Consider the following 130,343-nt stretch of genomic DNA (forward strand, 5'->3'; position numbering starts at 1 on the left):
ATTCCTAAAAATTGACCAGTATCTAGTATAGGATGTTAGCTTAATGTCTATAAAATTTCGTTGATATCTGAGCAGTTTAGGTTAGGTTTTTATTTTAGTTTTGGTTTCTGGTCAAAGTATTTAATCTGTTTTGTGTTCATTAGTCTAGTTATTCAATCTTCTGTGGGTAATGACCCCTGCTTCCCTGTCTACAAGCAACTAATTCATTGTTTGTAGGGTAAGTTTGTGTGAGCTTTAAGTTACACAAAAGAATTACCTTATGGTTTGAAACTTTATATTTATATGAGCAGGTGGACGGGCTGATTGGTTTGGTTTCTGAACATGTTGAAGCTGTGTAAGAGAAAACCATGCTTGACGAATGTGAAGCATTGCTGGCTTCAGCAGCAGCTATGCAGGTATAATAATGTGGCCATTTGATGTGAAAAGATCATATGCAGTTGCTATCTTCCAGTTGAACTGTGACACAAAGGTTTCCTATCTATTTTGGAGCAAGGGCTGAGTTGTGTAGTTTCTTCTACCTATTTTTTTTAAGTTTCTTTTTCATGTTGAGTTGTGTAGTTTCCTCAGGGGACTAGCAATCTTGTTTGCGCACATATTGCAACTGTCCAACTCATCCAGTCCTGATCTTATGAGCCTTTTTTTCTTTCTTCTGTGTCTTATTAGTAAAGTCCTTACATATATATGTATACCATTTGTTTTATAGGCGACGAACCTTAGTCCCTATATGGCTGTCCATTCCTCCATATATAGCACACAATGTATCTATAATATATGCTGCATATCCTATCAATAACTAAGACAATAACATTGATATACTGAGAGCATGTCCGTTTATTGTAATAACTTGGTGCGGTGAAGGTTTCTTATGCTTTCGTGTTGATTATGTTTTAGGTCAATGAAGCATCCAACTATACCCAAAGTTCCATATCCCCCAACATAAGAAGATCAAGTGCTGCTTGTCATGGAATTGTGATGAGCTCCTACTCTTGTCAAAGTGAAGCTTGACGAAGACAAGAAAGAAGCTTTGCCTTATTTGTTTCTCACAGCCATGTTTATTGGATCATTATGAATAATTGATCCATTCCATTTTGTAGCCAAATTGTTTTGTAGTAGGTGAATTGGGGTTTTATTTTGTCTATTTTGTAAACTGTTAAGGATGATGATTTCAGATAAAATACCTTAATATTCAAATCACTCTTGTCAACTGTTGAAATTGCAATTTATAGCAGCAACTACATATTTTGTGGACATCATCCTCTTTATAGAATCTGATGTCTAGATATAAAGTTGAAATCAGTTTTAACCATAAAAACTGATGTCCAGTAATAGAGATACATCAGTTCCAAAATGAAATCGATGTTACTAAAATATACAGACATCGATTTGTTATTAAAAACGATATATTACTGAGTACCAGACATCAGTTCTAAAATGAAAATCGATGTTACTAAAATATACATACATCGATTTTTTGTCAAAAACGATATATAACTGAGTACCAGACATCAGTTTCAAAATCAAAATCGATGTTACTAAACTATACATACATCGATTGTTTGTCAAAAACGATATATTACTGAATACTAGACATCAGTTCCAAAATCAAAAGCGATGTTACTAAACTATACAGACATCGATTGTTTGTCAATAACGATATATTACTAAGTACCATACATCGTTTTTTCCTTACACACTGATGTTAATGTAAGTAAATATATCGGTTCCTACAATACTAGACTTTGTATATTGAATCTAAAATCGTGGTATATGTGGCAAATTACGCTTCAAAATCATGAAGAACAAAAAATGTTTATGGGAACCGATGTCTGTAACAGTATCAGTCATCGGTTCTTAAATCAATAACGATGTTAAAACGCAAACTTGTGTTGTATAATCTATATTTCTTTAAGCATTAAATACAATAAAATGTGGGTTTAACAATAGTAAAACATGTAAAACCTGTTTACATCGATTTATAAACCGATGTCTGGATTTTCCGGATTTTTCTATCACCCACAAAGACATCGGTTGGGTTTTTGTTTCTCATCGGTTTTTGGCCGATGTCTGGGGCTATAATTCTAGTAGTGTATTTGCCAACTTTGGCGATTACCTTCATGAGCATGTTGATCATATCATCCATGGCGACTTCTTCTAGCCATTGAACGGTGCTCATGGTAGCCATCTTGAGGCCTACCATATTTTCCATTCACAAAGTTCGTGGTTATGCCTTTCAACACATGCCATAGCTCCAATTAGCTGATGAAAATTTGTGATCCGTCTTGCGTTTACATGTGTCCGGAATAAATCAGAGGACCTTATAGCATAGACAGGGAAGGTATTGAGGGTTTTCTCAATCAATTGTTCCTCTGTGATAGTTTTTCACAGGCATGCATCAATGTCTGATGCAGAGAGCTTCCGAACAATATTCCATAACTTTGTCAAAGTTAGAGAAGCAGAGATAATTCTGTCATGCTTCTAAGTTAGGAAAATTGTGAATGTCTTTAAAACATTCACGAAGGGCTACCCAAAGATTTCTAGCGCTATCCTCGTTCATGTACTCAAACTGGAGTGCCATCTCCATGTGGTGCTTCATCAGGGTAAGTGCCCTGGAATTATCTATCTCAGTTTGTGAGTCTTGAGCGGTTCCTTTAGAACAGGGCTCTTGGATTGTAGGCAATAAATATCTCGTGCCCGTAGAATCCAATGGAGTGAAATCGAGCTCATTCAAGTTTGAAGTCCAAAAAGGAGAAACAAGAACGGATTAGTTTCGGAGTCAATGCTTCCACGAAAACTAATATTAAGATTTCCGAGCCTTAATGCTACCAAGAAATCGATTTTCAAGAAATTTGGATTAGACCGAAACAATGATGTTTAATATGGTCAAAAATAGATGCTTGCGGACGCTCTTAGTCTGAAGATTATGAATACTCTTAGTTCATTGATTACGAACACTCTTAGTTCGTTTAGTGTGAATCCCCACGATTCAGCTTTTCAAAGAATCGAACCCATGTTATAAGAAATGTAGGATGTAGAAGAAGGGAGGTTGCAAGTCTCCAAGGAAAATGAAGAATGAAATTAAATTTCAAAAGCAAGAACTTTAATTTAAAAACTTACTTGTTGAAATTCGGAGCAGATTCTCTTCTGAATAGCTCTCACTTCGATTGATGTACTTATCTCAAAATGACTCCAGGGCTGAAATTTGGAGGTCAGATATAAGAGACAGAGACGAACAACTTTGATGAAGGAAGGATTTTGATCTGAGGTTCCGATCAAGATGTTTCGGGGCGTGCAAGCAGGCTGATCTGCACAGGAACGAGCATCCTGCTGTGCTGTTGGGGCAGCAGGCGTGCAGCGATGCTGCAGGGGCAGTAGGCGGCACATGGGTGAGTAAGGGCTGCAGGGGCAGCGTGCAGCGTAGGGGCGCTCAAGCGGGCAGCAGCGGCTAGGCTAGCTCGGGCTAGGTGCAACGGTGGAAAAGGTGATGTTGAAGAGAATTTCAGTTTTTGGATTTTTGGTTTTGTGGTTAGAACTCGTACGGATAACGTGTTTTAGAATGAGAGAATTTGAGAGAGATTGATGAGAGAATTATGTGTTTCATTATTGATAATAGGAGCCCTATATATATGGATTACAAAGTACATGTTCTAATGATACAAGGAAAACTAATCCGAGTAGGATTATGAATTCTAGAACCTTATCTCCTATTACAATCATAGAACTACTCCTAGTTTGATTAGGCACACAAAACTGATTTCCTTTAACAGCTAGAACATTGTTGGAACCAATCTCAAGACTTTATTGACACTAAAATAATTTCTAATTTCTAATTACTTATCATAACCTCGTTAGTATTCACGTATTTGAGACTTGAGAACGGAAAAGTGCCAGGCCTAAAAGTTAAAACTCTGGAATAATGCAGATGAGCTTTTCTATTGGTTACCTGAAAAAAAAAATTATTTTGGACCTAAAGCAAAGGAACATAAGAAGAAGAAAAGATATTTATTTAGCTCAATATCCGTTTCAATTAGTTGTTTAATCAATATCCGTTTCAATTAGTTGTTTAATCAATGTATATCTATCTTATGGTATGGGTTATCCGATTGAGGTCATTTTATCCAAAAGAACCAAGGTGGAATCCATCAAATTACACGTAATTAGTGGAATGAGGGCATCAACCTAGTTACTTTACCGGCCAATAACTTTTCTTGTTTACCCAAAAGCAATGTTAGTTATCAATCTAACCAAATATGCACATCTCGATCTGTAAAGTAGTTAATCTGCTGTGTCATAACTGTCAAACCATTGGTAATTGTCAATTCATTGCAGAGGTACAATGGCATGCATTTCGTGTAAAATGGGTTTGACGCAATCAAACTCGTGTCATATTCAGATTAACCCATATAGACCGACCTATAAGCAAAACGATACAAAATAATCATACTAAAATATAATAAATCGTTCATATTTTAGGTTTAAGCGTGATATAAAATAACTATTTTACCAACATAATATCAGTTGGAAACTGTTTATCGTAATTAATCGGATTTATAGTCGTGTCTGAAATTGTTACCTGTACATTCATGCATGGAAGGCCAATCATGTTATCCAACATTTCCTACATATACATATTCCTTAATCCTTTGTAGATAACTGTAGATTGATCCATTAATTAGAAGACGCCTTAAAGAGAGATATATATGTTACTTTTTAGAGCTTCAAATTAATGAACTAGTATATCAAGGATCAGCGTCATCTGCATGCATAATTGGATATATATCAGGCATAAAAACTACGATGCATATGCATGGCTGGCTTGGACTAATGTATCTAGCCAGAAATCTAGGCGCACAACCGACAAAGACGAACGATTTTACACGTACGATAAGACACTGATTATATACATAACTATAAAGATTTGATTTGCTGCCATGCCCACTAAGCTGCGAAGATCTATAAATAGCACGCAGAGACTTCTAAACATGCCTGATCAAATTTTACGAGGATCCATATATGCGAGAATATGAGAAAACTTATATACTTGTTGCTCATCGTTCTGCTTCTATCATCAGCTACTAGTAGCATAGAAAGTCGGCCTCTGAGGAATGACGAGTTAAGAAACCATATGTCATTCAGATTAGCTTCGAATCATCAGGTTTCGAAGGCAGCAAAACTGCAGAAAGAGCTGGAAGAGTATGCGAAACAAAGCAAGTATGAGCGGAAGCCGACGAGAATCAGCCCCGGAGGACCAGACCCTCATCATCATTTTCTAAATAATTAGCTCTGCTCAGCTTATTAGCAAGCTAGCTAGTTCCGTGCTTTTCCCTTTAGATTTTGGATTGATTAAGTATAGAACACCCTTACGTTATGAGTATGGCAGGGAGGTCTGGGTGGCCGGCATCCTTAACTAGGGTTTTTAAGGCGGCCGGCTGTAGGATATCTTTGTTTAACTTATCTAAATGTAATGTCAATTGTAAGATTCTGTATTATCACATGGTTGAAATATAAGTGCAGTTTCTTATTGTTATACATTTATCTACTTCAACAAGTCAAAGATTTCGGACAAAATTAAGACAAAAATTAACAGCCCAAACCAGAGCAAATCGAGAATAAGTTGATAATTGTATTACTTAATTTATTAGTTGATCACATGTACATATATATATTGAAGAAATGGCCAAATGAGGGGAAAAACAAACATTATTTTGAAGCAATGGCCAATTGATCGATCTAAAATGGAGTAATTAGCATTGGACCTTTCTCGCCCATAAATATAACTAGATCGATGACATGTTTTCTGCTATTTTTCTTTAATCCATCATTAAGAATTCCTTGCACAATGCACGATGTAAGACAACGGTCGAATATGATCGAATCAACCTTAGGGCTTTACTTTTACTTTGTATATGATTAATGATTTTACAGAGCATTTCCACCGCCCTTACAGTTTTGAAACTAAATCCGTACGGACATAACTAAGCAAAAGTAGCTAATCACTTGAAGTTTTGAGTGGTCATCAACTATATGTTTGGGTTATTTTAACCATAGTGCATGGAGAAAAAGGGATTAAGCTTTCACATATAGGACACGGAGACGAACCACGACAGATTTGCATGCCCATCATCAACTGAGTTGGGACTGGCCTCTTACTTTTCTCCACAAAGTAAATTAATATGGAGTCTAATTTGTTTGGCATCGTAGTTATTACTAGTTAATTAGGAGGAGGAGGTAGAAGAAAGATAGAATCTGAGTTTTTGGAGGTATTCAATTTCCACAAAAAATATTGTTATGGAGGTTAATTTGTTTGGCATCTTAGTTATTACTAGTTAATTAGGAAGAGGAGAACGAGGACGAGGTATAGAAGATAGATAGAATCTGAGCTTTTGGAGGTATTCAAGTTCAAAGCACGAATGGATGTAAGATTGATACTGGGTGCGGATTAATGAAACCTAAGCCTTCACAAATTTTTCGAAGGAGCCAAAGGCTTGAGTGATAATGCTTGCTGAAGCATACACTATTTTAATTATACAAGATTTAGTGTAAAGCAAAATGCCAAATTTCATGTACGTCTAAGCTAGCACGCGTGCATTGTAGGGCTACAGACATATATGAAGAGCTAAGGCTGCTAACTTTGCAAAGCTTCTCTACTATATTATGATCGATCCACCATCAATGATATAAATGTGCGGGTAAGACAACATAAACGGATATTAAAGGAGAACATGCACAACTAAGAAGACTGATTTTTCAACCGTTGAGTTGATTTTTGTAGCCATTATAATGATAGAACATATTTCGTTTTATGTAATTTGTCAATGTAGATGCTCTACATGTGAACAAAAGTCTTGTCTAAAATTAAAATTTATGCGATCATCACATAGATAAGTAACATATTTGTTCTTGCTATAAGTTTAGAATTTTGGAGTTATATATTAAGGGATTCCGTCAATAGGGTATTGCTTAGTGCTAGCTCCACTTAACTAAAGGGAAAAATTCACCAACGGTGTCTGGACACTTAGGGGACTTTCAGAATGATACCTGAACTTACAAAGTTATCAATGTGATACCTGGACTCATTTTTTCGTATCAACATCGTACCTACGACCAATTTCCGTAACGGCTCCGTGACGGAAATTGGCCGTAGGTATCACATTGATACGAAAAAATAAGTCCAGGTATCACATTGATAACTTTGTAAGTTCAGGTATCATTCTGAAAGTCCCTAAGTGTCCAGACACCGTTGGTGAATTTTTCCCAATTTTGCACGTGAGTCACTTAATGAAGACAAAATGACCGATTTACCCTCAAATTCTTTCTTTCTTTTCTTTTCTTTTCTTTTTTCTTTATTCTTCTTTCTTTCTTTCTTTCTTTCTTCTTCTTCTTCTTTTCTGGTTTCTTCTTCCCCTGATTTGAATCATCAAGATTCAAATCATCTTGCTCGTCCGATTCCCACCGCCGATCGCCGATCAAACACCGCCGCTGCGTCTTAATCCACCTTCATGCACCACAGATGTTTATGGTTCCCCTAACTTCAAATCCTATAGCAAATTGAAATTGTGGATTGAGGCTTCACCGTTCACTCCGAGTTCATCCCCGCCGCCGCCGCCAATGACTTGACCACCACCACTCTCGTTCTCTCCTCCGACCCCCTTTTATACACCATTGATCAGAAACTCAGACCCCGCCAGCCCTGCACTCTCAAATCACAGCTCCAATCACACCCCTCCATCCTCTCCTTCTTCCCGACATGCAACACCACGTCCACACCATCCTCACCTGCAACTTCATCGGTTTAGCCGACAACTTCGGCCTCTAGCCCAACTTCGATCAGAGGCAATTTTCGGCAGACAAAGATTAACAACTTCAGCCTCAACACCATCCTCACCTGTAGAAAATTTGAGCTGTTCTTATTCACCAGCTTCGCCACTCCGCTGCTACCCACCATTGTGCCTCGTCGATTAGTAAACAAAGGACTCGGAGCCTCCACCATCGAGAAATTGAGGCTCACGTTCTGCGTGTCCTGCGCGGCCAATCGACGACCTTGCTAGGCTGGTCGTATCCAAGCCGATCCTGCATGTCGTAGAATTGAATGGCGGTGTGGGCGACGAGCCTGATACTGCGATCCCTGGGGCCTTTGGTGGTGCAAACCTTGTTGTGGCTGTCCTTCCGGCCGGTGGCCCTTAGAATGTGGCCTTGAGCCTCCACGATTTCGCTAGCGGTGGAGGAAGAAGCAGTCCTTATCCCCAAACCCAATCGAGAAGCAGTGGAGGATGATGTTGTTGTGCGGTGGTGGAGGTTGTTGTGGTCAAGTCATTGGCGACGGCGGCGGGGATGAACTCGGAGTGTGCGGTGAAGCCTCAATGCACAATTTCAATTTGCTATAGGATTTGAAGTTGGGGGAACCAGAAACATCTGTGGTGCATGAAGGTGGATTGAGACGCAGCGGCGGTGGGAATCGGACGAGCAAGATGATTTGAATCTTGATGATTCAAATCAGGGGAAGAAGAAACCAGAAAAGAAGAAGAAGAAAGAAAGAAGAATAAAGAAAAAAAGAAAAGAAAAGAAAGAAAGAATTTGAGGGTAAATCGGTCATTTTGTCTTCATTAAGTGACTCACGTGCAAAATTGGGAAAAATTCACCAACGGTGTCTGGACACTTAGGGACTTTCAGAATGATACCTGAACTTACAAAGTTATCAATGTGATACCTGGACTCATTTTTTCGTATCAATGTGATACCTACGATCAATTTCCGTCACGGAGCCGTTACGGAAATTGGTCATAGGTACGACATTGATACGAAAAAATGAGTCCAGGTATCACATTGATAACTTTGTAAGTTCAGGTATCATTCTGAAAGTCCCTTAAGTGTCCAGACACCGTTGGTGAATTTTTCCCCTTAACTAAATAACCAAGAACTTGTGCTAGTGTGCTACTTCAATCTTTGGATCCCTTCGAGTTGCCCTAAAATAACAAGTTCTAGCTAGATCTTACATCTTCGACCTCTCTACATTATAATCAAGATTCCTTTCAAGTTTCTTAATATCTTGTTCATCATTATATATTAAGTTCATAGTTAAGCTCTCAAAATTGCATGAGGAAGGTCGGAGTCTGCGGAGGGAGTTTTGTGGAAGTTTTAGTAGTATATTGGATGTATGATATATTTAAGAAAAATGGAAGGATGGTACGTAATATCCCCCACCCGTTAATTAACAAACCAAATCAAACAAAACGAAAAGCCAACTCAAGGGAAAGGGGAGAACAGAAAAACGACCTTGTTATGTTAATGAAATGTGGAATGACAAATGCAGTGACACAAGGCATGCTCCATTATCGAAAGCCCACAGAAAAAATGGCACGTAAAGAAGAAAAGATGACAAGACAAACAAATGAGAAACGAGTTTAATTGGCTTTCTTTCAGTAGGAGAGGAAAAGATTAGAACCAAATTAAGAAATCTGAAAGAAGTTTGTTGCTTCTTTCTTTTCTTGTAATGGCAATCTAAACACCATGCATGACATGAGGCCAAAGTCCAGAAGCATCGACTCCACGTAAGAGAAACAACTTGAAGCATTCTGATAAGTGTTTCATAAGGGACAAATTGGCTCGTGCTGATTCAACACGTACTCCACTCCCCTAGTTAATTAAAGTTTGATACCATAACCACCCAGTGATTTTACCTATAAATACCACAACCTTCAAAATTCTAAACCAAACTAGGTGAAGATTATTCCGAACGTATCACTTTCATATGCGCGCATAGTCCTACTTTTTCCTTTTTTGCATATCAGAAGATTTGTATTGGCCAACTAGATCCAAGTTCAGAGAGAAGGAAATTGAGTGCTGCAATCAGCAACTGATCGACCGGCAAGCAAAAGACATACTAGATGTTGAGGACGATGGTGATTCCTCGGTCACGAAATATTGCGTATCTTTTATATATTTTTGTGTTGAACTCACTATCCTCGAGTACCTGAACATCAAGTTTGCATCTTTCATTTTCATTCTTAGATTTCTCTTCTTAATTGTGGAAGGCCAACATCATTTCTTATATATGAAAGTAGGAACTAGCATATGAAAATCAATGTCCTCACTGGACTGTCCAAATTACATTTCCATTCGCATAATTTCGTTTCCATTGTAATTTCTTACTTTTTTTTTTCTTTCCCCATTATCTGGAAATTCCACGTGACCCCAGTACACTACTTTCTGAGCTAATCTCCGAACATATTACTATATAAGCTGAGGTTGTAAACATTGATCCTCAACCAAACTCAAAAACTGAGCAAGTTCTTTTGTTATTGTTATTAATACTAAAGCAATATTCATTGTTCTTGGTTTTTATTTCCGGTATTCTTTCTTGTGTACCAAGCCATATTAGTATTAGCTAGGGTTTTCGGTTTTTCTTTTTGGGCATAGATACAAACAACTGAAACAAGGATAGACCTTTATTGCTGGGTGGTAGACCTTTATTGCTGGGTGGCGATCCGGTCAGATTCCTATATCAGGGACGTCAACGACACCGCATCAAAGAAGCAAATCGGAGCTCAGATATGCAATCTCAGACCCTAACGGATTCAAATCGGAGCTCAAATGCAATCTCAGATCTCGGTGGTAGGAACGAGGTCGAAGCCGCCAGAAGATGTTGGAGTTGCCTTCGAAGGCGGAGACGATGTCATCGCTGTCGTTTTTGGACCAGACGCCGGAGTCGTAGGGCCAGGTGGTTTTGCCGACACTGGAGCTCATATACCAGATCTTCTGGATGACAACGATGACTATCCATTCACGGAGGAAGAGGAGAGAGTCGAAGATCCCGTTCAAGTCCGCGTCGTGCGTCGGAGATCCAGTTTGTGCATTGGAGATTCAGTTCCAGTTCCGATCACCGACGTGATGGTGGAGAGAGAAAGTACTTCGCCGGCGAGACAGAAGGGGAGTATTTCGCTGGTGAGAAAGGGGGAGAGAGAGAGAGAGTGGTTAATCTCAGAGGATTTTATCGGGGGAAGAGAGAGGAGAGAGTGATTAATTTCATATGAAGCAGTTAGTTTTAAGGGTAAAATCATCAAGGTAAGAGAAATTTGAGGAAGCAAGTGGCCTTATGTGTACAAAAAACATTAGATGGTCTTATAGCTAATTAAAGTTTCAAAATTACACTTATGTGTAATTTTCTAAAAGAATCAGCTCAATGCCTTAGAGGTCACCTATTCCACTCAATCTGAACAGGCAAAAAACCCTACCATGCAGTAGTAACCATACAAAGAAAAGCCACATTCCTATTTGTCTAGGTTTATAATTCATCAGCTCTTCGACCCAAGCATTACATAACGTGCCATACCAGCAAGTCAGCCAATTGGCTTTGTCAAATCTGGTTTACGTTCAGCTAGTATCAAGAAGTCCTTGAGAAAGGCAACTCCAGCAGGTGAAATCAAAGGCAACTGTGGAGTTGAGCCGAGGAGAAGCAATGGCACTGTGAAATGGCATCATTGACTCCGCGCTTCCAAGAACTGAAATGAACCTGGTAGAGCTAGAATTTGCTTTAGTCGATGAAGCAAAAGGAGACGACAAGACTTTAGGGCTTATAGCATTTAGTGAGCTGTGGTTGAGGGATCTGGAGCGAGCTGAGATGCACCTTGAGCCAGCTGTAAGTGCTGATCTGCAGAATGAAGCCATTTCTTGTGCCGGGGAGATAAGTGTCCTGAATTGAAGTGCCCACTTCCAACTTCTAACTTCCTGATTCCTGGTGTCAGAAGATAAGACCGGATTAGTAATAGTATATCCTCATGACCAACGTACATGTAAAGTTTCTCCCTTAATAGTTAGTAAACTGTTTTTTAAAAAAGAAAAAATATATATATATATTTACTGCAGTATGATTTGTCATTACTGTTCTCACAATCAACTTCTTTTCTCTCCCTATAAAAGATGGAAAATAAAAAACAAAGACAAATTGCATACAGGCATGTTCTCAATATTCTGTCTTGATAGTTCACAGTTCATCAAATCCAAAAACTAATTTGTGTGAGGTGCTGCCTTGACGAATCAGTAGGAATTTCATGAAACAACTATGTCCTCACCTCAAGTAGAAAATTACAAAGATAATACAAGTAAACCTAAAATGAGGGATGGGGGAAAGCATAGTGGGGTCAGATGACGCCCTAGGCATAGGAAAAAAGCTAGATTTGATGCGCTAGTTTACTGCATTTCATATAACTTCCTCATACTAGTGAAATCACCCCTCATCCAAAGGCATTAGCATGGAGTTGTAACTGTTCTCCTGAACAAGTTTCATGATCTCTACTCCTTCACAATACGATAATTTCTTTTGCTAAAAATACAAGAAGAACACAGCAAGACATTACAGTTTTTCGCTAAAAATACAATAAGCCCGTGGTTTTTCTTAGTTTTGCTAACATTTCAATTTACTACTTTACAAGAAATGGATATGTAAAGTCTTAATCTGATAAATCTGATTTGTCTAGATATTATGTTCAATCCCAATAAGACTTCACTGATAAATATCAGTTCAATCATAATATCAAATACTCTTATATGTTTAACTCTAGTATGCTCGATTAGCACTCATATCAGAATTTTTGAAAACCATACAACAAGACTTAACAAGATTGTTATGCTTAGTAGGATGGCCTCTCCTATGTGCACTAACCAAAGTATCATATAAAATACATGTGAGATGAGGAATGTGCTTGTTTTCATAAAATTGAATTGACTACTCTTAAGAGGCTTGAATTGCTCAAGCTCAAGAGAAAAGAAAAAAGTAGCACATATAAAGTTGGTCAAAAAGGTCTTTTTTAGTAATCTTTCCTGTCATTGTCTTCTATCACTAGCTGAATATGTTATGCAAATTCCGTAGGATTCTGCAGTAGCCCACATAAAGCAAAAGTCCTGCAAAGTTATAAGCAAATCGACCACGAATGACACCAAATTGCCAACTGAGGAATTTAAAAAAATCAATTCTCACTTACAAACCTGTGAACATGACAAAATAGTGGGGCAGAAGACATGGTGTATCCTCCAAACCCCTAAAGTGGGCGAGATACGTTTATATGTGGCGATTCACTTCTATAGAAAGAACCACTACTGAGTGGAAAAATGACCTTGTGTCAAAGACTAAAAGGCTTCCATGTCATAGAGTATTTCATCTGTTGAGCTCTGGTCCTAATTTATGTTCACGAAATTAATGCAAAAAAGTACTGCATGACATCTAGAACAGTGAAATAATAGAAAAAGATGAATGAAAAGACTATATATTAGCAACTCTTGAATACAGAGCTTTAAGCATATCACAAAGATTGTAAGAGCCAGGAGACATTTGTAATAGAACAAGATAGGACACTTTTTACTATTAAGACATTAATCCTTAGTCATTAGGAACAAAAAATATTCACAACAAATTTCAGGTTTAATCAAGGAATTCAATTTGGATCAATTTCCTATCATATAAATGGTTTATGGATAACTTTTACTAGAAAAATAATTTGTTTGCTTAAATAGGAGCCACTTGACTTAATGACACTCTTTATACAAAGGAAAGAGAGAAAAGATCTTGCCCTTTGACCCCTGTTAAGTGTCAAATGTATTAAATTAAATTTAGAAAGAAAGCTGTTCGGATTGTGCATGAGTTGAAAAATAAAAATTAAGCACCATATCAGTAATCATGAAAAGACACAACGATTTGCTTGCCAATGTTTAAGAGGCAGATGACACTTCTTTATTAGCAACCATGTGGAAAAAAAATCTCCAACATCCAAAGTGGGGGATACAAATCTACCAACTGATCTCAGAACGCTTAATTCAATTTCTAAAAGAAATTAAGCACAATATCAATTCAAATAAGGACCTGCATGGCATATCCTCTCTGTGCGAAGTTCGAGGATTTGGAGTATGCCTGACTTTTTACTCTAGGATCAAAGGCTTCTGTGCCATTTTTATAGGCCATTCATAAACTTTTACTCTAGACGCTGAGTAGGCCAAATTAATAATCAAAATCAATAGGTAATGCATGATATAGAGGGGTTTAAATAAGAATACCAGTAGATAATAGAGCAATATCAAAAAAAATTTATTGCACACGTGGGGTCAAAGATTCAAGATTATTAGCAGATAAAAACAAAGGTCCACATTGGATTTGTCAGCTTGTAGATGCCCCTAGCATTAGTCTAAAGACTAATCAATCTCTGAGATCTTGTAATGTGCATACAACTTGGCATATTTGCAGTACGATAAATTTGAGCTTGTGATACAAGCAATTACACTACTGCAAAAGTACTGCTAAGCTTAAGCACCAGCAACCTTTATAAGAACTGTTGCTTCTGCATATCAAAATGGCTGCAAATTACTATACACTACTCATTCGAGTCTCAATGCTGATCATGTTACTTATCTGGTCATTGCATGTTGCCACTGGTTTGGAAGCAAAAGGTTATGGTGGGTGCAAGACCATGCAGAGGAGGATCAATAGCAAGACTATCTTACGTGAATTAATAGCTGATTTGTCTAAGATGGAGAAGCAGCATTACAAAACGAGGAGCACATCGTCTGGAGACAGAGTTTCACCAGGAGGGCCAGATCCACAGCACAACTCATGCCCACCAGCATAACTCTGCAAAGCTCTTAGAAAGGATAAGTGCCGGAATAGCTCCACCACCACTACTACTAATGCTCGTAGATGCTAACTATTCCAGGATAGAAGTTCAGTATTGCATCATATTGTTAGGTGCTATTTAAGTACTAGAAGATGGTAAAACATCTGAACGTTTTCATGCATTTTTCTTTTTCTTGCAATTAATGTTAGATTCTATGATTTTCTTTATCTTAATCCCAAGTGCCTGCATGTGTGAGAGATAAAATAAAATATGCTACATCATATTACCAGTAGGTACCGTTGTAGCTAAAGTTTGAGAAGTGATGAGAAATGCAGCACATTGATCAGAGGTTTCGGCCCATGCCTGAGTTCTTTTTGGTATTTTATGCTACGGACAACCCAGAGAGAAAGTACTCGGGCGTTAAGTAATCAGAAATTTTCTTCTTTTTTTCTGTGGTTTTGTTATTGGAGAAGTTGATTCCATATAATCAATAACTCCTAATCCCGGTCATCCTTATCTATTGTTCTATAAAATGACTCTTTTTCTTCTCCTAAGAAAACGCTGCTGAAGGCTAACCTAATTGTGTTCTTTAAAAGTGCTAACCGGCAAGCTATTCGCATCATCCCATTGTTCTCAAGATTACAGAGAAAACTCTGAAAATGTAATTAAGGTTCCACCAATGTGTCAAAGACTACCATATTGTATCCACAGCAGTAAAATTCACCGATAAATATCCAAACAAGGTACAAGAAACATAATACTTACTACAATCACATTGCTTCTGAAAATAACAGATAAATTAATTATTCCTTTTAGGCATTTTAATATGATGACTTGGATCATTTTCTCAAAATGCTTCTGGATTCAAATTAAAGACTAAAACAATATAATTTCAGTGACCCAAAGTCGAATACTGCCCCAATTGTAAACCCCAAACTCGAAATGAGTCACAAACCCTAAACCCTAAAACAGCAACCAATCTCATAATCAAAGAAATTAAAGAAGACCCAGAATCAGAAACGAAGACCCAAAAGCCTGAAAGCACAGAAATCAAAGGTGAAAATTGCTCATGCCTGTTTCCCGCCGACTGAGAGTTCTGGGCTTCACTGCAAAGATTGGGACTTTTGCAATTGCGCGCGTTAAAGGTAAGTTCTTGGAGTCGGGTTTTATATTTGACCCGGTTTGCAAATCGGGTTTGTTTCAGCAGATGGATTATCTTGGTGATTTTATAATGAGTGGTGAGGACAGCAAGATCCCAAATAGAAAAGTTTGGGTAAAAATATTGGAGGAAATTTGGATGACAAATATGGACGTCACACTAAAATTTCCATTTCAAACCCTATTAATACAAAAAGTAAACAAAACTTTATTCAAATAGTTAAATATTTGTGAATTTGATCAGCTGGTTCTAGAGTGGATGTATCCATTTCTATTTTGTAGATTTGAACCATGTATCGGGTAATTTGGGACAGTTGATTCTTTAAGGTTTTTCTGAAGTGAATATCTTTGCAAAGTAGCTTACTCTTATTACAAAATTCTTTAGCCAATTTATTACAACCAAGATTATTTCTATTTTATCCTTAGGATGCTCATTGCAAGCTAGTGAGGCATGCCCATGCCAGCCATTGAGGCTAGTGAGACTAACAGTGTCCATGCAAGCAAGCAATGCTAACAATGCACGTGCCGGTCAAGCATGAGAGATAAGCACATGGAAAGTTGTGATATGTCAACAATGCACTAACCGTCTACAAAAAATTTTTTAATCCAAAATCAGGATTTTCACTCAAAACTATGGACTAGCAAAAGGTTTTTGATCAAAATGTCATGTTCTTGTTTTCACAGAAAAATATTATCATTAGTAACATTATAGTTTTAAGCAATTCTAGAACTGAGATAGACCTCAAATAACTTGACACCTGTTCCCCCCCCTCCTTCTTCAGTTCTTCCTCCTCTGTTCTCCTTCCTCTTCTCCACTCCCATGGCTGCCCATCGACTCTGCTTCGATCTCATCTCCGCCGTCGCTCTCTCAGTTCGGCGTCTTGGTAGCGCAATGAAGTCCATGGTCGCCTCCGCAGCCCAGAAGCCACCGGAGCCGCTCCTCTGCTTCGATCTCATCTCCGCCATCGCCGAAGAGCCCAAGGTCTCGCTCCTCTGTTATTGTGGAGATGGTGAACTACAGGAGTCGAAGAAGGAGAACGGGGGGAAGAACTGAAGAAGGAGAAGAGAAGGGGAAAGAGCCCAAAAAATAAAAGACAGATGTCAAGTTATTAGTGGCTGTGGTCAGCATGGGCTGACCAGGGCTGGTCAGCCAAGTTCTTTCCCCTCAAAGTCCCTATCCCTTTTTTTTTTTTGCACAATTTTCTAAAATCGAAAATGGGGGAACATCATAGATAAAAAATTAAATCGGGATTTTTTGGGTCTATCACTTAGAGAAGCTCCTAAAAATCATGTTTTGACATGGCACAACACATCCAAATCAAACTATGCCAAGAATCACTTTCCAAGCAAATTTTCATGTGCCATAATTTCACCATTGGTAAATCATTATTATAAGAGCGTGTTCCAAGTGGACGGCATTAAAAATAAATATTTCTTTTTAATTTTATACTCTGGAAAATTAAATAAAAAGTTACTTCTAGAGTTCTAGAACTCAAACAATTCTGAATCTTTTTACTTAATATTGCCTCATTGTGAGTTTGTGACTTCGCGGAGTTTATGTTTTCTGTGCCAAGTGAAAATTTGACATATACATGTTCTATAAGATACTTACGCCTAAAGAAGGAACAATTATAATCACCGGATTACATTTCATGACTGCCGGAAAAGGAGAAGATATGTCCACTCTAAATCCGTCCTTATTTGGTGCACTGTGCAGAGCTTCTGCTCTTCAAGTTAATATCGTAATAAACTTTGGCCAAAACATTAGCAGCTCATATCCTTTGCTGAAGTTACAATCCAAAGCTGGAGACCTACTTGAATGTAACTACAGGATGACAATTCATGCAATGAGTAATGCTACTAAACATTTTATACAGTACTTCACAACTTCAGCAAAATCTTCAGCTATTCTTCACCAGTCCATAAGGGAGCTGCTAGCCTGGAATGGGTTTCCATATAAGGCCGTATTACTCATCATCATGGGCACATGTCAACTACAACTACTGTGTTTATTTGCAACTTAAATGTCACAAATTAAAGCAATACTGGAAGTTAACCTTAATTAATCATACAAACACAGTTCTGTTCATGATAATCGAGCAGACTTGTACAAAAGTAAGACTGAAAGTGAAATTTATATATGTTAGCGGAATGAAAGAGAACTTCCAGCCAAAATAAAACCACAGATCAGCATGACCTGGTCTCTAATCAGTTTGTTTTTCAGCAAAGCTAGTATAGTACCAAAATAAGCTGAAGTTCCTGTCCATGGTACACATGTTTTCCAGTCTCCTCTCACTTCTGAAAAGCCTTAAGAGGGTCATTAGGGTCAATATCAGCTATAAGTGGGAGATCAACTGGCAAACTTTCTAGACTCAATCCTTCATCCCTCAGCTTCGCAACCACTTCCTCAAAAACGAGTCTGTTTCCCCGCAGAGTAAGGTGCAAACCATCCCTGCATTCCAACCAAGAAAAGTCTTATCATATGTTCATATGGTTTTCTTAGTAATTCACTAGTGCCTACACAATTAACAGAATACAAGGTGATAAAAAGATCACGTGATCAAATCAGTCAATGTTCATTGTAGAGAAATTATCGATAATGATGCTTGATGTGTACGCATAACATCACTAACATAATTGAGAGGTAGACCTTAGATGAGCTTTCTGCCAGTCAGGAAACTGCTGCATTTTGGTCCAGAGATCTATTACTGGAAGACCACTTTCTCGAGCTACGGCAACACAAGCCTCTGCAAAAGCACCAGCAGCTTCATTTGTCCTCTCGGGCTGATTCAATGGATTCTCAATATAGGGAAATCTGTATTTTAAAGCATATACATTGAAAACCAAATTCTTTTAAGTGTCAGTTCAATTTGATACTTTTACATTATGATTTGAAGAATCAAAGAAGAATGAAACAAAAATAAATGAACATAATTGACAACGGAACTAAAAACAAGATAAGCAGTCGATCCATACTGAAGGCGTCCATCTTCATCAATCGGAGGAGGTGTGATGAGAATAATGTGAGTAGTAGGCCATTGCTTCTAAAAGCCAAGAGAAAAAAGTATTAAAAATATGTAGATAGCCTAAAATGGAAAGGCAAACACATAGTAGGTTGAACATAGGTGATTTCTATGCGCTGACTAACGCAAACAACTATATTTGTCCATGCAAAGCTACAAAATACATGTACTTCATGAACCACCCAATAATGGTCGCAATGTTGCAGACATTAACTGTATAGAAGCCTTAAGCAACTTGCTAGAATCTCGAATGGATCATTCATGCCACTTAAAGGTATGACAAGCCAATGCTGACTATATAAAGTTAATGAACCCACATTGCTTTATACTTGCTGGACTCTGTACCTAAGAGTAGTCAAGTTTAGAACATAACTACTTGATTGCACAAGTCTCATGTCAAAAATCTCAACTTAATTACGGACTATTGCCATGGTGGAAAACATAAGAAAGTTAGTACATGGCTTCGTTTCAATTTTATTTAAAAACTCATGCCTCCTCCAAGAAACACTCTCATTCGTAAAAGAGCTTCTCTAATACATTAAATCTCAAAAGCTTACACTTCAAAATACCATTGCTATCAACCATTTTCTGAATTTGCCTATGCATTAGAAGATTCAAGTGTTTGAACTTATCTATGGCAACGTCAAAGCCAATACCAAGATGCCCACATTGATGTGGAATCAAGGACCACTGAACCCCAGGGTTTGTGTGTCAAAAAGACACCTGAACAGAAGGACCAGATTCACCCTTATCTATATTCCCAAATTAAGAACAAGTACGTTTACTTCATCTAAGACTACTGCGAGTACTTCATAGACAAGAACATCAAAGTACACTGCTTTAACGATGTTTACAACTACTTCCATGGTTTCCCATATGTATCACATACTATTTGAGCTCTATTGCTTGTTAAAGATGGAAAGAGAGCTTTGATACTCTTCTTCCCTAGTTTTTCTTTTCCCTGAATTTCAGATGATAAAACTCTAATGCCAAAGCAAAATCAACTAACATGACTTCTGCAAAAGTAACACCTAGCCACCTAGGCATCAGATTCACTTGGACAACCGATTAGATAAGCTTTTTGAAAAGATCAAAATTCCCTGAACTATTTTGCTAGTAGAGCTTTGAGCATTCGAAAAAGAAGCGTCTCAACTCTTCACTGTCACATGTCTTTATCCGAATGTTATCCAAAGCAAAGGCTGAAAAACCCCATGATTCTAAGAATTTTCATTACAGGGAATTGAACAGAACTACAGAAGTACCAAAATCCTTTAAGCAAGCTGAAGTGAGTCAAGTGACGCATTGCAAGAATAAATTAAGAGCTATGCCATATCATAATCCGCAAAAACATTAGAAGTTAATAAGAAACCAACAAATGATTTGACAAAAACACAAAACAACGAGAACGTAAAGGCAAACAAAACCTACCAACCACATGCTTGGCTTTAGCTAAATGAACAGTAAATCCCAACAAATCCACATTTGAAATAATGCACCAAACTTCTAGGGTCCCAGCTTCCAATTCATGAAAAGCAGATACACTCCCAGGCACTACACAATCCCCATACGTCTATCTACGTGGCAGATATTACAATAGGCCAAAAGTGCAAATTCTGGTGCAATGGCCTCACAATTCCTCAACATTTTGAGAAAGAAGAAACCTTTTTCAAATAAGAACCCAGTTGGTTTTGTAATTCGATAAACATGCAAGTCAAAGGACAAAATCACAAGGCTTCATCATCATCTTCCTCGTCAATTTCTCCGTATATCTCTAATACACATCAACATTTTGAGAAAGAAGAAACCTTTTTCAAATAAGAACCCAGTTGGTTTTGTAATTCTATAAACATGCAAGTCAAAGGACAAAATCACAAGGCTTCATCATCATCTTCCTCGTCAATTTCTCCGTATATCTCTAATACACATCAACATTTTGAGAAAGAAGAAACCTTTTTCAAATAAGAACCCAGTTGGTTTTGTAATTCTATAAACATGCAAGTCAAAGGACAAAATCACAAGGCTTCATCATCATCTTCCTCGTCGATTTCTCCGTATATCTCTAATACACATCATCAATGTCCAAAAACATACAAACACTCTAAACAAAACTAATCAATTGTTTGAAAGAGCTGAAATTTTGCCAAGAAAAAGAAGAAGAAGAGAATCTGTACAATAAACAAAGATAGATGGTACCTTGAGGAAGGAGACAATGGAGCGGAGGTTCTGCTTGTACTCGTCAACCGGCACGTGCTGAAAACCAGAGCATCTATCGGGAAGGCAAGCGTCATTAGCGCCGAAGAAGACGGTTACAGCTAACGGCGCTTCACCGCCGCCGTCTTGACTCCCCGGAAAAACCCTCTCCAGCACCTTCTGAGCCCACCGAGTGTTGTACCCGCTATAACCTCTCAGCACCACATCAACCTAGTCAATCACAAATCCCATATGAACGATCAAAGACTATAACTTTTGGTAAATCATGAGATCAACAAGGTTAAAATGAACGTTTTTTTTTTACCGTGCGAGAGAATTGGTGGGCAAGAGAAGCACCCCAGCCACCGTCGCCGAACGACTCCTCCGTGATCGAATCACCAAAAAGGTAAATCTGCGGCCTCATGTTTTGCTCTGCTACTTGTTCAAAGCAGCGGAAGCTAGCTAGTTCTGTCTCTCTTTCAAGTTTCACGTGGCATGCAAATATACACAGGTCTGCTATTTAAATAGAATCTGATCTGGTCGCATTTGAATTGATTAATGAAATTACACCAACCAAAGCCAAAGGGTCTGGTTCTGGTAAAAGTCGAAAGATGGGTGTATTTACTGGAGTGTGCCACCGGTTGCTTGCTGACATGACTGGCTTGACTTTACATTAAATTTGAGTGAGACTACTGGATGAATGGGTAGTCTCTTTCATTCGTGGGGCTCTACTCTAGTCTATTGTAAGTAATAAGTGCCTATCTGCTCAGATCTCAGGGTCAGCCGCAGAAATAAAGCAAATGAAATCATGAACCATATTGATTCAGTCGCCGAAGATTGCTTTAATCACACACTACGAGTTTTCGAATGCAATCACTAGGGATAGCTTTTATGACCAGAACATGTATGTCGAGTACATAAATTAAGCTCTTCAAGTTAGCTCAAGTCGCTTGAGCTTCTTAATGAATTATCATTTGACCAAAAACAAAAAAAAAAAACAAAAAGTTGGCTCTAGTAGAGTCACATGGATGAATGATCCAAAAAATATACTCCAGTTAAGAAACTGCACTGGTAAAAGATGAATAATACTCCATCTTTCCACTTTGCTAAGAATACTACTACTTTACGCACCGTGTAATTACTACTTTAGACATCATATAATGATAACGGTCTATCATTTTAATGTTCTTAGTCTATATATGAACTCATGTTAATAAGCTCGAGCAAGGAAGCTAGAACTTTATAGATAAGACTCAGAAGACGGGAGTGAGATCATTGCTTTTGGAAGGCAAAATAAGATCACCTAACAGAAGCTGTGATAATTTACTTATTTTCTTCTGACAGAACCAAGTAATTATTTCTTATCTCTGACAGAAGCAAGGAGCTGGTATTGATGAATCAGGCTCCAACATTTGCATGCATGTAATAGTAAAAGACCTAATGCAGCATCACATGCAATCAATTATCAGTAGTCATGTTCAAGGGGTTGGGGGCCTATTAGGGCACTTCATATAATTATGCCACAAGAAAATAATTCTTGCTTTTCTAATCCCTCTTTTTGACTGAATCAATTACACAGTTCCTACTTGTTCCCTGTAATCCTTGCAGATCCAAATTCATTTAGTATTTAATTGGAGTCTTTCCAGCAATAGCAGTTGTATGAAATGATAATCGAGTAATAATGCAGAGCATGCACATGTACCTTTTTCTGATTATTAGAAAGAATCAATTGTAAATTTTTAATGCTAGACTAATCCAAATTTGCCCATCTCAGTTGTTTTCATTTCATTGAGAGATCCACCTGTTAAACGTGTAAAGATCTAAGTGTTTTTTTTTTTTTTTTGAAGATTCTAAAGTCTGGTTTGATAGAGCATTTACATTGATTGAGGAAGGCTTTTTTGTCAAGTTATAGGATTACTATTTGCACGCCCACAAAGGTTACTTCAGTTGCATCATATATGTCACCCAAGTATCATTATGGAATTAAATAAATATTACAGAAATATAATGTTCTTTATCAAAAACATTGAATTTGAAACTTTGAAATATTCTACTAGTCTACAAATCTATTATTTACATACAACTTATTTATAAAATTATAAACAGACATAACGTATAAAGAGTGCTCTTTGTTCTTTTCTGTGTGATTATTGTTAATATATTGTAAGAGACGTGTGGATATGGCTTCGCTAGGGCTTGCTTGCGGCGGCGCCAAGTTTTTGGCCTGGGTAGATGACTTCTTAGCTCTCTCCGGTCAGCTTGGGAAGGATGGAGGCGGAGTTCCTCTTCGTCAACGTGCTTCTGAACCTGTCGAACTCTGGTTTTGACTTCTGTTCCTGGTTATGTTGATCTGCGGATTTGCTATGGCTATGGGCTCCGATCCAGTGGTGGTGGTTACTGGTGAGTTTGGTTTTTAGGATGCCGACTGGACCCTCTCTCGGGTTTTTGAGGCAGATTCGGTACGGGGATCGGAAGTGGGTGCAAGAGCGGGTGGTGCTAGATCTCTGTCGGAGGAGCTCGTAAAGCCTCGACTTTGGGCGGACATGTTGGACGGTGGTCTAAGCAAATTTTCTTCTTTAAGTGTTGGTGATTATGATGGATGTCAGATGACACTTGGTTGCGATGCTGGCGGAGGTGTGACTAGCTACAATGGGCTGGCTGAGGGCGTCTTCTGTGGGACGAAGCCGGAGGTTGTGCTCGTAAAGATGGCATGGTGGTCGGCATCGCAGAGGACTGTAGGGATGCTAGGGATTCTCAGGTTTCCTTCTCGGTCGATGGTTTGGAGTATTTGGGCCAATTGGGCCTCAAACTGGATGGTGAGCCTCATCCTTGGGCTTGGTCTGGGGTTATGCAAGGCTTGGACTACCTCTTTGCTAGGGGGTTGGATGGGTTGGGTCTCTATGGCCCAAAGTGCTGTTTGAATTTTTTTTAGGTCGCAAAAACCAGTTGCTCTGAGGATCATTTTAATTTACTCGCTTCGGAGTTTCTAGGTTTTTGTTTGAAATAATGGTGCCTGGATTTCCTAAAAGGTGGGTGTACTAGGGGTTTCCTGGGTCTTATTCTTGTTCCAAATTAGGTTTAGGGTTCCCTAAGGAACGATTATTTCTGTCGACCCCATAAGGGTGTTTTGTTTTTGTACTGCTTGTTGAATATATATAATGGGCTGACCTATTTTCGTCAAAAAAAAAAAAACGTATAAAGAGTGAATGAATAAAATATATTAATCATTATTAGTAACATGATATTTCTCTCCAATAACGATTTTGTAGATATTATTTTTATGGTAGGCAAATAAACAAATTTGTTAGGTTTCATGCAAGTATGTCCGTTAATCCCACTTGGTTTGTCGATCATATTCAGGCCGGCTTGATCACTATAGTTATAATTAAGGGTTTTTGTCCATTTACCCATTTTTAGGGATTTTTTTCCCCTTACCCCATTAAGTTTTTTTTAATTATCTCTTACCGAAAACACTCTAAGGAAGTCTTCCCTAATACCCCATTAAGTTTTTTTTTTTTAACACCATTTTACTCTCACCCCTTTGTTACTTAGAGAGAGAGAAAATGGAAGTGAGAGAAATCATAGGAGACTTTGCTGGAGCCGGTTGTCGGAGGTCCCTAAAAAGGTCGTTGGAGATTTCATAGGTTGTCGGAAATGCTTATTGCCCCTAATAGACGTTTATTGCCTCCCAATAAAGCAGCAATAAACCTCTATTGCCTCTCAATAGACGTTTATTACCCTCCAATAGAACTTTCAGTAGCCAGAATGAGAACTAATTTTCCTAAAATTAGACAAATAAAACTTTGATTAAAGAAAAAAATGAAGAGATTATATCAATTTAAAAACGTCTATTGCCTTCCAATAGACATTCAAAACTTTTTTTTTCCTTTCCTTCTGCCCCGGAGTTGAGCGACAAGGTTCATCATTTCGACGAAGTTCTATTGCCCCAATAGAATTTTTTTTTTTTCATTTTTCTTTCATTATGGGCCTTTTGCCCCAATTTTACCAAAAAAATAAAAATAAAGAAAGAAATTAATTTGGACACCCAGAGAAAAGCTCTGGGCACCAAATCGTCGTTGTTCTCCGCCATCGGCGCACCAGATCAACGTTGTCCTCTGCCATCGGCCTGTGTCGAGCGCCGAATCTCGCCGGAGATGATTGATCTGCAAAGGGCTGCAGTCGAATCGAGGCGAACTCTTTCGCCGGAGATAACCTTATGACCCTTCACTCTATTCCCAATCGGATCAGAGATTGTGAACATCGTCGTGGTGGTGGCGGTGTCGGTGGAGGTCAGCAGCCCATGGAGAATGGCTCCGCCACTGAGGACGAAGATGGAGAAGGCGGTACTGTTCCCCAACGGATCTGTGAGAGAGAGAGAGAAGTAAAGGAGGGTTGGTTTTGGTGACCGGCGACGACGACAACAACAGTGAAGACTGCGAGGAGGAGGAGGAGGTCGATCTGGGCCTTGAGCGTGAGGGAGGGGGAGGGAGAGAGAGAGAGAGAGAGAGAGAGAGAGAGAGAGAGAGAGAGAGAGAGAGAGAGAGAGAGAGAGAGAGAGTTGGTCGTGACCGGCCGGTGGTAGAAAGGAGAGAGAGGAATTAAATGGCATGGATGTAGATTTTTAATTAGGGTGAGGGTAAAAATATTAATTTAGTTTAAATTGTTTTAATGAGAATAAAAATCTGTTGCTGGAGTAAGTAAGTTAATTTTTATCAATTTTGGTGTTTTATTGATTAGGGCCACAAAAGTTGTATTCGCTAAGGAAATGCCGCAAATCTGTTTGCAATTATCTAACGTCGGATAATAATGTATAACATACAATCATGGTGATCACTTGATGAAGAAGAAAGTAAAAGGCACTACTCGAATGATCCATAATCCACTCAATTAGGGTTTATTGTAGGATGTGGAAGAAAATGGAAGTTGTTTTCATATCCCCACAACGAAAAAAAGGTTTCCTCATGCGTCCTCACTTTTACTCCACAAGTTGCATTTCAAAGGCTACAATAATCAAGCTACAAAGCTAGAGAGTTTGCATGTAATGGTATATGAAGTCAAGTTTTTTTTTTTTTTTACTGTCGTCATTGTCTTATAAACACTATGATACACATATTACGTCATCAACTCATCACACAATCCATTCGAAAGTCGTGTTGGAATCTACTGCACTTCAAGCTAAAGTCAACTTACTTGCTACCTGCCCATCTTCATAACATGTCATTGAGCAAACGCCTTGTATAATTAGAAAATTATAATAACAAAATTTAAAGAAAAGCTCTCTACAAAACCCGATAGTAATATGATTATATTCAACAAGCATAATTTTCTGCCCGCTCGATCATTTTGAAATTTATATGCTTTCAGCAAAAAAAAAAAAAAAAAAAAAAAAAAACTTATTATTCTGCCCACTCGAAACTCCTGACCCTTATTTGAATGTCGAATTCGCAAAATAGGAAAAAATAAAATAAAATTTGCTAAAAGACAGTAAATCTCGATGGGTCTAATGGGCTTTTAGGTGCGAACGTAGCTATTAGACATGACAAGGTTTGGCCTGAAACTCCTTCAACCAAAACCAGAAACATGACTGAAATCCTTACTTGAGAGTTGAGGCTTAAGCTAAAGCATCCCAACTCGGACGGCCGAAAATGAAAGTTAGAAGGCTAGCCACAATCGGACCGTCCACGTTGTTAGCTTCCCAAAACCACAAACCTCCTCTCCCCCCAAATCAAGTTTTCCCGCCAACACAATCCCCTGCCCCTCACCCAGACACCACTCTATCCTCTGCTCTGCAGAGTTACATCAACTCAGACGACCCTTCCCCTGGCCAAAAGATCCATGCCCATATTCTCAAATCCGGGTTCCGACCCAATAACAATGTCTCCATCAAGCTCCTCATACTACACCTGAAATGTGGTTCGTTGAAATATGCACGCCAGATGTTCGATGAATTGCCTGCGAGGACCCTTTCCTCTTATAATTACTTGATCAGTGGAAATCTCAAACATGGGCAAGTAAAGGAGTCGATCAATTTGGTTAGAAGGCTTGTTTTATGTGGGGAAAGGCCTGATGGGTACACGTTTTCGATGATTTTGAAAGCGTCTACTTGTAATGGTAATGTGCCGTTGCCGTCTAGCTTGGGGAGAACGGTGCATGCCCGGATAATTAAGTCGGATGTTGAGGCTGATGATGTGCTTTATACGGCGCTTGTTGCGTCTTATGTTAGGAATGGGAGACTCGGCTATGCGAGGAGTGTGTTTGATATGATGTTGGAGAAGAATATCGTGTGTTCAACATCGATGATATCCGGGTACATGAGTCAAGGATCTGTGGAAGATGCTGAAGATATATTCCGGAGAACGGTTGAGAAAGATGTTGTGGTGTTTAATGCAATGATTGAAGGTTACAGCAAATCTGTTGGATCTGCTAAGAAATCGCTTGAGGTTTACATTGACATGCAGCGGTTGAATTTCCAACCTAACGTCTCTACATTTGCTAGTCTCATCGGGGCGTGCTCAGCTCTGGCTGCATTTGAAATTGGTCAACAAGTCCAGTGTCAGCTAATGAAAACTAACTTATTCATGGACATAAAGATGGGAAGTGCTCTTCTAGACATGTACTCGAAATGTGGAAGAGTTGAGGAGGCACGGAGAATTTTTGACCACATGCCTCAAAGAAATGTATTTTCATGGACTTCAATGATCGATGGTTATGGGAAGAATGGATATCCTGATGAAGCACTTGAGCTCTTCAGTATAATGCAGAAAGAACACCATATCAAACCCAATTTTGTAACATTCCTCAGCGCACTCTCAGCTTGCGGACATGCTGGGCTGGTTGATAAGGGCCTTGACATCTTCGAAAGCATGAAGAGGGACTACTCAATAAAACCAACAATGGAGCATTATGCTTGTATGGTTGATCTCTTGGGACGTGCTGGACGTTTGCATCAAGCATGGGAGTTTGCAAAGGGGATTCCTGAGAAGCCCAATTCCGGTGTTTGGGCAGCGCTTCTTAGTTCAAGTACAGTACATGGTGATATTGAGATGGCAAGGTTAGCATCCGATGAACTTTTTAAGCTGAATCCAGACAGTCGGCCAGGGGCATATGTTTCATTCTCTAATAATTTGGCAGCTGCTGGGAAATGGGACAGTGTAAGTGAGCTTAGAGAGAAAATGAAAGCACGAGGGATATCTAAAGATATTGGCTGGAGTTTGGTTGGTACCGATAGTAATTGATGAACTAAAGCAAACTTGCAAAGAGGATTTATGGTTAGATAGCTGAAGATTCCAATGCCAATCTATGCGGACTATTCCAGCACATGAGAATGTGCAGGTAGTGAACAAATTAAAGGGATCTGGAGCGTACTGCAAACTCAGCCAGTGTTTCATTGATTTTCGGACACATCAAGGCAGTCAGACAGACTCAATTTTTGGAGCAGAATTGGAGATGGCTTACTGCTTAATTTGAGAAACAGTAATTACGTAGAGAGGTAAACCTTTTCTTTGTGACAGTTACTGTGGATTACCCAGTCAGTAGTTCAAGTTTTTCACGTACTCTTAAGACTGAAGCATAAGTTTGACTAGCTCGATACGGCATCATCAGCTCCTCTGTCACAGCATCATTATCTCCAAAATTGATTGAATTACATACCAAGTTGAATTTTGATTTCTTATATAAAATCGTGATTTGCACCCTATAGAAGATACTGAATGAGAAGACTGACGTGGGTATTATTGTTGGTTGTTCATATGTTCTTTTCAAAGTTTGTTTTGACTTGTTTTAAGCCAAGGCGGCAGGCAGAGTAGACGTCTTTCTTTGGCCAACTAGTATTTTGTGTTCTCCGTCAACAAATAATCAAATATTATATATCCATGTCCCCTAGTTATTATCTTCAACATTATTCAATCACATTATACTGAACAAGAATCCAGAGAAGCTCCCTGTTGTCTTCTTCTATCCATAGTTATACAGAACCAGAAACCAAAGAAGAATCAAACTTTGCAACAAGAAGAAGCTATGAGTTGCTGTTGCGGTGAGGATTGCCGGCCTTTGGGGTTTCTACTTGGCCTGCCCTTTGCTTTCGTCTCACTCCTCCTCTCCGTTATTGGCGTGTTCATCTGGATTGTCGGGTTAGTTTCACTTTCTGTGTTCCTTTTTTAGAACTCGAATGGCTTTACATCATTGTAAGAATTTCGACATGATTTGATTATTACAATGCTAAGCAATTTTTTGTGTGATGCAGGTTGGCGTTGACTTGCATATGCCCGTGCTGCTTGTGTGCGACGATCATAGTTGAGCTTGCTTTGTCGTTGATCAAGGCTCCATTTTCGATCATGAAGTGGTTCACATCCAAGATTCCTTGTTAGACTAGCGTTTTCTGATAATCTCATATTCATTGCTTGCGGTCCTTTTGTTGCAAAATTTATTCAGTGAATTCGTTGGTGTGTGTAATTTATGAAATTTATGTTCCACTTGGTTCTTCAAGGAGCTTAACCAAGAGGACTGACGATTCTATTCTCTAATAGAAACTTTTCTTGTGCATTACAACGTGTATTATGTTCTCTTTCCAGTATGATCAGATTTTGCCATTTTATTTTTATGATCTGGTTAGTCAATGAGGCCCAAGGATAAAATAAACAAAAACAAAATACCGTCAGGGGGTGTTGCGAGAATCGAACTCGCGACCTCTCGCACCCGAAGCGAGAATCATACCACTAGACCAAACACCCGCATTGTTTGAACACTTGGATTAAAACTAAAAATAGATTTAAAAAATGATTATTACATGTGAGACAATGACCCATGAATAGAGAATGGATGGATTGAATCCAGCTAGCCCTCAATTGGGTGATTAGGTGTCGAAACTCACATTTTGAAAAGCAAATATGGCTGAGATTCTAAGAACATGAGATACCCTTTGGTTTAGGGTGGGGACCTTGCCCTCAAGGCTCAAGCCTACCAAGATAGACAAAGGTAACATATGGGCTGAAATCAACCATAGCATTTAAGGCTACTGTCTGGTACGAGGCCCACTATTGAATGACAAAATGTCTAAACGCGTCTTAGCAACATGTAGACGTAACAAACATGATTAAGAGGAACGTTCTCAACTTTCTCCTTTGCTCTTCTCCACTCGTATCTAAATAACCACCATACATATACATCCAACAAAGTTTAGAAAAAAAAAAAATTGCTAGCATTCAAAGTAAAAACTGAAAAGTGAAAACCAACAATTAACTTGGGCTTAATAGTTTGCGGTTTGACTCTATAACCTTAAAAAACCGCATAGCATCCCTCGTGCCCAATGGACTCACCCGGAAAAAAAGCGGGCCTGGAAATTGGACCCGGCCCGTTCGAATCCACAATCAAGGCCCAACCAAGCTTTGGCCAGAAAGGAAAAGAAAGACTTTTGGTCAAGTTTGTCCAGCAAGTCATCAAACCAAAACAGAGTCGTTACAATTCAAAGGCGCAAACCAGCAATCACCTCTGGTTTTAGTCTACGCTGTTATACATATAGGAATATATTCAACTTTCCCTTGTTTTGGCTTGAACCTTCCATTTTCCCCTTTTCTGTATTCCCCAACTCTCCAATAAAATCCAACCTAATTACCAGCTCAATACTATTATATAATCAATCCCACAGCCTAAAACCACTTTCCTCCTCCCAATGTCCAACCAGATTTTTCATACATTTCTTACCTTCTTCCTCTAGAAAAGTCACTACCTTTATCACTCCTTGAACACCTAAACAATACTAAAACCCACCCATAGTTTCCTAAAGCCACACTAACCCAGAGCTTTGATCACTCTCTATATATACCTAACCACCTTCAAAACCTCCCTAAAAACCCAGAAACCATAAATCAGCAACACTCATTTCTTTGGTTAACACTTTTATACATGGAACCTTCTACACTCATCGGTGCAACGCCTCGGCCCACCTCGGCTCTACTTCCGGTGGTCCCCGCCGCCGCCTGCAGCGGCACGCTGGGCCGCCACCTGGCTCGGCGGCTGGTCGAGATTGGCGTTCATGACGTGTTCTCAGTCCCCGGCGACTTCAACTTGACCCTCTTGGACCACCTGATCGCCGAGCCGGAGCTCAACCTCATCGGCTGCTGCAACGAGCTCAACGCCGGCTACGCCGCCGACGGCTACGCGCGCGCCAGGGGCGTCGGCGCGTGTGTCGTAACTTTCACGGTGGGTGGGCTCAGCGTCTTGAACGCCATCGCCGGTGCTTACAGTGAGAACTTGCCGGTGATTTGTATCGTCGGTGGGCCCAACTCCAATGATTACGGGACCAATCGGATCCTCCACCACACGATCGGGTTACCCGATTTCACTCAGGAGCTCCGGTGCTTCCAAACTGTTACTTGTCACCAGGTAAAAGCTTCACAGCTAAGACAGTAGAGTGTTCTAGTCTCAAGGTCTTAAACCTCTATAATATTCTCGAATTTTTTTTTTTTTTTTTTTTAGTATCATTGTTAAATATAACATGTTTTGAATATTTTATTTTAGTATATTTCCTCGATATTTTGGTCACCTGTTACTATGTTATGCTCAAAGATGTTGGATTTAATGTTGCTGAAGACATTTTCGTGCATTGTGTGACAGGCAGTGGTGAGTCATTTGGAAGATGCGCATGAGCTTATAGACACGGCAATTTCGACAGCATTGAAGGAGAGCAAGCCGGTTTACATTAGCATAAGTTGTAATTTGCCTGCAATTCCTCACCCCACATTTGGTAGAGACCCTGTTCCCTTCTTTATTGCACCGAAAGTAAGCAATCAAATAGGGTTGGAGGCAGCTGTTGAAGCAACTGCTGCATTCCTGAACAAGGCAGTGAAGCCTGTGCTTGTGGGTGGGCCCAAGCTAAGAGTGGCAAAGGCCCAGAAGGCCTTTGTGGAGCTTGCAGATGCTAGTGGGTACCCGATGGCGGTTATGCCCTCCGGTAAGGGTTTGGTGCCGGAGCACCACCCACATTTCATTGGGACTTATTGGGGTGCTGTGAGTACTAGTTTCTGTGGAGAGATTGTGGAGTCTGCAGATGCTTATGTTTTTGTTGGCCCAATTTTTAATGATTATAGCTCTGTTGGGTACTCCTTGCTGATCAAGAAGGAGAAGGCAATCATTGTGGAGCCTAATCGCGTGACAATTGGGAATGGTCCATCATTTGGCTGGGTTTTCATGGGTGATTTCTTGACTGCATTGGCCAAGAAGCTGAAGAAAAACAGTACCGGTATGGAGAATTACTGCAGAATTTTTGTTCCCCCTGGAATCCCTCTGAAAGCTCAGAAAGATGAACCTCTTAGAGTAAATGTTCTGTTTAAGCACATTCAGGTTAGTAAAAGAGCAGCAGTATTATTTCTTCTGTTATCCATGTTCTGTTTGTGGTTATTGTATTGAGACTATGGATGTTTTTTTTTTTTTGTTAATTAAACTTGTTTACAGGAGATTGTCACCCCAAACACTGCCATAATTTCCGAAACTGGTGACTCATGGTTCAATTGTCAGAAGCTCCGCCTCCCTGAGAATTGTGGGTAAGTTGTGGTTTTCCCGGAGACAATTCCTTTATATAGTATTGAGTACAGCTGTTTGTAATTGTGTACATCAAGAAGTAGGAGCCAACCATTGTATCAATTTTATTCAGGTATGAATTCCAGATGCAATATGGATCTATTGGATGGTCAGTCGGTGCTACTCTCGGTTATGCTCAGGGTGCCAAAGATAAACGTGTAATTGCTTGCATTGGTGATGGGAGTTTCCAGGTTAGTTATATCAGATCAGTATAGCAACATAAAACTGCAATGCTACTTTAGAAGAAATGAGGATAGTAACTCCATGGTTCAGATCTGCTGCTGGGACTACTTATAATTATGTTCACAATTATAGCTCCTTTATGATTCAGTATACCATTTTGAATTGGGAATGGTATGTGGTAAAGTTAAACACACTTTAATGAGAGTGGAACTTGTCTTAAAATAGGTCATGTTCTTGAGATTCTAGATGCATTGCATATGGTTGGTAAATAGGATTTCCCTTTCCTTTCAGGTGACTGCCCAGGACATTTCAACAATGATCCGATGTGGACAAAATACCATCATATTTCTTATCAACAATGGAGGCTATACAATTGAAGTAGAGATTCATGATGGCCCATACAATGTCATTAAGAACTGGGATTATACTGGTCTTGTTGATGCAATCCACAATGGTGAAGGCAAATGCTGGACTACCAAGGTTAGCATATTAGAAACAACTTTCTTATCCTTATATTTAGTTGAAAATGGGGAGTAGTGATTGCTCAATTTATTTTATTAGCTGCCGAGGCTTGTCAAAGTTCTCTTTTCTAGAATTGACAGATGATGTTTGTATAAATTCAGGTACGTACAGAGGAGGACTTAACTGAAGCAATTGCAAAAGCAACAGGGGAGCACAAGGATAGTTTATGCTTCATCGAAGTTTTTGTGCACAAAGATGACACTAGCAAAGAGCTTCTGGAATGGGGATCCCGAGTTTCAGCTGCTAACAGCCGACCTCCAAATCCTCAGTAGTGGATCGGAGCTGAAAGAATCACAGTTGGAAGATCCGAATTTTGAAGCTGAGAAGATGTAATGTACAACAAACTAGTAAATAGAAATAAGAGAAATGCAGACAGGGTAGCAGGGTTGGCATCTTGTTAATAAATTCCAATCTCCTCTGTTGTGACAGTGATTTTTTCTTGCTGTATATTTATAACCCTTCAAACGCTACCTGTCTTACTTTTCATGTAAAGCAAGTAATATCTGGGAGAAGATATAGCTCTTTTACAGGTTTGTTCAAATGTATTCTGCAAGAGCTAAATTTTCCATATAATGGTTGCCTCTGTTGGACTGTTTCTTCCTCTAATGCTCTTTAAATAGGAGAAGTCTGGAATGAACCAAAAACTTTGTAGACCAACGAACGCCGTCTGCTTTTCTGTTAGACTGCCTCACATACGACAAGTTAGATGAAACTGTAAATTAGGAAGTGACCACATGGGCTTTTAGGGGAGAACGACATAGGCAGCTGCCTCGAGGAGAGAAGTTTGCAAGACTAAATAGTAGTCTCCATCAATATTCCTGTCTACGAAACATCAGAATTTGCTTTGAAGAAAACTGAAAAGTGCAAACTCTATTTCATATTTTGAGGGTCGATCTGATCTAACTCCCTAAGTTGATGCAGAAGTAATTTGCAGCCGGAAAGAAAGGCATAGTTAATTGGAAACCGAGTTTCAGATCTAGCAAAATAGGACGAATTCTGGCAAATCCTTTGTAGTAGTTGGTGGCGGAAAGAAAAGACTCTGGTATCATCCCCAATTTGAGGTAAAGTCTCATGTCCGATTTGTATAGGAAGCTGGGACCGGAGATATTTTCCCTCCCCAAGTTACCAGAAAAACCTCCTCCTTTAACATCACGGAAGAGAATTTACACTTGACATCTAAATAACGGTCAATATAAAGTAATCTGATCCTGAGGCTCTCGACTAGCCACGTCAGTGGGGCACATTTGGTCTACAAAGTTTTTGGTTCATTCCAGCCTACTCCCTTTAAATATAGCACTGTATCCTTGCTGCAACAAATAAGGGACGTTCTAGTTGGACCTCCAAATTTGATATTTGGACCTCGCCTACTTATTAAACCTTCAATTCACTTTTTTGAATACTTAAATAACTAAGTAGACCTCCTTCATTTTACTAAAACACCCTTAAACAATTAAATATGTATCTTCAACAATTTGTTGTTTTTTTTTTCCTTATCTCTATCAATTCAATCATGAAGAATTGTGTGAGTAAGCTGCCTATATTTTTGGTGTACTTTCAGTAACGAAACAAGAAAGTGATTCTTGGAGGATCCGAACAAGTAGACGATTACAAATATTTTTCTATTAATCCATATCATAGTTTTTTGTTTGTTTGTTTTGCAATATGGACGGTTCTAGAAAAGACTTTGGTTCTCAGAAAAATAATATATATACATCGATTAAATCTCATTAAAAGCTTGGATCTTAATTAGTAATAACTACACCAAGATATTCAATAAATTTAGTTTAAGGAAATTTCAAATTCATATTGTTTTTAATTTACTTTTGTATTAAATGATAGGGTCATGTATAGAAATTAATTATCTTTACTTAATTGTTTTAGGTAAATTATAAAGTTATATAGGTAATATAAGGAATTTCAGGAAAAAATTGAATGTTATATTAATAGGGGAGGTAAGAATAGTATTTTTTTTTTCTCTTTGTCTTTATTTGTCTTTTCATATAAGTTGATAAAATCTATTGATAATTAAAAAAAAATGGAGGTCTAAATATCAAGTTCGGAAGTTCAACTAGAACCACCCAACAAATAATATGTAATTTTTTTTTTAAATTCATACTGATGGATGCTTTTGTCTCTGTTTTTATCATACATTTTTAATTAACGTGAGGCACGCACTATTTCATTAATCATTTCTGCAAAAATATCTTAATGTAGGCCCTTTCACTTTATAACTCTGCATTCTTTCCATTTGAGATCTGAGAGTCAATGGGTTCATCTTCTTCACCGTATTTGATCAACTTCCTCCTCATATTACCATTAATCATCATCCCAAAAGCTCTTGGGTGCTACAGTGCAATCTTCAGCTTTGGTGATTCGATTACTGATACTGGCAACTTATATATCAGCTCCAAGAACAGTTCTTTCCACTTCTTCTTCCCTCCATATGGGGAGACCTACTTTCATCGCCCCACCGGACGATGCTCCGATGGTCGCTTGATCATAGACTTCATTGGTAAGCTTCCAACCCCTACTTGACTTTTATGCTCCATTAACAAAACATTCAATAATTTCAGTACATTTTCTGCAGCTGAGTATCTGGGACTTCCACATGTTAGACCTTATCTTGAACTCAAAAGCAATGCAAGTGCTCAAAACTTCAAAGGGGCAGTGAATTTTGCGATGGTAGGAGCCACGGCGCTTGATGCGGCATTTCTAGCAGCAATGGGAGATCATAATGATTATACAAACAGCTCTCTAGGAACTCAACTGGATTGGTTTAAAGAAATGCTGCCTTCTTTATGCAATACATCTTCAAGTAAGTTCCATTCTATTGTTCTGTTTGGAGTACTAATTTCCTGTTTGCTTGCATATTCCAAATAGGAAAGTGGTTGGCTCAAAGTACTTTCAAGTCTTTCATAAATAAAGATCACATATAGTAATCATTAAAGTTGACTAAGGGCTGAAGTGGGTGCTTACCAGTTCCCACCACAGTCCATCACAATTATTTGTAACGCTAGACATAGATGATAATGTAATAAACATTTGACATATATGGTAAACTATAATGTAATTTATAAAGTTGACTCAGTTACTTAGTACTCGTCTCTCTTATTTACAGATTGCAAGAAACTTCTCTCCAGTTCCCTAGTTCTTGTGGGAGAGATTGGAGGCAACGATTACAACGATGCATTGTTGGCAGGGAAAAGTATAGAACAGGTTCAGACATATGTACCATTAGTAATAGAAGAAATCTCTACAACAATCAAAGTAAGAATATAAAAAGTTAGGATCATAGTTGCTACAAGTCTACGAAATTCTCTAATTTCGGGTCTGCATTGCGTTGCAGGAGTTAATTGAGCTTGGGGCAATGACACTCATGGTACCTGGCAACTTTCCAATCGGTTGCCTTCCCATTTATCTTACAAAATTTCGGACTTCAGATGAAAAGCAGTACGACTCCTCGACAGGTTGTCTGAATTGGTTAAACAAGTTTGCTGAATATCACAATGACCAGCTTCAAATAGAACTAAGTCAGGTTCAAAGGCTTCACCCCAATGTCAACATCATTTATGTAGATTATTACAATGCTGTGATGCATTTCTATCATTCTCCAGACCAATTCGGTACTTCAAATCTCTGATCTCTAAAGTTGATTTTCTAATATGGGACTACGTACTCTCAACATTAATCGCGTAATGTTGTTGAACTTATCATGTCATTGCAGGATTTATTGGGGGAACAGTCGAAGCATGCTGTGGAGGGGGAGGACCATACAATTACAACTCATCGGCACAATGTGGCTCTCTGGAGGCAAGTGCTTGTGAAAACCCTTCACAGTTTATCAACTGGGATGGTATACACTTTACTGAAGCAGCATATAGGTGGATAGCCAAAGGTTTATTGAGAGGCAAATTAATACAGCATTCCCAGTATTAGTAGTTTAGTACCTTATGTATTTCAGAAGAGTGATGACCTGTGATATTCCAACTACTACCCAAAAGTCTCCCCACATCTGTCTTTTGGTTCCTTCCAATGAGCATATGTGCCAGAATATATATAATTTTTTGTTTTTTTGGGTAAACATGACAGAAAAAGTTATGGTCAAGCATCACTATCATTAAACTTCGCTGAAATTAAACTTGGATTCGTTGAAGGGTAGCTGTCCTACCTGGATTAAGGAAACTTGTAGGCTAGCTCACTAGGACCACCACTCCACCGGGCTAAACCCCTCCTAATTGTGTCTAAATTTCTTAATATAATAATTTTTTTGTAAACCTGGTGATTAGAAATTCAATTGGTATCTTAATTGTAATGCATCCAGATTATTCAAAAGGGAGAGATTTCCGTGCTCTCATTTTTAACAGTTTCTATACTCTCTTAGGGATTGTGATTTTCACAATCCATTTTTTCTTTTTACCCCACCTCTCTCTCAAACACATGACCTCCCAAATGGGAAGTCATTTTCTTACCACCTTACCAAACGACGGTGAAAATCACAACCCATCTGAATTGCCGCCTTCTTAATTTCTTGTAAACCCATTCTCCTAATGATATGAAGTGTGAACTTTCTAAGGTAAGAAATCTTCCAAATGGAAACTTATTGACTCATTGTCTTACCACAACGTACCTTGAAAATCACAACCCATCTGAATTGCAGCCTTCTTAATTTCTTGTATACCCATTCTCCTAATGATTTCAAGTGTGAACTTCCCAAGGTAAGTAATCTCTTGAAAATTCATCATTGATTTGGTGCTTAAATGCAACTTACGCGCAATAAGGGCACTGTCATCAAAGAATTGAGAAATATTTGAACCCGAAATTATAGTATCACGGGGATTGAAAAGCTAACTTCAATCCTTGGTTATGCCGATTACTAAGTCACCAACAATTGACAAATAAACCTAGAAAAAATAGCACCAAACTATTTACATGCCCGGCTCGGAGCAACCAAGCCTAAAATTGGTCAAGAGAACCACAAATAAATGCGGAAACTCACAACCAAATAGTATGGACAATGAAAGTGGTTTGCGAAATTTGATTTTTTTAATAATTGACAATTGAAAATTAAAATTAAAAATAAAGATAATAGAAACTAATCAAGAAATGGAATTTAGGTTACTAGAGTATCCTCCTAACCAAATTTAATACACAAATATATTCCAACAATGGTCATTCAATTCATAGCGGCATCAAGAACCGTACCCAAGGCTTTTCAAGGCTCATGGGTCAATTGATTCCTTAAAAGATATTCCTACTCCGGATCAAGGGTCGTAGAAACTCAATTGAGACAATCTAGAGCCTTGTTAGGGCCTCTAGTTGCACCAAAAGGCGAAGAGTCCTAGAATCAAGGTTCCTAAGCTAGCCAATACGGCAATCAAATTTGGTATTGTAACTAACCATGTTATAAACAAGTGTCCTAGTCATAAATTAGAGAAGTGATTAGGTCCTCTAATTTGTTATAGACATGCTCATCTACACAATCAAGAGTTAATCAAGCTCCTAAGCATGCATCTAAGCCAAATATTATAAGAATAGAACATATTCCAAGCATGAAATTGAAAACCATTAAATTAAAACATATTTATTACATTAAATCCATGCTAGGACTCAAACCCTAGCTTCCTAAATAGACTACTCACAACCCATCCACAAATCAACAACAATATACATCAATTAAGGAGGTAAAGGTGAAGAGGAGTGAAAAGTAACAAGAACAAGTCACCAATTGCTAAAGAGCAATTATGACAAGCCTTGATTTATGACTTCTCATTTTACCCAATCTCAAATCTTGATGCCCCTTGAAATCCCTTGAGAAATTGATGAGGATTTGATGGAATTTTGGTGAGGTGGTGTGGTTCTTGGTGGGGAGGTTCTTAATGAGGAGGTTCTTGGTGAGGAGGAAAATGGTGTGGAGGGGTGGTTTTGGGTGTGTTGCCGAGAAGAAGAGATAGAATGTGGATAATGGGTTGAATGATGTGTGCGGCGCTGCTTAGGTTGAGTAAATATAGAAATGGGTGCTTGGCTGCCTTTTTGGTTGAGAGAGAATAGAGTCAGTTAGAGCAAGTCCACCGGTGTAGTTTTGACCAGGCACCAGTAAGGATTGATGAGGTGGTCACCAAAACTTGCTTCCACGGGCCTTCTTTGACTAGCAAAAGTTTAGATTTTCTTGACCCAGTCCAAGAAAAAGGGCAATGGGTTGACAAAATTCTTGCCCAGTCGAAGAAGCTGCCAGCTCAGCCCAAGAAGCAACGTGGGTGACGTCAGCTGAAGGGATGCAGCGGCTGGATGGTGCAGACGCGCGTGAGAAGCCGGAGTCTGCAGTGTCGAGGAATTGAGAAGGAGCCGAAGTCACCCAAAAGTGAAAATCATCAGAACCCAATCGAATTCGAAAAGAAATCACATAGGCATGTAGAACATGACGAGAAGATGAAGTTTCATACCATATATATGCAAATCGGTGGCCAGAGTCTGCAGAAACTCGCCGGAAAAGTTCCAAGTTTCTTACCATCGATTCTCCTCACTCGTCCCATGCATGGACGATCAAAGATCACGGGCGTAACGGTGACGACGAGACGAAGAAGATAGTGCTCGTGGGCCGGCAGGAGGAGGCCTGACAGTGGAACGTCGGTCTGGTTAGGGAATCGGGTCGTTGGCTCTCGGCTTTGAGTTGGGAGACCTCGAAGCCTCTGTACGTGATCTTGATCCTTGATCTGATCAAGGGCATTTATCACCCTGAGTTCACTCTATTTCAATGGCTAGGATGAAGCGGTGGTAAAATGGAAGGCCATGATCGCACAACAGAGATTTTCTTTTTATTTAAATGCATTTTCATAATTTCCAAACTTCGAAAATTCATTATAAACACTTCGGGTGTCCGAAAAATTTCATAAAAATTCTCACGAACTCTTCGTGTCATGTACTTTATTATCAGACTCTTAGATTGAGGATTTCACTTTATGAAAATTTCTGAAAATTTCCTCGAGCATCCTGACATTTATCGAGATTGTTGAATAATTTCGTGTGCGACCTCCATTAAGCTCGATACATTTTTCCGGGGCTCACAATAAATACTTACCAATTATTTTACATCTCACACCCAAAAAATTATACTTCATACTTTCATAGTTACACCTTCCTCCTCATATTATAAAAATAGTAATCACAATTCTGACATTAATTATCCATAAATCTCCATTATTACCATCTATTTACATCAAATCTATTTCAATTTTCCAAGTAAAAAACAAAAATCAATGAACAGTAAATCTGACTAGTCAAAAAATATAACGGGTGGAAACCTATGTCCAGTGGTAGTGAACTGTTTCTTGACTGGTAGACCCCTTGACTTTTCGACCTTGACATTTTTTGACTACGGGTGGACTTGCTCCAGTTAAGTAAGTCGTCATGGTGAGAGAAGAATGCAAAGGAATAGATGAGGTGATTGTGAGGTGGCACAATCTGATTAGGTTAAGAAAGAAAGAAGGAAAATGGTGGCTGATGGGTGAATCACCGTGAATGCACGTGCAGCTCCATTCTTTCTTCTTTCATTTTCCTTTATTTTTTATTTTTTTTTATGTCTTTTCTATTTCTTCTTTCTTCTTGTTTTCTTTTTCCATCTTTTCTCCCTCATCTTTTCCTACGACTACAATATATTTTACCGCACACCATCAAGTGAGTAGTCGGGTTCCACTCTCGCTGACATTGACCAAGGTTGACCAGAGCCACTACTACTTTGTCCTTTTGTCGAAAATTTTGAATTGCTCCATTTTGGGGTCATTTTCTCTCTATTTCTGCAACTCCGCTTATTTCCTACACAATAAATAAAAATGGATTAATTATATAATAATTGACTTGAGAACTAATTTATTTATATTGTTTTAGATACAATTATACGCATAAAAATGCATGTAATCAATCATCCTAATGATCTGAAACTCTTGAAGTAAATCAATACAGCCACTATAAATAGTAATAATGAAGGTGTCCCACATCTATAATATTTTAGGGAGAGGATCCTCTCCTGAGCAAATTAAACAGCTGAGCTACCTGAGCTTTTCATAATAAGCTGCCACGTGTCCAAAAACACATCTAACGGTTCTAATCTTTTGTTGCACTTATTTCATTTTTTGCAGCTTAATCCAACGATCAAAACATTCTCATTCTCTCTCAGCCTATTCAATCTCTCTCTCTCTCCCCTTCTTCTTCTTCAACTTCGTATTCCATTATGCGGTTCAATCAACTGCAGTCCTCCACCTCTACTATCTCCACTGAACCTCTCTCTTTCTTCATGATCATTTTGATTTTTTTTTCCTTCCTTGCTCTCTTCACTTTCATACAAAGCCAAAAAAATAACAATCCAAAATTGAAATCCTTGGCATTCAACATCAGCAAAATCAAATCTAAATGAAAACCGAATCTCAGGTTTTACCCTTGGCATTCTCTCTTCGCTTACTACCCAAGTACCCAGACCAAAAATTGAATCTTTTGAAGTTCATCCTTCGATACCTGGGTTATCTGGGTTCTCTACTTTGTTTTTGGTTTGATTCTCCAAGCGACTGTGAATGAGAATTCACTACAACAAAAAACCTCATTTGTGAGGAACTTATTTCTCGCTAAAAACCGATGTTTCATCGCTGTAGTATTTCAACGAGGAAATTTTTTTCGTCTTCAATTCGTCGGAGAAAGCTCTTCAAGAAAGGCTTTAACGACAAAAAAACTATATTCTCGCCAAACCTTTTTCTCGAGAAAATTAATTTTTCTTGCTGTTAGTCTTTGGTGACAATATTTTTCCTCGCCCAAACTCATACTTTAACCTCTTTAAAAAATTTCGGGGATCAGAAAATAGTCGTTAAATATATTTTATGACAAACTTGTTTTCGTCGCTAAATTATGTATTTCGTCACTAATGATAATTAATAAATAAATAATTATATATAATAAAAAAATCTGAACTACTTTTTTTTCGACGAAAATATTTTCGTCATTATAAATAGCTTTGGCGAGAAAGTTCTTCCTCGCTTTAAACCATTTTCATCGACGAAATTTTGTTTCATTTTAATATATATCCTTTTACCGAGAAAAAGTTATCTCACCAAAAATAATCAACGAGAAATGTTTTTTCCGTCAATATAGATACTAAAGTCTATAGTGAGAAAATTCACTTTTGTCATTATTAAATTTTAGTCTATAGCGAGGAAATATTTTTTTTTTGTTACAATTGTCTGCTTATTACAATATGACCTGTGAGCAGTACATATTATTTCATTCTACAAAGAGGATTCTTATTCAAAACTATTCAAACAATCAACAAAATAATAAAGGAAATAAAAGAACATAGCAAGGATTTTGGAACAGAAGAAACTTATATTGCAGCAAACATGGTTTACATATGGTTTATAGTACAAAACTCGCTTGGTAGTTCATTATTCTCAGACTTAAAGAAAAAGATCCAAACCTATATTTCAAAGGCAAAAGCATATACTAGCAGCTTTAGCTCTCATTCAAGAAAGGTTAACAAGACAAGCCTCTCACTTCCTCATGATCACAGTCCACAAGTTGCTGCTCACTGAGACTCAGAAGCTCTCATGTTGTCAAATAATGAGCTCCTTCCAATGCAAGCTCCTCTTATCTACAAGACTACAAACAATAAATCATCCTCGTATGTGATTCTTGTTCCTAATCAAAGCTCAAGTATGGTGCAGTTACTAAAACAACATTAGTAGTTTCATATAATACTTGCATGAGACACATAGTGGTGCAGAAATACTTCTAAAAGGCTATCAGGCAGAGAATCTGAGAATTACCTTAATCATTGTCTAAGGCCACAACTTAACCAATCCCTTCTACTTCACCATCATACCCAATAGCTTTTAAGCTAGAAGCTGACAAGACCTGTGAACCCAAATGACAAATAATATAAATGAGGATTTTCGTCTTCTGTCAACATTACATACGATTACATCAAAAACAAGGAGTAATCAACCAACCTTTCCAAAGGCTACTCCACACACTACTATGTCCCCCTTTCTAACAGCTCCATTTTGCACGATAAGTGTAACTAAAGGTTCTCTAGATTTATCAAGACCAGCCTCAATGACTGCCTTTTGCACTTCTATCAGGATTGGCCTTTAATTGTTGCAACTAACAGAACTATACAAAAGGTTAGATCCATGGAGGAGGTAACCAAAATGCAAGGAAGCAGTATGAATTGGTGGAGCCTCTTCCTGAAGATAAGAATTAGTAAGGAACCTGCATGATTAAAAAAGGGGGCTGATTAGTATATATAATCTTTAATACAGGAAGGCGCTCTATAAAATAATAGGGCCAACCCATATAGTAATCTGAGACCCCAACATTGTCCTTACATCTGGAATATATCTTATTCCCGAGACATACAATTTGATAACACAATATCTATCTATATATAGGGAGTTGTTATTAACACAACCATAATGTCAATCTCCACTCTTTTTGAAATTTTATGTCACTGCAAGTAAATAATCACATATTATGTTTTCTGGATTTACACTTGCATCAAACCACATGAGATCATCAGCATATGTTGCTTCACCTATAACTAGCATATTGTTGTCTGTAGTTAAGTCTAGCTGTATACTCACTATCTCCCTATATAACCTTATAAGGAAGCGATTCACCACACTACCTTGATCTCATGTCTCATCAATAGACAAAACCAACACACATGCTTTCCTACTTCAGGGACCTTTATATATTGAAAGAAAAGAAAAGAAAAGAAACAAAAAGGCACACAGAACTGAGTTTCCCTAAAAATTATTTTTCATGCCGCTTTTTCGTGAAGCAAACACAGCCCTGATAATAAGTTGCTGCAGTATTTCAAGAATCAAAAACCACAGTATCATAATAGTTTCAGCCAGAACTGGTACTTACCTACAAAACGTAGCTAGAAGCATCCCAATGAACAAAAAATGGAAAAGCAAAACTGAAATAACTACACAAATGGCATGTGCAGCACTATGATCATATCTAAAATAAGCAAATAAGATAATTCAACAAAAGATTCCTCGAAAAAAATCTTGAACAGTCTAACTAGGCTAGAACTTTTGAGCCAAGACATTATAAAATTTGGATGCCACTATTATATCCAAATGCAACTTTTTTACTTGTAAAGCGTTGGTATCAATTAGTATTGACAACTTTAAATATCTGAACTCCGGTGACAAGTTAAATGCTCTAAAGGATCTTTATCACCTAGAAGATGACAAACCATAGGCTTCGTATTGGATATTTTGAATCAATTTTGAAAATAATTATAAACCAACATAACTGTTACCATTTTCATTTCCTTATCCTATCTAGCCAGTAGGTACAGAAACAGTGAACTTACTCAGCACAATAATCCAGGGTTGCAACTGCAAGTACAAGACTGCAGATTACAACAAAAGCAGGATCATCACGTGCCCATTGATTCTTAGTTTCTCAGAAGAAAAGAAAGTAAACATTTTTCTTGCATCCGATTAGTAGCAACCTGGACTATTGGGACATCACCACCGTAATCCTCCAACATTAGACCAATTGAAGAAAGATCTTGCATGACTCGTTCTGGATTATCTCCATCCTTGTCTATCAGTTCCTTGAATTGACTGCTCTCAACAGCTCCTGGTCTTGGACTCGCACCCACTGGAACAACATCAAAATAGAACCATCATCAATTAACAATTCAATTCCAATTGGGGGAAAATAAAACATATGAAACAAAACTCGTCAGATCTTGAATAATCTAATATTCAAAGTAATCCATTTGTGGGTTAATTTCTACGGAGTCTTCGTCAAAGCAAAACCCTAATTTACCCAGAAGAAATTGACGAGAAGAAGGTGAATTATAGAATTTACCTTGTCCCAAGACCCTAAAGTATGAAATTCACAGCAAGCAGAGTATAGAATTCAAGCCCTAATTTGATTGCACAACCTAATTTCTAAAGGGTCCAAAGCACTTTTGAAGAAGTGGGAATCGAAGGATACCCATCAGAGCCCGGGGCCTCCACCTAGTTGGAACCTCTCGTTCAATTACCGCTTGGATCTCACCAAAATTACAGGCAGGTTGACCTTCCGGCAGTGCAGAGCCTCTATTCACAATAGGAAGTAGGCAGATCATCTTTTCGATTAGGGGGTCCAATTCCCAGAGCTTCCAAAGACGAAGGCGAGAGAGAGAGAGAGAGAGAGAGAGAGAGAGAGAGAGAGAGAGAGAGAGAGAGAGAGAGAGAGAGAGAGAGAGAGAGAGAGAGAGAGAGAGAGAGAGAGAGAGAGAGAGAGAGAGAGAGAGAGAGAGAGAGAGAGAATTGGGGTTTTTTGGTAGTGTCTCTCTTTTTATTTGATTTTTCATTTTGGCAAACAAGCGCGTTTCTGTTTTTATTGCCGCTTAGAATTTTTAAATGTTTTGCTTTTAATTTTGTTTGTGTTTTGAAAGCCCGCTTTACTTCAGGGTTAGTGGTTTAGGGTATAGGGTTTAGGGGTTCATGGCTTAAGTCATGATAATGGCTAACTAAATGATTTTCAATTTGAAAAAGGTCTTGTATTATACAATGGAGACCCAAATCTTGACCATGTCAAAATAAATTAATTTGCAACTTTACATGGTGTCAATAATCTAGTGTTTGGTGCGAGATCTTCTATAAAATTTTATTTCGATGATCTAAATAGTTCCTTAGGACATCACTCTTAGATTATTTTTGTAAAACTTTAAGCTAAATTGAGTATCATTTAGTTATTAATTATCATGATGATCATATTGAACATAGTGTGATCGTCTACTTTTCTTCTAAGTTCTACATCTTAAAAGAGTGTTATAAAACTAGAGCATTTCAATTGGAATTACAAAGTAAGTCACATGTACTATATGCATAAAGAAGAGTCCCTTAGTGGAAACGTCAAGTATGCAAAGTGAGCAGAAGATCAGGGGGAAGGAATTGAGGAGTGAGAATAAGTTATTTAAATATATATATATATATATATATATGTATGTATATGTATATGGTCAAATTTTTTTGGCTAAGGATGTCCTTACCTTAGCCTTAGGAATGGATTTCCATTTTTTGCCCATTTTTCGATCACATATTCACATCTTAACCGTTCAGTTCTTAATTCCTAATGTATAGATCATCTCTACAAAATTTCAGCCAAATTGATAATCGTTAAGACATCTGAAACTGCAATTTACATGAATGAACCGAATCTGTCGAACCGGAACCGTTCGTGTATATTGTTGTAATTTGCAGTTTTGAATGCCTTAACGATCATCAATTTTGTTGAAATTTGGCAAAGATGATCTATACATTAGGATCTAAAAACTGAACGGTTAAGATGTGAATATATGATCAAAAAATTGCCAAAAACTGGAAATCCGTACCTAAACTTAGGTAAGGATGTCCTTAGCCAAGAAGGACTGTGTATATGGTGTGTGTGTGTATATATATATCACATATAGAATCTTGCTCTGCTAAAGAGGTTCTTAACTTAGCTTAAGAAACGGATTTCCATATTTTGACTACTTTTTTATCGCATATTCACATCTTAACAGTTTAGTTTTTAGGTATATATGAGTAGATCATCTCTACAAGTTTTCAGTCAAAATATGAAAATCCGTTCCTTAAGCTAAGTTAATACAATTTTCTACCAAACTAATAACGATGAAAACATTATTTCCTCATTAATTGCTTCTTTTGGTGAGGAAATGATTCCTCGTAGAAGGTAGACTTTTAGCGAGGAAACCATAGTTTTGTCACTAATGAATTTGGTGTGTTTTACTCAATTATCCGCCAAACTAATAACGAGGAAAGTGTTATTTCCTCGCTAATTGTTTCTTTTAACGAGGAAATGGTTTCTCATAGAACATAGACTTTTAGCGAGAAAACCATAGTTTTGTCGCCAATGAATTTGGCGGGCCTTACTCAATTATCCGCCAAACTAATAACGATGAAAGTGTTATTTCCTCGCTAATTGTTTCTTTTAATGAGGAAATGGTTTCTCGTAGAAAATAGATTTTCAGCGAGAAAACCATAGTTTTGTCACCATCAAATTTGGCGGGTCCTAAACAATTTGCTGCCAAACAAATAACGATGAAATCATTATTTCCTCGTTGAATATTGTTTTTGCGATGAAAAAATTTGTCACTGAAGTCTCATATTTCCTCGCTAATAACATGACGATTTGAGAGACCAAATTGTGGTCACCTATAGTGATGAACAAAAATATTCGTCGTAGAAAGTGATATATAGGGAGGAAAATATGTTTCTCGTAAAAAACCTAATAGCATTTAGTGAGGAACTTAATTATTCCTCGTGAAATGTGACATTTAGTGAGGAAAATAAATTCCTCGCGAAAAACTTCGTCACTAAAGAGACTTTTTGTTGTAGTGGAAGTTGAAGCCGGATGAAGACGAGAGAGAGGGGTGGATTGCAAAACAATAAATCTCAAGTTGTTTTAAATGCCAAAAAAGCCTACTAATCAATTACAAAGTATAAACGCAAAAAAATTGGTTTAGGCAATGGAATATTAGAGAGAAGAAACATAAATTGAAATCAACAATTGAACCCCAGCCCCAAATTGTCCCCATCAATTGAATCCCAACCCAACTCATCAATTGAATCTTAGTCCCAGAGTGAACATAAAAGATTGCTGGACCTTAAATTGACAGGAAATAAGAGGGTGAAGAGGAAGAAGCAAGAACTGTTTAGAGCGGGAGATGATAGCTTAGATGTGGCAAAATAGAGATTTAAAAGAGAGAGAGGTTTTGTCATGAGAAGATTTCATCTGATAAGGAGTGAAGAAGAACAGAAGAGAGAGAAAGGGAAGGAAAAGAAGAACGTGCAGTGAAGGAAGTGACCAAAGGAAAAGAGAAGAATCCTAGATCGTTAGATTTGATAAATCCACGTGTCGTCATCTGCTTCAAAGCTCAGGTAGCTCAGGTATTTAATTTGCTCAGGAGAGGATCCTCTCCCAATATTTTAACCACAAAGTCATGGTACCCACTACTAGCTAGTAATAGACGCTTTGTTTGGCACCCCATCTTTAGAGGCTAAAAGATGAAACTTTTTCCTTACAAATTATACATAGCTTATGCAAAAATTTATTAGCTATATTAAGATATAGAACTATTTTAAGTTCAAATTTTTTTGATAATAATATGTCTATCTACTCAATTTATATCAAATTTATGTAAGTCCAACCAAGAATCAAAATAGCCGCGATGCTCTCTCTTTCTCTAGAGAGAAAAAACCTAAGGCTGCAACCTGCCTTGATTGGAGGCGGCGGTACTGCAAATCTATTGACTCTCGGAAGAGAGGTTTTCCGACTACGCAGTGGCTTGGTTACTTGGGGCTGGACGGGTGGCGGCTCGCCTCTTTCTTCTCTTATACTTGGCGGCGACGGCAAATGGTTTCGTCAGTGCCCCATGATGGCGGTGTCAAGCGGCGTTGGGCTGTTCACCCTGGGCGAGGTCGTATGGGAACTGGTTGATGGCTGGGGTTGAGGAAATCTGGGTTCAGCTCCGACCGGGGACATTTTGGAGAAGGACGACGTCGGTGATTGTGGGGGCTTTTTCTGGTTTGATTTTGTTTTGATTGTCGGCGGTCATGGTGATGAGGTTGAGAGGCCAAGGGTCAAATGCGGCATCGGCGTCTTCCATATTGGGTTGTCTCTGACCGTGGGCGTCGGCGGTGGCAGTGGTAGCTTTTGCGCCGGTGCTGATGCTGATGCTGATGCTTGGGCATGCGGCGTCTCAGGTGCTAGGGCGTCAAGGCTGAGTGACTGGGCTCCACACAGCAAGTTGGGCCTGATGGTGGAAGTTGGGGAGGCTAGGGTTTCTCCTAAAGTGGCTTGCTGGGCTCTAGGGTTTACCCAAATTGGGCCTTGGAGGTGGTTGATTTCGCCAGGGTTATGGGTCCATTTTGGGTCGTCTCCTGGTGCAGAGGATAATGTGGAAGGTGGTCTGGCACCTTCTACTGCTATTTTAATTTAATTTCTTTTTGGGTCGCAAAAACCAGTGCCTTAGTTGTTACCATTTATGTCTGGAGGATGGTATGTCATCCTCTGCTTCAAGGTTTCTGATTTTTGTTAGAATAATAGTGCGTGGACTTCCTAAAAGGTGGGTGTACTAGGGATTATATGGGGCGCTATTTGTTTAGAATAGGGTTTCTTATTCTTCTAAGGGACGATTGCTTTTTGTCGACCCCATAGGGGTGTTTCGTTCTTGTACTGCTTGCTGAATTTAATGAAATGGCTGACCTATTTTCGTCAAAAAAATCTACTCAATTTATTTTTTATATAGTTTTGTTCACATGCCGTTAAATTTATATTGAATTATGTAGACAAATGAGGTAAATAAACTTATTATTTAAATTACTTTATCATTCTTCACCATTGAATTCAGATCCAAATAGTTAGCAAAACTGAATAAAAAATCAACCGCGAGTAAGAAAAGCTGCGTGGAAAACCAAAAACTCAATACAACTGTTTCCTAGAGCAATTCGATTTGTCAAAGCTTCACCAAATCCACTTAGTAACCGACTATTATATATATGTATCACACAAGTCATAAACCACAAACAAAAGCCCTATTGGAAAACATTATTTGGTATCACTACTTCTCAAATTCTCCATCTTCAACTTAAACATTACAGACATGAAGTTGTTCTTCATCTCGCTAGCCTCTTCATGCTTGAGTTTGTACATAGTTTTACCAAGTGTTCAATCCTACAAAATGATAATTAACTTTGGTGACTCCATTAGCGACACTGGAAATTACCTTCTTACCGGTGCCTTTAAAAATCCGGTCATCGGAAATCTCCCTTATGGAATGACCTTTTTCCATCTTCCAACTGGGCGGAGCTCGGATGGACGTGTTCCTGTTGATTTCCTTAGTAAGTACCTCCTTTCTCTCGGTCAATTTCATAGTGAATTAGTGACACAATTAAGCACGTATGAGCACAAAAAACATCAGAAAAATTATGCTCGCTATTTTACTATCCATTTATACATGTTAAGTTGACAATATTATTAATATGTTGTAGCTGAGGCATTTGAGTTGCCATTTTTACCACCCTACCTAACGCTGAAGAAAGGCCAAGATTTTTACCATGGAGTGAACTTTGCTGTTGCTTCACTAGACCCAAAATACTTCTACCAAAGAAAGATTGGATCAACTCTGTTGACAAACTACTCCTTGAGCACTCAGCTTGGTTGGTTCAAGAAGCTCAAGTCCTCACTCTGCAACAATAAGCAAGGTAACAACATTCTACATATCAGAAAACAAAACCCTACCTAATTCCATATGTAATCCATACCACATATTTATTTCACGTTTAGTTGATCACAGAATGCGACAACTACTTCAAGAAGGCTCTGCTTCTGGTGGGGGAGATAGGTGGAAACGATTACAATTACCCCTTCTTCGCAGGTGTGACTGTGTGAGCATCAAACAGATCGTAGCTTCATTCCCTCTTGTAGTTGATGCAATGAATAAGGCCACCAGCGTATGTTGCATTCTTGGTGTATATAGTTCGTAGAAAGGTGGAACTTGTCTTGAAATAGTTCATGTTGTAGAGATTCTAGATATATGGCATATGGTTGGTAAATAGTATTTTCCCTTCCTTTGAGGTAACTGCCCAGGATATATATTTCAACAATCATCCGATGCGGACAAAATACCATCATATTTCTTATCAACAATGGAGGCTATACAATCGAAGTAGAGATTCATCATGGCCCATACAATGTCATTAAGAACTGGGATTACACTGGACTCGTTGATGCAATCCACAATGGTGAAGGCAAATGCTGGACTACAGACGTTAACATATTAGACACTACTTTCTTTTCTTTGTATTTAGTCGAAAACGGGGCATAATGATTACTCAATTTATTATATTAGCTGCCGAGGCTTGTGAAAGTTTTCTTTTCTTGAATTGACAAATGATGTTTGTATAAATTCAGGTACGTACAGAGGAGGACTTAACTAAAGCAATTGCAAAAGCAACAGGGGAGCACAAGGATAGTTTATGCTTCATCGAAGTTTTTGTGCACAAGACACAAAGATGACACTAGCAAAGAGTCAAATAAGACAGTATTGAGAGAATGAATTTTCTTGTATATTATTACACCCATTCTGTGGTGTATATAAACAGACTACAATTGTACTACAACTATCGTGTACTACTGTACTACACAACCTATACAAGGTAAGTAGTTACAACAATATATTCCCTTATAGTCTATTCCTAATAGGGAACAATGACTCACACTAACACTCCCCCTCAAGTTGGCACATATACATCAACCATGCCCAACTTGCTTAGTGAGTCATAAAATGCCTTCCTAGAAACCCCTTTGGTGAGTACATCAGCAAGTTGCTCTTCGCTTCGAACAAAAGGGAAGCTAATAATTTTGGCATCTAACTTCTCCTTTATAAAGTGACGATCAACCTCCACATGCTTAGTACGATCATGTTGTACTGGATTCTGTGATATGTCGACGGCTGCCTTGTTGTCACAATACAACTGCATGGTATTTTTGAGTTTGAAACCCAGGTCACGTAACAGATTTCTCAGCCACAACAACTCACACACTCCGTGAGCCATACCTCTATACTCTGCCTCAGCATTAGAACGTGCCACAACTTTCTGTTTCTTACTCTTCCATGTAACCAAATTACCTCCCACAAAAGTAAAGTAACCTGATGTTGACCTCCTGTCTGTGATATTTCCAGCCCAATCTGCATCTGTGAAGCCACAAACCTCAAGAATGTTGTTGTGTTTAGAAAACAGTACTCCCCTTCCTGGAGCTGACTTCAAGTACTTCAGAATTCGCATAACAGCATCCATGTGACTCTCACTCGGATTATGCATGAACTGACTCACCACACTCACTGCATATGCAACATCTGGTCTAGTATGAGCCAAATAAATCAAGCGCCCAACTAACCTCTAATAACGAGCTCGATCAGTAGGTACCTGATCTGGATACTCAACTAAACAATGGTTCTGCTCAATAGGAGTATCGATAGGTCTGCAATCCAACAAACCTATCTCTGTCAGCAAGTCAAGGACATACTTCCTTTGGCATAGATAGATTCCTTCTCTCCCCCTGGCTACCTCAATTCCTAAGAAGTACTTAAGTTCTCCCAAGTCCTTCATCTCAAACTCAGAGGCTAGTTGTCCTTGCAGTCTATCCATCTCAACAGTATCATTGCCAGTGATTACCATATCATCCACATAAATAATTAGAGCTGTTACCTTCCCTTGTTGATGCTTGAGGAACAAGGTATGGTCTGAGTTGCCCTGTCTGTAACCAACCTTCCGCATGAACTGTGAAAATCTTCCAAACCAAGCACGAGGTGACTGTTTGAGACCATACAGAGACTTTCTCAATTTGCATACAAAATCACCTGGAGAGGCAACTACATATCCAGGTGGAAGGCTCATGTACACCTCTTCGACTAACTCTCCATGAAGGAACGCATTCTTAACATCAAACTGTCGGAGTGACCAATTAAACTAGCAGCAAATGAGAGCAGAACCCGAATAGTGTTCATCTTGGCAACAGGAGCAAATGTTTCATCATAGTCTATTCCATACATCTGAGTAAACCCCTGTGCTACAAGGCGTGCTTTGTACTGATTCACTGACCCATCTGCATTATGCTTCACTATAAACACCCAACGACAACCTACAGCTTTCTTGCCTAGTGGTGGAGGCACAAGTTGCCAAGTATTGTTCTTCTGCAACGCCTCCATATCTTCCTCCATTGCCTTCCTCCACTTTGGATCCCCCAACGCATCCTGCACTTTGTTAGGTACTGATACAGCAGATATTTGATTCACAAATGATTCATATGACTTAGACAACCTCCTAGTGGACATATAGTTGGCTACTGGATATGTTGATTTGGTAGTAAGAGTAGGTTCATATCTTTTGGCTGATTGACCTCGAGTGGTCCTATGTGGTAACACATATTGCTCAACATTAGACTCAACATTAGACTCACTACTACTAGTATCAGTGGATGGACATACCTCAAATGGATGATCTTCAGTACCAGGAAGCTGTGGGTCAGGGGTAGAAGAGATGGCAGGAGGGGCAGTTGTGTCTCCAACCTCATTCCGAGTGATGGGAACTGGTGCTTCTGCTGTTGGAGGCGGCGAGCTAATAGTTTCAATCGGATCCGTCAAAATACCTCCTGGCTGTGTGGCTTCTCCTTCTCCCTCTGATTCCTCCCCCTCTCCATGATATAGCTCTTCAAAATATGAATTCTCCCCCTGAAGAGCTGTATCTGAAAAGGAGAAATAGCTCATCTCTTCAAAGAAAGTAACATCCATAGTGACATAATACTTTCTGGTGGGTGGATGATAGCACTTGTACCCCTTCTGATGACCTCCGTAGCCAACAAACACACACTTAAGGGCCCGGGCATCCAACTTAGACCTCTGATTTTTTGGTACATGGACAAAGGCAACACAACCAAAAACACGAGCTGGAAGATTGTGAAAGGATGGTAAGGAGACATGGGAGGCGAGAACCTCAAATGGAATTTTTCCCTGAAGGACACTGGATGGAAGACGATTGATAAGATGAGAGGAAGCATGTATAGCATCGCCCCAAAGATACTTAGGCATATGAGCACTAAAAAGGAGGGCCCGAGCCATATCAAGTAAATGACGGTTTTTCCGTTCGGACACTCCATTTTGTTCTGGTGTTTGTAGACACATGGTTTGGTGAACAATCCCATGGATTTTAAAAAACTCTTGGAACACATGATTAACATACTCCCCCCCCATTGTCAGAACGAAGGACTTTAATGGTGCTATGATATTGTGTCTGAACAAGATTACGAAAGGTTTGAAAAGCGGGGAAGACTTCATCTTTGGTTTTAAGAAGAGCAACCCATGACAATCTTGTACAATCATCAATAAACAACATGAAATATCGCATACCCGATACAGTAGGCTCTCTAGAAGGTCCCCAAACATAAGAATGAATCAACTCAAAAGGAATAATACTTTTATTAGAAATACTAGGAGAATAAGTAGCACAATGACTCTTGGCTAAAACACATGTTTCACAATGTAAAACTGACTCATCCACACCAATAAACAGAGTAGGCATGGTTTTCTTCATAAGACTAAAAGATGGATGCCCTAAACGGCGATGCCACAACCAAATCTCATTTAGCTTATCAGAAGTCGAAGTCAAAGCGGCTCGGGACTGTGCTCCTGGTTTCTCTCCTGCGTATGTCTGATCCAGATGGAATAACCTGCCCCTCAGATACCCCCGACCGACTATCTCCCTGGTGAGAAGATCCTGAAAAATCACATACATAGGGTAAAAGGTTACAGAACATTTAGACTCAGTGTTCAATTGTGGGACAGATATCAAGTGATGAGATAAGTCAGGCACATATAACACATTATGAAGTTCTAAAGTGGGAGTAATACGCACTGATCCTGACCTTAACACAGGGAAAGCCTCACCATTGACATTGGTTACATAGGACACTGATGGGGAAGACCATTCAGTAAAATATGATTTGTCATAAGTCATATGATCAGAGGCACCAGAATCAATAATCCATGTATCAGAACCAACAAAGTTAGAAATCTGTAAAGCCAAACCAATTTTACCTCGACCTGCTATAGAGGCTGTAGGGGTAGCTCCATCTACTGTATGATGATCTTGGCCAGCCACTCCATAGAAATCTGGTTCTTGGACCAAGTGAACTGCAGCTGCTTTCCCCTTAAGGCGATAACCTTGCTTTTTAGGTTTAAGGTGTGGGTTCAACTTCCAACAAGTCTCTCGAACATGCCCAAGATCGTTGCAATAAGAGCATTGAGGACGAGGACGGTTGGAGAAGCCTTGCGACAAACCTTGCTGATGAGGTGGGGCTGAACTCTGCTGCTGAAGGAAAGGTGCAAGTGACTTGGCCTGAATGGCTAGGCTAGATACTTCAACCTGTGCATGTTTGACACTTTCCTGCTGAGACTCTGCCTTGCGGATGTATGTAAAAGCTGTGTTCAAACTAGGAGGGTCTGTCATTCTGAGCAATTCTCCCTTGGCACTGCTATGCTTCTCATCAAGCCCTCTCAAGAAGACATGAACCCTTTCTAGCTCCTTCTCCTTCTGGTACCACACAAGATCTTCCTGATTCTTGATCTTGCAAGGACGCTTCTGATCAATTTCAGCCCATACATTCTTCAGTTTGGTGAAAAACACTGACACTGGTTGCCCATTCTGTTGCATTCCTGCAGCTTTGTACATCAGTTCATGAACCTGTATAAAATCAGACTCATTTGTATAGAGATCTCCCAACGTCTTCCATATTGCCTCAGCAGTTTCACATTCCTCTACCATCTGTAGCACATCATCAGTCATGGCTCGAAATAAAATAGACATTACTAACCCATCATCATCTTCCCACTTAGCATAGGCCTCTATGTCATCTTCACTAGGAACCTTGATTGTTCCTGTCACATGTCCCATCTTGTGTATCCCGCGAAGATAAACGGACATAATCTTCTTCCATGTTCGGAAATTGGTATCAGTGAGTTTGGTAACACCAAAAGAACCACCTTCTGAGCTCTTAACAGAGACTTCAACTTTCTGAACCTCATTGGTCTTAGAACCCTGACCTTCACTTTGATCACCACCCATCACAACAATACAGTAGCAAAAAACACAGAGTATGCAGCGGAAAAAGAGGATATTCCAACAATTGCAGCGATATATATATATATATATGTTTTTTTTTTTTTTAACTGTTGGAATTGATCGAGTTACCGAGTTGACCGGGTCACTGAGTTGACCGGGTCACCGAGTTTCTGACCTTGAGTGGAGGGGGACGACCGAGGGAGAAGGACGACCGGACGACTAGCAACGCCGATTTGTGGACGTCGACTGAAGGGATTCGACGATCTGAGGTAGACGACGGCGGTCGAAGATCGATCTGATGTCGGAGGCAGACGACGGCGGTCTGGGACACAAGACGAGGCCGGTCTGGACTGAAGGTCTGGGGGAAGAGCACCGGCGATCTGCGGACCGACCTGTGACGGATCGATCTGTCTGCTGCTGAAGACGAAGTTGAGCGTGGCTGCTGAAGACAACGTCGAGCGTGCGAACAGGTCTGTTGCTGAAGATGCTGAAGACGAAGTCGAGCGTGGCTGCTGAAGACAAAGTCGAGCGATCGAGATGAGGAAGACGTCAAACGACGTCGTTTCAGGGCCTGACCAAAGAGTTGGCTTTTAACCCAATTGTTTTTCCTTGGATTAAGAAAAAACTGAAAGAAAGAGACAAAGTCCTTTTCGGATCTTTGCTCTGATACCAAGTCAAATAAGACAGTATTGAGAGAATGAATTTTCTTGTATATTATTACACCCATTCTGTGGTGTATATAAACAGACTACAATTGTACTACAACTATCGTGTACTACTGTACTACACAACCTATACAAGGTAAGTAGTTACAACAATATATTCCCTTATAGTCTATTCCTAATAGGGAACAATGACTCACACTAACACAAAGAGCTTCTGGAATGAGGATCCCGAGTTTCAGCTGCCAACAGTCGACCTCCAAATCCTCAGTAGCAGACCGGAGCTGAAAGAATCAAAGTTGGAATATCCGAATTTTGAAGCTGAGAAGATTGTAATGTACAACAAACTAGTAAATAGAAATAAGGGAAATGGAGACAGGGTAGCAGGGTTGGCATCTTGCCATTAAATTCTAATCTCCTCTGTTGTGACAGTGATTTTTCTTCTTGTGTAATAGATATATTTATACCCCTTCAAAGGCTACCTGTCTTACTTGTCATGTAAGGTAAATAGTATTAAGTTATAAAGCAAGTAATATCTGGGATAAGATCTAGCTCTTTTATAGGTTTGTTCACATGCATTCTGCAAGAGCTAAATTTTCGATGTTGCTTCCGTTGGACTCTGTTTCTTCTTATTCTAATGCTCTTAAATTTTAGCACCGTATTCTTGCTGCAGTAAGTATTTTGTAATTGGGTTTTTCTAATTCATATTCATGGATATGCTTGTCTCTGGTTCTATCATACATTTTTAATTAATTAACGTAATAAGCACGCACTATTTCATTATCATTTCTAATTCATATACTACAATGTAATCTGTAAGTTGACTCAGTTGCTTAGTACTTACCTCTCTTATTAACAGATTGCAATAAACTCCTCTCCAGCTCTCTAGTTCTGGAGGGAAAGATTGGAGGCAACAATTACAATTTACAACGATGTGCTGTTGGCAGGGAAAAATATAGAACAGGTTCAAACATATGTAACATCTCTTCAACCATCCATGTAAGAATCTAAAAAGTTAGGATCATAGTTGCTACAAGCTAACAAGTCTTGTAATTTTGGTGTCTGCAGGAGTTAATTAAGCTTGGGGCAATGACACTTGTGGTACCTGGCAACATTCCAATCGGTTGCCTTCCCATTTATCTTACAAAATTTCAGACTTCAGATAAAAACCAGTACGACTCTTCAACAGGTTGTCGGAATTGGTTAAACAAGTTTGCTGATATCACAATGACCAGCTTCAAATAGAACCAAGTCGGATTGAAAGGCTTCACCCATGTCAATATCATTTATGCAGGTTATTACAATGCTGTGATGCATTTCTATCATTCTCCAAACCAACTTGGTACTTTAAATCTCTGATCTCCAAAGTCAATTTTCTAATATGGGACTATGTAGTCTCAACACTAATCACGTAATGTTGTTGAACTCGATCATGTGATTGCAGGATTTATTGGGGGAACAGTCGAAGCATGCTGTGGAGGCGGAGGACCATACCATTACAACTCATCGGCACAATGCGGCTCTCTAGAAGCAAATGCTTGCGAAAACTGAAAACCCTGCACAGTTTATCAAGTGGGATGGTATACACTTTACTGAAGCAGCATACAGGTGGACAGCAAAAGTTTTATTAAATGACAAATACAGCATTCCCAGTATGAGTAGTTTAGTTCCTTGTGTATTTCAACTACTACCCAAAATTATGCCTCCCTTCTGTCCTATTGGTTCCTTCCAATGAGCATATGTGCCAGAATATATTTTTTTTTTTGGTAAAGATGACAGAAAAAGTTCTGATCAACCATTATACTATGATTAAACTTGGCTGAAATTAAACCTCGATTATTTGAAAGGCAGCTGTCCTAGCTGGATTAAGGAAACTTGTAGGGTTGCACACTAGAACCACCAGGCTAAACCACTCCTAATTATATGTTAATGATGCCACAGCCTCGTATCAAAAGTGGAACAATGTCTCGTATCAAAAGTAGAACAATTTTATCCAAGTACAACTCTTCAAGAGAAATCAATTTGGCTCCTTTTAATTTGTTCACTTCCTCTCATGCTCAACCTCCTATATAAACGGAACCAATATGCATGCTTTCTGACACAGCTTGCTAATCAGTACTTACAATCAATCGTATACATCTCGCGATCAGTTCTTGGCGAATTGCAATGGCTTTGGAAGGAAACCTTGTGCTTCTCACACAGCCTGCTATTGCCATATTATCCAGTACGGCCACATCAACCCTAACGGCCAGGAGAAGAGCAAACGTTTCGCCATATTCCGGACCAACTTGGAGTATGTTGAGAAATTCAACAAACAAGAGAGTTAAGACTTACAAGTTAGGCCTGAGTCAATTTTCTGATATGACCAATGCAGAATTCCTCGGACATCATACCGGATACAAAAGAATGCCCACTTCCTCAACGTCTTTGAGGTACCAAAACATGTCCGATGATGATGTCCCCAATAGCATTGATTGGAGGACACAAGGAGCCGTCACCCCTGTAAAGGATCAAGCAGGCTGTGGTAAGCACCCTCAGTAAAGACTTAGGCTCGTTCTGTTATGTTTACTTTTTTTTTTTTGGATTAATTACATTTTACTCCTGAATTACGGGGTCATTTTTAATTTCATATCCAAGTACTAAGTTTTGTCATTCGTGTATCGAAACTTATCTCCGTAACAACTCTGTTAGTAATTTTCATACTCGGAGTAAAATAATTTGTTACAAAAATTTGTTAACTGTTTATGTGGCAGTTAATTGCTTAGGTGGCACTACCACATAGATAAAAACAGTAAATAAAATAATTAATTCATAACTTATCAAACTAATTAATTGTTTTGATAACCAGCTCAATCGGGAAACCAAACTAAGAACTCTCATAATTAGTATTTGTGGGTGTGGTACTCTTTTCAAGTCCTTTTGGGAAAGATTTTAATGAGGTCACTAGATGGTAAATACCCATTATTCTTGTAACTTCGTTGATTTAATGAATTGCATCTTTGATAAAAAAAAATAAAATAATAATAATAATGAAACAAAATCGTAAATCTTTCCGGATTGCCAATCCTCCTCCTTGAACCACCCAACCCCAATTCCTCTTGTCCTCTTTCAGTTAAATACCCAAATGTACAACCAGAAAATTTCCTATTCGTTAAGCAAAAAAATAGACAGAAAAACAGAAGTCCATATTTTGTATGTAAAAGCTTCATCAAAGAGAAACAGAGAGCAACAACAGCAATCGGCTGGCATCCCTTTTATTAGCAAGCAAAAAAAAGCTTCACCGCATAACCATAAATCATCTTTCATATTTTGAACGTCATATGCAGAGAGATTACCCAAAGCTCAGAACCAATGCTCTTTAATATTTAAAACACGCAGAAAATCACATACCTAGGACATTGTTTACCCAAAAACAACAAGCTCTCCGACCGACATGCCCACCTCCGATCTTAAGTTTATAGCTCGAAACCTCACCTACGTCTTTTTTGCTATCTTTCATATCTTCATTCACCACACCGAGACATCGTACAAGCCACAAATCAGCAGACAATTTTTTCCTATTGTCAGACACAGGACCGGTCCTGAGATTCTAACGGCTGGAAGCAAAGAATTAAAATGTGGCCTCTCATATATATGTATGTGTATGTGTGTGTGTGTATATATATATATATATATTGCACCAAATAAGGCCCCATTTATTAGTCAGGAAATCAAACATGTATTTTAAATAAAAATAAATATGAAATTAATAACAAAATAAAAATATTCATTTCCAAATTTTTCCATACGAAGAAGGAAAGGGAATAGTTATTCATACTTTTCTCACAACTGTTTCCTAGATCGTGTTGGAAAAAATGACACATTTAATGGTTAATATTGTGACCCATTTAATTAAAAAAAATGCATGAATTGATTAAATTCACTAAAAACTCCACAAAATGAAAAATATAAATTCCATATATAGAAATGCATTATTAAATTAATTTGTGTAAAAATAAATTGTGAGAAAAGCCAAAAATCAATTACATGTAACCATTAATTAGAAAAAGAAAATTAAATTGAATACATCAAAATAAAAATAGAAATATATAGGAATGCATTCATTTCAAACAATATATATATTGTTATAAATATTATATAAATGTGGTTGTCCACTGTAAATACTCATTAGTTATGTCTTTATGATGTAAACACTACTCCTATATAAAGGGGTCTAATGAGAATGAAATACACACTTCTACCTCCTCCATACTCTGTTTCTCTCTTCTATCTCTATATTTTTCTTTAGTTTATAACACGTTATCAGCACGAATTTGCTCTTATTTTTCTTCTTCTTCTTCTTTGAACTCCATGATGATCCGCAAGCCTTATGGTGCAACATAGTTGCTTATGACCAAGGCTAATGATCTATGAGTTTTTCTTCTTTCTCTCCTAGATGAATATCAATTTTCATTATGCGATCATTTACATATATTTGTATGTATCTTTTATATAATCTAATTGTTGAGATTTATGCTTCATATTCGACTTTGAGAACCATTGTTCCAAAAGTCAAGACTCGAGTCCACTGACCGAGTAGTCTTAGAACCTATGGTTCTATAGACATCACACGAATGTTTTTCTCGTGTGTTCCCTATGGGATCCATTGTTCATATTTATGAACTCTTCGAAACCTTTGTTTCGTATATGAATTTTTCATAGAACATATTGTTCTAATTATTATGGATCCTAATATATCTCATCTTTTTGTTTGTAGAAAGATGACGCATCTAACAAAATTGGACTATGATCCTCTTAAAATTTCTGGCAAGAACTATTTGATGCTGAAATTCACCTTATGGCTAAAAACCTTGGAAATGCCATCAAAGTTGACAATAAGTCATCTATGCAAGATCCCGCCAAGCCTATGATTTCTTGCGTTATCATCTTGATAAGATCCTAAAAGATGATTACCTTACGGTGAAAGATCCACTTGAGATTTGGCAAGCATCGGCTGATCGATTTGCTCACCAGAAAATCATTGTTCTATCTAGAGCATGATATGAATTGACGCATTTTGCGCCTTCAGAACTTTAAATCTGTCACTGATTTTCAATTCCGCTAAACATATGATTATCTCCCAACTAAAATTATGTGGAGAATCTGTCAGTGAAGATAACAAGTTCAAAGTCTCTGATTTTTTTGTGGACAATGGAAAACATATTGATTACATGATCAGCGGTAGTTTTCTTGATACCGATAAATTTTAAGCCTATGTTTAGGCGTTTTTTTTGTCTCTATTTATTTTGTTTAGTCATCTTAAGCCTATGTTTTGGCACCGATTAAACGTAATTATGTTTCATTATCTTTATCTATTTAATCACATTTATTACATTTAAATTAACTTTATTACAATGATTTCATAACCGAATTTGTCATGAGAATTTGTTGCAAGAGTTACAATTATCATGATAATATTTTTAATTGCCATTATCTTGTAGTTATTGTTATTAATAACTCATTTTATTATCAATTTTATTACCATTCTCCGGTAATTATTGTTAAGTAACTCATCCTATTACCATTAGATATGCGATGCAAACAATTACCCCATGTCACTCGTAAACGCCATGGAACAAGATGAGGATCTCGAAGAAAATTAAGCACAAGTGTTGAATCCACCTCAAGCCAAATATGCTTCCATTCCCTAACCCAAGCCAGCTCAATAGCTTGAATAACTGCCATGACCTCCGCATCAACAGAGCTAGGAATATCAAGGCTAGAAATACCATCATATTTCTTATCAACAATGGAGGCTATACAATCGAAGTAGAAATTCGTGATGGCCCATACAATGTCATTAAGAACTGGGATTACACTGGACTCGTTGATGCAATCCACAATGCCGAAGGCAAATGCTGGACTACCAAGGTTAGCATATTAGAAACTACTTTCTTATCCTTATATTTAGTCGAAAATGGGGGCATAAGGATTACTCAATTTGTTTTATTAGCTGCCGAGGCTTGTGAAAGTTTTCTTTTCTTGAATTGACAAGATGGAGACAAATTATGGTACTGTGATGTTTATCATACACTCATTTTACATCTATTTGAATAAAAATTATAATTATTTGAATTAAAATTACAATATTGAGAACAAAGTTACCATATTCATTTACACTATTTGTCTATTTACATATAATTAAACAAAAATTACAACATTGATAACAAATTTGTTCAAAAACTTGTAACAATGTTGTAGGTGGTGTAATTACCATTATTAGAACTAAGATTACACAAAATATGACTCAACATTACTACTCTGACAACAAATTTGTTGTCACATTTGTAAATGTGTGTATGAGATACGGGTATATATTATAGAATTTTCCGACAATATTATGTTTGTATAAATTCAGGTACGTACAGAGGAGGACTCAACTAAAGCAATTGCCAAAGCAACAGGGGAGCACAAGGATAGTTTATGCTTCATCGAAGTTTTTGTGCACAAAGATGACACTAGCAAAGAGCTTCTGGAATGGGGATCCCGAGTTTCAGCTGCCAACAGCCGACCTCCAAATCCAGTAGCGGACCTGAGCTGAAAGAATCAAAGTTGGAAGATCCGAATTTTGAAGCTGAGAAGAATGTAATGTACAACAAACTAGTAAATAGAAACAAGAGAAATTGAGACGGGGTAGCAGGGTATGCATCTTGCGATTAAATTCAATTCATCTCCTCTGTTGTGACTCTTCTTGTGTAACAGGTATATTTATAACCCGTCAAAGGCTACCTGTCTTACACTCTTACTTGTCATGTAAGGTAAATAGTATCAAGTTGTAAAGTATCTGGGATAAGATCTAGCTCTTTTATATGTTTGTTCAAAACTTCAAATGTATTCGCCAAGAGCTAAATTTTCCATATTGTGGTTGCCTCTGTTGGACTCTGTTTCTTCTTCTACTGCTTTTTAAATTTAGTACTGTATTCTTGTTGCAAAAGTATTTTGTAAGTAATTTGTAATTGGGTTTTTATAATTCATATTCACGATGCTTTTGTCTCTGGTTTTATCAGACCATATTTATAATTAACGTGATACGCACGCACTATTTCATTAATCATTTCTGCAAAAATATACCAGCAACCTTAATGCAGTGCCTTTCACTTTATAACTCCCAAAATTATGAGTAGTAGTTTAGTTCCTTGCGTATTTCAACTACTACCCAAAATTATGTGTCCCTTCTGTCATATTGGTTCCTTCCAATCAGCATATGTGCCTGAATATCTTTTTTTTTTTCGGTAAAGATGACAGAAAAAGTTCTGATCAAGCACCACTATGATTAAACTTAGCTGAAATTAAACCTAGATTATTTGAGCTGTCCTAGCTGGATGAGGAAACTTGTAGGGTTGCACCGTTGCACACTAGAACCACCAGACTAAACGCCTCCTAATTATACTTTAATAATGCCACAGCCTCGTATCAAAAGTGGAACAATTTTATCCAAGTAGAACTCTTTAAGAGAAAAATCTATTTGGCTCCTTTTAATTTGTTCACTTCCTCTGGTGCTCAACCTTCTAGATAAACGAAACCAGTATCCATGCTTCTCACACAGATTGCTAATCAGTACTTACAATCAATCGAATAAATCTCGTGATCAGTTCCTAGTGAATTTCAATGGCTTTGGAAGGAAACCTTGTGCTTCTCACACAGCTTGCTGTTGCCATATTATCCCTCAGTTTGTTGGGTACTTTGGCAATATCCCAGGCCACATCCCGCTCATCTTATGGAGTCAATTCCACCAACATTGCCCAAACCTTTGAGCAATGGATGGCAAAGTACGGCCGCATTTACCCTATCGGCCAGGAGAAGGGAAAACGTTCTGCCATATTCCGGACCAATTTGGAGTATGTTGAGAGCTTCAACAAACAAGAGAGTAAGACTTACAAGTTAGGCCTGAATCAATTTTCTGATATGAACAATGCAGAATATTGCCGACATCATACCGGATACAAAAGAATGCCCACCTCCTCAACCTCTTTTAGGTACCAAAACATGTCCGCTGATGATGTCCCCAATAGCATTGATTGGAGGAAACAAGGAGCTGTCACCCCTGTAAAGTATCAAGCAGGCTGTGGTAAGCACTGTTAACTGTGAAGAAGGAAAAATTCCCACTCTTTTACTACATGCATTTCCACAGCTTGTTACTAATTAGAGGTTTTTTTTAAATTTTTTTTTTTATCTGATGTTACTAATTAGAGTCAATTATAGGGTTAAATCTATTATTTGCATGGTTAATTAGTTAATGGCCTACAACTGTTTTACATGTGTCACAATCCTGTGCATTCTTGTATAAATAGCTAAAGCCTCCCTAGGCTTCAATCTTAATCATTGTAACAGAAACCTCAAGTTGTTATAAAAAATATCAATTTCCTCTTCTCTCTCTGACTTCGTTCTTTCCCTGAGCTCAAGAACCCTAGCTTTCAAGCATCATATCCTATAATTCTTTCCTAATTGAGTAAGGAAACTTTTTTTCTTTTTTACTTTTGTAATTTCAACGTGTATATGTAGGTTGTTGTTGGGCTTTCTCAGCGGTGGCAGCTGTGGAAGGGATTACCAAAATAAGAACTGGCCAATTGATCCCGCTATCCGAGCAACAACTTGTGGACTGCAATAGAGATATGTACAACATTGGTTGTGAGGGTGGTAATATGGTAGATGCCTTCCGGTACATCAAAACAAATGGTGGAATCACCAGCGAAGATAATTACCAATACACTGCTAGGGACGGAGCGTGTTACAGTAATAAAGAAAAACACCATGATGCCACAATAACTGGTTTTGAACAAGTGCCTCGAGGGGAAATGCATTTGCTCAAGGCTGTTTCCATGCAACCAGTCTCGGTTCACATTGATGCCCATGGAAAAGACACTACTCGAGTGGGGTATTTTCGGGAGATTGTGGAGTACGCTATTGTAGTCATCGGGTATGGAAAAACTGAAGACGACATTGACTAGTGGTTACTGAAAAACTCATGGAGTGAGCAATGGGGTGAAAATGGCTACATGAGAATTCTTAGAAATGCTGGTCCCCCGGAAGGTCAGTGCGGGCTGTGCGGCATTGCGATGCGCGCTTCCTATCCAACAACTACAAGTGAAATCCATGACTCCATAAGTGAACGTCATTCGATTTACTCTTGGGTTATTGCCCTTTGTTGGCTCTGTCTCTATTTTCTTTGGTAGGGTGGTTTATTTGTGAGTATTGTAATGTTACAAAAAAAAAAAAATGTGTTGATTATGATGAAGTGATATAGGAAAACAAAATGTATACAAAACCGATGTTCCACATGTCCCACATGCACATTGCTAAAAAGTTCTTAAGTTCAATTCAACGTGCTGGGCACCACATGATCTAGGGGGAGGATTCAGTGCACCACATGATCTATTAGAATTAGTCTTCTATTTATAAGTAAAAGATCCCAAGTCTAACTCGATTCACATAAAAATAGTTTGTTATGTTTCTATGCATTTAATGAAAAAAGAGAAAGACAACTCTTCAATCAACTAATCTCTTCGATCTCGTTTTCTTGGAGCACCCAAGCCAAAACCCTAGGTTTCGTGCAGAAGTACGACAGCGGCTCCGAGGATCCTCCCGCTGTGACAAGGATGCTCCGGCGTCGAGGATCCAGTGACAGCGACTTGTGTGGTGGTGTCAGTGGTAGAGATCGAACTCGGATTTGGTTTTAGACTCAGCTTTGGGTGAGAGATCGCCGAAGACCCTCGATGAGGAGACCAGTTTCGATCGTCGTGTGGCGGTAGTGTTGAGAGCTGAGAGCTGCACCGATCTTCAGGAGGAGGCGAGCGGATCCTTGACTTGGAGGAGGTCGTGTATTTGTAGCGGCGGAATACCAGCACGTTGGTGCGTGGTATGGAGGCCATGGCTGTTCGGGTAGGGCGGCCACCGGACTGACTCGGCTGCAGCGGCGACTCCGGCGAACCTGTTAGGGTTCTGTTTCATACTGGTCTAGTGCTAGAACGAGGGTGCGGTAGTGGGTTGGGCTTTGTGTTTCAGCCCACTTCACCTCCTTTTTTTTTTTTGTTTGGGCTGGACCTCTTGCTATGTTTGGTGTGGGCTGGCGTGTTTCTGTGTCTACCTTTGTTTTAGAGTCTGATGCTATGTAAGTTAGCTCCTCTACTCGTACACCAATTGAGGTCTCTAGGCGAGTAGAGTTGCTAAAGCAAGAGCTTAGATAGTCTTGGGTTTTTTCTCATTTGGTTAGACACTTTAATAAGTGTGCATATTCTACAATGAGAGTCACTTGTCATTTGTTTGGCTGTTTGCGCCATCTAGTACAGTTGGTATGAAACAACATGTGATGTATGTGCTTTCTGGTCATGGATAAATTAATGAAGTTATCTATTTCTCAAAAAAAATGAAAAAAGAGAAAGTGTAGGGTTACTCTTTTTTCTTCAGCCAATAAAGAAAACATACAATTAAGCAAAGGATTTTATTCACAATTACTACATTGTTGTAGCCGAGGCATCTGATTACCACATTTACCTCCCTATCTATCTAGGCCTAAAGAAAGTGCAAAACTTTAACCAGGAAGTAAATTTTGCTGTTACCGGAGCCACTGCAATTGATCCTGAATTCTTCAACCAAAGGAAAACGGGATCAATTCTGTTGACAAACCACTCCTTGCACTCAGCTTTGTTGGTTTAAGAAGCTCAAGCCCTAACTTTGCACCAACCAAGGAATATTAAAAATGACAGCTTATTGTAAAGTAAAAACCGACATGTGAATATGTAATCTACCACTTGATTTCCAGGCTTCCAGCTTAATTTGTTCACATGCATAGTGCCATAGCTACTTCAAAAGGGCTCTGTTTCTGGTGGGGGAGATAGGTGTAAGCGATTACAACTACGGCTTCTTTGTTGGTGGGAGCATTATTCCTCACTGTATGTAAACTGTTTTTACTTTACTTGACTAAAAAAAAAACGCAAAAGTCTCATGTCTTTCTTGGTTTGACCAAACCAATTCTCCAGATCAATTCGGTACTTCAAATCTCGGATTTCTAAAGTCGATATTCTAATGTGGGACTATGTACTCTCAACATTAATCGCGTTGTGTTGTTGAACTCGATCATGAGATTGCAGGACTTGTGTTACCCCAACTCGAAGCATGCTGTGGAGGCGGAGAACCATACAATTACAACTCATCGCCACAATGTGGCTTTCTAGAGGCAAGTGCTTGAAAAAACCCTGCGCGCACAGTTTATCAATTGGGATGGTATGCACTTTACCAGGGTCAGGGCCGGTCATGAAAATTAAGAGGCTTAGTGCAAAAATTTAAATAATGCCTTATTAATTACGTTCTCAATTAGAATAACTAGGAAAAAATATTTGGTGTAAAAAAAAAAAAAAATGGTAACACACGTAGCAAAAAGCTTGGATAGTTGTAAAGAAAAAAAAATATTAGAGGAGGGAGAGCGAGAGCGAAACCCTAGTCTTGCGGCGGATTCACGCCGGGTCCAGCGTCGCCACACAGTGGTTGACGAGTTGCGGCGGCTCTGGTTTCAGGACTGTCAGTGGTTGCAAGGTGGGTTTTGCGAAGGGAGGTGCACGATTCTCCAGAGTATCAGCGCCGGCAAAGCAGCGACATCGGAGCGTCAATCGGTTGGGGTTGACATCGAGCTGTTGCGGAGGTCGATTCCAAGCAGGTGACGGCGTAGCAATTCCGATCGGTGGGGTCTGTGCGTGATTGAACTCTGGCCGATTTTGGGCTTGGATTGCGTTGTTGATCTGTGTTTGCAAAGACAGCAGAGTTACTTTTCAGCGCTTGATGGGCTACTGGCAAGGTCGTCCGCCGGACAGAATGGTGACGGCGGCGGTGCTAGAGCGGCCTTGGGCTTCTGCTATGTTTTCTCGGATTTGGATTGGGGTCTTTGGGCCTTGGCTCAGACCCGGGGTGTTGGGCCCTAATTCATGGGTTTGTTAGGAGGGTGCCTTGCCACCCTCACTTGTCACTTAGTGATAAGGGTGGACCTGGCCTAAGAGCTGGACCTTCTTGGGCATCTGGGTTAGTATATGGTCCAGGATCAATCGTTTTTGGATCATAACTTCTGCTGGAGTTGGTAATTATCTGGAATAAGATTGGCTTTCGAGCGGCTTATGGATAAGGAGTTTGCTCCTATTTGTTGGCTAGGAAGTGGTTTTCTATTGGTACCACAATTGCGTGATTGGCTAATGGGAGGCTAGAATATGATTTTGCCCTAGAAGATATGGAGTTTCTTTGTTTATAAGTTCGCTCATTATAGCGAGCTTATCTTTGACTTGTAATGAGTTTGCGTAGCTTAGATTAGGGTTTCCGGATTTTCTTGCCGGCTATCTTTTTGTAAGTGCAGCTAGACTCTAGCCATTGGCTGAATGCCGGCTATTGATTCTAATGATATCAATTTCTATTCAAAAAAAAAAAAAAAATGGTGGAGGCCTAAAAACATAAACAAGGAAGGAAAAATAGAAAGAAAGAAAAAAAGAAAAAAGAAAAAAGAAGAAAGTCAAGAAACATAACACAAGATCAAAGAAGAAAGTAGAGAGGCCTTTTTTTTTTTTTTTTGAGATGAGAAAGTAGAGAGGCCTTAGGAATGAAAAGAACAAAAAAAATATTAAAAGAAGATAGAAGATCACAAAAAAGGCAAAGGAAAAATTAAATAGAGCTAAGCACCCATGGGTTTTGAACCCGAGATCAATCAAGCTTGACAATTTAAGGTAGAGTTGTCAACTGAACTAAACAACAATTATGTAAGTTTTAGCATTCTTGACATATATATTTATCTAAAGCCATTATAAAATTGAATTTAGAGGCTTTCGAAAACCGGAGGCCTTATGCGGCTGCTCCATTTGAACACCCCAGGGCCACCCCTGCACTTTACTGAAGCAGCATATAGGTGGACTGCCAAAGTTTTCTTAGAAGGCAAATACAGCAATCCCAGTATGAGTAGTTTAGTTCCTTGTGTATTTCAACAACTACCCAAAATTATGTCTCCCCTTCTGTCTTATTGGTTCCTTCCAATGAGCATATGTGACAGAATATTTTTGTTTTGTTTTTTTGGTAAAGATGACAGAAAAAGTTTTGATCAAGCATCACTATGATTAAATTAACTTGGATGAAATTAAACCTGACTAGATTAGTTGAAAGATGGCTGTCCAAGCTGGATCACAGAAAGTTGTAGGCTTGCTCACTAGGACCACCGGGCTAAACCCCTCCTAATTGTGTCTAAATTTCTTAATAGAATAAATTTCTTGTAAACCCATCCAAGTGATTAGAAATTTAATTAGTATCTTAGTTGTAATGCATCCTGATTATCCGAAGTGGAGAGATTTCCCACTCTCATTTGCAGTACTTTCTACACTCGTATGGGATTGTAAAAATCATAACCCATCTGAATTGCCTTCTTAATTTCTTGTAAACCCATTCTCCCAATGATCTGAAGTGTGAACTTTCTAAGTTAATCTCTTGAAAAGTCCCTAAACACCTTATTATAATAAGCATCTAGAGAACGTCCCGAAATGATATCAAAAGTTTCTACCAAATAAATGTATCAACTAGGCACCAACTAGCAAAGAGTGCTCTATTGGCTACTCTATTTTCTTTGACATAACGGAAAGATAACTCGATTCGATTACAACGTAGCATAATTACCAAAAGCATAACTTTCCTACTATGTTGCCGCCTGAGGATACATCCGACGATATTGCTACTAGGCAGTAGTGACCATTTGAAGAAGCAAGGAACTTGTTGTCTACCTAGAGCAGATAAGACACTTTGACTGCACACACATGTATATAGCCCGACTAACCCTACATGACAAATGTATGGATATATTGCTAGCAAAAAACGCAACCTAACTAAACAACATAAAAAAGTAACAACTTGAAATATAAAAACAACTACGACATGGCCCAAGAATTTAGCTCAAACAGACTCGCCAGCCCAGATAAGGCCCAATAGCAATATTCAGACCCAGAGAAGACCAAACCAGCAACGAGACAGTACCCATTCCTCTCGGCACAAATCAACAACTTCAACCCTACCTCCCTACCTCCAAACCTACCCCCCACCGCCGGCGTCAGGCCATCACCACAACCACATTGCCGTCAGACCACCGACAAGTGACACCAACCGTCATGGCCAACATCCCACACCAACCGACAAAAGGTATAAAAACCGATTCAGGAGTCCGAGCACCTTCGTCCACCAGATCTTTCCCATCCAGCCATCCAACCCAAGTACCCAGCCCGGCGTCATTGACGCCACTCCAATCCCTCCCAATCAGACTCTGATCCTAACACACAACCACGTCGTAACTGCCTTCTTTAACTGAAAGAGAAGAAACACTACTCCTGACCCCAGCCTCCGGGCTTGAGGCCCTCCCATAACACAAGCCTCCCATTCGGCTACACATGTTGTGCTAGTGAGGCCAAGGCGGTCACCAATGTCGAGGCGCAGCCTGCCACACCGCGATTTTTAAACACACTTAAAAATCAATATATAGTCCTATAATTATATATGCGTGATGGTTCAGCCTTCAATACAAAATACCTGAAAAACTTTTCCTTTTAAACCAAGTACATACTGATGCCCTAAACCCTCAATGTCAATACAGATTCGCTCCACAGAGTCAAATATTACACAAGTTTACGAATTAAGTTGCCATAACAAAATAATAACTAAATACTTCTCAGAGCTTACTACAAGCGGAAGTCCTAACAACGGTAAAGTCACAAATTTGGCTTCCTACCGTAAAGCTGCAACTATCGAAAACTCAGCTTCAGCCACGATTACCCTGACCTAAAGAATTAACCCCTACACCATCGAATAATGCACCGACTTGCCACACAACAAACTCGATAAGCTTATGAAAGCTGGTATAAGTAACTCAAAACAAAACTCCATACAACTCACACCAAAATGAGGAAAACCTTTCAACTCGAGAAAAAGAAACACATACCATGCTTCCCAAAACAATATTCTTTTTCCAAAAGAAAACAACAAAAGTCACCCCGTGATGAAATCATATTAATTGAAACTCTGACAATTAAATATGCTTTTTCCCAAAGAACACAACAAAAGTTACCCAGTGACAAAATCATATTAATTGAAACTCGGACAATTAAATATGCTTTTTCTCAAAGAACACAACAAAAGTCACCCAGTGACAAAATCATATTAATTAAAACTTTGACAATTAAATATGACCACAAGTCTCACCTGGACATTTAAAAGAAAGAATTCATGAAACTCTCTTTTTAAAACACGTACTCATGAGCATCAAGTATCTCTCTACTACTCTCCATAATGTACAATGGCAACATATTAGAGCTTTAACTGATCGCATCCACTCACCCGGCCAAAGGTGTGAAGTCCCGATATATATGTCTGAGGTCACTCCAAGCAAACCCGAATCCTCATACCTCCCCGGTCGTTAGATCAAAACATTTAAAAGTGGTCACTCAAGACCAAATGTTACTCAACTCTCAAAATAAGATGTCACCCTGTGACCTCCGATCATCAGAACTCCCCAGTCGCCAGATCAAAACAGTAAGCAAGTCACTCTGGACCCAAAATGTTAAACCAAATCAAAAGGAGATGTCACCCCGTGACCTCCGAATCCTCAGACCCCCGGTCATCAGATTCAAAACATTAAGTAAATCACACTGGACCCAAAATGTTAAATCAACTCAAAAAGAAAAATCACAACTCGTGACTCTCAGATCTTCAGACCCCCGGTCGTCTGATCAAAACATTTCAAATCTCGTTAAAGCAACTCACAACAAACCTTGATACTTTTCAAAAAATAGAAATTCCCAATTCCCAAAATATTGTTTCCCGAAAAGTCAAGCCTCAAAACAATAGAATGAAACCCCGGCATACATATTGTTTAAATCACCCATCAACCTACACCCACACACACACACACACACACACACACACACACACACATACACGTAGTCATTCACTCAGGAATGCTACTAATATCAACTATAGTTTGCAGTCAAATAAATAACTTCCAAAACAATAAGGTAACTTCCATTCGTAAATGAACATTGTGAGATCACTCACCTTTGAATCCTGCTGCATCTTCTATGCAGAACAGAGTAGCACAACCATAAAATATCCGTCCAAGAATACTTCGTCAAGTACCCAATTACATACATTCTCAACTTTGTACACAAATCACAAGCGATTAAAGTCCGAAACCCTCGTTTTGAACGAAAATCTCCAAAAGTAACGCCAATCGAGGCGAAACCTCATCCGAGACTGCCCAAAGTCTCCAGAACACTTCTACGATCGATATATCAAAACCACAGGTCGATCGGACAATCGAATCCACATGGATCGAAAACCGAACGGTTCGAAATCATAACAACCCTAACATGCTCATACGATCTCCAAAAATTACGTATTATATATCAAAATGCTCGTATCGACGAATAGATGATAAATAACACAATAAGCTGCTCCTTACATGGCCGGAACGCCATCACAGGGCAGCCACAGGCGGTAGAACAACCACCACAACCACCACTGGCCAAAACTTAAAACTACATCAATCCAACCATCCAAAATGTCAAGAATACCAAGTAGAGCAACTTTAATACCTGAGGTTCAAGCCAACTCAGCCTAGATCGCCGTCCAAAGTCCAATATTTACTGTTCACTGTGAGTTGCAACTCTACAACGAGAATTAAGCAAAACCATCACCAGGGATCGACAAGGGAGGCTGCTGCAAACTCAAAAAGGTTGGTTTCACCTTCCGCAGTCGCCGGAGGTGAGACTTCCGGTGGGGTCCTATCAATCCTAACTTCACCGCCTTGCAGCGCCGCCATGAGTGTGAATCGTTGCAAGAGGCCACCACAGAGATGACCGGAAGGAATGGCGAAACGATCTGTGTTGGTGCCGTCGTCGGAGATCACCGGAAAAAGAAGCGTTGGCCGGGTCGGAATACCGGGTCCAAGTAGGGTCCGTCGCGTTTTAGGAGAGAGGACGGAGGCTTCTGACTTTTCGAAAATGGAAGGTTTCCAAAAATATCAGATTATGAATTTCCAAAATAGTAACTTCTATTTATAGTAATTTCTAAAAATGGCATAAACTTACGCTGACCATAACTTCTTCATACGAACTCCGATTTATGCGTGCCATATGTCCACAAACTCGTATCGACGCGCTCTACGACTTTTGTGAATGAAGTTTTAGGAGAAAACTAACGTATAAAAAGTCAACTTTTGCGCCCCCCCTTCCCCCCACTAAATGACGCTTCCTGAATAATTATTCATCCGAAAATAATTCTACTCCATCCACAAACCACTGAATTAATTCTGGAAAATCCTAGGAAAATAATAACGAATTTCTTGGGTGTTACACATCCGGACTTGAACAAAATCAAGCAATTGCGTTTTCTAGGTTTGTATCGCGTGGAGCGCGTTCTTTTGTCTTGATTGGGAAGTTTTCCAAGAAAAAAGATTTGAGAAGATTGTTCATTTGAACAAAGAAATATATAGAAATGCATTGGTCAATTAATTCGAGTAAAAGTAAATTGTGAGAAAAGTAAAAAATTAATAAAAGTTAAACATTAATTAGAAAATTCAAAAATTAAAGTAAATGCATAAAAATAAAAATAGAAAGTAATCATAATAAAATTAGTAATGAAAATAGAAAGTAATCATAATAAAATTAGTAATGACATGAATTCTGATAGTATATATACCCTAGACTGCATCACCACCTGGATCTCATCTCCCTAAGCATTGAGTCGATCGATCTATTCCAACAAAACTAAAGCTAGTCGACTAAAACTTGAAAACGAGATCAGGATGATGTGTACTCAGTGCCTCTTCCTTGCACTTCTTTCTCTCCTCCTTCCTCTGGTCGCAGCTGCCGGAGATCCATTTGAAGACCAAATTGCAGGTGGTTGGGAACCCATCAAGAATATCGGTGACCCGCATGTGCAAGATATAGCAAAGTGGGCGGTCACCGAGTACAACCAGCAATCCCACAAGGCGTTATTTTTCTTGAGGGTGGTTCAAGGCCAGGAACAAGTCGTAGCTGGAACAAATTATAAGCTTGTCATTAGTGTCAAGGATGGATCCTCGACTGTGAATTATGAGAGCTTCGTCTTTGAGAACTTACAAGAGACATCTAGAAAATTGGTCTCCTTTACTAGAAAATAATATTTGAGATATGGATAGTAGGATCACAATTTGTACTTCCGTTCTATCAGTTTTTGTTATAATAAAGAAATGAAGAAGATATCAGTAATAGATGTTGCATATTGATAGTCAAAAATGCGTGATTCTTATTAGGGTTAAATACTGATTACTACCATGTAGTTTAAGTCTAAAATCAATTCAGTCCCTGAACTTCCAATTTAATCAAAAACACCCCTGCACTATTATTGATTTATTTCTCATCTAATACGTCATTTCGTCCGTAAAATGGAGCCGTTAAACCGCTGACGTGGCATGCCAGCTCAGCTCTAATGGGCCCATATTGTTGAGAAAATTCCAAAATTAACCATAGCTCTCTTCTAACACAGAGAAGCATGAGATTTTGTAGTTTACAAGGATGAAGGATCAAACCTGAGCAACAACAGCAAATGGAGTAAAAGCAAGCAGAAGCAGAATAAACAAAATTGGGAAATTCAAGTCCAGAATCATTACACATATCCCATATTTTCTTCCAAGAATAAAAAATCCAAAAAATTGAATCGGACTGCTGAAATTGAGAAATGAAAAAGATCGGAGAGAAAGGAAATTGAGAAACCTGAAGAAAAATCGAGTGGCGATGCGAAGTGACTGGTGGGCAAGGGAAAAGTGAAGACTCTACGTGAAGTTTGTCTTCTCTCCCTATTCCATCATTTATTTATTTAATTTAGACCCAAAACATCCTAATCATTTCACGTATTTCTGAATTTTCAGACACATCAAAATAAAACACACGCATATTACAGAGAGAGGGGAAGGGATCTATAAGTCTAAGAGAGTGTCCTTGGAAGTTTGAAACTTCTGCAATGAAGTTGGCGAAGAGGCACATGGAATGGGTAGCCCAAGAGTTGCAGATTGCTTTAATATCACAGATAATAGAAATTATTCTATGCACCGACGGTGCAAATGACCCAACACTTACAAAATGATCTCAACCCTTGATATTTATAATTAGGATTAATTTCAGTTTACCCCCCTGAGGTTTGGGGGTGTCATCATTTCACCCCCTCTACTTTCAATTTTGAATTTTTACCCCCTAAACTTTTCAATTTCAATCAGTCTTGTCCAATTTTTACTGGTCCGTCCAAATTGGACGTTAAGTTTGACTTTTGAGGGCTAAAATGGTCATTTCAACATAAAAAATTTAAAAAAATTTAAATTTTTTTTTTTTTTTTTTTAGTTTTTTTTTTTTTTTTTTGTCTTCAACCTATACACCACAAATTATAATAGGTTTATAAAAACAAAAAAATATTCTAGGTGGTTGAAAGCCGCTAATTGGTCTACGATATTTGTAATATATCTCCGATAAAGTGAAGAATTTTAGAATATATCCCCAATAAAGTGAAGAAATATCTGTAAAAAATAATTTTACACTTTATCTGTAAATAAATATCTGTATATCCCCAATAAAGTGAAGAAATATCTGTGTAAAATCATTTTTGGTCTGCGATATTTGTGATATATATCCAATATTTATCTGTAAATAAATATCTGTAAAAAATGATTTTACACAGATATTTCTTCACTTTATTGGGGATATACAGATATTTACAGATCAAGTGTAAAATCATTTTTTACAGATATTTCTTCACTTTATTGGGGATATATCCTAAAATTCTTCAATTTATTGGATATATATCACAAATATCGTAGACCAAAAATGATTTTACACAGATATTCATCACAAATATCGTAGACCAAAAATGATTTTACACAGATATTTCTTCACTTTATTGGGGATATACAGATATTTATTTACAGATAAAGTGTAAAATTATTTTTTACAAATATTTCTTCACTTTATTTGGGATATATCCTAAATTCTTCACTTTATCGGAGATATGTCACAAATATCGTAGACCAGCGAGCGGCTTTCAACTACCTAGAGTATTTTTTTGTTTTTATAAACCTATTATAACTTGTGGTGTATAGGTTGGAGACAAAATAAAAAAATAAAATAAAATAAAAAATAAAAAAAATAAGAAGCAGAAAAAAAAAAAAAAACAGAAAAAAAAAAAAAATTATGTTGAAATGACAATTTTAACCCTCAAAAGTCAAACTTAACGTCCAATTTGGACGGAACAGTAAAAATTGGACACGGCTGATTGAAATTGAAAAGTTTAGGGGGTAAAAATTCAAAATTGAAAGTAGAGGGATTTCACCCCCAAACCTTAGAGGAGTAAACTGAAATTAATCCTTATAATTAATATTTTTATTAATAACCTAAGAGTGTATTTAATATAATATAACCATCAATTTATGTAGGTGCAAATGCACGTTGGTACACTGAATCTTCCCCTGATAATAATTATGAATGAAAAAGGATATTCAATTAGACTATAAGACTTGTTATTTAGGTCCAGGTCAATCTCATCTATATAGTTAAATTAGGTGCAGATACATTCGAAACAGATAGCCGTCCGCAACAATAGCCTGAGTTCTTGATCGCCCCCCTGACTCCATCATTACTTCAATATTTTACAGTTACTGGAAATTCAGAAAAGCTCTGAATTGGGTATGATAAGAACGTTTCTGGAAAGCTTTGGAATTTTGAATTTGCTTCGAGAAGAGGTACTTCCAAGCAAAATAAGATCTTTCCTATTTGGTTAGCGGAGGTTTTCATATTTGTGTTTGTTTAGGGGGAGAGGTCGCATAATTGGGATTTTGAGTGTAATTTGGGTTAGAACTAGGGGTGTGCAAAACATGGTACAAACCGGCCAAACCGGTCAAAACCAACTGATAAATATGATTTGGTTAAGGTTTTTAACTTTAAAAATTGAAAATCGGTTCAATACCGAACCAAACCATTTATGAATTGGGTTAGTTTGGTTTCTCTTGTACTTAAACCGCAGAACCCGAACCGACCGATATGTTTGAAATATAAGAGAAAAAGTTTTTTATATTTATATATACACATAATAAATCTAAATCTCCAGTTATAACTTTATTCTCAAATGATATACTATCATATTGAATTCAAGGCCCAAAGGCCTAAAACCTTAGTATATAATCACTACAATTTTTTTTATCCTTTCATATCACATCTCTGATCTCTAAATCTCTCATTCTTTGATCTTTAATACTATCATATTAAGTTAGTATTGATGGCTAAGTCGTTAAATAAGTGAATCACTTTGAATCTAATTTAGGTTTTAGTTTTGGACTATATGTTTTAGATTTTAATTATTGAATTTTAAATTTAGATAATTTAACATAATTTCAATTCTTTAGATTGAATTTTTATTATGAATGTTTTCATAAATAGCACGTTAATATTATATAGGTGAAAACCGCCTAACCTACCAAACCAAACCATCTTTAATTGGATTGGATTGGGTTGGATTAAGTTTTTTTTTTTTTTTTTTTTTATGACCGGTTTTTCAAAATGCCTAAACCGCTCACTTTGGCATAGAGACGGTTTGGAGTCAAAACTGATCCAACCCAATCTGTGTGCAGCCCTAGTTAGAACTCCTTTGGAATTTTCCTTCCAATATGGCCCCATCAGAGCTAAGTTAATGGCATGCCACGTCAGTGGTTTAACAACTCCATTTCATGGATGCATGACGAAATGACCTATTAGATTAGAAATACTAGTACATGGGTGTTTTTTATTAAATTGAAAGTCCTAGGACTAAATTGATTTTGGACCCAAACCACAGGATAGTAACTAGTATTTAGCCTTTATTATTAATTTTTTGGAATTGAATTTTTTGTCTATGATTTTCTTCTTGTTTTTGAGTTATTTTCAAGACATGAAGTTGTTCTTCATCCTGCTAGCCTCCTACCTAACTTTGTACATAGTTTTACCAAGTGTTCAATCCTACAAAGCGACAATTAACTTCTCTTTTTTTTTTTGGCAAACAACAAGAACTGATATATTAAAGGGAAACTGTTACACAAGAAGGACAACTAAGGCCCCATTTGCGATTGCTTCGCTTTAAAAAAAAAAATCAGTTTTTGTTCAAAATTTTAGATTTTATTGTGTTTGGTAAATAAATAAAAAGCAGGTTTAATTGAAAGTTATAAGTCATTGACAACAGATTTTAGAAGCAGCCTAGAGGTTGCTTTTAGAAGCTACTATGGATCAAAACACACTCTGCAGTTGTTTTATGTACTGACAGCACTTTTAAAAATATTATTTACCAAACACAAAACTATTCTAATTCACACCTGATTATTATTCTCACAACATGGTAGCAGAAGTTTTTTTTTTTAAAGTCACAGCAATCCCAAACTAGCCCTAAGCCTTCCTGAAAGAAACATAAGTAGACAACATAGGCCCAAACGAAAAAAGAAACAAACAAGCATAGTGGGCCTAAACCAGGCATGCTCACAGTCTTGGTTAGCCAACATAGTTGCGATCAACGAAGAAGAACCAGCAGCGCCGCCGCCCTATAGAATAGAGCCACCAGCAGCAACATCCAACCAGATGGAGAGATCGTTGAGGGGATCAATGGTGATTCTAAAATACCCATCTGCCAAATTTCCAAAAACCACAGAACTCAAACCATCTCCAATAAGAAGTCCTTTATCTGCCAATAAATCAACCGGATAGCCTAGTTGAAAAGAGAGATAGGTGATAATAGAAGTTGCATATTTGATAGTCAAAATTCAAAAATCACCTGATTATTCTTAATTTTTTGGAATTGAATATTTTGTCTTTGATTTTTCTTCTTGTTTATGTGATATTTTCAAGACTATGGGAAATGAGCATGGTAGTTGCAAAACTGATCCAAATCGAATACTAGACAAGTATTGTCATCAAAGAAACCTAATTGTATGAAGTTTATAATCTAGAAATTAGTTTAAAAAAAAAAAAACTAGGGATCTTAATTTTTTATTGTATGCGGGTTTGTTTTTACCGTGAAGTAAATGAATCTTTATTGAAATACGTGTCTGTGTTGACTTGTGATCTAAAAGATTAGTATTTGAATCTTTGCCACGGTAAGAAAGACTCATATTCAAGACCGTACTTAAATAGTTAATTAAGAATCTAACAATATGAGTTCAAAATTTGAGTGCAAAAATATATCATTTTCTACACTATGCAGATTAGCTCAAATCATTATTTCAGCTAATCTGGACTTAAATTTGAATCTAAAATTTAAGTATCATGCTTTTATAGCCTTGTGCATTTTATATATTATATTTGAACATGGGTTCCAGCCCAATTTTGAAATCATGATAAAAATATGGTGCAGTTATTGCCACTCTATCATTTTCTTTATTCACCCTACTTGCTCATTACACCCTACATTTTAATTTCAATTATTAAATTTACTTATTTAACCCATTTCTCTTTCCAAGAATATCCTTATATGACATATCCAATTAGAAAATAAATATTTTTAACTAAAATCTCTCATTTAATTTATACTCATAAAACAATTAAAATTTATTAAAGTTTCCTAATAAAATCATAATCTGATTTACTACCATTTTTAAAAAAATTTCTTTCAATTTCAATGTTTTTTTTTTTTTTTGGATCAGGAATTTCAATGTTCTCAATTTAATCTATGTAAAAAAATTAGTAAATTTACAACTATGATCGATGAAGAAGAGATTGATTTTTTTTCTCTTCGTGTTTTAAATTTTTACTTTCGGTGTTCACAAAGAATATTGCAAAGATTTTGATGAAGTTAAAGGTAATGGTTTTGTGAATTGAATAGCGAATTAACGATGAGGAGGCAACAAAAAGACAAAAAAATAGTAATAAATTCAAATTTGGGTTGAGGAAGATAAAGATTAATGTTATTCAATTAGAAATTAAGTAATCTTTGTATTTAATTAATTACTTATATATTTATTTTTTCTTACATTTTTAGATTTTAGAAAATTAATGTACTTATTAGTCATTTTGCAATTGGGTAATATCAGTGTTCTAAAACTCGGCCTGGGCGGCGGCTCTCTAACTCGAGTAATGGAAAATCGGAGCTGTTGGGCGGGCTGGAGTTGGGCAGCCGCCTAGGTAGTTTTAGGCGGGTCTAGGCGGATCTGGGCGGATTGGGTTTAGAAACTGCAATCTTTTTCCAGAATCACGAATTATATCTTCTCTATTCTCAATGAGATCATATTGTACTCAAGTGGATGAGATCCGCTTTCAAATTTCGAACCCAGAGAGTGAAATCGTGAGAGAGAGAGAGAGAATCATGATTTCGATCCAGCTATTGGAGAATGGAGATAGAGAGGGAGAAGCCTTCGAGGTCAACCCAGCAGCTTCTATGAGGAAGGCAGCGCAAAGGAGGCTCGAGGGCTTGTTAAGGAAGGTGGCAAGGCCCGACGAAGGGGGACGTCAAGACTGTGGTCCGGCGGAAAAACGGAGGGGAGGAGAGCAGGAGGAAGAGAGAGAACCTTGTTTTGTTTTTTTGGTCTTTCACGTTTTCTCTTTTTGACGGAGAATAGATAGTAAATGAATTGGTCTTCCACTCTGCCCTACGTTCCCCTCTTTAATTCATTGATTATGTTTGAATCATGTAGGCACTGGAAACTTGGAATAAAATATAGTTTTTATAGGGTATCTTATTATTCTTTTTTATAAGTTATAATAAGTCTTCATATATTCATTTAAAGTTTATATATACTCTTATATATATTTTTATATGATATAAAAATAAATTATAAATTAACAAATTAAAAACCTCCTAGGCGCTGTCTAGGCACCCGCCTGGGCGCTAGTCCCTTGCCCACCGCCCGACTAGCGCCTAGCGATTTTTAGAACCTTGGGTAATATAGTCTTTCAATAATTCAAATGTTTGTAGGGTGAACTAAGAAAATGGTAGGGTGGCAATAGCCTCATCCTAAAAATATCTAAAACTGTAACATATTGGTTGGAGTAGTTTTACATAATATATCAAGTTACCACGTCATAAGCCAAATTATTTAAATCTGAAAAACTTCTTTTGATATCTCATCCGCCTCGAATTACTTACGGATCGCTAGAGCTTCAACTTGAACAAGAGATCAAGAGATTAAGGGAACTTAGGCCTTCTCCAACCCATGGGGGCAAAGAGCTAAAGGGCCAAAAAAATAACCAAAATGGTGTCCAACCCATGAAGGGAAGGGCTAAAGGGCTAAATTTGAGGGGCAAATGGCAACCCAAAGGGGCAAAAATAGCCATTTGGTTAGCCTTTTAGCCCTATAAAGAAATGGATCAGAGAGCTACAATGGCCCACGTTTAGGGTCAGCTTGACCAATGCATGACGTCAGCAACGACCAGTTGTTGACGTCATGTAGCTATTGTTTTATTTTTTTTATTATTTTTTTTACATATGGTTTAAAAAAATTTACACTATAAATGCATATCAGCTCAACCTTATTTTTCACATCATCCTTCTACTACCTTATTTTTTCAATATTTATTTTATTCATGACCTATGCCACATATATGAAATCGTATAAGAAACTACAACATTGCTTGTGAAGCAACACATGGAATTTGAAAAGTACAATCAGAAAAATATTTTTTATCATAAAAATGATTTCAATTACTATAAGTAAGAATTTGATAAAAAATAAGAACACACACACAGACATATATATATATATATATATATAACACATTCAAATGTTTAAAATATATTTTAGGGCTAAAATTTAGTCTTGATGGGTTGGAGACGGTTGATGTCACATCGATGAATAGTAAAGAATTTAGGGCTAAAATTTAACCCCAAGGCTATTTTTAGCCATTTCGTTTGGAGATGGTCTTAATTCCTGGATGAATCTCACAATAAACATTGGGGAGTGAAATTTGCACTCCCCTTTTTGTAAACCACACTCCTTTGTTAGGGAAATTTCCAATTTACCCTTATCGTCTTTATCATCTCCCTTGCTTGACTTCTTCTTTCCCCCTTTTCTTCTCAACCCGTATCCCCTTTAATCAGAGAGGAAAGCAGAGCACTGTGGGTCAAAGAAACCAGAGCCAAAAGAGAAAGCTGATAAGCAGCCATGAGAGCCTTTATGGTTGTGTATTCTATATGGGTATGTGAACTCTGTAAAGGATTTTGGGGGGTTAAATGGAGGGTTTACATGATCAGGGAGAGAAATAGAGAGTGTGAAAATCATGGAGGAGGTATGGAAGAGAGAAGAAAGAGAGGAGAAGAGGCCAATGGGTCACGCACAAAAGCACAGTGGTGGTGACTGGTGAGCTGGAACCACTCTTGTGACAACCCAGAATATCTCATCAATCAAAGAAATGGTTATGGTGTCAATCAATACTAGAATCTAAAAGTCCGAGTTTTGTTGTTTTATCAAGAATGAGCTTCACTAATGAAGATTCAATGAGGACATGTTCTAAGTTATCGTTCAACCATTCCCAAACAGGGAGGAGGTGAGAAAATCAAACCCAAACGAAAATTAGTCTATTATATCATGAGGAATGCACCGGTGTAACCAACTTGGTTAAGAGCTCAAAGAATCAAAAGGATCAATTTTTTAGAAAGCAAAACCCCATAATCGCAGCTGGGCAGCAGAACTATCTTCATCGGCATATTTTACCCCCTATGTTTCTAAACTTGATGAAGACCTCGACAAGCTGAATCCCCACTATTCTTCTAGATTCTCTACACAATTGTCATTACTTGGGCGGTTTTTATGACATAACAGAGATTGCCTCCTAAAGCTGCATAAAGATTAAGCAACATCTTTCTTCCCCTTCTTCACTCTGTTAGATTATTGTGGCTTCAAGTTTTCTGCAACTGGATGTGATAACTAAACAGGAGTAGAGCATGTAGAGAACCAGATGCGAAGAAGAAGAGATTGAGAAGTAAGAGGAGTAATTGTGGAAATAAAAATATTAAAATGAAAGTGGGGGTGTGGTTTACAAAAAGAGAAGTGCAAATTTCACTCCCCCATACATTTCCTTCTTTGGTGTGGGACAATGTATTTGATCTCTAATTAATACTCGCATGTACTATGTGCCAAGAAAAAAAAGTTATGCGTAGACTTGGTTCAAAGCCGGTCATGGTTGTTGGCAGCTACATTTAGCATATAATTACTCCAACATTCTTGACACAACTTAAATGGCTGAGAGAAAATACTTTTAAGCTTAATGCTGAAATAGATATATATGTCTAGTATGAAATAGAAACAGAAGCTAAGTTGTTAAACATGAAGCTGTTTATCCTGCTAGCTTCTTTGTGCTTGACTTTGCACATAGTCTCATCAAGTCTTCAACAGTATCAAGCAATATTCAACTTCGGTGACTCCCTCAGTGACACCGGAAATCTCCTTCTCTCTGATCCCCGCGCACCCCCAGACGTCATTGGTAAGCTACCGTATGGAGAGACCTTTTTTCACCACGCAACCGGCCGGTTCTCCGATGGCCGCCTTATTGTTGACTTCATCGGTAAGTATTATCTCCTCCCTCTCCCAGAGCATATAATTTGTATGTTGTTTGACACCCTTCATGGTAAATTTTGACGTTGTTTATAGCTGAGGCATCTGGATTGCCGCATTTACCACCATATTTAGCCCTAAAGAAAGGCCAAAACTTTTACCAAGGAGTAAACTTTGCTGTTGCTGGAGCCACTGCACTTGACCCTGAATTCTTCTACCGAAGGAAAATGTCATCGATTCTGGCCACGAACTACTCCTTGAGCACTCAGCTTGGTTGGTTCAAGGAGCTCAAGCCCTCACTCTGCAACACCAAACAAGGTAATTAACAAATGCCTAACGTCATGTAAATTCATTTCTTAGTGTCAAAATTTTAAGTTTGAAATCTTCACATGCAGAATGTGAGAACTACTTCAAGAAGGCTCTGTTTCTGGTGGGGGAGATAGGTGGAAACGATTACAACTACGCCTTCTTTGTTGGTGGGAGCATTAAACAGCTCAAAGCCTCGGTGCCTCTTGTTGTGGATGCAATTACTAAGGCCACCGGTGTATGTCACATCAAACATCTATTTTACCGAAATGTTACATTTATCAAATTTATTTTTTGTGACATCAATATATACTAAATATTATTGCATTATTTGGCACACAAATTTTGGTGAGTGTAGCAATGTCAGATCAATATTATAGTAGTATCTAAACGTTTTGGGTCCGCAAGTATTAAAAGCCTTTTAATACGTGTGTGACGAATACTTCACTTCTGTGTATGAACTAGAACACTTAAAATTTTAAATACGTGACTAGCATTACATTTGTCACCCTCATTAATGTGTGATCTTGGTTGGTTCTTGTGGACCTTGTGGTATCTAGGCATTGATAGAGGAAGGAGCAGTGGAGCTAGTGGTGCCTGGAAATTTGCCAATTGGGTGCTCAGCCGTCTACTTGACTCTGTATGGAGGCCCTAACAAAGCTTATTATGAAAAACGAAATGGGTGTTTGAAGGCGTTCAATGCTTTTGCCAAGCACCATAACAAAGAGCTCAAACGTGCCCTAGGGACACTAGAAGAAAAATACCCTCATGCAAGGATCATATATGCTGACTACTATGGTGCTTCCATGCCTTTTTATCATGCCCCTCAACATTATGGTGAGACTTGCTTTCCTGGTATTTCCCTATGTGCTTGAATGCTTTAAAATTGTATATTTTCACCCATTTTGACCATTAACATATACATTCTAACTTTCTCTTCTTATTTTTTCGTGGCAAAATTCATTTCTATATAACATTCAATATCCTCTCTTTAGACACATAAAAACGACTAACGAAGTTGAAAACCCATAATAATGATAATGTATAAAATGGTTCACAAGTCTGACACTATGAAAATGAAAAAGAATTAAACTTAAACTGTATATGCTAAACATTTAGCTTACCCAGTTGCATACAATAGAAGTCTGTCAAAGTTTCAAAAACTCCTAAATTTTTAACATGTAATATATCTGATAATCTATATTGAATTCGTATACATTGATTAGGGTTCACAAGTGGAAGTCTAGCAGCTTGTTGCGGAGGAGGAGGACCATACAATTTCAACAATTCGGCAAGGTGTGGACATATTGGTTCTAAGGCTTGCAAAGATCCATCGTCATATGCAAATTGGGATGGACTTCACTTAACAGAAGCAGCTTATAGCCACATTGCCAAGGGTATGATCCATGGAAATTTCACGGCACCCATCTAGCTAGCTTCTAGTTCTGGTAGTTTGCCAATTAATTCCCAGTAAAGAGAAAGCAAGTTGATTGTATAAATAAAAAGAGGGTGCAAATACTGAGTTCAACTTCATGGCTTTAGTATTCACAAGCTAGCTGCCTACTTATGGAGGTAATTTTCTAATAATTTGGGAGCACCATTGCAATATGTAGATTCAAACAAACGACGGTGTTTCAAATGTCGTTGGAAATAGCAAAGTAAAAGGAAAAAGAAATGGAGATGCGGGGTATCGATCCCCGTACCTCTCGCATGCTAAGCGAGCGCTCTACCATCTGAGCTACATCCCCATCGATGAAAAGTCTTTCAACTAGGAGAGTCTTATTGGGTTTCAATTTCAGTACAAATTTTCAGACCAAAAAAAAAAAAAACCAATAGAAATATATTCCAACACATTTTATGATTCTAGTCATATATTAAGGTCAAGAATCAAAATCCTCCTCATGATCCATGAGCTGCCAAGAACCATCATCCATTTGAACCATCCCCTTGTCCTTCTCACAACGCCAAGAAACCGGCACAAGATACTCCTCCTTGAGAGCATCATTGCTTTTGTTAATCAATGCTATGTCACGCTTCACTTCCAACTTGAACCCTCCTTTACTCCCTTGAGTTCCTGCAACTCCATGCAAATGCCCCTCCATGTTATGCCAACTCGCCACGCTTCCAGGGCTCTTCAAGTAGCTCGACTTTCTAGTGTCGATTCCCAGCTCTTCTCCCACCTCGGAATAGCCTACTAGAAACGGATAGTTGGGGACAATATCGAGTGCATTGCGAACTCGCAGGACTCGGAGGTTTTTGTAGCTAGAGAAGACTTTCTTGAAGTTTGAGTCTCCGACTCGAGGGCAAGCAAAGACAAAGGCTGTTACTGGACATGATGAGAGTTTGTTTGTTGTCTGGTCTTTCGGTTTGTTGATACCGTTGGCAACTATGTCAATTGCACTTAGTGTGGCAATTGCTGCTCCTAAACTGTGCCCTGTTACGGTTATGCTGATTTCTTCATCCTTGTATTGCTCTACTAGTCTGCTCACCTCAGCAAGAACCTGTCATACCAAAATTGACGGGGTGGATGAGTTTATGTTAGTGATTAATTCATGAGTATACTCAAAGTATGAACTTACAGATCGAGTTAAATTAGACAAGTGATAAGTAAAACCTGAATTCTGGCACTGGTTTTGTTGAAAGGCGAACGCGAATCTTCGGAAGTATAGATGGAGTGCCAACCTTGGTGCACCTTAGCATCAGCCTCCTCACCTAGTATTGTTGAAGCAGAAACCATATTGAACTGCAAATCATTAACCCACTCCAAGGACTGAACAGTACCTCTCCAAGCAATCACAATGTCCCTCCTGCCCAACACAGCCTTCCCCTCATCTGTGGCCACAGCAACATACCCCATCCAATTTGATTCTTTGCTCCAAGCCTCCCTTGACAAAGACTTAACGATAAACGCTTCCGGGACTTGAATTTGTGAAGTTGCATACACAAACTTGGTCACTTTGTACCTAAATGCATTGCCCTTCTCTAAACAAACTTTCGAGAAGAAGGTCTTCCTGGCATACCTGCTGCTTCCTGCAAACTTTGATGCCCTCTCTGTGTTGAAAGCATCATATGTAGATTGAGCCATTTCGCCATAGTGAATTATGTACTTTCGAAGATCAATGTCGAGAGGATCCAACATGCCTTCCCAGTTGTCTTCGCCGCTTAGTTTCTTCCATCTTTTCACAATGCTGTGCTTGCCAGTAATGCTATCCATCTTTTTCTCGTGACGAAACATTCTTGTTTGGATGATGAGTCTAACCACCTTCTTTATATACACTCCTCGAAAAAACTTGGAATGCATTTTGAAGAAGATTATTTGATATTATTTGCATCATCACCTTGACCTTTGTAGCTTACTTCCATTCTGTGAAACCATGACTAGAAGAACTTTCTGATCCCATACAATCCACATGTGTAATCTTTGATCCATTTGGCTCCAGATTTCTAAATCTCAAAGACAAAAGCGTGTGAAAGTTTGGAGTGCAATTCTGTAATTCTGTTGCTGCAAGCAATGTGATTGCATCTCCTAAATGAAACCCTATCTCTCTAATGAAGTCTGGTTCGATTCCACGTACCACACTTGGCTTAGAAGGGACAAAGTTTCAGCTTCCAAAGCAATTCTCTAGCTTTAGTTTTTGGCAAATTGTGCTTGGACTTGGAGAATTGGCTTTTCTATTCTTATATTGACACCATGAAAGAGATCACCGTTTTTTTGTTGCAGAAAGGAAGAGATGATCCCCTTTTTTGGTTGCAAAAAGAGAGAGGTCATGGCTTTGCTTTCACTAAAAGGCAACATCTATATTGGGTGAATATTATGGGATGTTGGCAAGTTGAAGAAGGCAAGTCTCGAACATATGAGACAATATTGGTGAGGACACCAGATATGATATAAAAAATCAATAAATTTGTGTGTATATCACATAAATTTCACTGTTATGGTCTTCTTCTTTTATCAATTTTACATTAAATTAAAATGTTTGAGTTGTGTCATTAAGGCTATTGAGCTAGCTTGGGTAAGGGACTGGAAACATGTATGGCTAGAAGTTGACTCTTCCCTAGTTCTAAACTTTCTGCAGTCCCCAGATTTAGTGCCTTGGCAGCTTCGTATTGAGTGGGGTAATTGTTTATATCGTATTTCTCAAATGCAATTCCGATCTTCACATATCTTTCGAGAAGGGAATCGCGTTGCAGATGCATTAGCGAATTACGGTGCGACTTCTAGTGATCTGACTTGGTGGGATCTAGCTCCTCCTTTCATTGACCGACATTGTCAGAGTGACAGTTTGGGAATGCCGAATTTCCGTTTTTGTTAGTTGTTTTTTCCTATAGCTGTTTTCTGTTTGGTATGGGAGGTTTTGGTTTTGGTCCCCCTCCCTTTGTGTATTTTTTCTTTCTTCTTTAATAAATTCTCAAAGGTTAAGAGAGGCAAGGTGCCTCTCTTAACCTTTGACTTCAGCCAAAAAAAAAAAAAAATGTTTGAGTTGTGTGTCTCTATACTGGTCATGAATATGGAAAATGGAAGTCTCATATTGGAATGAAGATACAACGCCATGAAGAATACAAATGGGTGAATCAATACCAAGACATTTGTAACTCTATGTTTGGTTATGATGGAGTTTTGATTTAAATGCTATTGTTTATCAGAAGAAACTCCATTGTTAACTTGCATAGTACAAATTGGAAGTATGAAACCATCAAAGCGTCTAGATTTGCACTTTTATAGCATAATCACTATAGTTCTTTGGACTATATTCATGATGGGCTTTTCATCATCACATATGAACTGTATTCATGATGGGCTTTCAGATTTCAATAGCACCTATCCACTAAATCCACTAAATTGGTCTAGAGTTTTGGGGTTTTGGTCCGACATACGAGTACCTCAAGATTCTTTGAAAACCGATATTATTCTCTTCTGCCGTTCTGCGTTGTAAACTCTGAGTGAGAGACAGAGAGAGATATGGGAGAAATGGTCAAGTCTCACCAGTCCGTGACAAGTGTGACTCTCTGGTACTTACCAGCTGGCCTTCTGGTTCACGGGAGTTGTTGAATTGGGTCACCGCCGCTTAAGAATAGGTCGAGGGACAAATCGCCACGGTGCCCTACCCCTTCAGTTATGTTGTTCAGTAGTATATTCACCTCCCTCTTTCACAGATGCGCAATCTCAATCCAGCAGAAAAAAAGCTTAAGCTATATATTAGGGTTTCGGTTCATTAATTCAGCTCATTCTGATTGGTTCATTACTAGTTGTCTAATATGGTATTAAAACTCGTGGTTCGAAATCTGCTATCATCTAACACCTCATCCGCAACATCCCACTTTTATTATTGCACGTTAGATTATACCTATGTGTTTAATAATTTTTTTTGGGTAAGTATATAGAGATAAATGTTACTTGATATACATTATTGAGTTGTATTCTACCATATACCTCTTAGATCTTTATCCATAGTAAAGTTAATATTGTCTATGTCTTAATTTCCAGATCTTGAGTGAGTTTTCTATTTGTTCACATGAATTATCATTGATGATTTGGATATATACATGAATGTGATGGATCATGTGTTGTGATTATTGGTAGTTCTGTCACTGCTTTTCTTTTTGTGCATATGCTAGCTAAGCAATATAACTAATTAGTAGCATTATTGGGTACTTCATGCAAGTGGTGATGAATGCCTTAATTGGTTTGAACTAATTGCACTCGCAAAATATGATGGTGGCCTAGGTAGCTATATATGAGTCTAGCTATATTCACTTGGACTTGGTGGTGGTCATTGGCCAACTCAAGCTTAGTGCATTCAATTTGGAGCTATAAGTCGATATTGGCACTCATATTTGTCTTCTTTATCAAATGCTATGACCTATCACTACCACTAAATAGAGTTTGCGACTACATATTATTATGTAAGACAATATATACCTAATGTCACATGGTATTCAATATGTATCCGTATTAGCTACAAATGAACTACGTTAGAATAGGACATGTAACGTTACATGAGATCCGAATCCTAACTTTATGCAAAGTCTTCTAAATTTTGAAATTTTTCCGGCCGAGTTAAAATAAGGCTTTAAAAAGATTTAATATTACGTTAGATCGATGTACATGCATGCATTAACTCATGCTTCGTTGGCCTCAGCGATGTGCTAGGAGTGGTGCTAGCTGCATAAATGATCGAAATCACTATCCGATGATTAATATTTGTGAGGATAGGCTAAATCTTGGAGGACCACTTTGGGAAGCTAGCTAGGTTAGTTTACGCACATTACATTTATAGCTAGGGCTTGTTACATTGCTTTCATGCTGCATGCTTTCATATAACCCGCTCTCCGTTCTTCACATTATTATCATGAATTTATTTATCATTTATAAATTAAGTGCAACACACTCCCGGGTAGATTGGTTTAATGCCTAACTAAGATTTTCTATGTAATGAAAAAAGATACTTATGTTAGCAAAGTCCGATCCTAATGTGATCTTATACGTGAAGGGTTTTCAAATTATTGCAAACCTTATATCCATTTAGAGTAAACCCAAGATTCATCTAATCACATTTGTTTATGTGTTAAAGCCATGCAGAAGAGACCGTACAAAACATAGATTCTTATGATCGAGATTATGCGAGAATGCACCTTTCAATTTTATTAATTTTGACTCTATAAAAAATATATATAAATTTACCATTGGACATGCACGTATGTTTACTTCACACGGCCGACTCATGTTGGCTTTAGAAAACTAGCGGTGGCACCCAAGGCACCCAACTGACCCAAAAATGCATGTGAGAATTAAAATGCACTTTTAAATAAGATCTCTATGCATTTAGTTTTTATCCAGATATTGTCATTTATTTAAGCTCGATCAATACTAATTAATCTGCAGTACGTTTAAATGCTCCTTACAATGTCGATGTATTTAGTAACTTAATTCCAATATATACCGACCATAACATAGAACCTTTCTCCCACTTGACTGTAATACTTTGATTAGAAACTGTTAATCAGTTTTTCTAGGATTATGAACGCTAACTGTCCATAGAATGCATAAAAAGAGTAACAAGGCCCGAGAATAAAAACATGATGCAGATTTTACAATGCTTCTCAAATGCGTCTCGTAGTCTTAGTTTTACTTCTCCCTCTATAATTTTATTCGCTTTTAATCCAGATCTGGATAGTATTATTGTCCGAACAATAGATAGAAGAACTAGCCTGTGTGAGAGGGAGAGGTGAGGTCAGTGACACTCACATGCACATGCACCAAATTGCCAGAAGAAAAGGGCAAGCGAAAAAAGCCAAGCAAGGAGATTGAGAGAGTAGATAGGAGCCCTTATATATTCTCTCATGTCATCCTCATAGCAGCTGTATGATTTATATTACAGGTCCTTTTACATGACCACTTTCCAACAAAAGCTACAGCTCTGCAAATCAAGATTCTGGGTCTCTCATATTTCTCTTTCCCACCAGAAGAACTCTCTATTCTTCTTCAAGTGAAACTGAAATGGAAAGTGAAGGTGAAAGTTTTACTACTAATGTAATGTTTGGCAAATACTCTACCTTGTAGTAACTCTTTATCAGGCTCTTCTCTGACCAACACCAAATTGAACTTTAAGTCACTGTTTTTGGTGCGCAGCTCAAGTCGCTCTTTTCATGGTTCACCTAAGAAAATAATGGAGTAGGGATAAAGATATAGAACTAACAGAAGGATGTTTCCATTTCATGTGCAAGAATAATAAAACAAGAAAGGACCGATACCATTTCCCCTCTTTGCAACAAAAAGACGCAAACTTACCATCCCATACAATTCATCTTCTCTTTGACATCGATCTACTAGCTTGAGTAAATAATATTGCTGCCTGGACATTAAGAAAAAGTTAGCTTGAGGCTGAAAATATTTGACCATACCATACAATTCATGTGGAAAACAGAAGATCTACTGGCTTGAGTAATTGTTTGGATATTAAGAAAAAGTGTTACATTGAAAATATTTGACAATTTGCACGGACACCTAATCTTTTCATTTTATCTTTACTCATTCTCGTTTGGTAAAATTGTTTCACGCTTCCTTTCTCACACAATTAATCCTCTATTCAAGTTGTATTTTACTTGATTAATTAAGTTAATGATTTTTTTGAAAAGTAACTTTTAATGCTCCTAATATTGTCGTGTAAATTTTCAATTAATCATCAACAACGCTCTTGGAGTAAATTTTCTTGAGTTGATCCAAAAATATTACTCAAAGTGATCCATACACCAACACCATCGTCTATTCTTACATAATTTAGTCTGCAATATGATGCTTAAAAATGATAGAAGTCATACAATCATATATCTTCAGAAATAATTCAATTATATGTCGATAAAGTGTATTTGTAAAAAAACTTATCGTATCAAAATCACCAACTACATTTTGATGTCTATTCTACCAGCCATGATCCCCTGGTCAGTAACTGACCATGGATCATTTGGTCAGTCATCGTCTGATTGAAATCGGACGGCTGACAGATAAGTGATGAAATCTGAGATGAGTTCTGTCAGCCGTCCGATTGAAATCGGACAGTGACTAACCAAATGATCCATGGTCAATTGCTGACTAGGGGAACGGGACTCCTATTCTACATAGTAAGAAGCTAATATTTAAGGAAGAAAATGTTACAAACAGTACCCGAACTACGCATCATTCTTAACTTCAGTACCCGACTATGCAAAACTATCACTTTGGTACCCCAAGTTTGAAGTCCGACCCAAGAATGGTACATGCCGTCCATCACGACGTTAACTAGCTAACCATGTGGCATATTTTGAGGGCTCTCATGGTTTTCCACGTAGCAAAAACTTAACGTTGTGATTGGCGGCGTGTACCATTCTTGGGTCGAGCTTCAAACTTGGGATACCAAAGTGATAGTTTTGCATAGTTAGATACTGAAGTTAGGGGTCGGCCTTAATTCAGGTACTGTTTGACATATTTTCTATATTTAAGGCATCTCCTTCAACTTATTCCTCACTAACTAGTTTTAGCTTGAAAATCTCATCTCAACAAATGAGCCATTTTATGACTCACTTATTGCTTAGCTAAGATCTTTTTGTCCTAAACAAATAATTAGCAGCATTTAAATCCACTCTAGTCAAAATATCCAAAGACCACCGTTGACTTCTCCCGTCAGACAAAACCAGTCAAAATATCGTGAAATTTCGCGAGTTTTAAACACCTTACCAAGCCGACCGTTACAAGTACCTTTCTAGTTTCTAAAATCAGTTTGATCATCAACTTAAACCTAACTAGAATCACCCACCAACTTCCACGCGCCTATTTCTCCAACGCGCCCCGCTATCCCGTCCCATTTTCAAATATTTACCCACCAAATCCCTCCCCGCGCGTGGATTCCCTTTCCCTAGATTTAAATAATTTCTTTTCCTCAAAATTGGATCCGAGAAAAGAAGACCGTTCCTCGTAAAATGTGCACTAACTCTTTCCCTCTCTCCTTATTTAATTTTTCTCAAAATTAAAATATTTTTTATTTTTTATCTTGTAACAAGTTCTCTCTCACGTTAGGCGAGTCAGTAACACATCCATTCCGATAAAAATTTATGAATATTCTAACAAAAATCAAATTAATCTTTCACTGCAAGCGTATGAATCAAAAAAGCTTCGTCAAACTTGCTAACCACAGACTAATAGGAGTTGAAACTCAAATACTAGACACGAATGTTTTATGTTAGTACTCGACCAATCAGATAGTTTAATTTTCTTCAAAATTAATATAAATTTTTCTAATTTTTAAATTCTTTCTTTTTGTTCGCAAACTTCAAGTTACAGAGAGAGCTTGAGCTTCACTCACTTTCTCCAACACAGAGACAAGGACAGCCTTCACTCTATTAGAGAGGACTTTCAGAAACCTAAAGCCAGAGAGAGAGACCAAGTTTCAGTGAGAGAGAGAGAGTTTGTTGTAAGTTTAGCAATGGTAGCTGGGAAGGTGAGGGTAGCAATGGGGTTACAGAAATCCCCATCGCCGGCGCGTAGTAGTAAGCCAGAGCCGCCTCCGAAGCCGCCGTCGCCGTCAGTGAGCTCCGGCAAGTCGTCGCAGAAGGCGGTGTTCTCACGCTCCTTTGGCGTGTACTTCCCCCGCTCCTCCGCGCAGGTCCAGCCCAAGCCGCCGGACGTGACGGAGCTGCTCCGACTAGTGGAGGAGCTCCGGGACCGGGAGTCGAGGCTGAAGACGGAGCTTCTGGAGTACAAGCTGCTGAAGGAGTCGGTCGCCATTGTTCCGGTGCTGGAAAACCAGATCTTTAACAAGGACGAGGAGATTGGGAGAGCCACCAGAAAAATTGAAGTGCTTGAAAGCGAGAACAGGAGGTTGAGGAGTGAAGCGGAGTTGGTTAGGGTGGAGTTGGAGGAAGAGAGGAGGGAGAGCGAGAAGAAAGTGGAGGAAATGGAGGCGAAAATCAAAGCTATCCAGGCGGAGATTTCGGAGATGAAGAAGGCGGCGTCGGAAAGCGACGAGCTTTCGTCGTCGCAGAGATTTCAGGGACTGATGGAGGTGTCCGTTAGGTCCAATCTGATCAAGAACTTGAAGAAGGGAGTGAAATGTACGGACATCAGTGCAAGCCTGGAGAATCAGCAAAGACTGGAACGCTCGGATTCGAAGAGAGAGGAAGTTGAGATTGAAATGCCGAGACACTCCAGGTGTAACTCGGAGGATTTCGCCGAGCCGACTCTGTCTACTCTCAGATCTCGAATCCCTAGGGTTCCGAAACCGCCGCCGAGACCGTCGTCGTCGTCGTCATCCAACGGTGAAAACAAGGCCTCTACAACAGGAGAGCAAGCCAACATTCCACCTCCGCCTCCGCCGCCGCGACCGGCTCAGGCGAATGTGGCACCTCCACCGCCGCCTCCACCGTCACGATCGGCGCCGCCTCCTCCACCGCCGCCGCCGAAGGGGAGGAAGACGGTGACGGAGAAGGTGAGGCGAGTGCCGGAGGTTGTGGAGTTTTACCACTCTCTGATGCGGAGGGATTCTCGGAGAGACTCCGGTACGGGAGCTTCCGACGCACCGGCCACCGCCAATGCCCGTGACATGATCGGAGAGATCGAGAACCGCTCTGCTCACTTGCTCGCTGTAAGTTTCCGGTACTCGGTTTCTTGTCTAATTACGGTTTTGCCACTGGCCCTTTGGTGTCAGAGAGAAATGACCCGGCCTATTTGTCCCTACCGCCTTTTGTCTTGGATTTTATTGTGTTTTGCTTGTCAGATGAGACAGTACGTAGATTCGAATTTGATTTCAGATTTTTAAAAAGGCGTAATTTTGATGAATATCAGTGGCAAAATGTTCGCTCCTTGATTCTGTTTTAATTTGGTGTTTTGACAGATCAAAACGGATGTAGAAACGCAGGGAGATTTCATAAGGTTTTTGATCAAAGAAGTCGAGAATGCGGCGTTTACAGACATTAACGATGTGGTGCCTTTTGTCAAATGGCTGGATGATGAGCTCTCTTATTTGGTACCATTTCATCTCCCTGATTCGAAAATCGTTGGTATGGCTTTTCCACGGTCTCATACTGAGGCTAATTGGATTTGGATTTTAATGGTTTAGGTGGATGAAAGAGCTGTGCTTAAGCATTTTGACTGGCCGGAGCAGAAGGCTGACGCTCTGCGTGAGGCTGCATTCGGGTATTGCGATCTCAAGAAGCTTGAAACAGAGGCTTCTTCGTTCCCTGACCATTCTCGCCAGCCCTGCGGTCCAACCCTTAAAAAGATGCAGGCTTTGCTTGAAAAGTAAGTGCATTTCTTGGCTTCCTCTTTGCAATTAGTGTCATTTTAAGTGTAATGTATTAATCTTGTTGGTATAATTGTAACAGATTGGAGCATGGTGTTTACAACCTTTCGAGGATGAGAGAATCCGCGACGAAAAGATACAAAGTTTTCCAGATTCCTACAAATTGGATGCTGGATACTGAGTTTGTAAGCCAGGTAATTCCTTGCCTCTGTCTGTGTTTATGCTTCAGAAACCGAATGGATGAAATTTTTACTCATATTTTCTTACCTTGGATAACAATTCATTCTACAAGAGCATTGAATTCATTTCGGCCACACCCCATCACTCACAAAGTCATCACCTTTGGTTTATTGGATTAGGTCCCTATGAACCCTATGAATTTAATTAACTGGTCCCCTGGATCACTTGCTTGTAGATCTTGGAAAAGATATTAGGGAAACACGGTCTGCTATGTAATCTAGCTTAGGGTTTAACAATATGACAAAAGGAGGGTTAGATTTCTCTGATTTTCTATTCCCACGCCTGCATGTGCAGTTGTGCACATGTGAACTACTACCCACCAATCTTTATATTATATGTTTGTCCTCTTCACTTTTTATTTCGGAGTTTTCCGAGTAAGGAAGCAAGTAAGATTCTCTAGCTTCACTTTATAGAGTTTCATGTCTTGTCAAAATGCATATTTGTAATGCAAAGATGCTCAATCTGGAAAAGCCTGAAAGTTGAATACATTAAGAAATAGTGAAACATGTCGAAAGGTGATCCTCACTTAATGATATCCCTTCATTTCAAATTTGGTAATTCTTGCTAGTGCTGCGTAAATGCTGTGCTATGCACAACCATTAGGTGGTGTTTGTTACGTGGGACTATTATCCCCCACCTTATTTCCTATAATAGTCTAGGACTCTTCTAACCTGGGATATGCTATGTTAATACATGACCCATGTTTGGTACTGCTTAGGACTAAAGAGCAGAATAGTCAAAATAGTCATATCCCATGTTTGTTTGTGTATTGGACTAAAAGTTGGTAATTTGTAGAGACATGAACAATTTTATGAGTTTGTGAGAAGAAAGGAAAATTGGAATGAGAAAGCTGAAGACAAATCCAGAAATTGTATCCCTTACGTGACCAGTTACAGTTACTTGGTCAGTGACATGGTCAGTTACTTAACCAGTTACAGATACTTGGTCAGTGACATGGTCAGTTACTTGGTCAGTGACATGGTCAGTTACTTTGTCACTGTCAGTGACATGGTCAGTTACTTGACCAGTTACAGATACTTGGTCAGTGACATGGTCAGTTACTTGGTCAGTGACATGGTCAGTTACTTGGTCAGTGACATGGTCAGTTACTTGGTCAGTGACATGGTCAGTTACTTGACCAGTTACAGATACTTGGTCAGTTACTTGGTCAGTGACATGGTCAGTTACTTGGTCAGTGACATGGTCAGTTACTTGACCAGTGACATGGTCAGTTACTTGGTCAGTGACATGTTCAGTTACGTGACCAGTTACATGACTAGTTACAGTTACTTGACCCAGAATTGATCAACATCCAAAATCAATGAAAACAAACAGCCAAATAAGAAGATAAAAACACAGACGTTGTTAAAAGAAAGAAAAAACCCAGAATTGATCAACATTCAAAATCAATGAAAACAACCAACCAAAGAAGAAGATAAAAACACAGACATTGTTAAAAGAAAAAAAAACCCAATCTTGAAATTGATCAATTCTTAGCAAATCAAGCTACCCAGACACCAATTGTTACAACCCATAAACAATTGTTAATAGAAAATCAATCCATAGTCTTTAATTTAACAAATCACAGTAGATACATGAGAAGAAGAAGCTAGACAGGGTTGAAGGGAAGAGGGAATCAGAATCAAAGCAAAAGGAGCATGACATAGAAAAGAAATTGAACATAGAAGTTCAAGGAGGATGATGCGCGATCGAGAGTGGAGAGACGAGGCTGAAGCACGAAAGAGAAGGAGAGACGAGGTTGAAGCGCGCAAAAGGGAAGGAGAGACTAATGCGTTGTTGAAGCCCGTGCTTCCACAGTCCGATGAGTTTTGGGGGTTCTATGTAAGAAGGTCGGGAGCTGATGCGGGGACTCTCTAATCTCATTTAATTGAGTCCTCATGTGTGCCAAACGTGGGATGAGTCTTATTTTCTTATATAAGTTACTCCAATCCAGTCCAGTCCCATGTAACAAACATAGCCTTAAAGTTTTCCGGCAGCAGAAAGGTGTAGAAATTAAAACTGTGCTTTTATACTTGCCGTATTGTCTGTACTATTGAAGTTTTATGAAGCAGAAAGGTGTAGGAATTATAGTTAGAATAATGCTTCTCTGCTTTGCAGTTTTCTTGCACTTAATGTTGTGTTGGCAATTATTGAAGTGTTTTTTCAGATGAAAACAGTAATTAAAGATTTGAAGTAGAAAGATGTAGGAATTAAAACAATGCTCTTCTACAACCAGAAATATGAATGTAATTTGTAGTGCCCTGACTGTTAGGTAACTTATTAGTGTGCTGACAATGGTGTGTGTACATCTTCCCAGATCAAGCTGGCATCCGTAAAATTGGCAATGAAGTATATGAAGAGAGTCTCTGCGGAGCTTGAAATAGTAGGTGGTGGCGGCCCAGAAGAAGAAGAGCTGATAGTTCAAGGCGTTCGATTTGCCTTCCGTGTGCATCAGGTAAGCTACTCACTTTAAGCACTCAACAGCCTGTTTTAGACTTGTGTAGTAATTTCACTTTCTTATGATAGCTGATGGAATAATGACATGGTTATTGTTCTCTGCAGTTTGCTGGTGGTTTCGATGCAGAAACGATGAAAGCTTTCCAGGTATTGAGAGATAAAGTGAGATCATGCCATGTACAATGCCAAAACCAGCAACAGCAAAAATTTGTTTGCAAGTCCACACCATGCTAATCTCTGCAGCACTCTCTGCTTCAGAAATTGCTCTGAGTTTTTGTTGTAAAGATAGAACATCCTGTTTGTGAATACAATGGCTGCTGCCATAATGCATTCATATTCATTCATCGGCTCATCCCCTACTCGGAAATGTTCCTCATCGCACCATTTCATTACAGAACTACTAACATGTGTAATAGCTTGTAACTATAAGGAAGTATGCTACAACTTAGGTACTCTCTTATTAAAAATCACGCATAAGATCAACTGCTCTTTCACCTTTTATAATCAGTAGTATCTATTGCCATTGTTGTGTTCTAGGATTCTCGTATCCAATTTACCTAGGACGTCGAAATGCTAAGAACCGTCGTCGACATGTGTGGCCAACTTCTGCTGTTAAATCCAATGCCCGCACAAGTTTTCAAGTTAAATCCGAATTACCTACATTAAAAATGACCGAACAGTCGAAATGCTAGGAACAGTCGTCTACAATTGTAATCAGTTGCATTCCTATGCTGATTCCATATGGTAAGTGAATAGTCTAATGGAAATGAAATATTCTCATATCGATTATTTCCTTCTCTCATTTCAATTGCTTCCGATTCATGATTTTCTCCATTCCAGATAAGTAAATATATTATTAATCATAACTTAATTCTTGGCTAACCGTAACGCCAACTGAATCCGAATTTTAAAACTCAACCTACATGTTCAATTTTTTTTTTTTCTCTCATTGGATTATCCGTCATGATTAAAAACAAGAACTAGGGGGAAAAAAAAGAAAAAGAGGAGGGCCGGTTTGCCCGTTTGAGACCCATTAGTAGTATCGGGGCAACGAAACTATTCCAGATAGGGAAAAGAAGGAGAATGACTGCCTGCTTCTTCCTAAATCTGCCACTTTCTTCTTCGTCTGCTTCCTTTACCTCTCAAACTAATAAGAATAACCCAGCAATTTCTTCACACACACTTCTCACTCTAATCCAAACACAATTCCCTCTTCGAACCGCTCGATTCTCACGCCAAGTCAGAGCCGCATCGACTGCCATGGAAGCCCAGAAAAGTGAGACCAGCGGCTCAGCTCAACCTATGAAGCTCTTGTTCGTGGAGATGGGTGTGGGCTACGACCAACATGGGTGAGCTTCCTTTTTCCCAGTTGACTCTGTTCTCGGTTTGTTTCACACACTTGATGATTGCCCAGATGAGAATCTTTGTGTAGTTTTAAGTTTTGATCATAAAAAGATATGGACTTTATGCTAGAACATATTTGATGATTGCCCATTGGAGAGTTTTGTGTAGTTTTAAGTTTTGATGATCAAAGATTGGTACTTTGTGTTAAAGATGGTAGTTTTGTAATGCTGAGTTTGATGATTTGTGTGGTGAAACAGGCAAGATGTTACGTCCGCAGCAATGAGGGCTTGTAGAGATGCCATCACTTCCAATTCGATCCCTGCTTTTCGAAGAGGTAAAGATTGTTCCTTTATAGAAGTTTTTGATTGGAGAACTAAATATTTAGCATAGTGTTGAATTTTGTTTTGTGAATATATGTTATGTTTTGATAAAGGGTTCAGGGTAGTGAGGTTTTGACATGGGGTTAGTTGTTGGGCTTTGTGTATGGAAACCATTGTGTTGGATGGTTATCACATTTGGAAGATCATTTTGAATTTGTTTCGTTAGTCAATTAGTCCTAATTTCTGCAGGGTCAATACCTGGAGTTACATTTGAGGAGATGAAACTACAGATCAAGCTGGGAGTGCCTCATATACTACAACAGTCGCTCGATGTCGAGAAGGTCAAATCAGTCTTTCCATAGTGAGTATTAGTCCATTAGCTGAAACATGTGCAACTTAATCATATTCTATACTATATTGTGCACTCTAGGTTGTTTTGACATCATTCTGGGTATCCAAACGATGCAATATCTATTGTTTTTGTGGAATCAGTGAATGTGATCTGTGTCTGTAGTGCTGCTGTGGAATCATAGTTTTAGAATTGTGCTGTTGCTTGTACTATTATTCCCTGTTTGATATGAATTCTATTGAGAGCTGGAAATGGCATCTAGTACCTTTGTCTCATGGAGAAATATATTGAAATAATTTTCATCCTTTAACAGTGATTGAATCTCTTCACTGCTGCCCAAAGGGGCAAGCTTCTACATATAACCCATAGTTTTCTTGCACAACACTTTGACTGTTGAGCTTTCTTGATAGAAGATTAAGGAATATGTTAACAATTTGCTTATTCATTGTCAATGTGAATTTGGTCTGATACTCTAGTCAAAGTTATACCTTGTTTCTTAGAAAAACATAGATCGGTAGTAACTAGTAACATATTAAGGACATCTCAACAGCTTCCTCTGGTAAGCAATGAGGTAGTGAACAGATCAACATGTAGATCCGGGTTTTGCCCACTGTTATAATGCAGTTTTCTGTTGTATGATGCAATGATGTTGCAACCACTCAAACCAGATGATCTTCGCTGTGATATTACTCCTTTCTCTGCAGTTTTTCTGTTTTATGTTGCAATGATGTTGAAACCACATTAGCTTCTCTGTGATATTACTCCTCTCTCTGTACTTCTTCTGACCAAACTTAATTGCAGTGGAAAGATTTTGAATGTTGAAGTTGTTGATGGTGGACTGATATGCTCAAGTGGTGTGGTTGTAGAAGATATGGGAGATAAGAATGATGACTGTTATATAGTGAATGCAGCAGTTTATATTGGTTACTAGCTTGAGTAGCTTCACCCACCAGCTGATGATTAATTATCTTCAAGAGTGACAGGAATGGCTGCACTGTTCAACATATGTTTCAGAACTGTCTTCTGCATGTTGTTGTGGTTGGTACTTGGTAGTTTGATGATTATTGCAACAGGTTGTGCAAATGGTCTATTGAAACTTATCTGAGGATTTGTAGATACTATAATGAAGTAGTTCTGATGATCATTTTGTCTACATGTCAATTTGAAGGTACGCTAATGTGTAGTTTACTTGTTTGATAGCTGATGTGTTTTTGAGGTTGGCCTTTGTGGCTTTCTTTGTTTATTCAATAAATTGGAAATCCAAGATGTTGAGCACATTTCTGGTAATTTCCACATCTACATTTCTTTCATTACAGGGAAAATAAACATGAAAGTTCATACTAGCACTACCATGTTCTTGCTTTCTGTAATCCCAAACAGTGTCGCTTTCTGTCTTAACTCCAATGCTTTCTTCCTCTGGTTAAATATTCATTCCATATACAATTGTCTTTGCCATCTTATTGTTTACCAATCAAAGTGAATCTGAAATCTGAACCCCTTTAATACACGAGCAATGTATATAAACAAAGGAAAACTAGGACTGGTTGCTATTGTTGCTCAGTGTTTGATTTTCACATGATGAGTGATGCATATAAGAGTTGGTTCCATGTATCAGGCAACCCAGGCAGACACCAGTGGCTGCAATCGTTACCTGAATGGTCGCCGCTATATGTTGAGGGATGAGCATCCTTCCTTAACTGTGAGAGTGTCGTAATGTCGAGCAAATAAACTGGATTCTTAATAGTACTCAACACTCTACTTACAACACCAGCTTCTGGAGGTGCCCCTGCTGGGTATGTCGATCCAGTTAGCGGCCCAAGTTCTCCCTGGCAATTCTTCTTCGGGGAGTTCCATTCCTGGCCCCTGGTTCAAACAAATAATTGTCATTTTTAGTTGGAATATGAGAAAGAGCTTGAATACAACGATTGCAACTAAGATTCTTTCCACCACTTACTGGTAATGGGTCGGAGAAATCCCCTGAAAGAAAACTTTGGTCTTAGAAGGATCAACATTTGTGTCAACCCATTTTGCCCAAGTGGAAAGCCCCTTGAGGTATGCTGTCAAACGGTCCATATCTTTGTACAAGTTTGTCCCGTCCTGAAAATAATCAAATCTGCATAACAGATCCATTACATGTATCCGTCAGAGAGATAAACACATGATTGTTTGCACTATAAAGTAATAATGTCAAAGAATTGTTTTGAAAGCGTACGGCCGATCTTTTCCCTTATGGGTCCACCAATGCCATGAGTTGAAGACCAACATGTCCATGTCTTTCCAATACTTTCCGGCCTCGATGGAGTCCAGCTTCAACACACGGCCGACGTCTTCTCTAACTATATCTACAAGATACGGCGTGCGGAATAGATACAAGGTCACTCCATAATCCTGTAGAAAATCAGTACGAATTAAACATACATACATGTATTATTCAAACAATTACGTACTTTATAAGATTAAAAGCTTAATACTATAAGAATGAAATATATGGCTGCTATTCAAGCAGAAGTGGACACTAGAAGCATTTAATCTCATTATCAGGGGTACAACTTGTATCAACTATCGACTTTCACGTGAAGAATGATATGTAGCCAGCGGCTACTTTTCTCGAGGGTTATCACCAAAAGCAGGCACCAAGCAAGAACTGTTCCCTAGTATGGTCCAATTCATAAATCTATGCCCCGGCCAGAAAATAAAGTGTGTGTGGTTTAGGGTAGTTTAACAGGTTATCCTCCCTTCTTAATTTCTTATCAATCTGAATGAATAGATCGATCCGGCAGCATAACGTTATTTGACTTATCCCCTCACTTTTAATATGAATAACTAAATCGGTTGATAACATAACATGTTAAATGAATCAAACAAGCGGACCACTAATAAAACTCATATAATGTTTAGGTAGAAACTGCCATTACGTTGTACCACATGCTTGTTTTCTAAGCTACAGCCTCCGAGTGATCACTTAAACAACCCTTTCAGGGGATAGATGATTGAAGAAGACCGGACGACGGCCCACATATGATTCCAGGTTGGCTTGGTTGCTCAACACAGCCTGTAAACGTTCATGTCTTTAAAAGATCTACGTGGAAGCGAATAATCTACGCCAACATCAAAAAATTTGTAGGCCTCTTATATTGAATTATCTGTTTGCCAAGTCAATCAAAGAGTTAAGTAAAAAAGAATTAGGCGTCGGTGTATTAATAGTAGACTAGTTTCCTACGGTAGTAAACGAGCATCGTAGACTAGCTCGAGACTAGGTCGAGTCAATTAAAGACTAGGTAAGTGAAGTCCATCTTCCTCAAAATTTGGGTGGAACAAAAGGCGATCTTTTACCCTTTTATCTCTCCAAAAACACTCTTTTTTGATCTTCCACTCCATACTAGAAAAAATACATGTAAAAAAACAGTGGAAAGCAGCAAAGCATGGAGGTTAGACCAGGAAAAAAAATGAAAGAAAGCAAAGCATGGAGAAGTAGATAAAGTAATCTGGGGTTCACATCCAAAATCAATTGGCAATGGATGGAGTGGCCCAAATCCTTATAAACTCATAGGCAATGTCCCATTTTTCCCATGTGGGATGTATATATTCTCAACACGCCCTCGCACGTGTGGCGAATTTTCAAGCCATACACGTGGACAACTTTGGGTGACGTGGAGCCCGTGTGGCCGTTAGACATGCACACTTGGGTAACCCGCTCTGATACCATGATAAAGTAATCTGGGGTTCACATCCAAAACCAATTGGCAATGGATGGAGTGGCCCAAACCCTTATAAACTCATAGGCAAAGTCCCATTTTTCCCATGTGGGATGTATATATTCTCAACAAAGTACTCGACCTTCTATAAAAAAACTGTAGTATAAACGAAAAACAGAGCAGCGGAACATGTTGGGAAAAGAGACAAAAGGAGATTAAAAAAAACATGTCGAGGTAAGAAAATAATTGCAAAGGGACAAATATGCAGTCATGCAGCAAAAGAATTTGACAGCAATGAGGTTCACGGTCTCAATAATAGTACCTGAAAGTTCACAGATGATATCGAGTCCTTCTTCACAAAAGTGTTCTTGGCATTTGGCACCGACGCATGTATCATACACGACAACGATTCCCACATGTTCAGACTCAGTGAGTCCCCCACGAACATTATCTTCTTCCCACTCCATCTCTTCAGAAAATCACTCCCATCAAACCTTCATACAATAACAACAAACAACCCATTAGTTAGTTCACAAAAGTACTCGAGAATCTAATTTAGCTGGGAGGCTTATCCGTCACGCCTGAAGTATTCTGATGAACTATAAGTATAGATATAGAGCCGAAACCCCGAGAACTGGAAGCTTACCTTGGCAGGTTGCAAGAGTCGGGTTTCCATGCGTACTTGAGGAACTGCTTGTCCGGCCTTCCGTACTTTATGCAATCAAACTCGGCATCAATGAAGGGACAGCTCGAGGAATCGTATAGGGGATTCCAAGAAGGGTCGAACACCCAATTGCCTTGGAACAAATTGCAGCTGGTCACTTGCTTTCTTCCACGTTTCAAAGGGCTGCCATGGTGCCCTACAGTGCTTCCATGGTGGCCAGCTGACACTGCTTCCTGTGAAAACAAGACCAGAGCTTGAAGAAATGTGAGGAACAGAGCTTGGAGCCTAAAACCCATTTTGGATTTTGGTTCCTGAATAGCTTTTTGTGAGTGTGAGGGAAACGAATGTTGTTTTTATAGTAAAAGGAGAGAGAGAGGGGTTTGGCTTCGGCGGTTCACATGGCTTGTGAATGAGGAAGAGGACAGTGATATGTATATATTTGATTAGTATTTCTGTGAAATGAGTTGGGAAAAGTTGGAAGGAATCAGAAATAACAGGATTAAGAACTCAGGGGGGTTGAAACTTAGAATATGTTTAATGATTAATGGGGCAAATTTTTCTGTTACGTTTTTTTTTTGAGAAGAAATTACGTTTTTTTTAATTGGTCTGCATGTCACGGGCATATATATATGAGCCAGTGTTGACTGAAGTGTAGGGATGGCAATGGGGCGGGTTGGGAATGGGGATCACAATACCATCCCCATCCCCGGAGTCATTCTCTATCCCCATCCCCGCCCCAATCCCCAATAAAAATATATTGGGGATTCCCCGTCCCCATCCCCACTGGGGACGAAGCCTCCAAACCCGCCACAAATCCTCAATAAAAATTTAATAAATAAAACATTTTTTTCTCATATTGCATTTTTTTAAATCAAAATCTACAACAAATAAATTTAAAACATGATTAAATTCATAAATCATAATTTAGTGAGTACAAAAGTCAAAACACCGTTAAAGTAAAGTAGTAAATGTATATATTTATTATTTATACTATAAAAAATAAATTAAAATATAATATATTGGGGCGGGTTTGGGGATGGGGATCACAATACCATCCATGCCCCATCCCTAATCTTAGATAGCGGGGATTGGGGATCCCCATCCCCATTCCCCATTTGTCCCCAAATTCTCCCCCCATTAGGGGCGGGTATCCAATGGAGCTCCGCCCCGCTGGGGATTTTTGCCATCCCTACTGAAGTGTTTTCTAGTGGGTACACAACTACAGTACTATACAGCTCTCATATTGCAATTTCCCATCACATGGTTAAATAATGTGTTTGCTTCAGTTTCATATAAAAATTAAATTAATTATCAATTTAGAGGGGGAACCATATCTATATTTCCAATGCATAAAACAGAGGGTTAGGGATACCCGTTGACGTGACTGCTGTTTTGGTTTCAATGTCTCCCTAATTTTTTGCTCGCAACAATCAAACTTTTATTCTTTACATATTAGCACACGGAAAATGATTTGTGGCCTCAATGAGGCCTAAGATTTGTGACCTCAATCCTAGGTGTCATGCCATGTTACCTACACACATCACCTATTTGTCAAATCATGCCATGTAATTATTGAGTAAAAAGACTATCTTATGCTTCCAAAATCTAATGGCTCTAAATTATTTTGGTTTTCATTTAAAAATAAAATATATTATTTGGTTTTTTTTTTCTTTTTCTTTTTCTTTTTTTTCGTTATATATATATATATATATGTTTGTGAATATATATATATATATATAATTCGTACAGAAATTTATATATGTATATTCGATGTAGAATTAATATGGTATAAATATATATATATATATTAATTTCATAATTTCAACCCACAAAATTAATAAAAAAATTGATTAAAAAAAAAGTCAAATTTAAAATTGATTCCACAAAAATGGAAAGAAAATATATTAATATCTTAATTATAACCCATCAAATTTGGTAAATTGAAGTAATATTCAACTCTTTTAATAAATGAATTTAATAAAATTAATGGAAGATTAGTTTACCTTGCACTAATAAGTTAATTAGAAAAGTCAAAAATTAAATTGGATCCACAAAAATGGAAAGAAAATGTATTGAAATCGTAATTAAAACCTAAGAAATCTGGTAATTGAAGAGGTAAGAAAATATCATTAATAAATTGAATTGATAAAATTCTAGATTCCATCATTTCAAAATTTCTCGATAATTTAATATTGTCGCATCCAAACGCAACATTAGGAAGTGTTCCTTAAAGGTCAAGTGAGACTTCATTAATACAACTATTCGTTTATTTTTACATGAAAAAACAATCATAATGTTATTAATACTATGTAGAAATTCAATGAACAATAGGTGTATAACATAGCAATAATCAAAGAAAAAGTGCAATTAAGGAAGGTGTAAAATGGAGAGGATTGTATGCACCGACAGTAGTGCACTGTCGGTATTTTAATCTCTAAAAAAATAACAACCACTCATCTAATCCACTCCTTTATATATTTTAATATATAAAAAATTACATCCATTCATATTGCAAGTACTCAAGCACTAACGGTGTATGGAATTCACTCCCGGTGTAAAATAGAAGTCATCGTCCACATTAACATTAAAGTCAGCTAACATGTCTTACACGAACAAATAAGTAATAAGTAGCTAATAATGAGCCAGTAAAGTTTACTGGAGACTTTTCCCTAATGGCATATTTACACTGAAATAGAAATCATCATCCACACTGAAATTTAAAGTCAACTAACATGTCTTACAATAACAAATAAGTACTAAGTATCCAATGACGAGCCAGTAGAGTTCACTGGAGACCTTTACCTAATGGCATATTCACACTTAAATAGAAACCATCATCTACTGAAACTGAAAGAGCTAACATGTCTTGCACGAACAAGTAAGTATTAAGTAGCCAATGATGAGCTGGTCAAGTTTACTGAGGATCTTTTTCCAATGGCATAATTACACTAAAATAGAAGTCATCATCCACATTGCCTTACAGTAACAAATAAGTACTAAGTAGCCAATAATGAGCTAGTAAAGTTCACTGAGGACCTTTTCCTAATGACATAATTACACTAAAATAGAAGTCATCATCCATACTGAAATTTAAAGTTAGCTAGCATGTCTTACACGAAAAATAAGTACTAAGTAGCTAATAATGAGCCAGTAAAGTTTACTGGAGACCTTTCCCGAATGGCATATTCACAATAAAATAGAAGCCATCATCCATTGAAACTTAAAATAAGCTAGTGTATCTTGCACGAACAAGTAAGTACTAAGAGCAACTCCAACAGCTTCCCTATAATTTTTGTATTATAGAGAAGCAAAAGTCAAACCTTTAGCCTATTTTTCTTCTCCAACTCCAACAGATTCCCTAGTTTACAGTAATCTATAAAATCTCCATATTCTTCTTTAAAATTTTGGAGTTTGCTGTAAATATAGGGAATTTGGTTTTCTCCCTCCTCAATTTCCCTAAAATAGAGATAGTTATAGGGAATCTGTTGGAGCAAAAGAGGCTCATTTTTCCTTAAAGTAGAGAAAAATCAAAATATAAGGAATCTGTTGGAGTTGCTCTGAGTAGCCAATAGTAAAGTTCAACGGGGAATCTTTCCCTAATAATATATTCACACTAAAATTGAAGCCATATATCATTCACATTGAAATTGAAAGTCAGCTAAGTACTAACATGTCTTATACGAACAAAAAAGTACTAAGTAGCTAATAATGAACAAGTAGAGTTCACTGGGAACTTTTTTCTAATGACATATTTACACTAAAATAGAAGCTATCATTCACATTTAAAAATCATTATTGTCTATTGAAAAATTTGGGATCAACAAAACAAGTATACTTTCAAACATTAATTTCCTCATGTGCAACATATTGTATTCCATATTAAGCAATTTCTTTTCAGATATCAACTTCCCAATCAATTTAGATATCTAGGTTTTCAATCACCATATTTTATGAGTTAAAATTACGAGTTAAATACATTTTCTTTCCATTTTTGTGAATCGAATTTAATTTTTGACTTTTCAAATTAACTTGTTAATGTAACGTAACTAATCTTCCATTAAATTTATTTATTAAAAGATTTAAATATTACTTCAATTTACCAGATTTCATGGATTATAATTACGATATTAATATATATATATACACACCACATTAATTTTCCATTGAAAATATATAAATTTTTTGGACGAATTATATATATATATATATATATATATACACCCATACTTTTTTTTTGAATATGTATAATGAAAAAAAATCCAAAATAATGAAAAAGAAAGAAAGGAAAAAAAAACCAAACAATATTTTTTTTAGAAGAAAGTCAAAATAATTTAGAGCCGTTATATATTCAACAACATATATATATATATATATATTTTATGAATTATAGATAAATATATATATATATATATATTCACAAAAATATATAAATATAAATTTTTTTTAGACGAATTATATATATATAATAAAAAAAAAGAAAAAGAAAAAGAATAAAATAATGTAGCTTTTCTAGAAGAAAGCTAAAATAATTTAGAGCCATTAGATTTTGAAATGATAAGATAGTCTTTTTATTTAAGAATGACATGACATGATTTGACAAATTAGTGAGGTGTATAGGTGACATGGCTTGACACCTACGATTGAGGCCACAAATCTTAGGCCTCATTGAGGCCCTATATCATTGCCCTTAGCACACAGAACACAAGAAATCCTTGTAAACGTTGTTGTAGCCTAATGATCGATCGGATTTATATGACGGCATTTCGTGTCATGAAGTTTTTTTTTGAGTAAAATGAGGTCAGTCATTTATTGAAATTGAAAGATTACAACAAAATGATGTCAAACATCAAGAAAGAAATAAACAATACGAAATGAAAAAGATGCGAAAATTGCATCGGAAATACACGAATTAAAAATGCAAGAGCAACAATGTCGAAAAACATAACTGATTTTACACTACGGATTGCAGCCGTGTAGTGAATTAAGCAGTCGGTGGTTTGACAACCCATGCAACTCCAACGCACAAATTGACAAAAACCAATCTGGCACTGGAATGAGGGCACTCCCCCACCTAAAGATTGAAGCCGGCCAAAGGTGTTAGAACATGGCCATGTTGGCAGTCGATCTTTCATGACCATGTACCATAAACTTGGGTCTTGAATCCAATACCAATAATGCCCAGGAGTCCCAAGCCATTCTAGCATTTTACACACAGCACAACAAAGATAGCGTGTCGCAGTCCAAATCCAAAACTCACTCGGATCCCAGATCCGGATCCAGATGCACAGTTGGCTCCAGGTTAGAAGCAATAGACTCCCATTCCATTCCCACCGACATAACCACCGCTGACTCAATCCCACACCGACCGCCCCCAAGCGAAGTAGAGACCCAGATGAAGAGCGAACCACCAAACCTACAAGATCAAAATCCAAACCAATAGAACTAGCCAAATCTCGATCAGTCCCTGTCAACCCCCGGTTCCGCAAGGCGGCGATGCCTCCACCTGGATAAACCAAATCACCTCATTTTGCCACCTCTGTCAGCCAGCCACGGTGAACAACAGCCAAAACACCACCATGTACTGTCCCACGCGGCCCTCACAATATCCTCCTTCACCGGATCTATGTCAGCAGCCATCTGCACCAACAATCCACCACATCTCCATTGCCCAGACTTCGGAAACCCCAAGAGACAACCACCCCCTCCAACTTCCTCTGCCTGAGCAATCAAAACAAACACCTCACCATCGCCACTGTGGAGAGCGACGAGAGTAAAGAGAAATAGGCCGAAACCCATGATAGACTCCATGAATATGGAGTAGGTGCAGGAACGGCAAACCAGAAGGAACGCCGAAAATCCAAATCCTAGCATATTGATATAATTAATCTAAGTTGATCTTTAAAATCCCTCATATGTCATGACGTTGGTCTACCGATCATTATATGTAAGATTTGAAATTAATGTATTAATGTTAATGAACTATCGAACTCATATCAAGCTGCATTAAGGAATGAGAGAATCAAATTTGAAAACAACAAAATGAAGGAAAGTAAACCAACATTAATTCAATGTAATACATGCACCGCATGCAATTAGCCTATTTGTCACCATACACATAGAACACTTAATCTAATATAATGCAAGTTTTATCATAGGAATGATAGGGAGCCTCAAATCCTAGTTATCATGTCATGTAAGTATACAAACTTTATTTTCAATTCCACATAATATATATTACCACATCATACTATTGCTACACCAACTTTACCATTTTTTTTATTTCTTTTTGAATGTTGGGGCGTGAATCAATGACATAAACGAATTTAATTATCTGACAAAAAAATATCAGCTATTAATTATGTATTAGTTTTCATATGTCTACAAATTATTTGACCAATATTTTTCTTCATTTAATTAAATTCCTTTCCATCATTTTTCTTTCCAAATAGTATTAATATATTGCATTAGGTGTCAAGAAATAGTCATTAACTTTTCTTTCCAAATATTGATTAATTTCATCCAAAAACATAGCATTAATAAGAGGTAAGAAAATTTTCATGTTAGTAGCAGCCATTAATTATTATCTACAATCTAAATACAAGGAAAAAAAAAATAATAATAAACTCAAATCTAACGTTTAAACCTTAGCCACAGAAAGAAAAAAAATGAACAAAAGAAATATATTATTACACTCATGCATAATACATATACATGAATTCGAACTTTGTTGGGTTCTTGCAAATTTTGAAAATATAATGCTAAACATACGTATTCATATATATATTTTTTAATAAAGGAATTATCTTCATATAATAGGAAACTCAATAAAGTTGATTACAATCATATTGTAACACATTCAGATAACAATATTGGAGTGTTATCAAACGATAAGAAATTTGTGCTAGCCTCAAGCCAGAGTGACCATTACATACCATTCCGCTGCCATCTACAGACAGAACAAGAAGATGTGGTAGTACCCACGGTGGTACATAGAGATATGTCCACTCATTGAACATCCAATGCTTCGCCATTACAGAATAGCTTGAAGCCTCCTTCAGTACTACTCTAGAAGATTCGCTAGTACCACAGATGCCAAACAATAGTGTATTTTGTTGAATCAAACCTCCAGGATCCCAGATACGAAACCCTAGAGAATTAGAGTCCATCAATTGAATCCCCGAAATAGCCCATGTCCAAAAGGAACCCAAAACTGATTTGGGCACCCAAAGTCCACTTGCTTTCGGCACCCAACCAAAGTTGGGCTACTCATTTATGTTGGGCCTCCAAAGCTTTCTCCCCGGTTCGCCTTCAAAGCCTTCTCCAACCTGCTGCAAACGGAGTCCGAGAACACTCGACTTCACATAGGCAGCAATATTAGTGCCGATCTGGATTGACAGAGCCTTCTTGACTACCGCCTCTGCAAATTGAAGTCCGAAATCCATCGATGCCATGCTCATAGTCACAAAGGCCATTGTCGTTCTCCTCGGCACCTCCGTCAGAGATCCGAACGCCTGCGCTATCGCCCCTCGCAGCTCTTCAAATCTGCTCATCACTTGCATTTCCAACCAATCATCCTTGAGCCGCCCTCGTCGTGGTCGGACCCGACTCGAAAGATCCTTCTCCACGATTAGGCGCCGGAAGGCCATACTGCACCAATGCTGGAGGTCGATTTTTCTTTGAAATTCTCTCTGAGAAAACTAGAGTTCTTGGTCGAGCGATTTAATTCGACAGAGAGGCTGATGTGGTTAGAAGTTTGCCAGAAAAGAACGGCGTTGGAAGGCTGAAAAACCATAAAATGTGGAGAGAAGGACTCCCCTTAGAGAAGAGGCCGACGTCGGCCGCCATGAGATACACCCAATATTGGGGCGGCTAGGGTTTGGAGAGAGCATACGTGCTATCTTAGGTGGGAAGTAATTTAGGACAAAAGAATTAACATACGTATTCATATGATTATATATTTTGCAAATCTATTGACTACATTACATGAAATTTTTTCTATTCTTGATTGAAGATAAAAAAAAAATAGTGGTTTAAATATAAGCATGAGTGTAATGAAAAGAAAAAATGAAAAAAAAAAAACAAATTAAATTTCTTTTTTTAGAAGAAAGTCAAAATAATTTAGAGCCTAGATTTTAGAAGGATAAAATGGTCATTTTTTCAAGAATTACATGACATGATTTGACAAATAGATATAAAAAAATAAATGATATGGCATGACACCTAGGATTATGACCAACAATCAATGATATAAAAAATAAGATATTCCAACCTTCATAGCAATATTGATTTTTTTTTTTTTGAACAATTAGTATAGTAGTGGACAATGAACTCGTAATCCCATACATTTTGGTATCATCCATGACATTCGTGCAATATTCATTTACCCAATTTTCTGATTCCTCAAGTTGCTCACGAATTATTGTGAGTCGTTAAACCAATTCTCACTCTCAGAATCATTACAGTTGAGCCTAGGAGAGTCGGCAACACTACACTCCAGAATAACCTTAACCTGGAAGGTATAATTCTTCTTCACATCATTGCCAGATCTTTTCTCTTTTGATCTTCGGCAAAAGTACAATTTACCATGATAGCGCCATGACCGATAGGACCTTTCATCTTAATTTAGTTACATTGGCCTGGGGACAACATGCCATTTAATTGAAAGACAACAGATGCAGTACAAGTTAAAGAAATTAATTGGAAAAGGATTTCTGATTGTTATCTTTGTGGTTCATATTTCCATGAGATAATTTCTGTACTGCTATGCTGTGAAACCTAATTCTTCTCGCATAACCAATGGGAATGGAAATCAAAACCAACTTCTGTATTTGACCTCCAACAACTCCGCAGACCAGAAAGAAATAATATATATATCCATGGACTGGGTTCATGAATAGTAAACAGAATGGTGACGGAAGTACAGGGTTAGTCGATCTGTTTTTAGAGATTCAGTTTTTATCGCTTTTGAAAATTGGGATCATTTTATTTGATGAATTAGAAAAATCCTAGTTCTTCATGCAAAACCAAAAGAATTAAAGGGAATAGAAATCAAAACCAACTTCTTCTGTGTTTGACATCCAACAAATCCACAAAACAAAAAGAAATGATATGTATGCTATCCATGGATTTCAGTAGCACATAGAATACGGAAACCACCACAAGAGTGAAACAAAAGGGATGGGTTCCACAGTCTGCTATAGTCAAATAGCCCAAAGTGAGGTGGTGTTCAGCCACTTTCACTCCACTGGTTCCATTGGTTTGGCTTATTTGTTTGGGATTATGCACCAGACTTTGGCACCAAGCTAACTCTGAACCCTATATGCTTGAAAGGAACCTAGTAAGGGCCACCACTATTACACCTTCCCTTCTGGTTCTGGGTACTTGGCCCAGAGTTTGTGAACATTCTAACACGAGATCAAAAAACTTGGCCCCATTTGGGGCCACCCTGGGTTTGGTCCCCATGAGTGTGATCATCATCTCTACTATGATCTGAGCTTAGGTGAGTAGTCCATTGTGGAATCCCATACATGAATGTTACCAAAAGCAGTACTTCATTGAGGTGCTTCAGTTTCAGTGTTTTACAACCATGGGAAGCACTTGTGCTTATGGTAGCTGCTTGCGAAGAGTAGTGGAGGATTTCAAATATCTTTCTAGTGGGTGAGACGAGATGAAGAAGTCGGCAGATATTTGGATTTGGTTTTTCCGGCCAATTGTTTTTCATGTGTTTTTTAAGTTATTTATCAAAAAAAAAAAAATTCACTTTATTTAACGTCTTTTGTTACCTACATATGCAATAGACAAGTTATCTTGTACGTGTCTGAAAGGTCATTGTCTTCACTCTCTCCACCTTTGCCTGCAAAAGTTCTAATCTGATTTAGTATGTGCAAATTAAAAATGACAAATGTGCTTTCAATAATCGAAAACATCTACTAGATATAGTCAAAAGTACTTTATGGCTTATAAAGCATGTTCTTGTTGTAGGAAAAGAAACTCGGTAAAGGATTGCTTTCAAGTTTCAAGTGCATGTATGTTAGGGGGGGAAAAAACTCACCTATAGTCTCTTAATACTAAAGAGGAATGTAAAACATCCACAAACAAGTACTTAGAGTGTTTGGAAAGCAACATTCCTACATCATTAGAATCTAATTACTAATTATATTACCAAGCTCTAAACCTTCCTGTGGTTGATATTAACTTGCCAAAAAAGAATCAGACGAAGGCATAAACATCACCACCTTTTAGTTTATATAATTGCAATTTCCTAACAATCTTATCTTGCTTTCAGCTGATTGGAAGCTGGAATCTTCATTATCAAAATGAGTGAATGAGGAGAGGGTTGTTTATGGTGATGCTTGCCTTTAGCATTATCCTCCCCAGCTGATCCATCAACACAACTAAGAGAATAGCCATAAAAGAAATGGCACTCATGCACTGACCAGTCACTAGTGGATACTGGCCGCCTAATTGCCCTTTGAAGGGCTCTTTACAAAGGCACAGAGACAATGATGGTGGGGTGCATAGCTTCAGAAAGTTGAAGATGAAATCAAACAGAATGATTGGGAAATGGATGATATATGCTAAACCCTCCATGGTCTTCTTCTTCTAGTTGCTTCAATCTCACTCTACTAAACAAGGTTGCCAAACAGATAATTAATGCCAAAGCTGTTAGGGGTAGGGACTAGCAGCTTGTGTTTTTCTGCTTTCATTTGTTTGTGTTTTGAAGGAAGAGTTTCCAAATGTCTATTTCAGAATAGTAATTATGCTTCCTACAATTGGTGATGAGTTATCTGTATATGCACTTACTTAGTGCTTTAATTTGTTTGTATTTTCAACAAAGAAACCCCAAATGTCTATTTCAGAATAATAATTTGGCCCCTAACAACTTGATGATCAGCTACTCCTCAAAAAAAAAAAAAAAAAAAAAACTTGATGATTAGCTATCTGTGTAGGCCACTTGCTTAAGGGAGAGGATTACCAAATTGGAGACTCTTTGAGAACACTCTTTCAGTTGTACTTGATACAAATAATTAAACTAACTCATAATGGATTCCAATAGTTGGCTTGCACAAGTTGTATTAGGGAAGCCCTACTAGCCCCTTTTCTATGACTAATTTGTTAAGCTTTTCACTAGCCCCTTTTCTATGACTATTTTGTTGATAGCTCAAAAAGCATACTTTGACATCCTCAACATATTTATTTGTCTAATAACGAGGGCTATATGATGTTAAACAATAATTATACGCTAGAAGGAATGGTCAATATTAGCTTTAAATATATTTGTTTGTACGTACCTAGTCGATTTCTAAAGTCGGCCGTAGGCCCTTGCTGTTTGGTGTCTAAAATGAGCCGGAAAATTAGATAGGATTAGTAACTTTTTAAACACAGGCATTAAAAAGTAAAGCAGGCTAGGCTACAAAATAAAAATCGATAAGTTATACAACTGTTTGAAAGTTAAGGGCCGAGTTGGTTGCATCATTTTTCTCCTTTAAGGGTCAGGGTTGCAGTATTCACAGTATTCTTAATACTTTAAGACGTTTTTGAGGTCAAATAATTGTACAATTGATGGTATCAAAGGTTTAATTATATTGCGCGTGGTACAATTTTAGATATTTGGAATCCTCATTTCTCACTTCTTTCTGATTTGCAAGGTATTTCCCCTATGTTATTTATCCAGCTACATCTTTTTGCCTCCCGCACATGCAGAATGAGATTGCAACTATTAAGTGGGATGTCCAGAGGATCAGACTGTGTCCAATATAGAAGTCCCGGATGGGATACAAGCATGGGCAATGAGCAGAATATAGAAGATGGCAGAGACCCACTTTGATTAATTGCTCATACCCAAAACTGAGGTTATTGTTAAGTCTGCATCACACCCCTCCCTTTTCATCTGCGTCTCTCCCCTCACAAAACTACAAACTCTTTTGTTAATATCATGAATTGTCTGTTTTGCTTCCTTTCCATTATCAGAGTCTTGGAAGATCACGTAGAGCAAAGTGATTCATGTCCTCTTAGAGAAACAAAAACTAGTGGATGCCCCACAATGCAAACCACAACCACCCAACACTTGTATCAGAACTTGGATTCATAATTAGTTTTTCTGCAGCTGATGCTACATCAGTTGGTGTAATTCCAGCTGGGTTCAGTCCATTTCCATTGACTTGAAACGTTGACCTCTCTATCATTTTCTCAATAATTGAGTTCCAAATATCACATATTCACATGCTTTGCTTTGAATTAAAAAGGCTTATTATATAATTGGTGATCCACATTCAACCCCCTCTTTGGGGATTTTCAGATCCATGTAATGGGAATTGGGAACACAACGGAACCTGAAAAAAGGCCTACCTTGGACCTAGCTTAGTTTAAAAAAAGCCTACAAAGTTTAAAAAAAGCCTACAAGTAAAAGAGATGGAGATGCAGGGGATCGAACCCTGTACCTCCCGCATGCAAAGCGGGCGCTCTACCATTTGAGCTACATCCCCAACTGATAGTTCATGTCAAAGGATATATTTCTTATTAGCAAAATATTAAGCGTTGAAGAGTAGATGTAAGGGGCTGGGCCGGCCCAGTGAGTTTGAAGTTTTGATAAACCCGGTCGGAAGGATCCAAACCCGACATGTGTGTGACACTGGATAAGGCGAAGAGGCTGAAGAAAAACCTCATCTTTGGTCTTGTTTTGCCTCTTTGGGGATAACAGAGAAACCAAAGAATGGCTACACTCTCAGCAATTTCATGGTCACCTTCTCTCTCAACTAGACCCACTACTTCTGCTTGCCTCACATTCCTCACCGGAAGGAGAAGCTCCGTCTCTGTCAACGTTGCCGCCGCGCGTTCTTCGTTGCTTCACTGCTCCTTCATCCCCTCCTCTTCTGCTTCTCTCTCTTCCCCTTCTTCGTTTTCAGGTAATTCACGCTGTTTGAGCTCCTTTTTCTTTTGTTGGGTGATTCTGGAATGTGGGTGTTTGCTCGTTTTGCTCAAGGTTGTGTTCAGTGTTGAAATGTGGGATCTTTATGTCGTAATTTGTAGTGGGTAGTCTTGGTTGAATTTCAGGAGCTTATAGGTTGTACATTCCCTTGTTTCTTTGAAATTTTGCGTGCGTTTGTTTTTTTGGCTTGGTTAGGTACTCTAGCTTCATGAAAGTAGATTTCTTGCACTAAAGAAAGTAAATTTCTTGCTTATAAGCTAAATTGAGAGCAGTTTTGCTTTGTGAAACAACTGAATTACTCCAATAGGTATTCAAAAGATACCTTACAGCATATGTGAACGTTTTGTTAGTTACAAGATACCAACACTGCAATGCAGGCACACACCTTGACCGCTCCAAAATCGATCTTGGCAATGCCAGCATTGCAATGATAATGTTGGCAACACTGCTAGTACTTTATCTTTTTCCTCCTAGACTCTTAACAAGGGTATGGCTTTATTTGGTTGCCGAAAATTGAGCTGAAGAGCAATACCACCTACATGGCTTGATGTGTAATAATAATTGATGTACCTGTTATTTTTAATTTGCAGGTTTATCTTTAGGTTTGGATTTGATCTCTAATGTTGGGATTGGAAGAAGAAGAGGCTCTGGCTTAGTGGTGAGGGCTGGGAAGGCTGCCCTGTGTCTAACAAAGAGAAACAGGTCCCGGAAATCTCTGGCTCGAACTCACGGCTTCCGCAGACGCATGAGAACCACTAGCGGTAGAGCAATGTTGAAGCGCCGACGTGCCAAGGGGCGGAAGGTCCTCTGCACCAAGACCAATCCCAACAGTGGAAAACGTGCCTGATTGTGTCTTTTCCATATTCAGTATAATTAGGTAAATGCAGTTCTATGTAATGATGTCTAATAGCTGATACTTGTGTGAGGATTTGAAGAATTTCAAACTTCTTTCCCATGTTGCCTTCTGTATTGTTTCATTTAGAAAGGCTATTGTTAGTCAGAATTTTGCATATTACTTGTGTTTTGCTGTCTCTTTGTATGAATTCATTCTTAAGTATGGCCTTGAATGTATTCACACCTAAATGGAAGGTGCATTCTTAACAGACACTGTCTTGTCTGCCAGATTATGAAACTTCATTTGAGCAAATATGCTAGTACAGAATACAGGGTGTTCATCGTGAAGGATAAATAGTAGAAATGCATAAATATGGAAAGGGGAGTAGTCAGGCAGTTATCTTTTCTGCCTGCTATACATTATTTGTTTGATTAGTTAACAGTTACGCAGTCGGATAGGAAGCCCTGATAGCAAGGCCACACTTACCTTCTGGGGCGTCAACGTTTCTAAGAATTTTCATATAGCCATTTTCACCCCAAGTCTCACCCCACGAATTCTTCAATAACCAATAGTCGATGTCACCTTCAGTTGTTCCGTACCCAATGGCTGCAACAGCATGATGGAGGTTCGTCCCGCAATCACCGGAAAACACCCCACTACTGTAATGCTGAAACGCTACACCAGAAGCATCAATGCTAACCGAGACTGGTTGCTTGGACACAGCCTTTAGTAGATCGTCTTCACTTTTGGAAGGGACTATTTCATAACCAGTGATCTGGGCAGCATGGTCACTTTCCTTGTTAGTGTCACATGATCCCATGTCTGTGCTCTGGTATTGGTAATTTTCTTCACTAGCGATTCCTCCATTTTGTATTATGTATTGAAATGCATTCACTTCACTGCCACCGTCGCAGCCATTGTTGTTGTGATCACAATCGACAAGTTGTTGCTCGGACAGCGGGATCAATTGGCCAGTTTTGATTTGGATTAGCCCTTCTACTGTTGCCACTACGGTAAATGCCCAACAAGCACCTGCATGTGTATGCAGGAAAAAAACGATGAATTCTATTAATTAGGCAAGAAGGTAGGGTGTGTGCATCACTTACCACATTGACCTTGATTTCTTATGCGGGTAACAGCTCCTTGCTCCCTCCAGTCCATGCTAGCTGGAACCTCAGTTGCAGCCAAGCTTTGGTACCGAAAAGATTTATGTTCGAAATAGGTTGAACTTGAGCTGGAGGGGATTTTGTATCCAGTATGATGTCTCATGAATTCTTCATTAGTCATATCAGAAAATTCGTTGATGCTCAACTTGTAAGTCTTGTTCCCTTCACTGTTGGATTTCTCCACAAATTCAACATTCTTCATGAAAAACAGTATATTACATACCTTTTCACTGCCTTGAAAAACAGAGGGGAAATAAGAAAACGTGGTATATATATCTAGTACCACTCATTAATGAACATCCATGCTCACTTATTCTAAACAGGCCTATCTTACTATGATCAAAACGATTGCATAGTAAATAAGCATAGTACATAAAAAACTTAAAAGGAAGGCTAAAGAAAATCCTTATGAGCCCATACCCTCCACCAGGATCCCATAACCGAAACCCTAGTAAGCCAGAGCTCGCCTGTTTGGTCCAAACTTGGGCCACAATCCACAATCGTGACACCCAATCAGTTTTGAGCGGCCAAAATGATCTAGGCACCCAAAGCTTCCCAGAATTGGGCCGCAAACTTGATCTGGGTCATACAGCAGATTTGGGTAGCCCAATCGAGTTGGGCCTCGAAACTGATCTCGGCACCCAACCTAGAATGAGCATACCCACTCCTTCTCCGATCACTATCACGGCCTCCACCTCCACTGCACATACAAGATGCAGGCCTCCGCGACCGAATTTAGATCTCGCAAAACTCTAATCCAACACCGAGAATCAGCAAGACTTTCGTCCACCTTGAGATGCTCTTGCAAGTTGGAGCCGGCCCACCACTGCCTTTGAAAGCCAGATCGCCGCCACCTTGTTCCAGGAACAGAAACGATCCTTCGTCTCATCCACCAATCGACAAAAGCCGATCTCCTTCAACCCTGCAGGCCCGCTGTCAGGCTTTTTCAACCGTCCTCTGCGTCGGATCCTATCCGGATAAGCATGGTAGCCCATAACCGCAAGCATGTAATGGAAAGCTGTACTACCCACCGACCCCTCCCAACAATGGGAGAGCCCATCACAGCAAGCAATCGCTTGAGCTTTCACCAAGTCGGAGTACAAATCTGCAGTACCCCCTTTGTAGTGCACAATACCTATTATCGGACACAAAGCAGTTGCGTTCTTTGGAGATCGGCGCACGGGCTCCGCCTGTATAGGCCGGTTCTCGATGCCATTTGGGCAGCGTACCTTCTTCCCCTCTCTAGGCGAAAAGGCAGATCGAGCCGCTTAGCTGTACGATTGGCACAAGGGAGCGCCATTGGAAGCCTAGCAAGCGGCGGCTAGGGCAGAGCATTGAGTTGCTGTTATGGACAATTCTTTAGATAGGCTTCAACCACTTGGCAACTCATTTTCATAAGTTATTCAATTTTTATCATGAGTTGATGAAGCCCAAAACCTAGTAGAATACCTTAAGCTCTTACCCATGAGTGATATAGGAAGAAAAAAGGAAAAATGGTGGCCAATACTAAACATAAACATAATGTAACGCCCACTCTTATACATCTATGATTTTCTTCTTTATATATATTATTGAAATTCATTAAATAAATTCTTTTTAATTTCAGTAAATACTTAATGAGAGGTTTCTTAGGTAAGTACATAGATATAAGAGTTAATTGCCATTTTGTACGACTTAGTCGTCTGATCATTTTCTATTACTTTTGACTTTTTTTTCTTTATCAAACTTTTGAGAGTATGTAATTCACATATAGTTTAACATATAATATCCATTAATTAGCTAATCTGGTTGTGTTTGAACCCAAAATTAACATTTTTTCCAGACAAGGGGGACTCGAAAAAACCGCGCCATTATCCGTGGACCAACCTATTTATTTTCGACAAGTTCGGAAAATATTGTTTAGAGGCTAAATAAGGCCTACTTGGAGATCAAGCAATATCGAAGCAAATCTGAATATTCCTCGATTTACTATTTAATTATCAAATATTTGATAATTAATGGTGATTTGTTTGCTTGATTACCAAGATTATGCAAAAGAGAACAATAACGTGGCCCTGTAAGGGATTATGGTTTCCCATGCAATTATGCAATTAAGGTGGATGTGGAACTATTTGCTGCCAAGATATGTATATATAAGATACCTCACGAAGTCGCGAAGATATATATGAATATATATATATATATATATGTGTGTGCATATCCTACAGTCCGCGTCCAAGGAGATTACGTTCAGGACTCCAAGAGGCAATTAATCCTTGCCTATATTCCAGCGGCGACAGAGGCGGATAATTATTAATTATTGTCTATGATAGTTATCAAAACTATTAAGAGTTTTGATTTGATTCAAATGCCAATAACTGTGGCCTAAAATATAGTATTTTATTCCTATTTGGAAAGTGAATCTACAAGCAGCCTATATATAGAGGCTAAAGACGATACTATAAAACACAACTCTCTCAATCAACTAATCGCACAGATTATCAAGTCTCCCCGGAGTAAACCTTCAACCTAGTTGAAACCCTGTGACTGTACTTCCAGTCCTAGTCTCTCCAAGAGTCGACTATTAGTGCTACTGCCACCGATACTACCAGTGAAGCAAGGGTAACGCCCTCGCAACCCCTGCGAAGCTAAAGTCACGCTTTAGCAAACCCTGTGCTTTCTCCAAACTTCCCAGTGATTGCTCTGCTCAACCTACAACTTTGAGTATCGATTCGGTGACACGAAGAGATCACAACCAAAGCCCTTATCCGTAAGGCAAGAAGTCCTTTCTCGAAAGGCAGGAAAAGAGCCTTGTGACGAGGTTGGTGCTCTCCTCGTCCACAATGCTTGATCTGACTTGGTCAAGGGACGCCCCGACGACTGCACCCCACGGTGCTGGCACGCTCGCGCATTCACAAGAGACAGTTTGTACAGCACTGATTTTCGTGTCAAACATTTTGGCACGCCCAGTGGGACCACGTTAGAGTCTTTTGTGTTCACCATCATTGGGATGCCAGGGGAATATCTTTACCGAAGGAACTCCTAAAGTGAAATGATGACCAATGTTGCCACCATTTGCAACACTACGACAAGAGAGGCTTTCGTTCCGAAGCCTATTCCAGAGGAAGCGACATTCGAGGAAAAACTAGCAATCATCATGGAGAATATCGAGAACCATCGTAAGAGGGTAGCTACTGACTTTGACAGGAAAACCGCGAAAACAGACCATCTCATACGCGAACTAGACCAGCGCATCGCCCAGCGTGCTGAGGATACTAAGCGACAAATTGCACAGTCAGAGAATGCGGTAGGAGCTCATGCTAGAGGTATCGTTGATGAGCAGAGTTTGCGACAAAAGCAAGCCATGGAGGCCATCCCGAACCAAAACAAGCAGACCTCATCGGAGTTCGCGACCTTGCGCAATCAAGAATCGGCACGCGAGGAGGTTGTTTCTGAGATTGAATTGCCTATAGGTGGCAATCAATCCAAGGGTCTCACTGGTGAGTCACAGCCTTACACAGAGGCTGTGCATGGAGAAGATGATCCACGAGATTGTTCTTCTGACAATATAATTATCTCAGAGCAAATATGTGATTTCTCCACTGATCAAGCCAAATATGTGGCTACTGATAAGATACAGGGGGGGGGGCAAGATATTGCCCAGGTTCACCCCCTTGATAACCAAAAGCATGTGCATAATCAATTTATGATTATGACTCTGCTACTGGATGTCATGATCATGCAAAGGGCCACAATCATGGCCAACTTAATTATCAATTAAGCTTTGGTCTAGAGAAGCCAATTTGTGGCTTTATTGATCAATTCAAGTTGAATTTCTTCATCTGTGCTTCAAGGCCAAGCGGTGGCTTTGATATACATGAAGGATACATCTGCAACCCACCTTGCAAGAATGGCCAGAATAATTATTCTATTGGCCAATTTGTCCTTCGCGACTGTAAGTTTGAGTATCATCAATACAAGTTAACTCTTGTTTATAATTATCAAACTCCAAATTTATTGCAAAAGAAAGTTATCTATGATGATACTATACAGTCCATAGAGGCATCTCAATTTGATGCCTAGAAAGTGGACAGAGGCAAACAAATATTTGATATGCCTATCTTTGAAGAAGAGATCAATTCACCACTCTTTGGTGATTCTAAATATGATCTCAGCACGGAGCCAATCTATGATGAGTATGATGACAATTATAATTTAATTATTGGTTCCAAAAATCAAATGCAGGAGTTCAAGTGCTTTGAAGCTCTTGATATGGAGGACTCAAACCAACAAGTGGTCAAATGCAAAAACCAATCTATGGCTAATTCGGAAGACACCATGTTCTATGACATGGTAGTTGGCGACAAAGCCGATCTTGGGACATCGTTATCTCCAAAATTGCAGTTGAAGATCATGCTTCGTCAACCAACAAAGATACCTGGAGGGCAATATTACTCCTCCTATGAGCTAAATTTCTCCCAAATTTTTGACACGAAGTATTTTTGTTGCTTTCCTGCAAGCTCTCACAAGAGGGATTCTCATGCTATAAATTTTGATACATCAGAGCTTAGAGTGAAGCATAGATGGCCTCCCCCGTGGCCTTCTAAAGGTCAGCCAAACGCATTGTTGCTAGCTTCTTTATTTACTTTTAATTTTCTGTCAATTTTCAATTTGTAGTTTTCTTCTCGTGGTTAAAAACAAAAACAAAAACAAAAATAGAAAAAAGAAAAATATAAAAGGAGTTTCAAGTTGGTGCATCGCGAATGATGCAAAAATTATGTTCTTGAACTTTCTGATATACTTAAGAGGCCATTGATTTTGGCCTGAATGCATATATTAGAACAGGTCAAATCAATATCTTTTGCCAGTAGTTGCGGCGAAATGGAGGGCTGAGAATTGTTTCTTAAAGCCAATAAAGTGGCTTTTAATTACAGGGCCCCGCGAAGAATGGTTCGCGAAGGATTGATATATGTATACCCACTGTTCACATATATGTAATTAAGAAGGAGTTTCGCGGAGGGTCATTCGCGAACACAAGCATTCCTTTCGCATGGGGGGCAATCTGTGCGGTAGAGTCACGTGGCCATAGCTTAGCCTGCCAGCATGCTTTCTTCAAGTCGTGATATGTGCCACCATGCATTCCTATTGCCAATTATTAATAGTCATGCATGGCCAATTACTAGGAGCAAGTTAAATATAAAAACATATTTAATATGATGGTGGCATTAAATCTTTGCTTACGGACATAGAGCCAGCATAGTGGCTTAATTAATTAATCATAAACCCATGCGGTTTTTAGTTGTTGCGAGCAAGTGTGGTTTAGACATATACTATGGTGCATGCACTTCGCGAAGCGATGAAAGGCATGGTTCACGAGGGAAGACACTGGTCCGCTATGGGATACACTCGGCGAAGCTTCTAGAGGCCACAAACGCAAATAGCCGCGAGGCCATACACCCGCGAAACTCCTAGTGGCCGCGAAGCGAGTGTTTGCGAGGAACACTTCGTGAACGCTTTTCCGGCGAGAGACGACTACGCGAAGCTAATTGCTATCCCTTGGCCAATATCAAGGAAGCGGAGCTCGCTGAGGGCCTAAGTCTCGTCAGCGAGATTCGAACCGGCAAAGCATTGCGCCAGAATTATTCCAACAAGCTATGCACACTCTGTGGCAAAGGCGATCTGAGGCCAGCAAGTGGTCTTCAATGGACAATCTTCTGCCAGTCACAGTGGCAAGTATCAAGGCAGACCAAAGCGGAAGGCTTTTGACCCTAAAGCGAATTCAGGGAACAAGTTCTTCTGCAGGCGAGAAGAAGAAAAATTGAATTGCTGGAAATCCATCTCCAATCCATAGTCATCTCCTACTGCCGCTGCGAAGAATCAAGCTCAAATCCCCATAACCCAGTGATTGGTCGTGCTTTTTGCTGATTAATTGATCTTCTGTGGGCTATTCTGTTGAGTTTGCATCACAAGTCTGAGAATATGAGAGATGCCCACAAGGTGTTTGATGGAATGCCTGGAGAAACCTTCGACAAAGATGACATGTGCAGACTTGGGGGGCAGAACTATTAATCCTCATGTCAGTGTGTCCCTGAGAGATTACAAAAGAATACCAATTCTAAATGGCCAAGTGCGAAGAACAGAGTCTCAATATTTGCTTAGCTCACACCGGGTGCACACTCAATTTTGATGTCCTGCACTAGCACCTACAGTTGACATGCTTCATTCCAGACATCAAAATCGGGGGGCACCATATGGACAGGTATTTTTAAGTTTTCGTTTGTGGCAGCATTCTCAACGCAAATGCCAAAATGGATGAGATTAAGGCTTTGAGAATCTTAATCTTTACCTAAGGCCAATCCCTGTGGCCCTAAATAAGTTGTTCAAAAATCTATGGAAGCCTACTCTGTGGTTCCAATAAATACCAGAGCAGGTTGTCATCTACTAAGCAAAGGGAAAGTCGATAGGAGTTCTTGGCAGCAGTTTAATTATTTATTCAGAAAAGTCATGTGCAGTAAGTAAGAATAAGCTTTCGAAAAAAAAAAAACCACAATCGGCTCCAGAAGAATGATTATGATCATCTCTTTAGATTCACATGTGCAGTAGTGAAGAGGTGGATTTTGGTCTTATATATATGATTAATATATGACATACAAGATATTGCTTGTGTTATTCAAGAGTCGTTTTCACATGCCTACATGAAGAAAGTACCAGCACCATCTTCACTTGAGCCAAATTCTGTGGCTTTGCAAATATCAAGATTTCCTTTCCATGGTTTTGTTGTTTTGCTCTCAACACTACTGCGCTTCAGAAGTTTTATTTCATTTAAAGATGGTTACAAGCATCAACTGTCTACAGAGGGTCTGTACGAGAGGAATATATGGTGCTCTGGTTTCTGTTATTGGCATTCCTGAAAGTCTGGGGAATATGCAATGATGTGCACAAGACTGTGGACTGGGGGGCAACACGAAATCCTGCTTGGACGAAGACAGGTCATGTTCTTCAATCATGGTTGCTGTGATTTTAAATTCCTGGAAATATATATTCGAATATTATACACTTGTGTATATATGGGGAAGGGATTTCAAAATTCTGTGGCATGATTTTAATTAAGACTTGGTTGAGCGTCTTAGTATCACCCAGGCCAATACTTGTGGCCACGAAATTTTACAAGGATTTTACTTTGTGAGATGATTTAATGCCAATTATAGTGGCAGTATACATTGATTTGCAGAGAAGGACGCTGCGTAGCTCTAACCCTCTTGCAAGTTTCAGAGTTGCAGAGCCAACTTGTGGCTTTTCGCTTGCATATATATTGGCAAAGCCTAGTTTTGCTCTGGCAAATTATACATAAGCTAATAAGTGGCCTAGTCTGAGGCTGCTGCACGTTATGGGCAAGTATGGCCAGACCGGATGATAGCTCGATTTAATCTCTGCATGTGCTGGTGATGACTATGCATGGTTGAGGGCCTTAGCATTACAAGATTGAAATATATGTCTCCTAATACTGAAGGAGCATAGCTAGTTGCCTTCATATTATATGAGACTGGAACTGATCCAGATTACATGAGTTTGGTCTCCAATATTCAAGGCCAGTACATGTGGCCTTTTTGTCATATTCAAGTTTCAAAGCTGTCAGAGATGCAAGTTTTCAAGGCAAGCATTTATTATTTTCTTCACAACCTTGAGAAGAAATTAAGTGGAACTCCTACACACTTGGTAACTCGCTTCATGAGCCTATTATGCCTACACCAATGCTTGGTGTCATCATGTCCTGATTGTCCTCCTGGGCTCAAAGTTGTGGATATTGTGGTCAAAGAAGAGGCACAAAAGATGAGTATCTATCCAACAAGGTCAGTATCTGTGGCCTGTATTTTTAGACATAACATATTTCGCGAAAGGAGAAAATTCATCAGAGATAGTTAATATCATCTGTGATCAAAGTGCCAGGTATTCATGTTCATCACATGATTATCAATCAGTTAATGTGTCACTTTGATTATGAGTTATCTCGTTGCATGTTAAGATGAGTTAATGTCATTCAAGTTTCACGACCTAGCAATTGAGGTCTGTTGAAATATCAGTTGAGCCAATGCAAGTGGCTTTAAAACGACGTTGTTATAAGATTAGTGCTGACTCAAGACCTTTTCAGTCAAGATGGGGAACTTTGACTTCGAGGTCTGGGAGCCAATGTTTGAACCCAAAATTAACATTTTTTCCCGATAAGGGGGACTCGAAAAAACAGGGCCAATATCCGTGGCCCAACCTATTTATTTTCGACAAATTCGGAAAATATTGTTTAGAGGCTAAATAAGGTCTACTTGGAGATCAAGCAATATCAAAGCAAATCTGAATATTCCTTGATTTACTATTTAATTATCAAATATTTGATAATTAATGGTGATTTGTGTGCTTGATTACCAAGATTATGCAAAAGAGAACAATAACGTGGCCCTGTAAGCAATGTTCTAAAACTCGGCCGCCCAGGCCGCCTAGGCGGCTCCTAGGCGCTAAGCGGCAGCTCTCTGACTCGAATAGTGGTAAATCGGTGGGGTTAGGTGGGATAGAGTTGGGCAGCCGCCGAAGAGGCCTAGGCGGGCGCCTGGGCGCCTGGGCAGTTGGGCGTTAGGTGGCCTGTTGACTAATCTGGAGCAGTGGTGAACCAAACGAATTTGGCCCCAGACGAGGTGGTCGTTGGATGCAACTGACGATGACGTAGATCTCGGTCGTGATCCCCAAAGTCCCTGGCAAGGAAAATCGGACATGAAGAAGAACCAGTCGTTCCAATTTGGGTTCTCGTCTCCAAATTTGCCGATGTAATATGTTAGGTCTATGTTGAATAGGGAGGTCAGAGAAATACTTACAGTAAAATTGAGTGAGAGCGAGTTGTGATAGTGGAAACCAGGCGAGTCCACTAGTTCTTGAGCAAGTGGTTCATAGCCATGACAGCGGAGAGGACTGTAACTTACTGAGAGTCCGAGAGTGATTGAAAGAAATCATGTCTTTGATATCCTATAATATTAAGATGATCTCTTGGTGGCCATCGGGTCATGTGGTCGAATGTCATTGCAATCTGGGAATAATACTCTTATAGAATATTCTCCACTATTCTTATTTATTAACAATAAGTCTATATATCTATATATATATATATATATATATATAAAATATAATATATTATAATATATTATATTATATATATATATACACACACACTTATTTATATTTTTATAGGTTATAAAAATAAATTAAACATTAAATAAATAAAACCGCCTAGGCACCCTCCTAGGCGTTTGGGTGCTAGTCCTCTGGCCACTGCCCGACTAGCGCCTAGTGATTTTTCGAACCTTGCCTGTAAGGGATTATGGTTTCCCATGCAATTATGCAATTAAGGTGGATGTCGAACTATTTGCTGCCAAGATATGTATACATAAGATACCTCGTGAAGTCGCGAAGATATATATTAATATATATATATATATATATATATATATGTGCATATCCTACAGTCCGCGTCCAAGAAGATTACGTTCAGGACTCCAAGAGGCAATTAATCCTTGCCTATATTCTAGCGGCGACAGAGGTGGATAATTATTAATTATTGCCTATGATAGTTATCAAAACTATTAAGAGTTTTGATTTGATTCAAATGCCAATAACTGTGGCCTAAAATATAGTATTTCATTCCTATTTGGAAAGTGAATCTGCAAGCAGCCTATATATAGAGGCTAAAGACGATACAGAAAAACACAACTCTCTCAATCAACTAATCGCACAGATTATCAAGCCTCCCCGGAGCAAACCTTCAACCTAGTTGAAACCCGGCGACTGTACTTCCAGTCCTAGTCTCTCCAAGAGCCGACTGTTAGTGCTACTGCCACCGATACTACCAGCGAAGCAAGGGTAACGCCCTCGCAACCCCCGCGAAGCTAAAGTCACGCTTTAGCAAACCCTGTGCTTTCTCCAAACTTCCCAGTGATTGCTCTGCTCAACCTACAATGTTGAGTATCGATTCGGTGACGCGAAGAGATCACAATCAAAGCCCTTATCCGTAAGGCAAGAAGTCCTTTCTCGAAAGGCAGGAAAAGGTTGGTGCTCTCCTCGTTCACAATGCTTGATCAAGAAGCCAGGTCAAGGGACGCCATGAC

General features: G+C 38.5%; 15 protein-coding genes, 3 non-coding genes and 1 pseudogene across 21 annotated transcripts; 12 read left to right on the forward strand and 7 right to left on the reverse strand.

The window, feature by feature from the left end:
• Positions 1–17,777: 17,777 nt before the first annotated feature.
• On the reverse strand, positions 17,778–21,489 carry LOC112168104 (GDSL esterase/lipase At5g45920). Of its 2 annotated transcripts, none has more exons than XM_040519597.1 (5): positions 21,291–21,489; positions 20,969–21,196; positions 18,729–18,793; positions 18,403–18,567; positions 17,778–18,204 (listed from the first exon to the last, which is right to left on the reverse strand). In XM_040519597.1, exons 1-5 carry the CDS (start codon positions 21,387–21,389, stop codon positions 18,045–18,047), a joined length of 717 nt encoding a protein of 238 aa, XP_040375531.1. In that variant the 5' UTR covers positions 21,390–21,489; the 3' UTR covers positions 17,778–18,044. The 2 variants fall into 2 exon arrangements, with proteins under 2 accessions (XP_040375531.1, XP_024160995.1); XM_024305227.2 differs by having other exon boundaries at positions 18,729–18,796; positions 21,291–21,481.
• Positions 21,490–26,458: 4,969 nt separating this feature from the next.
• On the forward strand, positions 26,459–28,645 carry LOC112201457 (pentatricopeptide repeat-containing protein At1g28690, mitochondrial). Its single transcript, XM_024342331.2, has one exon. It carries the CDS (start codon positions 26,611–26,613, stop codon positions 28,198–28,200), a length of 1,590 nt encoding a protein of 529 aa, XP_024198099.1. The 5' UTR covers positions 26,459–26,610; the 3' UTR covers positions 28,201–28,645.
• A 200-nt stretch (positions 28,646–28,845) lies between these two features.
• On the forward strand, positions 28,846–29,509 carry LOC112201458 (signaling peptide TAXIMIN 1). The gene is made up of 2 exons (XM_024342332.2): positions 28,846–29,094; positions 29,208–29,509. Exons 1-2 carry the CDS (start codon positions 28,982–28,984, stop codon positions 29,329–29,331), a joined length of 237 nt encoding a protein of 78 aa, XP_024198100.1. The 5' UTR covers positions 28,846–28,981; the 3' UTR covers positions 29,332–29,509.
• A 113-nt stretch (positions 29,510–29,622) lies between these two features.
• TRNAP-CGG lies at positions 29,623–29,694 on the reverse strand. Its single transcript has one exon. It is a non-coding gene; the product is annotated as a tRNA-Pro (tRNA).
• A 791-nt stretch (positions 29,695–30,485) lies between these two features.
• On the forward strand, positions 30,486–33,845 carry LOC112202804 (pyruvate decarboxylase 1). Its single transcript, XM_024343813.2, has 6 exons — positions 30,486–31,345; positions 31,577–32,302; positions 32,414–32,502; positions 32,613–32,730; positions 33,014–33,202; positions 33,346–33,845. The coding sequence occupies exons 1-6, from the start codon at positions 30,866–30,868 to the stop codon at positions 33,514–33,516; spliced, it is 1,773 nt and encodes a 590-aa protein (XP_024199581.1). The 5' UTR covers positions 30,486–30,865; the 3' UTR covers positions 33,517–33,845.
• Positions 33,846–35,438: 1,593 nt separating this feature from the next.
• LOC112202805 (GDSL esterase/lipase At1g28580) lies at positions 35,439–37,327 on the forward strand. Of its 2 annotated transcripts, none has more exons than XM_024343815.2 (5): positions 35,439–35,756; positions 35,832–36,059; positions 36,363–36,460; positions 36,591–36,867; positions 36,969–37,327. In XM_024343815.2, the coding sequence occupies exons 1-5, from the start codon at positions 35,510–35,512 to the stop codon at positions 37,178–37,180; spliced, it is 1,062 nt and encodes a 353-aa protein (XP_024199583.1). In that variant the 5' UTR covers positions 35,439–35,509; the 3' UTR covers positions 37,181–37,327. The 2 variants fall into 2 exon arrangements, with proteins under 2 accessions (XP_024199583.1, XP_024199582.1); XM_024343814.2 differs by having other exon boundaries at positions 35,441–35,756; positions 36,363–36,511.
• A 12,652-nt stretch (positions 37,328–49,979) lies between these two features.
• LOC112203012 lies at positions 49,980–58,130 on the forward strand (annotated as a pseudogene).
• Positions 58,131–62,252: 4,122 nt separating this feature from the next.
• LOC112203013 (pyruvate decarboxylase 2) lies at positions 62,253–63,159 on the forward strand. The gene is made up of 2 exons (XM_024344043.1): positions 62,253–62,489; positions 62,977–63,159. Exons 1-2 carry the CDS (start codon positions 62,253–62,255, stop codon positions 63,157–63,159), a joined length of 420 nt encoding a protein of 139 aa, XP_024199811.1.
• Positions 63,160–64,226: 1,067 nt separating this feature from the next.
• On the forward strand, positions 64,227–65,566 carry LOC112203014 (senescence-specific cysteine protease SAG39). Its single transcript, XM_024344044.1, has 2 exons — positions 64,227–64,686; positions 65,121–65,566. The coding sequence occupies exons 1-2, from the start codon at positions 64,227–64,229 to the stop codon at positions 65,564–65,566; spliced, it is 906 nt and encodes a 301-aa protein (XP_024199812.1).
• Positions 65,567–74,424: 8,858 nt separating this feature from the next.
• Positions 74,425–74,778, forward strand: LOC112203015 (cysteine proteinase inhibitor 1). The gene has a single exon (XM_024344045.1). It carries the CDS (start codon positions 74,425–74,427, stop codon positions 74,776–74,778), a length of 354 nt encoding a protein of 117 aa, XP_024199813.1.
• A 9,041-nt stretch (positions 74,779–83,819) lies between these two features.
• On the forward strand, positions 83,820–86,034 carry LOC112166640 (GDSL esterase/lipase At5g45910). The gene is made up of 5 exons (XM_024303514.2): positions 83,820–84,154; positions 84,241–84,462; positions 84,540–84,688; positions 85,011–85,287; positions 85,677–86,034. The coding sequence occupies exons 1-5, from the start codon at positions 83,917–83,919 to the stop codon at positions 85,880–85,882; spliced, it is 1,092 nt and encodes a 363-aa protein (XP_024159282.1). The 5' UTR covers positions 83,820–83,916; the 3' UTR covers positions 85,883–86,034.
• Positions 86,035–86,125: 91 nt separating this feature from the next.
• TRNAA-AGC lies at positions 86,126–86,198 on the reverse strand. Its single transcript has one exon. It is a non-coding gene; the product is annotated as a tRNA-Ala (tRNA).
• A 12-nt stretch (positions 86,199–86,210) lies between these two features.
• LOC112166579 (phospholipase A1-IIgamma) lies at positions 86,211–87,871 on the reverse strand. Of its 2 annotated transcripts, XM_024303456.2 has the most exons (3): positions 87,592–87,871; positions 87,065–87,501; positions 86,211–86,951 (listed from the first exon to the last, which is right to left on the reverse strand). In XM_024303456.2, the coding sequence occupies exons 1-3, from the start codon at positions 87,749–87,751 to the stop codon at positions 86,331–86,333; spliced, it is 1,218 nt and encodes a 405-aa protein (XP_024159224.1). In that variant the 5' UTR covers positions 87,752–87,871; the 3' UTR covers positions 86,211–86,330. The 2 variants fall into 2 exon arrangements, with proteins under 2 accessions (XP_024159224.1, XP_024159223.1); XM_024303455.2 differs by having other exon boundaries at positions 87,065–87,871.
• A 6,403-nt stretch (positions 87,872–94,274) lies between these two features.
• On the forward strand, positions 94,275–99,424 carry LOC112202163 (protein CHUP1, chloroplastic). The gene is made up of 6 exons (XM_024343087.2): positions 94,275–95,564; positions 95,814–95,945; positions 96,039–96,220; positions 96,304–96,415; positions 98,779–98,916; positions 99,024–99,424. Exons 1-6 carry the CDS (start codon positions 94,407–94,409, stop codon positions 99,150–99,152), a joined length of 1,851 nt encoding a protein of 616 aa, XP_024198855.1. The 5' UTR covers positions 94,275–94,406; the 3' UTR covers positions 99,153–99,424.
• Positions 99,425–99,961: 537 nt separating this feature from the next.
• Positions 99,962–102,208, forward strand: LOC112165259. Its single transcript, XM_024301727.2, has 4 exons — positions 99,962–100,267; positions 100,520–100,596; positions 100,832–100,943; positions 101,733–102,208. Exons 1-4 carry the CDS (start codon positions 100,002–100,004, stop codon positions 101,860–101,862), a joined length of 585 nt encoding a protein of 194 aa, XP_024157495.1. The 5' UTR covers positions 99,962–100,001; the 3' UTR covers positions 101,863–102,208.
• Positions 102,200–105,728, reverse strand: LOC112165258 (protein trichome birefringence-like 38). Its single transcript, XM_024301726.2, has 5 exons — positions 105,273–105,728; positions 104,949–105,120; positions 103,144–103,319; positions 102,886–103,044; positions 102,200–102,794 (listed from the first exon to the last, which is right to left on the reverse strand). Exons 1-5 carry the CDS (start codon positions 105,584–105,586, stop codon positions 102,503–102,505), a joined length of 1,113 nt encoding a protein of 370 aa, XP_024157494.1. The 5' UTR covers positions 105,587–105,728; the 3' UTR covers positions 102,200–102,502.
• An 11,974-nt stretch (positions 105,729–117,702) lies between these two features.
• TRNAA-UGC lies at positions 117,703–117,775 on the reverse strand. Its single transcript has one exon. It is a non-coding gene; the product is annotated as a tRNA-Ala (tRNA).
• Positions 117,776–117,925: 150 nt separating this feature from the next.
• LOC112201362 (50S ribosomal protein L34, chloroplastic) lies at positions 117,926–119,321 on the forward strand. The gene is made up of 2 exons (XM_024342247.2): positions 117,926–118,195; positions 118,809–119,321. The coding sequence occupies exons 1-2, from the start codon at positions 118,003–118,005 to the stop codon at positions 119,063–119,065; spliced, it is 450 nt and encodes a 149-aa protein (XP_024198015.1). The 5' UTR covers positions 117,926–118,002; the 3' UTR covers positions 119,066–119,321.
• On the reverse strand, positions 119,298–120,421 carry LOC112201361 (zingipain-1). The gene is made up of 2 exons (XM_024342246.2): positions 120,160–120,421; positions 119,298–120,085 (listed from the first exon to the last, which is right to left on the reverse strand). The coding sequence occupies exons 1-2, from the start codon at positions 120,419–120,421 to the stop codon at positions 119,496–119,498; spliced, it is 852 nt and encodes a 283-aa protein (XP_024198014.1). The 3' UTR covers positions 119,298–119,495.
• Between the last annotated feature and the right edge of the window lie 9,922 nt (positions 120,422–130,343).

Source organism: Rosa chinensis, chromosome 5, assembly GCF_002994745.2.
Source record: "Rosa chinensis cultivar Old Blush chromosome 5, RchiOBHm-V2, whole genome shotgun sequence".
Classification (NCBI taxonomy): Eukaryota; Viridiplantae; Streptophyta; class Magnoliopsida; order Rosales; family Rosaceae; genus Rosa; species Rosa chinensis.

Coding starts and splice junctions, on each gene's coding strand:
- LOC112168104 (XM_024305227.2), bottom strand. CDS start 21,389: ATGAGGCCGCAGATTTACCTTTTTGGTGATTCGATCACGGAGGAGTCG. Junction 21,197..21,290: donor CCCACCAATTCTCTCGCACG/GTAAAAAAAAAA, acceptor GTGATTGACTAG/GTTGATGTGGTGCTGAGAGG. Junction 18,797..20,968: donor CCATTGTCTCCTTCCTCAAG/GTACCATCTATC, acceptor CTTGGCTTTTAG/AAGCAATGGCCTACTACTCA.
- LOC112166640 (XM_024303514.2), top strand. CDS start 83,917: ATGAAGCTGTTTATCCTGCTAGCTTCTTTGTGCTTGACTTTGCACATA. Junction 84,155..84,240: donor CCTTATTGTTGACTTCATCG/GTAAGTATTATC, acceptor CGTTGTTTATAG/CTGAGGCATCTGGATTGCCG. Junction 84,689..85,010: donor CAATTACTAAGGCCACCGGT/GTATGTCACATC, acceptor TGTGGTATCTAG/GCATTGATAGAGGAAGGAGC.
- LOC112166579 (XM_024303455.2), bottom strand. CDS start 87,751: ATGCATTCCAAGTTTTTTCGAGGAGTGTATATAAAGAAGGTGGTTAGA. Junction 86,952..87,064: donor AAACCAGTGCCAGAATTCAG/GTTTTACTTATC, acceptor TTGGTATGACAG/GTTCTTGCTGAGGTGAGCAG.
- LOC112201457 (XM_024342331.2), top strand. CDS start 26,611: ATGAAAGTTAGAAGGCTAGCCACAATCGGACCGTCCACGTTGTTAGCT.
- LOC112201362 (XM_024342247.2), top strand. CDS start 118,003: ATGGCTACACTCTCAGCAATTTCATGGTCACCTTCTCTCTCAACTAGA. Junction 118,196..118,808: donor TTCCCCTTCTTCGTTTTCAG/GTAATTCACGCT, acceptor TTTAATTTGCAG/GTTTATCTTTAGGTTTGGAT.
- LOC112165258 (XM_024301726.2), bottom strand. CDS start 105,586: ATGGGTTTTAGGCTCCAAGCTCTGTTCCTCACATTTCTTCAAGCTCTG. Junction 105,121..105,272: donor GACTCTTGCAACCTGCCAAG/GTAAGCTTCCAG, acceptor TATTGTATGAAG/GTTTGATGGGAGTGATTTTC. Junction 103,320..104,948: donor TATCATCTGTGAACTTTCAG/GTACTATTATTG, acceptor GATTTTCTACAG/GATTATGGAGTGACCTTGTA.
- LOC112202163 (XM_024343087.2), top strand. CDS start 94,407: ATGGTAGCTGGGAAGGTGAGGGTAGCAATGGGGTTACAGAAATCCCCA. Junction 95,565..95,813: donor GCTCTGCTCACTTGCTCGCT/GTAAGTTTCCGG, acceptor GTGTTTTGACAG/ATCAAAACGGATGTAGAAAC. Junction 95,946..96,038: donor ATGATGAGCTCTCTTATTTG/GTACCATTTCAT, acceptor TTAATGGTTTAG/GTGGATGAAAGAGCTGTGCT.
- LOC112203013 (XM_024344043.1), top strand. CDS start 62,253: ATGCTTCCATTCCCTAACCCAAGCCAGCTCAATAGCTTGAATAACTGC. Junction 62,490..62,976: donor GCAAATGCTGGACTACCAAG/GTTAGCATATTA, acceptor GTATAAATTCAG/GTACGTACAGAGGAGGACTC.
- LOC112201361 (XM_024342246.2), bottom strand. CDS start 120,421: ATGAAGAATGTTGAATTTGTGGAGAAATCCAACAGTGAAGGGAACAAG. Junction 120,086..120,159: donor AAGAAATCAAGGTCAATGTG/GTAAGTGATGCA, acceptor ATACACATGCAG/GTGCTTGTTGGGCATTTACC.
- LOC112203014 (XM_024344044.1), top strand. CDS start 64,227: ATGGCTTTGGAAGGAAACCTTGTGCTTCTCACACAGCTTGCTGTTGCC. Junction 64,687..65,120: donor AAAGTATCAAGCAGGCTGTG/GTAAGCACTGTT, acceptor GTGTATATGTAG/GTTGTTGTTGGGCTTTCTCA.
- LOC112202804 (XM_024343813.2), top strand. CDS start 30,866: ATGGAACCTTCTACACTCATCGGTGCAACGCCTCGGCCCACCTCGGCT. Junction 32,503..32,612: donor CGCCTCCCTGAGAATTGTGG/GTAAGTTGTGGT, acceptor AATTTTATTCAG/GTATGAATTCCAGATGCAAT. Junction 33,203..33,345: donor GCAAATGCTGGACTACCAAG/GTTAGCATATTA, acceptor GTATAAATTCAG/GTACGTACAGAGGAGGACTT.
- LOC112201458 (XM_024342332.2), top strand. CDS start 28,982: ATGAGTTGCTGTTGCGGTGAGGATTGCCGGCCTTTGGGGTTTCTACTT. Junction 29,095..29,207: donor GTGTTCATCTGGATTGTCGG/GTTAGTTTCACT, acceptor TGTGTGATGCAG/GTTGGCGTTGACTTGCATAT.
- LOC112165259 (XM_024301727.2), top strand. CDS start 100,002: ATGACTGCCTGCTTCTTCCTAAATCTGCCACTTTCTTCTTCGTCTGCT. Junction 100,268..100,519: donor GTGGGCTACGACCAACATGG/GTGAGCTTCCTT, acceptor GTGGTGAAACAG/GCAAGATGTTACGTCCGCAG. Junction 100,597..100,831: donor GATCCCTGCTTTTCGAAGAG/GTAAAGATTGTT, acceptor TAATTTCTGCAG/GGTCAATACCTGGAGTTACA.
- LOC112203015 (XM_024344045.1), top strand. CDS start 74,425: ATGTGTACTCAGTGCCTCTTCCTTGCACTTCTTTCTCTCCTCCTTCCT.
- LOC112202805 (XM_024343814.2), top strand. CDS start 35,510: ATGGGTTCATCTTCTTCACCGTATTTGATCAACTTCCTCCTCATATTA. Junction 36,060..36,362: donor TTTATGCAATACATCTTCAA/GTAAGTTCCATT, acceptor TCTTATTTACAG/ATTGCAAGAAACTTCTCTCC. Junction 36,868..36,968: donor TCATTCTCCAGACCAATTCG/GTACTTCAAATC, acceptor ATGTCATTGCAG/GATTTATTGGGGGAACAGTC.